At 39.1% G+C, this 144179-nt stretch overlaps 3 protein-coding genes across 9 annotated transcripts in view; 2 read left to right on the top strand and 1 right to left on the bottom strand.

Annotated features, from left to right (window-relative positions):
- The window catches only part of MTO1 (mitochondrial tRNA translation optimization 1), a 20596-nt gene extending 19790 nt beyond the window's left edge, over positions 1–806 (bottom strand). The window contains exon 1 of one of the 2 annotated variants that reach the window (XR_006263923.1): positions 441–806. Coding sequence is in view for 1 of the 2 variants with exons in the window: in XM_043439104.1 (XP_043295039.1) it covers positions 441–657 (217 nt within the window). In the remaining variant the exon portion in view is untranslated. The remainder of the gene's footprint in view (positions 1–440) is intronic. The other variant, XM_043439104.1, reaches the window with a different exon arrangement.
- An 8478-nt stretch (positions 807–9284) lies between these two features.
- Positions 9285–32814, top strand: CGAS (cyclic GMP-AMP synthase). Its single transcript, XM_043439105.1, has 5 exons — positions 9285–9962; positions 14812–15031; positions 20252–20491; positions 27944–28046; positions 31133–32814. Exons 1-5 carry the CDS (start codon positions 9285–9287, stop codon positions 31482–31484), a joined length of 1593 nt encoding a protein of 530 aa, XP_043295040.1. The 3' UTR covers positions 31485–32814.
- A 34025-nt stretch (positions 32815–66839) lies between these two features.
- On the top strand, positions 66840–141947 carry FAM135A (family with sequence similarity 135 member A). 6 transcript variants are annotated; one of them, XM_043439209.1, is made up of 18 exons: positions 66840–66999; positions 67112–67182; positions 68729–68902; positions 71922–72048; positions 72730–72883; positions 76567–76644; positions 80623–80672; positions 89659–89814; positions 110380–110453; positions 111757–111911; positions 112716–114486; positions 117360–117526; positions 119747–119838; positions 120330–120427; positions 122446–122597; positions 124420–124530; positions 134671–134784; positions 141257–141947. In XM_043439209.1, exons 1-18 carry the CDS (start codon positions 66862–66864, stop codon positions 141460–141462), a joined length of 3888 nt encoding a protein of 1295 aa, XP_043295144.1. In that variant the 5' UTR covers positions 66840–66861; the 3' UTR covers positions 141463–141947. The 6 variants fall into 6 exon arrangements, with proteins under 6 accessions (XP_043295144.1, XP_043295140.1, XP_043295145.1 ...); XM_043439205.1 differs by having other exon boundaries at positions 112128–114486; XM_043439210.1 differs by lacking the exon at positions 76567–76644.
- The last annotated feature ends 2232 nt before the right edge of the window (positions 141948–144179 follow it).

Below are 144179 nucleotides of genomic sequence, written 5' to 3'. Positions count from 1 at the left end.
AATAAACATTCAGTATGAATATAAAATACAATAGCCTCGTTCTTCAAAAGGGGTTCACAAAATCTTCAGAAAAACACAATGGGTGTTTAATAAACGAGTACTAATAACGTTGATTCAATTTTTAACCGAGGCATCAAGACGGTAAAGACCAAATGGCAACATTGAAATAAAGTATCAGCAGTATTCTTAAGAGTTTGCTCTTTTCTCAAGGCATCTCTCCCCCATCCCTCCTCCAACTAATTACTTCTGTCAACAGCAGCACAATTCGTGGTCCACAGAATAGCCAAGTCCAGAGTTCTGGCCCGGTACCGCCACACACATCAGGCTAAAACAACGTTCCGCAGGATTCTCACCAGACTTACGGAGGAAAAGGCACTGGGAGGGGGAGAAGGACCCTGGCGGCGTGGGTCTCTCGGCAAGCCTCACACCGCGCCACTCACCGATGGTGTCCACTCGGTGCGTCAGCAGCAGAGTCCGGGAGCCGCACCGAGCTGCTGCGGCGGCGGCTTCGGTCCCTGCGTGTCCTCCGCCGATGACCACCACGTCGAAGTGCGGGGTCCAGGGCGCCGCACTGTCACCGCCGAACCGGACCGGCGCAAGGTGCTGTTTGGTGAGGGAAGCCGCGACCCGGCGGCCACAGCCTCGGATACAGAACATTGCTGGAGAAAGGCAGCGTCTGTAACTCGGATCCTGACACTAGCGAGGGGAAAACACTTAGGAGAGAAAGCCTTCAAGGAGCAGCCATCTTGTTATGATGTCACAGCGTCACGTTTACGTCCAGCGTCGCCGCTGATTGGCAGTTTGGCGCGACTTTCCTGGCGAAGCGTGTTGGAGTGTGTGCATGTGGATTGGTGCGTGTGTACCTCGTTTCTTGCCTGGCGGGGGCTGTTGGATTACCTATGGTTGGAGAAGGGGACGACAGAGGATGAGATGGCTGGATGGCATCTCCGACTCAATGGACATGGGTTTGGGTGGACTCCGGGTGTTGGTGATGGACAGGGAGGCCTGGCGTGCTGCGGTTTTGGGGTCGCAGAGTCGGACACGACTGAGCGACTGAACTGAACTGAATCTCGTTTCTTGCCTGGCGGAGGCTGTTGGATTACCTTTGGTTCTGGATTTGGGGCGGGGACTTCTACTCAGTCATCTTTTGTCCTTTTCAGCAAATTGCTGCCCTAATCACCAGGTGACTGCCTATAAACAATAATTTAGGTCCCTTTGCTTTATATGAGTCTGAGATTTCTAATGCAGCCATCACCTTGCCTTCTGTTTATGAAGATTAGAGTCTGAATAGGGATAGATTCCAGAGACATTCAAATGTATTTGTAGATGAAATGTTCATGATGGCTAGTTAGAAGAACTGAAGAGTTGAAGGTTAAATGTCCAGCCTTTTGGAACTGATACTTTTAAAACCTCTATGTGGTCAGGTACATCCCCTGCTCATGCCCTAGTCAGCCAGTGTCTACCTCACCTACACCCTACTCACATGACTGACCTTCCTACATACTGTTGCCCCGGGCTCTAGCTTGTGACCGCTGAACAAAGGGCTGCTGAGGGGGTCATGTCCCAGTTACTTCACCATGTAACTGCTAACCTCCCCCTTCCACTGGGAGGGAATTTTGCGGCTGTGGTCTGGCCTCCTTCCAAGGTCCGCAGTGGGGTGTTGCTCTAGGACCTTGCTGCAGACAAGTAAGCATTCCTTGTCCCTTAAACCATTGATGTCTCTGTGCTGACTCCAGGCTGTTTCTTCAGTTTTGAAGCTGTGCAAACACACCCTGGTGGTGGTGGGGAAGGGTAGTGTGCAACCCAACACTTTCCTTAGGAAACTTTTCACTGGTTGGATTGTAAAATAATCCATGTGGCCGTTTTATTATTCTGATTATTAATATCTATCGAATATGTAATTTCTGTTATTACATTATTAGTATTTTTTATACTCAGTTTAAAGCTTACAGAAATACAAAACTTTGAGAGTTAAGGAACTTGTAACTTCCATTGGGCCTTCCGACTTTCATCTCTGTAATAATTGTCAGCATTTTGTTGCTAATGCCTCCTAATTTTTATTTATTAATTTGACTGCACCAGGTCTTATTTGTGGCATGCGAACATAGCTGTAGCATGTGGAATCTAGTTCCTCTGACAGGGATCGAACCCAGGCCCCCTGCATTGGGAGTGTGGAGTTTTAGCCACTGGACCACCAGGGAAGCCTCAGTGTCTCATTTTTTATAGTTATACTAATGCTACTATTATTTTGCACATGTAATATATTACATGTGATTACATTGTTTTTTAGTTTGCTACTTTTTCAAACAATGTATTTTTTTCCCTATCTATGCCAATATATATGAATCTATCTCACTTTTTAGTGATATAGTCAGTTGTTTGTATGAACCATAGTTTATTTTTGAGCGGATGGCTACGGCAGTTGGCTGCTAGATGGTGGGCATTCCTGGTTTCCATCCTGTGTTCTCTCAGGGCTCACCATCCAGACATGTGGTGGCTTGATGGCTCCAACATCTTTTGTTTACTGATGTGGCAGGCAGCACTCTTGGTACACGTTTCTAATTTTTTGATACTATGGTCATCTTTGTACATGTATCTTTTAAAAGTTCTGGGACTCTTGGGCTTCTTTGGTGGCTCTGTGGTAAAGAACCCACCTGCCAACGCAGGGGACATGAGTTGGATCCCTGCCTGATCCGGGAGGATCCCACCTGCTGCAGAGCGACTAAGCCACAACTCCTAGAAGCCCGTGCACTGCAACTTGAGAGTAGTCCCCGCTTGCCGCAACTAGAGAAAAAGCCCTCACAGCAATGAAAACTCAGCAGGGCCAAAAATAACTAAATACAAACGAATAAATAAAAATCCTTTTTAAAAAAAGTTACGGGACTCATCATAAGTGAAAATTCTGGGTAAAAGGACTCCTCAATGTTTAAATTTTTCATCACTACTAAATTAACTTTCTAAAATCTTTGTGTCAGGTTGCACGGACAGTGTAAGATTATTTCATCTCATGGTAGCCAGCACTGGATTTTAGTTAAGTTTTAATTATAAATGTATTTTCATTATCTTTTAATGAAAATGTGGTCCTACTGTGATCTGTGTATGGTGTTTTGTAACCTACTTTGGACATTTTTCTATGCCAGGGAATACAGGTTTATGTCATTTTCAAGGCTACACAATGTACTGTTTTATTAATAAGAATTTTTAAATTAGTAGCTTGAGACTTTGATTAGAGAATCTCAGGCCTACATTTTCAATTTGACTATTCCCTTCACATGGTGTATATTTATTTTTAACAATTGATTTATCTATTGGCTGTGCTGGTCTTATGCTGCTGCTTGGGCCTTCCTCTCATTGTGGCCAGCAGGGGCTGCTCTCTAGTTGCTCTGCACAGGCTTCTCATTGTGGTGACTTAGCTTGTTGCAGAGCACAAGCTCTAGGGCGCGCAGGCTTCAGTATTTGCACTCCTGAATCAAGGCAAAGTGAGCTGCAATTACAGAGGGCATATCCTGCCCATGGCAGATGATAGGAAATGCTTGCTTCTTAAAAGAATTGATTTATGAAATGGACTTGAAGTCAGTCATCCTAAAAGGAAAGCACAGTGGTTGGATTCTTTATTATCTGGCCTCCAGATACCTTCCTTAGTCTTTTTTTCTTTTGCATTTGCTGTTCCTTCAGCCTGGAACACATTTTTCCTTTTACTCTTGCCTTGCACCCACGTCTCCCCACAAACGTTATGGTATTTCATGCTTAGAAAAAGAGGAGCATTCATCACACAAGGAAGTTAATTGTGGGCAAGAAGGTGGACATTTTATATGTTAATACTTTTTCCCTTCACAGCTGTTTCTTTCTTGTTTTTGTAACACTGAATTATGACATTATGTGTTTCCCCTGTACCATATTATGGGCTTGCCAGTTGGCACTAGTGATCGAGAATCTGCTTACCAATGCAGGAGACACAAGAGACCCAGGTTCGGTGTGTGGGTTGGACCCCTGGAGAAGGAAATGGCAACTCACTACAGTATTCTTGCCTGGAGAATTCCATGGACAGAGAAACCTCACAGGCTACAATCCATGGGGCTGCAGAGTCGGACATAACTGAGGAACTGAGCACGTGTACCACACTATTTCTTCTCTGTATGCGCTACACAAGGGTACTCACCACCAAAAATTTCATTTCCATCAATCACCGTACAGTTGACCCCTTTTACCCATTCACCCTCCCTCCACTCCCTTTTCCCTCTGGTAACCAATGCTCTGCTCTGTATATCTATGTGTTTGTTTTCATTTGGTTTGGTTAGTTCACTTTTTTTTTTTTAAATTCCACCTATTTGTAAAATCACATGCTATTAGTCTTTCTCCATTTGACTTATCTCACTTAGCATAATAGCCTCAATATTGTTTCAAATGGAAAGATTCCATCTTTTAATGGCTGAGTAGTATTCCATTGTACATATAGACCCATCTTCTTTATTCATTCATCTGTCAATGGACACTTAGGATGTTTCCATATCTTGCCTATTGTTAATTTTAATAATACTGTGGTGAACATAGCGCTACATATCTTTTCAAATTAGTGTTTTCTTATTCGTCAGATAAGTACCCAGAAGTGGAGTAACGGAATCATATGGTACTTCTTTGGGCTTCCCTTGTGGCTCAGCTGGTAAAGAATACACCTGCAATGTGGGAGACCAGGGTTTGATCCCTGGGCTGGAAAAGGGAAAGGCTACCCACTCCAGTATTCTGGGCCAGAGAATTCTAGGCCAGAAGAGTCAGACAAGACTGAGCAACTTTCACTAAGATAGTGAGAGAATGACATTTGAGCAAAATTTAAAGGAAGGGATACCCAGGGGAAGAGTGTGGGTTATCCCCTGATTGCCTCTCAGCTTCAAACATGCCCTTCAATAAAAGCCTACTGATAAACAGAATTCCTTTAAGCATTTCCCTTTATTTATTTTAAATTAATTATATATTTAAGAAAAATTTTGCCTTTGCTGGGCCTTTGTTGCTGCGTGTACTTTTTCTCTAGCTGTGGCAAGCCATGGCTACTCTCCGGTTGCAATGCTCAAGCTTCTAGTTGCTGTGGCTTCTCTTGTTGCAGAGCATGGACTCTAGGCAAGCGGATTCTTTACCAATTGAGCTATCAGGAAAACAGTAGAATGGGAAGGACTAGAGATCTCTTCAAGAAAATTAGAGATACCAAGGGAACAGTTCATGCAAAGATAGGCACAATAAAGGATAGAAATGGGATAGACCTAATAGAAGCAGAAGATATTAAGAAGAGGTGGCAAGAATACAAGCAAGAACTATACAAAAGAGATCTTAATGATCCAGATAATCACGATGGTGTGATCACATATAGAGCTGGACATCCTGGAGTCTGAAGTCAGGTGGGCCTTAGGAAGCATCAAACATAGCTAGTGGAGGTGATGGAATTCCAGTTGAGCTATTTCAAGGCCTAAAAGATGATGCTGTTAAAGTGCTGCACTCAATATGCTAGCAAATTTGGAAAACTCAGCAGTGGCCACAGGACTGGAAAAGTCAGTTTTCATTCCAATCCCAAAGAAAGGCAATGCCAAAGAATGTTCAAACTACAGCACAATTTCACTCATCTCACATGCTAGTAAAGTAATGCTCAAAATTCTCCAAGCCAAGCTTCAACAGTATGTGAACTGAGAACTTCCAGATGTTCAATCTGGATTTAGAAAAGGCAGAGGAACCAGAGATCAAATTTCCAACATCCGTTGGATCATAGGAAAAGCAAGAGAGTTCCAGAAAAACACCTACTTCTGCTTTATTGACTACGCCAAAGCCTTTGACTATGCGAATCACAACAAACGGACTGGTTCCAAATTGGGAAAGGAGTATGTCAAGGCTGTATACGGTCACCCTGCTTATTTAACTTATATGCAGAGTACATCTCGTGAAATGCCAGGCTGGGTGAAGCACAAGCTGGAATCAAGATTGCCGGGAGAAATATCAATAACCTCAGACAAGCAGATGACACCACCCTTATGGCAGAAAGTGAAGAGAAACTGAAGAGCCTTTTGATGAAAGTGAAAGAGTAGAGTGAAAAAGCTGGCTTAAAACTCAACATTCAGAAAACTAAGATCATGGCATCTGGTCCCATCACTTCATGGCAAATAGATGGGGAAACAGTGGAAACAGTGACAGACTTTTCTTGGGCTCCAAAATCACTGCATATGGTGACTGCAGCCATGAAATTAAAAGATGCTTGCTTCTTGGAAGAAAAGCTATGACAAACCTAGACAGCATATTAAAAAGCAGAGACATTACTTTGCCAACAGAGGTCCGTCTATTCAAAGCTATGGTTTTCCCAGTAGTCGTGTATGGATGTGAGAGTTGGACCATAAAGAAAGCTGAGCACTGAAGAATTGATGCCTTTGAACTGTGGTGCTGGAGAAGACTCTTGAAAGTCCCTTGGACAGCAAGGAGATCCAACCAGTCCATCCTAAAGGAAAGAGTCACTGGAAGGACTGATGCTAAAACTGAAGCTCCTATACTTTGGCCACCTGATGGGAAGAGCTGACTCACTGGAAAAGACCCTGATGCTGGGAAAGATTGAAGGCAGAGGAGAAGGGGACACCAGAGGATAAGATGGTTGGACATGAGTCTGAGCAAGCTCCAGGAGTTGGTGATGGACAGGGAGGCCCGGCATGCTGCAGTCCATGGGGTTGCAAAGAGTCGGACATGAGTGAGCGACTGAACTGAACACTATTTTAGTATTGTACGATTCCTCATTCCTGATTTTTCTTGCATTATTTTTTCTTCCTGCACTATTTTCCCCAGTAGCTCAGACAGTAAAGAATCTGCCTGCAAGGTGGGATCCCTGGGACAGGAAGATCCCTTGGAGAAGGGAATGGCTACCCACTCCAGTATCCTTGGACAGAGGAGCCTGGCAGACTATAGTTCATGGGGTCGAAAAGAGTCAGACATGACTGAGTGACTAACACTTCACTTCAACCCTAAATGGTCCCAGGTTCCATATGTTATTTGGGCTTCCTTGGTGGCTCAGATGGTAAAGAATCTGCCTGCAGTGCAAGAGACCGTGTTTGATCCCTGGGTCAGAAAGATCCCCTGCAGAAAGGAATGGCAACCCACTAGTATTCTTGCCTAGAGAATTCCATGGACAGAGGAGCCTGGTGGGCTACAGTCCATGGGATCCCAAAGAGTTGGACATGACTGAGAGACTTTCACTTCTTTTAATACAGCTTGTCATTTTCTATGATACGGGGTAATTTATGTATGTATTATTTTATTGTGTGTTTCTCCCTGCCAGAGTGCAAGCTCTAGGAGGGCAAGATTTTTGTTTATCAGTATATCCTGAATGCCTAGGGTTGAGCTTGGCACATAGTATTTGTGGCAAATATTTGTTGAATAAGTGAATTACTGAGACAAATATGGGACATAAAAGAAAAGATACAAAATCATCTAGGTAAAATATATACCCACAAGCAAATCTCTTGTTTTTTCCTACCTGATAAAGTCCAAACTCCATATAGTCATTCCTTCTGTGATTTGGACACTGATTGCTGCTGCAAGATTGAGCAAGGAATAAGTTTTCCTCTTTTGACAGGTCAGCAGAAGAGGTATTTGTGGTCTGTTGGCCTGTTGCTTGTACGCTTTTGGTTAAGCTAACACTAGCGCACTTTGGAAACAGCTAGAAGATAGCATTAAGCCAGCTGCCTTGGCATTTACAGGATTTCAGGACAGGCATGGAGCCCTTGGAGGACAAAAACAGAACCACAGAGCAGAGGTCTTCAATGTGGAAGAGGCAAACTCCTGCACATCCTGGAAGACAGTCCAAGGGACCTGCAGTTTTAAGGAAATGGCCTCCATCTTTCAACTTCGGTTTTACTCTTGCCTGAAATTGGTCTGCTTGAGAAGAAGTCTGACTACACACTAGTCCTCCTTCCATTTTACAAAAAAAAAAAAACATCTCTTACAATTCAAAGAGAAGGATATGTCAACATACTAGTTTCAAAGAAAGCTTTTAGAAAATTAATCAAGCCATTTTGTCCCTTGACAGATGAATGGAAAACAATGTGTGGTACATACATGTCATCAGTTCAGTCACTCAGGCTCAGTTGTGTCCGACTGTTTGTGACCCCATGGACTGCACCACACCAGGCCTCCCTGTCTGTCACCCACTCTGGAGTTTACTCAAACTCATGTCCATGGAGCCCGTGATGTCATCCAACCCTCTCATCCTCTGTCGTCCACTTCTCTGCAGACGTAAAATACAATGAAATTATTCAGCCTTAAAAAGGAAGGCTGAGGTGTGCTACAACATAGAGAAACCTTGAGGACTTTATTATTGAATAAGTTCATCATGAAAGGAAAAATACTGTATGATTACACTTACATAAGGAACCTAGATGGTCAGATTCAGAGACAGAAAGTAGAAGTGTGCTTTCCAGAAGTCAGAGCAAGCAGGAGGGAATGGGGTGTTTAATGGGTAGAGTTTCAGTTTTTCAAGATGAAGAGTTCTGAGACTGATGGTGGTGATGGTTTCACACTGAACTGTACACTTAAAATGGTTAGGATGGTTAAAAAAAAGTACCAAGGTATGCCAAACCTAGGACTTTCTATCAAACATGTATTTCTGTAAAGGACTTGGCTTTAGAAATCGATACTTGAAAGCTTGTATTGAGATACTCTGGCATCACAACGACCGAAGCAATATTAAATATTTAAAATAGAAGTGCCGTTTTCTGATGGGCTTTTGAGAACCAGTGGATAAAACTCACCAATAAGAACTACTTTACACTTTTAAGATTGTGCGTGCTTTTAAAACGATGTTTTTTTTTAAAAAAAGGTTAATATTACATATTCAATCCACATTATTCAATCCAATTATTATTCAATATTCAATCCATATTATTCCACTTGGTTAAAAAATCCTTTGCTATTTACTATTAATAAGAAAATCCTTTATTTAAACTTGCATTTAGAAAGTTGCTCCGTTAAGTTCAATGCGTGAGATAGTTTTTCCCAAATGTTCTTAGGCGATACGCCATTAAACGCCTCTCGCTTTCAAAGCTCGGGAAGCTCTTCTGCGCTTTCTTGGGTTCGGTTCTGCCAGGTTCCCAAGCCACGAGGCAGAGCTGGATGCAGGGAAATCCAGCGGACAGCCTAGCGCGCGTGCGCGCGCGTCCTGCGGGGGCGGGGACGTGCCTCCGCGTGACCGCCCAGCCCGGGCTGGCTTGCCCGGCTGGCGTTCGCTCAGTTCCCGCCACATTTTTAAGTTTCATTTCCCACCGCGAATGCCGGCTCCTCCTCCCGCGCGGCCTGTTCCCGGAGCCGGTCTCCCTCAGGGGAACAAGAGAACGCCAGCCATGGCCCCACGGCGGGGAAAGGCGACGCGGAGAGCTTCGGAAACCGCCTCCGGGGTTTCGGCGCCGGGAGTGAAGGGCGGCGCGTCTGCGGAGCCCAGCGAGCCCGCGGCTGTCCCAGGGGCTGCCCGGCCTGGCGCGCGCAGGTGCGGTCCCGCTGGGGCGTCGGGGTCCGGGAGGAAGAAACCGCAGGTGCGCGCGCGGACTGCACGCGCCGAGGACCAGGTGGAGGGGCCGGCGGCTCCGACCGCAGACGCAGAGCCTCCCGCGGCCCCCGGGCACCCCCAGCCCAGGGCTACCGCTCGCAGCCGGGCGACCACGCGCTCCGTTCGGGCGGGGAGACCCCAGTCCGGGGCCCCGGAAGGCCTCGGCCCCGGCCCCGGCCCGCGGGCCCCCGCCCCGCATCTCGGGCGAAGGGAGGAGGCGCCCGGCGCCTGGAAGCCCCGGGCCGTGCTGGAGAAGTTGAGGCTGAAACGTCAGGAGATCTCCGAGGCGGCGGAGGTGGTGAACAGGCTGGTGGACCACCTGCTGCGGCGGCTGAACAGCCGCGAGTCGGAGTTCCAAGGCGTCGACCTGCTCCGCTCCGGGAGCTACTACGAGCGCGTGAAGGTGAGCCGCCGGGCGCCGCGACCGCAGTTCCCGGGCGAACACCCACCTCTTCCGCTCCCCTCAGTTTTCGGAAGTAATGCTTGAGTGGCCTGTGACACTGATTTGATTTAGCTTTCCATGTAGATTGTAAGCTGCACCGTCAGAGAATGTTTTACACATTTTGAACCCTGTATGGCTGCTCATTTTATTGGTGTGGACTCAGTGCTATTTGAAGTTCAGTGTTGAAGCTGAAACTCCAATACTTTGGCCACCTGATGCGAAGAGCTTACTCATTTGAAAAGACCCTGATGCTGGGAAAGATTGAAGGCGGGAGGAGAAGGGGAAGACAGAGGATGAGATGGTTGGATGGCATCACCGATTCAATGGGCATGGGTTTGAGTAAACTCCGGGAGTTGGTGATGGACAGGGAGGCCTGGCATGCTGCAGTCCATGGGGTCGCAAAGAGTCGGACACGACTGAGTGACTGAACTGAATTGAACAGTGCTATTTGAGCTTCCGGGTTAGCACAGTGGTTAAGAATCCGTTTGCCAATGTGGGAGACCTGAGTTCGATCTCTGGATGATGAAGATCCCCTGGAGTAGTTGTTGTTCGGTCACTAAGTCGTGCTTGTCTGACTCTTTGCCACACCATAGACTGCAGCACGCCAGGCTTCCCTGTCCTTCACCATCTCTGGGAGTTTATTCAAACTCCTGTCCATTGATTGTGTGATGCCATGGAACCATCTCATCCTCTGTCTCTCCCTTCTCCCCCTGCCCTCAATCTTTCCCATCATCAGAGTCTTTTCTAATGAGTCAGCTCTTCCAGGTGGCCAAAGTGTTGGAGCTTCAGCTTTAGCATCAGTCCTTCTAATGAATATTCAGGGTTGATTTACTTTAGGATTGACTGGTTTGATTTCTCTGCTGTCCAAAGGACTCTCAAGAGTTCTCCAGCACCACAGTTTGAGAGCATCAGTTCTTCATACTCAGCCTTCTTGAAGGTCCAACTCTCACATCCATACATGACTACTGGAAAAAGCATAGCTTTGACTAGATGGATGTTTTTTGGCAAAGTGATGGTTCTGCTTTTTAATACACTGTCTAGGTTGGTCATAGCTTTTCTTCTAAGGAGCAAGTGTCTTTTAATTTCATGGCTGCAGTCACTGTCCACACTGATTTTGGAGCCAGGAAAATAAAATCTGTCACTGTTTCTATATTTTCCCCTTCTATTTGCCATGAAATGATGGGACTGGATGACATCATCTTAGTTTTCTTAATGGTTTGAGTTTTAAGCCAGCTTTTCACTCTTCGCTTTCAGCTTCATGAAGAGGTTCTTTAGTTCCTCTTCATTTTCTGCCATTAGGTGGTATTATCTGTACATCTGAGCTTATTGATATTTCTCCCTGCAGTCTTGATTCCAGCTTGAGTTTCATCCAGCCTGTCATTATTTGCACTTTTCTGATGTACTCTTCATAGAAGTTCATTAAGCAGAGTGACAATATACAGCCTTGACATACCGGCTTCCCAATTTGGAACCAGTCTGTTGTTCCATGTTTGGTTCTAACTGTTGCTTCTTGACCTGCATACAGATTTCTCAGGAGGCAGGTAAGGTGGTCTGGTATTCCCATCTCTAAGAATTTTCCACAATTTGTTGTGATCCACACAGTCAAAAGTTTTAGCATAATCAGTGAAGCAGAAGTAGATGTTTTTCTGGAATTCTCTTGCTTTATCTGTGATCCAGCAGAAGTTGGCAATTTGATCTCTGGTTCCTCTGCTTTTTCTAAATCCAGCTTGTACATCTGGAAGTTCTTGGTTCACTTACTGTTGAAGCCTAGCTTGAAGGATCTTGAGCATTATTTTGCTAGCATGTGAAATGGGTGCAGTTGTGTGGTAGTTTGAACATTCTTTGGCATTGCCCTTCTTTGGAATTGAAATGAAAACTGACCTTTTCCAGTCCTGTGTCCACTGCTGAGTTTTCCAAATTTGCTGCCAGTTTGAGTGCAACACTTATAACAGCATCATCTTGAAGGATTTTAAATAGCTCAGCTGGAATTCCATCATCTCCACTAGCTTTGTAGTAATGCCTCCTAAGGCCCACTTGACTTCAGTCTCCAAGATGTCTGGCTCTAGGTTAGTGACCACACCATCGTGGTTATCCGAGTCATTAATTTTTTTTTTTTTGGTACAGTTCTTCTGGAGTAGGAAATGGCAACCCACTCCAGTATTCTTGCCTGGAAAATTCCAGGGACTGAGGAGCCTGGCAGGCTACAGACCATGGGGTCCCAAAGTGTTGGACAGGACTGAGCAGACACTCATGCAGTGATATTTATCATAGGAAGATGTAGTGTATGTACCTGATTTTGGATCTTAAATGCTTTTAGCACTGAAGACCACTCATAATTTCATTTAAAGCTACTTGAAAGCCAAGTGAGCAAAACTTACATCAGACTGTCTTGAGCATGATTCTTATTACATAAATATCAAACTGTTTCAGTTCTATGGATGGTTCAAAGGAAAAGAGAAAGTTATTAGTTAGAACTCAAGGACAATTAAGACATTTAGAGAGCAGTGTCCAATCAGAATCACTCTTTTTATTTTTTTAAAAACTTTATTTTATATCGGAGTATAGTTGATTAACAGTGTTGTGATAGTTTAAAGAGTACAGCAAAGTGATTCATTTATACACGTATATCTATTCTTTTTCAAATTCTTTTCCCATTTAGTTTGAGTAGAGTTCCTTGTTATCCATTTACAAGTCTCCTTTTTAAAATCAAGCTGATGAAAAGAAATCCAGTGAAATTTGTTTAATCTAAAACATGTATTGATTTTTAAAAATTGATTATAAAAGGTCTTCATGTTCATTTTAGAGTTGACCCACTGCCTGCCCTCCAGTAGACCATGGCACAGCAGTACTACCCCTCTGTACCTCTGTCCCCAGCCTCTCCTGTATTTGCTGCTGTTCTGTGTTGATGTCCCTGGAAAATTCAGAAAATTCAGAAAAGCACATAAAAGAACAGTGATATGGATGAATCTCACAAACAATGATGAATGAAAGTAGTAAAGAGTTCCTACTATATGATTTAGTTTATGTGATGTTCCCAAACAGGCAAACCTAACATTTGCTGTTAGAAGTCAGGGTCGTGGCTACTCTTGGTGGAGGTTTCTGATCAGAAGTGGGAATGCTGCTGGGCATGGCAGTAGAATGTAGAATTTAGAATGTCCACAAGGCTCACTGTCCTTACTGAGATTCAGCCGTTTTTCTTGAATAAATTCTCCTTGGATTGTTGCAGGTCATTTGGTTAATTTACAGAGATCTGAAAAAGCTGAATCTGACCGTTTCTGGAGGAGTGGATTTTCAGAGGCTTGTACTTCATGCCCACGGATGGCACTTCAGGTGTTTGTTTTACCCTTTTAGTATGTCCCAGTCAGCTTGGGTTGCCATAACAAAACGCCATAGACTGAGAGGCTTAGACAACAGACATTTATTTTCGCACAGTTCTGGAGGCTGGAAGTCCCTGATCGGGGGGCCAGAAGGGCTAGGTTCTGGTGAGGGCTTTCATCCGCTTTGCAGACCTTGTCCCCGTGTCCTCACCGTGTTCCTCAGCACGTGTACAGAGCGCCACGGCTCATCTCACTTCTAAATCCATGAGTCCTGTCAACTGAGACCCTACCCTTAAGATCTCATTTAACCTTCATTAATTCCTAAAAGCCCTGTCTCCCAAGTACAGTCACATTGAGGGTTAGGGCTTCAGTATATGAATTTGGAGAGGATATAGTTCACATACCTCCTGGTACATCTCATTGAGGACTAGCAACATTGACGTGGGGGGGGGGGGTGGGCAAAAGACATAGGGCCACCAGATAATTGTGTTCAATAAGACAGTCCAGTAGCTGTATTTGAAGCTCACTGCTAACGAGTGAAAGACTTGTGCATTTATAAAATTATTTTTTATTTATTTTGGCTCCGCGGGGGTCTCTGTTGCAGCACGTGGGATCTTCTGCAGCGGCCGTGGGCCACTCTCGAGTGTGGCGCACAGACTAGCGTGCACAGGCTCAGTAGGTGCAGGTGGTCGGCCCAGCTGCCCCACGGCGTGTGCAGTCTTAATTCCCTGGCAAGGATTGAACCCATGTGCCCGGCATTGCAAGGCAGAGTCTTAACCACTGGGGAAGTCCCTGCATTTTTAATATGATAAAGTAATCATTTATTATAATTGCTATCATTATTTTTGTGGTGATGAAGAAGATTCTTTGATGCTCTTTATATATATGATATTATTTTTTAGCCATGCTGTGCAGCTTTCAAAATTTTGATTCCCCCATCAGGGACTGAACATGTGCCCTTGGCAGCAAATGCTTGGAGTCCTAACCACAGGATTTCCATGAATACCGTGAAGCTTTTTAAATGCTGTGGTTCAAAGACACTAATTAGTTAGTGTGTGACTTGGAGCTAATACTCATTTGGATTATAGTTAGCTATGAGATGGTCCTTGCTCAACTAGCCAGGAAGTAACTACACACACATTTTTGAGACCAGTGACTGGAGGGTGGCTCAGTGTGTAGCTTGTGATATAAAATGTAGCATCTTAAAGGTCTTTAATTTTATCAAGCTTTAAACTCAGGGGAAAAACTGGTACAGATTTTTAAACCTTGAATTTTATTTTAAATTGTTTTTAAAAATGAGTATAAATGAGTATAGAACCTTCAAACTAAAACCAATAGTATTCTCCCAGCTCTACTAGTCTCAGTGGGTATAAATATTAGGAATCTTGCTTTTCACAGTATGATTTTAAGTGGAAATTTCAAGAAAAAACTTGTAGTTGGTTGGAAAATATTTAGAAGCAAACACAATCAGTGCTGTTTTTCCTGTTTCTTAGATTTCTGCTCCTAATGAATTTGATGTTATGTTCAAACTGGAGGTTCCCCGAATTCAGCTGGAAGAATATTGCAACAGTAGTGCTCATTGCTTTGTGAAATTCAAAAGAAATCCCAAAGGAAGTCCTCTGGATCAGTTCTTAGAAGGGGGAATCTTATCGGCTTCTAAGATGCTGTCCAGGTTTAGGAAAATCATTAATGAAGAAATTAAAAATATTGAAGGTAAGATATTTGACTTTTGATTCTTTAAGGTCTAATCATACCTATTAATCCTCTCCTGATCTTTTTTGATTTCCCTGCAGCAGACTGTTGACTGCATGCATACCAAGTCATTTCAGTCGTGTCTGACTCTTTGAGACCCTACGGAAACTGTAGCCCACCAGGCTCCTCTGTCCATGGGATTCTTCAGGCAAGAATACTGGAGTAGGTTGCCATGACCTCCTCCAGGGGATCTTCCTGACCCAGGGATTGACCCTGTGTCTCTTATGTCTCCTGCATTGGCAGGCAGGTTCTTTACCACTAGCACCACCTGGGAAGCCAAGACTACCTTCTAGAAACAAGCCTTTGCTCTTAATTTTAGTCTACTACATTTTCTTGGTATTCATACTAAATGTTGATTGACTCTATTTTGTTTTTGTTTTTTTCAGCCGCACCATGTGGCCCTGTAGGATCTTAGTTCCCTGATCAGGGATTGAACCTGGGCTCCTGGTGGTGAAAGCACAGAGTCCTAGCCACTGAACCACCAGAGACTTTCCAGTTGGCTCTATTTTGATCTTCACTGAATATTTGCTGAGGTGCTGCCTGTACCCTTGGGTGTAGGTGGTTGAATAAAATCAATGGGACTCCCCTCCTGAATTTGTAAAAACAAATACAGTGTGTGCTTTGAAGGGAATGAACTGGGAGATGTGGTAGCAGCTGGGATAGAGTGGGTGGTGCAGTAAAGCCCTGTGGCAGAAAAGAGCTTGATAAGCTCAAGGAACAAAAAGAGGGCCATGTGGACAAGGGAAAGAGTAACAGGAAGTAAAAGTGGCTAGGGGCCAGATTCTAGGAGGAAAGGAGTTCAGATTTCATGCCATGTTCTATTGAGAATCCAGGTCTTAATTAGAGGGTAATGATTGATTCCCTTGTGGCTCAGCTGGTAAAGAATCTGCCTGCAATGTGGGAGACCTGGGTTGGGAAGATCCCCTGGAGAAGGGAAACGCTACCCACTTCAGTATTCTGGCCTAGAGAATTCCATGGACTGCATAGTACATGGGGTCACAAAGAGTCGGACACGACTGAGCGACTTTCATTCATTAATGATTGATTGACTTCATACTTTAAAAAATTTGCTCTGACTTCTGCGGAGAAGATAGTTTAAGAAGGCAGTTGAGAGTTTGGCTTTGGATGTAAGTTAGAGAATCCTATGGTGAAAAAGTATAGTAAAGTGAGAGGGTTCAGGAATGCTGGGGGATGGCCTGGGGGGAAATTGCAGTATTAAGCAGAGTGGTAAGAAGAGGATCTCATTAGGGGCTGGAGAGAAGAGAGGGAGCAAGAGGAGACTCTGAGTGTTCTGCAGGAGTGGTTGGTGTTTACAGCGCACTAACATCCAGATCACGTTTGGACTTGGTCTTCGGTTTGTTTTGTGGGGGTTGTTGGTAAGTTTGACTCAGAAGTTTCAGTGGAGTCTTCAGCACATGAGAGAGAAGGGCCGGGATGCTGTAGAGACAGCATTATGGTAAATCTTTAGAAAGTGTTGGCTGCAAAGAAGTAGATAGATGGGTAAGTGGGGAGGCAGCATAGATGCAGGGTCAACGGAGAGTGTCCTTTAGGATGAGAGACACTGGATCCCTTTGTGTGAAGACAGGAATGATCGGGTAGGAAGGGAGGCCACCGATGCAGGAGAGGGAGCTATGGAAGGAATGAGGTAAGAAGGAAGGGATCCAGAGATCATGTGCGGGGGGGCCTCTGAAAGATGGATGGATGCTCCTAGGTGGTAATAGGACTAAAGGAGAAGTAATGGGTAAGAAGGGGGTGGGTTTCTGGATTTAGTGACAAAGAAAATGAGGGTATGCTCTGGGATTTACTCCTTGGAGATGTGTCCTCTCTCCCATTGTGGTCCTTTCCGAAAGTCTTATCTGGGAGAGGTCTTTCACTACTGCTTGTACACCCCGCCCCCAAAGCCAGCATCTCTCCTCTAGAAGCCTTTCCCAAATTTCTGGCCAGTGGCCATCTCCAGTTGCGTGTCCCACATGCACCTAGAACTCCGTGTAGATGAAATGAAGTTTATCTCAGTCCGGTCTGTCTTCCTTCTGCCAACCCTGTGTTGAACAGTAGACTCAGCATCAACCATTTCCCAGGCCAGGGTCATAGGATGGCCTCCCCGACTCTGCCTTCTCCCTTACCTCACAGATTCAGTCTTATCTACCAGTTCTACTAATTTAAACCTCTTTCATTGCTTTCACTTCCGCTACTTGGGTCTTTTTTTAAAAATAAAAATTGTCCATAATCGAGGTGTACAGCATGATGTTTTGATACACATAGTGAACTGGTTAGCAGTCAAGCTAATTAGCATCTTCTCACAGAGTTGCCTTTTTTGTGTGTGAAGTGAGAGTATCTGAAATCTACTCTCTTGGCACATTGCCCGTAACAGTCCAGTTGTATTAATAGTCATCATGCTGTATGTTAGATCTCTAGACTTACTCGCCCTACGTAACTACAACTCTGTACTCTTTGATGAACATCTTCCCATTTCCCCCACCTGCCCACCACCGGGAACCACTGTTCCACAGTCTGCTGCTGTGTATTTGACGTCCTTAGATTCCTTGTATAAATGAGGTCATGCATTTTGCTTAGCACAGTGACTCCCGTTGCTGACGGGACCTCCGCAGGAGGGACTCAGACACAGCTTTGCCTCAGTCTCGGGGGGCCTCTGGGTCCTGGCGCGCACAAGGTTGGTTTGAGCCCTCTGACTCTCTGGCAGGCATGGGGTTTCATTCTAAATGTGATTTTGTCCCTCCTGCTGTCTTGCTGGGGCTTCTCCCCTGTCCTCGGACACGGGGTATCTCCTCAAAGACACTCCAGCGCCACTCAGCCACCGCGTTGGGAGCAAGGCATCTTAGCCACTGGACCTCCAGGGCTGTCCCCGAGGGCCTTCTGAGTGGCACACGTGTTCCCCGAGATGGAGGGGTCATGCCCAAACCTGGATACAGACAGGGCTGAGTGGCAGCTGAGTTACCTGCTCCCACAAGCAGGGTTCTGACGCAGGCATGCCACACACTGACACATGAGAAGTGCTCAGATGGCCTGCCCAGGATGCTGAGACTGGATAGGAAGGGGGGTTCCTGTCTCTCGCCCCGCTCTGCCCCTTCCTTGGGAGGGGACCACAGCAAGGCTGGTGGAGCTCTGTCCCTGGACTCTAGCTCCCTCTCCCTCTGTGTCACTGGCTGGGCAAGGGTCCATCTTCCCCAAAGGTCTCCTTGCATCTGGTTTACTTTGCTCCCTCTTCCTTTCTTTCCTTTCACACTTTCTTCATCTTAATCCTTTTAAGCCCCTGAGGCCTCAAGCCTAGACCTTCTCAGCCTCTCTTAAATGTTCAGGATGGATTTAGTAAAGGCAGAGGAACCAGAGATCAAATTGCCAACATCTGCTGGATCATCGAAAAAGCAAGAGTTCCAGAAAAACATCTGCTTTATTGACTATGCCAAAGCCTTTGACTGTGTGGATCACAACAAACTGTGGAGAATTCTTCAAGAGATGGGAATACCAAACCACCTGACCTGCTTCCTGAGAAATCTGTATGCAGGTCAAGAAGCAACAGTTAGAACTCGACATAGAACAACAGACTGGTTCCGAATCGGGAAATGAGTAAGTCAAGGCTGTATGTTGTCACCCCCTTATTTAACTTATATGCAGAGTACATCATGAGAAACGCTGGACTGGATAAAGCACAAGCTGGAATGAAGATTGCTGGGAGAATTATCAATAACCTCAGATATGCAGATAACACCACACTTATGGCAGAAAGTGAAGAAGAACTAAAGAGCCTCTTGATGAAAGTGAAAGAAGAGAGTGAAAAAGTTGGCTTAAAACTCAACATTCAGACAACTTAAGATCATGGCATCTGGTCCCATCACTTCATGGCAAATAGATGGGAAAACAGTGGAAACAGTGACAGACTTTATTTTGGGGGTCTCCAAAATCACTGCAGATGGTGACTGCAGCCATGAAATTAAAAGACGCTTGCTCCTTGGAAGAAAAGCTATGACAAACCTAGACAGCATATTAAAAAGCAGAGACATTACTTTGCCAATAATGGTTCATCTAGTCAAAGCTATGGTTTTTCCAGTAGTCATGTATGGATGTGAGAGTTGGACTATAAAGAAAGCAGAGCATCAAGGAATTGATGCTTTTGAACCGTGGTGTTGGAGAAGACTTTTGAGAGCCCCTTGGACAGCAAGGAGATCCAACCAGTCCATCCTAAAGGAAATCAGTCTTGACTGGAAGGACTGATACTGAAGCTGAAACTCTAATACTTTGGCCACCTAATGCAAAGAACTGAGTCATTTGACAAGACCCTGATGCTGGTAAAGATTGAAGGTGGGAGAAGGGGACGACAGAGGATGAGATGGTTGGATGGCATCATCGACTCCATGGACATGAGTTTGAGTAAGCTCCAGGAATTGGTGATGGACAGGGAGGCTTGGCGTGCTGCAGTCCATGAGGTCACAAAGAGTTGGACAAGACTGAGCAACTGAACTGAATTGAATGACTTCCACATTCATCCACATTGTTACAAATGGCAGGATTTTCTTCCTTGTTAAGGCTGAATAATATTCCCTTGTCTGTATATGCCACAGTCTCTTTACTTATTCATCTGTCAGTGGATTGTCTCCATATCTTGCCTGTTGTGAAGAACGCTACAGTGAATGACAGTTGCTCCCTGTGTCTTAATGCTCACTGCCTCTCTGTACGACAGGCATCTGCCCTCTGAGTTGGTTTGCTGCTGTGGTCTTTTTTTTTTTTTTAATTTGGCTGCACTACATGGCTTGTAGGATCTTAGTTCCCAGACCAAGGTTTGAGCTCCCAACCTTGGCAGCAGTAGTTCGGAGTCCTAACCACTGGACTGCTAGGGACTTCCTGCTGAGGTCTTCTTAATCACGTCTCTTCTCCGTGCTGCTCATCCGGCCTCATATGCAGGCCTCCCTCCAACTGCCAAACACAAATTGAAATGAAAATTTAATCACAGCACTCCCAGATCCCACATACCCCCACCGCATGAGGGGTACCAATAAATACTGGTTAAACGAGTAAAACACTGCCTTGTGGGGTCATTTTCTTCTTTAGAACTAATTTTTGTCTTACAGTTAGTATTTACAGATCTCCAATTATAGTTATTTTTCCTGTGTTGTCAGAGAAAAATGGATTGATAAGCCCTGTCTTCCTTATTATATCTTTAAACAGATGATGTCATTATGCAGAGGAAGAAAAGAGGGAGCCCTGCAGTAACACTCCTGATTAGAGAACCTAGAGAAATATCTGTGGATTTAATCCTGGCTTTGGAGTCAAGAAGCAGCTGGCCCGCCAGCACCCAGAAAGGCCTGCCCATCAATAACTGGCTTGGAGGAAAAGTTAAGAACGATCTAAAACGCCAGCCCTTTTACCTGGTACCCAAGCTTGCAAAGGAAGGAAGTCGTTTCCAAGGTATCTTGATTAAGAAGCTTTATGTAAAGACATCCATAGATAAGAGAGTCATTGACGTTACATTCTAGGGCAGTGAAAGATCGACCGGTGCTGTTGGCATTTCAAGAACCATTGGGCTAAGACGGGAGTTTGGTGAGAGATGGAATTACAAAGGGCATAATATTAATAGTAATATCGAACACTCAGCTTTAGAATGTTTACTAGCCCGCATTTGAATGTTGTTTTTGTTTGTTTCGTGCTAGTAAAGAAAAGCAGTACTGGCCCTGCAATCCGACTGTCTTAGATTTGAATCCTGAGGCTTCTTCCCTCATTAGGTGTGTATCTGGAGCTAGTTATCAAGCCCCTCTAAACCTGTTTTAGTCATCTGCATATGTGGGGTAATCAAAACGACCTGAAAGATTCTGGGAAGATGAAAATGATGCAGTGCTACTTGCAGAATCCCGAGTTGAGTTAATGGCAGCTGTGTGTTACTGACGTCACCCGAGCCTCGGCTGTCACTCCGGCCTTGTTTCTGTCTTTCCTCACCTCCTTCCACTGCGCCCCGTGCCGCTGGCAGAACTTTCTTGCAGCCTCAGCTGCTGTTTTGCCCACTGATTGGGTCTCCTCACGCGTGTACCCTGGCCTCCTGGGTCAGGACAGGTTTTCAGGTGTTGCTCTTGGGTAACATTCAAATTATGAAGACTGGGCTGAGATAGTCTACGGGTGGAACTGAATAATGGTGATATCTTCTGAGGTAGAAAAAAAATTCACCTATTATTTTCTTTTTCTCTCATAAATTATATAAGGACTTTTGGCACCTACTACTGCTGGACTCCAAGGAAATTGGAGGAGATCAGATAACAAATGAACCCCAGTTATAAATGAGTATTGTCGAACATATCCGAGAAATCGTCCATCATGCTTAGTTTGATGGCTTGTTTTGTGGACACACATCCTAACTTTATATTGCATATATATAGGAGTCATTTTCTGTAAGAAAAGTTGTTTATAAGAAGGATTTATATGCATCATTATGATTTTGTAAAAGGAATATAACTTTCTGGAGAAGGGTGTACAGTTTGTAGAAGGGCTGTCCCAAGAAACCCTCATTGCATGTGATACAGAAATCTCATCAGGACCCATACTGCTCTCTTTGTGGCCCTTGGCCAACTACCTTGGGGATGACTGGGAGAACCATCAGCCTAGAGATGAGGAAGCATCCTTCAGTGGCCATGGGGCTATACAAAGGCCAGTGTGGTTGGATAGTTCCTCATATCCATGCCTAAGATAAAAGTGGAGGCTGTCAGGCACTCAGCTGACCTCTGCTCTGGTACCCTTGGCTGGTCTCCATCTCTCCTCATTTCAGATTATTCATATTTAGGCAAAACCCTTTGGCTATGTCTGTGTGTATGTGTATATCTGAGTAGCTAAGAGGGGCAATGAAAATGACTTGTATTATCAATAGATAGGCATGTATTACACCTATTTTAGCTTTTTTCTTTTCAAATGTCTTATTAAAAATTTCCTGGTCACAAGGTATATTTTAAAAAATATACTTTGTTTGATTTTTGATCAAAAATTTCAGTGTTTTTTGAATCAAAAATATGATTTTGATATTATCAAAAAATGAAAAAAAATTTGATGTTATCAAAACAATAATACAGGTGTTGTTTCCAAGAGTATAATTATTTTTTAAAAGTATAAACTTTATTTGCAGTTCTTTTTGTTCTTAAGATAAAAAGACAGTCAAAATATTAAGTTTTTTTTTGGCCTTAAGACTTGAAACATACAGTTTTTATTATACTAAAATGTACAAACATTAAAATACAAATTCCTTCAAACTGGTAATCATCCGTAGTTGACTTTATCTAACAAAAGAGATTGAATGTCAACTAAGTACAAGTATTGTTACGTATAAAATAAAACTAGAAGATATTTCTTTGCATTAAAGACCATTTTCAGAATGATACTTAGTAAGCAGGGCAAGGACTATACATTCCATCACATGTATCAATACCTCATGTCAAGGCATGCATGCGATGAATGCTAAAATAGAAAAAAATCATTAAAACTGCAGTGTTCTCAAATATCTAAATTGTCTGCCCTGCAAAAATTTATTCATCAATTTCAGTTTTGATGTTCCAATCAGTGAACATGAAAAGCTTTATTTAAAAAGAATAATCCATATACTGTTGATAGAAGTGTTAAATGGTGTAATCACTTTGAGAAACAGTCTGGCAGTTTCTTATAAAGTAAAACATATGTCTTCCCTAATCCAACATGAAGTCTATAACACATTTATACAAGAACATACGTAATAGCCAAAATCTGCAAGTAGCCCAGAAGTCCATCAAAAGATAATAGATTATACAAACTGTGGTATATTTATAAACTAGAATACTACTCAGCAACAAAAATCAATGAACTACTGATAAAAGAGGATCTTAAAAACATTAAGACAGGTGAAAGAAAACAGAAACAAAGGGTCCATACTGTATAATCTCAAGTTATAGTAAGTTTAAGAACAGGCGAAATTTATCTACGGTTTTTAATTAGAAGGTTGGTTGCCTGAGGTGACTGAGGATTGATTAGGCAGGGGCACAAGAGAACTTTCTGGAGTGATGATAACTTTTTAACTCCAGATACAGCTTAAATTATGCAGGTGTAGTCATTTGTCAAAACTCATCAAGTGCAACATTTAAGATTTGTGTGTTTCACTGTTTGCAAATCTTACCTTAAGTATCAAACACACACAAATAAATACTGAACTCTGTAATACTCAGGCTGAAATGTTTATGGGTAAAGTATTCTAACTAATTCCACAACTTGTTTTGAAACAACATTTTTCTCAGGCGTCCCTGGTAGTGCAGTGGCTAAGAATCCACCTGCCTGTGCAGGGGTCATGGGTTTGATCCCTGGTCCGGGAAGATCCCACATGCTGCAGGGCCGCTAAGCCCGGGCACCACAACTCCTGAGTCTAAGCTCTAAGACCCGGAGCAGCAACTACTGAGCTCATATTCTGCAGCCACGTTTTTCTATTTTTACTTAATAAGGTATCTTGGCTATCACTCCATAGCTCTATATAGAGATAGCACTCATTCCTTCTTTTGTTTTTTTAAATACTTCCGTGTATTTATTTTCTTTTGGCTGTGCTGGGTCTTCATTGCTCCTTGGCCTTTTCTCTAGCTGTGATGCGCAGACTTCTCTTTGCGGCAGCTTCTCTTGTGGGGCATGGGCTTCCGTGGTCGCGGCCACAGTTGTGGCTCCCAGGCTCTAGGGCACAGGCTGTATAGCTATGGTGCACAGGCTTAGTTTCTCCATGGCCTGTGAGATCTTCCCAGATCAGGGACCGAACCTGTGTCTCCTGCCGATCCTCCGTTGCCAGGCGGATTCTTTATCACTGAGCCCCCCGGGAAGCCCAGCACGCATTCCTTTTTTTAACAAAAATTTTAACAACATTTTTATACTCTCTTATACTCTTTTTTTAACAAAAATTTTAACAACATTTTTATACTCTTAACAAAAATTTTAACAACATTTTTATACTCTTTTAAATGTTTATATTTAGAATTACTACAAAATATTATCTATATATTTCGTCTGTTGTATGATGATACATCCTTGTAGTCTTATCTTATGCCCAGGAGTTCGTCCCTCCCACTTCCCCACCCCTGTAGTGTCCCCTTCACTGGTAACCACTCGTTTGTTCTCTTATGTCTGTGAATCTCTTTATTCTTCACTAGTTTATTTTTTTAGATTCCATGTATAAATCATGTCGTATAGTGTTTTTGTCTTTCTCTGTCTTATTTCATTTAGCATGATGCCCTTCAAGTCTATCCATGTTGCTGCAGATGGCAAAATTTCATTCTTGTTCTTAATGACTGAGTAGTATTCCACTGTATATATACCACAGCTGCTTTATCCATTTATCTGTTGATGGACACTTGGGTTACTTTCATATCTTGGCAATTGTGAATGATGTGGCTGTGAACATTGAGGTGTGTGTACCTTTTCAAATTAGTGGGGTTTTTTTGAGCACCCATTCCTTTTTACAGTCTATTTTTGCAGTTTGTCAAGGAATAGTAAATCCAGATCTAATTTTGCTAGTATTGCCAAAGTCACCTCTATACAGAATTTCCCAATTTGCATTCCCAACAGCTGTGTGTATGAGAGTGCCCATATCACCCTCAGCTTCATCAACAGAACTCATTAAATTTTGGAATGTTTGCCAATAACTCAAAAAGGGAGAAATGATACCTCAATGTAGTTATTTAAAATAAACTTTTAATTTTAGAATAGTTTAAGATTTGCCAAAACAAGTACAAAGATAGTATAGAGAGTTCCTATATACCACGTAACCAATTTTCCATTTTAGCATCTTACATTAATATGACGCATCTGTCACAGTTAGTGAACCAGTATGAATGTGGTCCAGTTACTCAGATTTCCTTAGTTTTTGCCTGACGTCCTCCTCCTGTTCCAGAAGCCCATGTGGGACGCTACGTTCCACGCAGTCGTCACGTCTCCTCACTCCCCTCTCGACTGTGACCGCTCCTCAGTCCTTCCTTGTTCTTGGTGGCCCTCACGGTTTTGAAGAGTACCAGTCAGATGCTTTGTGGGACTGCCCTCATTTGGCGTGGGGCTCATGTTTTTCTTGTGATGAGGTTGCAGTTCTGGGTTTGGGGGAGGAGGACTGCAGAAATGAAGTGCCCTTCTCACAGCATCGCGTCAGCGGTTCATCGTGGGCCTGACTTCGCTCTGCTGGTGTGGACCTTAGTCTCCTGGCTCAGGGAATGTTTGCCAGGTTTCCTCCCTGTTACGGTCTTCTCTTTCCCCCTTTCGTACTGTGCGTTTTGGTGACACATAGGAAGTCATGTGCACAGCTCACACTTAAGCTCACCTCTTAAGAGCAGGGTATTTACACAAATTATTTGGAATTCTGCATGGGAGGTTTATCTCTTCTCTCTAGTCTATTAAATCATATCGGTATGGACTCACGGATATTTGTCTCGTATTTTGGGCTATAATTCAATACTGCTTTCATTTTGTTGCCTAATTGTTCTAGCTTTGGTCTTCAGGAGCTCTTGCAGTTGGCTCCTGTATCCTTTTGACATAAGTCCCGTAATTGTGGTTTTTTTTTATTTTCAGCACTAACTCACTTTCTGGCACTACAGGATGCTCCAGGCTCATCTTGTATAGTTCCTGTTTCAGTCCTAGGATCAGCCATTTCTCCAAGGAACTCTCTTGATCCTTTTATTGGAGAGTGTGTCCTAGGACCATGATCTGTTTGCTGTGTGTGTTCTGCTGCTAGGGTATCATCCCTTTCAGCTGGAGGAGCAAGGAAATATGTGTATGTACACCGTCCCCAGGATATGCACAGCGCACCACCTGTATCTGTATCAGGTGGTGCATGAGTTCATACTGACGTCTCTAACTGTAATCCACTGCCACACGGATCATCCTACCTTCGCTCCTTGCTATCTGTAACCTTTCATTCCAACAGTGAGAAGCTTGGCTCCCGCCATCTGCCATCCGCCTGGTCCATCGTTCCTTGCTCAGTTCTAGCCCACACATATGGACGCTTCAGAATTGCAAACCCACTCCCCTGCGTGCACAGTGCACATGTACAGTTCCTTTAGCTTTCAGTCTTACAGACCCCGTTTCCAGAGTAACTCTGGTCAGCACCTTTTGCCCCCACCCCCTTCAGGGAGGTTGTGTCATATGTTTGTGATACAGTTAGAGCCCCTTTTCACAGTCTGCAATCCTTCCTGAGATCCCTTGACCATCTAAATGACTTTTTAACAGTTTGTGTACGTTAAGGTTCCCTCTTCATGCCATGAAGTCCTATTGGTTTTGACAAATGCATTGCATCGTTATCTGTAATTAAATAATAGTTTCACTTCCCTAAAAAGTCCCTCTACTTACTCAACCTTCCCCATCCCAAATCTCTTGAGCCACTGACCTATTTACCATCTCTGCAGAGTTTGCCTTTTCCAGAATGGCATGAATGGATTGTTGTAAATGGATTTATATAGCAGCAGTGAGCACAACTCTCTCTGTGCCACCTTTTCCATATATTTATTATCTGTGTATTGTGTACCTATTATATGCTTTATTCTGTCCCCCCAAAATCTCTGTCTGTCCATGGGCTATATACATTATGTCATACATAATGTCACTTTATAAGTCTCGATATTTGCTTTCCCACTCTGTCCTTCTTCAAGAGTGTTTTAGATATTCTTGACCCTTTGTTATTTTTATAAAGATGTTGGTATTGTCAAGTTCCACAAACACTTCTTTTTGGAGTTTTGACTGTGAGAACATTAAATCTGCAGATGAATGTGGGGAGATGTGACCTGTTGATGATAGTGCGTCTTTAATTCATGTGCAGGCGCATATCTCTATCTGGATTGCCTCTAATACTTTTCAGTGAAGTTTTAGAATTTTCTCCACAGAAATTTTGTGTATCTTTTATCAGATTTACTCATATGCAGTTGTAACATTATGAAAAACTAAAACAACAGAAAGGTAGTCTGAAGAATATATGGAACTCACGCATACCTGTCATTCTGTTTCTTTTGTATTTTCTATATACATGATTATACCACCTATCACTAATGATGGCTTTGTTTTTCTCTTTCCAGTGCTATCACCCTATCTTGCTTCTCTTACTGTGCTTGCTACGATAGCCACTGCATGTCAAACAATGAGGATAGCAGCCTGCCTTCCTGTTTTCAAAGAAAAAACTTCAACTTTTTAATGTTAGATTATCATATTGCTATCATCAGATCAAGGTTCCATCTGCATTTAAATTACTGAAAGGTGTTTTCTTTTAACGATGAATGAATGTTAAATTTTATTGACTGCATTTTCTGCTTCTGTTGAGTTGGTCATGTGTTTCTCCCCTGTTCTGTTAATGCGACAGGTTGTGTTGATTGATTTTTAAAATGAAAAACCAATTCCTGGTATTAAAACTCAACAGTGATAGGATGGGTCAGAGCTATCCATGGTAAAACTTGGGGAGATGGGGGAAAATCATTCTATTCTTACATAAACTTCCAAAAACAGAAAAAAAGGGAATGTTCCCTGATTAATTTTGCATAAATACTAAAACTTTGCAAGGATAGTATAAAAGAATAAACAAAAAATTTCAATCAATGCAAATTATTATAGAGACAAAACATCAGCAAACAGAATTTAGCAACACATAAAAAGCAATAGGTCTTATAGCTCACTATATTAAGCTCTGACTTCTTCCTCTAATTGTTCTCTATCTTGGCCCATTGTTTGCTTGGTCAAGTCACTTGTTTTAATATGTAATCACATTATTTATCCGTTCACTTCTTTTGGTCTATCTCCCCCTAGAAAATTTTCCAGAATTATATTTTAATGAAGAAAATCACTTAAATATTTGTTGTTTGTAAATGGATGTTTTTGGTAAAGTGCTTTTCTGTTTTTCTTTTGGATATTAAGAAGAAACATGGCGGCTGTCCTTCTCTCACATTGAAAAGGCCATTTTGAAAAATCACGGACAATCTAAAACATGCTGTGAAATTGATGGAGCAAAATGTTGCAGGTAACCTCCTTATTTTGTAAATGACAGACATACCAATAGAATGCTTAGTTCTTTGCTGACTCCACAGTTGAAACCTGTGAAGTTTTCATTCATTGCTGGGTTACCATTGCTGGGTTGAGTTCTGGGGGCAGTGCATGGCTGGATTGACCAGGGGTATTGGAGTGTAAGCATGAAACCAAGGATGCCAGGTCCAAGGGACTAAGGAAAGAGTGTTGTTAGAAGGCAATGCTGGGACCTCCCTGGTGGTCCAGTGGGTAAGGCTTCAGCTTCCAATGCTGAGGGTGTGGGTTCGATCCCTGGTCAGGAAGCTAAGATCCCACGTGCCTTGAGGCACAAAAACTAAAACATAAAACAGAAGCAGCATTGTAACAAATTCAATAAAGACTTTTAAAATGGTCCACATTAACCTAATGAAACTTAAAAGCTTTTGCACAACAAAGGAAACTGTAAGTAAGGTGAAAAGACAGCCCTCAGATTGGGAGAAAATAATAGCAAATGAAGCAACAGACAAAGGATTAATCTCAAAAATATACAAGCAACTCCTGCAGCTCAATTCCAGAAAAATAAATGACCCAATCAAAAAATGGGCCAAAGAACTAAACAGACATTTCTCCAAAGAAGACATACAGATGGCTAACAAACACATGAAAAGATGCTCAACATCACTCATTATCAGAGAAATGCAAATCAAAACCACAATGAGGTACCTTTACACGCCAGTCAGGATGGCTGCTATCCAAAAGTCTACAAGCAATAAATGCTGGAGAGGCTGTGGAGAAAAGGGAACCCTCTTACACTGCTGGTGGGAATGCAAACTAGTACAGCCACTATGGAGAACAGTGTGGAGATTTCTTAAAAACTGGAAATAGAACTGCCATATGACCCAGCAATCCCACTTCTGGGCATACACACTGAGGAAACCAGATCTGAAAGAGACACGTGCACCCCAATGTTCATCGCAGCACTGTTTATAATAGCCAGGACATGGAAGCAACCTAGATGCCCATCAGCAGATGAATGGATAGGGAAGCTGTGGTACATATACACCATGGAATATTACTCAGCTTAAAAAGAATTCATTTGAATCAGTTCTAATGAATGGATGAAACTGGAGCCCATTATACAGAGTGAAGTAAGCCAGAAAGATAACATTACAGTGTACTAACACATTATAATGGAATTTAGAAAGATGGTAATGATAACCCTATATGCAAAAACAGAAAAAGAGACACAGATGTATACAGAACAGACTTTTGGACTCTGTGGGAGAAGGCGAGGGTGGGTGTTTTAAGAACAGCATCAAAACATGTATAATTATCTATGGTGAAAACAGATCACCAGCCCCGGTTGGATGCATGACAAGTGCTCGGGCCTGGTGCACTGGGAAGACCCAGAGGAATCGGGTGGAGAGGGAGGTGGGAGGGGGGATCGGGATGGGGAATACATGTAAATCCATGGCTGATTCATGTCAATGTATGACAAAAACCACTACAATATTGTAAAGTAATTAGCTTCCAACTAATAAAAATAAATGGAAAAAAAATAAAATTGTCCACATTAAAAAAAATTAAAAAAAAAAAAAAAAAGGGACTGCTGGGGAGCATGGACCTGAGCCTGGATGCTGTGGACGTCTGAGAGGAGGAAAGAGTGGAGGGTGTGAATACTAGTCATGACTAGCCATGACAGTTGGGTTTGCCTTAGTGTTCTGGTTGGTTCAAGGCAATGAATAACAATGTTGCATTATGGGAAGAGACCAAAGGACCACTCTTATTGGATGCTGGTGCTTGCTTTGAGATGGTTTAGCTATGAGGAAGGCCAGGGAATGACAAACCAAGTTTGAAACAACACTAAGATGTGGGTAGTATTTTTCTTGATTAGCATACATACCATAAAGAACTGAGTTTTGAAAAGAATCATTCAGTTTCTAAAGTTGGGCTTTCCTTATAGCTCAATTGGTAAAGAATCTGCTTGCAATGCAGGAGACCCCAGTTTGATTCCTGGGTTGGGAAGATCCGCTGGAGAAGGGACAGGCTACCCACTCTGGTATTCTTGGGCTTCCCTTGTGGCTCATCTGGTAAAGAATCCGCATGCAATGCAGGAGACCTGGGTTCGATCCCTGGGTTGGGAAGATCAGCCAGGGCAGGGAAAGGCTACCCACTCCAGTATTCTAGCCTAGAGAATTCCATGGACTGAATATAGTCCATGGAGTTGCAAAGAGTTGGACACGACTGAGTGACTCTCATTTTCACTTTCAAAGCTGAATAGAATAAGGATCACAAGAGTTAAAAGGTTAAAGCAAGGATGCCCAAAGTGTGAGCACAGGGGCTTCTTTAAGGCTTCACATGCAGGCTTTGAAGCAACCATTAAGAAAAGTATATTGTTGATAAGGCTTAATAATTTTATAAACATTAAATTTTGTCAGCTACCAAAATAACTGAATGATTAATGTAAATCAAAATAAGACAATGATTTTATAAAAATTGAAACAAGATTTTTCTAAATACTAAACTGAATGAATAATGTAAATATCTGCTAGTTTTCATGTAGTTGAATTAATCCTGATAGAATAAAATACTTAAGCTAGGAATGGGGAAGAGGGAAGGAGAAAATATGTTTTTGAAACTTTTAAAGTATGTATTTGAAAAAATAATTAGGTTTTAGAATGACTCTAATTATATTAATTATACGTATCTTTGGACATATCTTTGGACTTCCCTAGTAGCTCAGCAGTAAAGAATCCACTTGCAATGCAGGAGATGTGGGTTCAATCCCTGGGTTGGGAAGATCCCCTGGAGGAGGGCATGGCAACCCACTCCAGTATTCTTGCCTGGAGAATCCCATGGACAGAGGAGCCTGGTGGGGTACAGTAAATAGGGTCAGAAAGAGTCGTACAGGACTGAAGTGACTGCTCATGCACACACACATACACACCTTTATTGTTTTTTGTGTCTTTATAAAAAAATGTATTCTATATCTATGTTGTTTATTACATCTTTGTATGTTTTTCCTGTAAGATGCCTAAAGTTCTTTGTGGAATGAAAAAGGTAAAGAAATAAAAATAAATGCTTCTCTTTTCTATTCAACAGGAAAGAGTGTTTAAAGCTGATGAAATACCTTTTAGAACAACTGAAAAAAAAGTTTGCAGACCGAAGGGGCCTGGATAAGTTCTGTTCTTACCACGTGAAGACTGCCTTCTTTCACGTCTGCTCCCGGAACCCACACGACAGTCAGTGGCGCTACGCGGACCTGGAGCTCTGCTTTGACAACTGCGTGACGTACTTTCTCCAGTGCCTCAAGACAGAGCGCCTTGAGAATTACTTCATTCCTGACGTCAATCTCTTCTCTCGAGACGAAATTGACAAGCTAAGTAAAGAATTTCTCTCAAAGCAAATTGAATATCAGCAAAACAATGGATTTCCAGTTTTTGATGAATTTTGAAATTTTATTTTTAGAAAGAATCCAAGAGTTAGAGTGACTTTATAATAATTGCAATGTATCACAACAGTGATTGACTAAAATGAATATAATTATTCAGCCATCAGTTTGTCTTCATAAAGTCTAATCAATATAAAAGGATGGATTATTCTAGAAAAGAGATTATTTAATGGAAGCAAAGGAGTATTTAAGGGTTTCCCTGGTGGTCCAATGGTTAAGAATCCACCTGCCAATGCAGAGGACACAAGTTTGATCTTCGCTCTGAGAAAATCCCACATGCCCCGGGGCAACTCACGTGTCACAACTACTGAGCCTGAGCTCTGGAGCCTGCAGGTCGCAACTGCTGAGCCCATGTGCCACAGTACCGCCGAGAGCCGGTGCTCCGTAACAAGAGAAGTCACTACAGTGAAAAGTCCTCCAACTACTCGAGAATAGCTCCCCTCTCTGCAACTAGAGAAAGCCCTCGTGCAGCAATGAAGATCCAGCCATAAATAAATAAGTAAATCTTTTAAAAACAAAGAAGTATTTAAAATATAAAAGCTTTCTCAGAGTGGGGTGAAAAGATGGACGAAATACAGATCACCTCAATTAAATTCATCAAGCACTTACTGAACAGCACTCCTCACCTAGCACAAATGTGTGGAAGGTGGCAAGAGACAATGTTAGAAATGACCATTACTTCCATGAACGGGTAGATTTTGTTGAACATACGAATATATTTGGAAGCAGTGTCCTGTCCTATGCGTTAGGATAGGTTAAGAAGGAAATGAAAAAATCGGTTCTGCATGTCTTGGGAAATTGATGATCTTTTATAGAAAAATATAGGATACTTTACTACATGGCTAAATATAAAACATAACTTGTTTTCTTTTACTTTCAGTAATACTTTTATATGTATTTCTGAAAAAGCAATAACATACATATGGTACAAAACAAGAGTATGAAAATGTTACCCTCTCTCCTCTGTGCTCAGGAAGCGTTCAACTGGAGGGAGCTGCTGCTGGTTAACTTTTTTCTATTCATGAATTTTGCACATTTTCTTATTGGCTGTTTTATTGTTTTCTCATTGTCATTTTATTTTGTTGTTATTCTCATGTAACGAATAACTTCTGTGTGGATTGTCGATATCATTTTTGTGTCTTTTAGTGAGTGAGGTTTTAAAATTTACTTCTTGAACTTATCAGTCTTTATGCTTATGTGCAATTTTATGTATCTTGTTTAGTATGTTCAAACACATTAGGTTGTTAATCACTGGACATTTGGAGAAGAGTTTCAGTGATAAATAAATAGAAAATAGTATGATAAATAAATAGAAAATTGGGCAAACAAAAAATCCAAACTTCTTTTCACTCCAGGAAAAATTGTGTGCAAGAAAAGAAAATTAATCATAGTCTAGTTTGAGAATATTTCTCAACTGTATTTATGAAGTCAAAGTAATATTATAACTATTGGGTATTAATTTTATCAGAATTATGATTAGTTATATAGAGAAGATAGGATAACAGTCTGAGTGCTTATGTGTAACAATGATGGTAGAGAGAGTTGGGCTATATTAGTTTTCTACTGCTGCATTAAACTTACCATAAAATTAGTGGCTTAAACTATACACATTTATTATCTCACCGTTTCTCTGGGATAGGATTCTGGGATAGTTCTGCACAATATCTCACAACACTTCAATCAAGGTGTAAGTTGGGGTTGCAGTCTTATCTGAGGCTTGACCGGAGAATTCAGTTTCTTACGGTTGTAAGACTGAAGACTTCAGTTTCTTGCTGACTGCTGGCCAGAGATTGTCCTCAGCTGCTAGAAACTGCCTTCAGTTGCCTGCCATATGAACGGCCAGCATTGGCAGCCCTCCACATGTCAGCAGTTCACTGCTAGCAAGGGAGGGAAAAACTCCAGCAAGAGCATACAACAGTCTTATTTCACCTAACAGCGAACACATAATCATATGTATCTCATGCCCTTTACCACATAATTGGTTGGAAGCAAGTCACTATTTCCACCCATATTCAAGGGGAGGGGAATCACTGAAGAGTGTTATGTCAGTTTAAACAACCGTATAGTTAGGGGGAAGACAGTCCCCCTGAGACCACTCACTTCTGACACCAATTGCAGCTTGAGGAGGTTCTCCAAATCATTCTTAGGTTTGATAAGTCACTGGGAAGATAGAACTCAACTGAAACCAGTATATTCATGGTTACAGTTTATTACAGGGTAAAGATACAGGTTTAAATTAATCAAGGGAAAATGTCCAGGAGGGTACCAAACACTGAGGTTCTGTTCTTTTTTCCCTGGGAAGTCATGGGTATGTTTTATCTCTTGTCATTAGTGAATAACAATAAACACAAATACTGCCAATCAGGGAAGCTTACCTGAGTTGAGAGTTTTTATTGGACCTCAGTGATTGGCTTGATTTAATGCTATGTTTTCAGTCTTGTTATCAGTTATCCTAGCTTTTGGGCTTCCCAGGTGGCTCAGTTGTAAAGAATCGACCTGCCAATGAAGGAGACACAGGTTCAATTCCTGGGCTGGGAAGATCCCCTGGAGGAGGAAATGGCAACCCTCTTCAGTATTGCCTGAAAAATCCCATGGGTAGAGGAGCTTGGTGGGCTCTAGCCTGTGGGGTCTCAGAGAGTTGGACACAGCTGAGTAACACTTTCACATATGTATATGCATATGCCGGACACGACTGAGCGACTTTCACTTTCACATACATGTATAATTGTACTTATATGTACATACATTATGTGTTGCCAAAATATTTCAGAGTAATTTACACATATCACTATACTTCATCCCTAAGTAGATCAACACCCTTCTCCCAAAACCAGTAATTCCCTACCTTGTACTATTCTCATACTAACAATAATTATCTAACATTACCTGATACTCATTTCTCCAACTCTCAAGATCTGAGAACTTAAAGGCAGAAGTCCTATCCATAAGTGATACAGAAGATATTTCCTTAAAGTTTAATAAATGTAATTGATAAATTATGGTTGAAAATAGTTGGATATAATGAAAAATGTTCCTGTCTGTCACAGCACAGCACAGCACATCCTAGCTTTACATGAGCTGAAGAGTTTTCATCTTTTATTTCTGGTATGTCAGATTTACCCTCTTGAAAGCCCTTGATTACTTTTCCTGTTTCTTCTGTTTTATCTATTCAACTTAACTACCAGCTTAAATTTGCTCATTTAGGAAGATATAGTCACACTTGTGAATTCATATTTGACATACAGTATTCCAGTGGTTAGGAGTTCGCCTTGCAATACAGGGCACATGGGTTAGACCCCTGAATTGGGAAGATTCCACATGCTTGGGGGCGACTAAGCCCCTGCTCCACAGCCACCGAGAGCGCAGGCCACGCCTACTGAAGCCCGCGCAGCCTGGAGTCCGTCTCTGCAACGAGAGAAGCCACTACACTAAGTCCGCCCGCCGCAACTAGAGAAAACAGGTATACCAAGGAAGACTCTGTGCACACAGAAATAAAAGGAGGCCGTGTTTTCTAATTTGTTAATTTCTACTTTTACCTTTCCTTTTCTCTCCAATCTGTCAATCAGTAATACCGGGAAACTTACTGCATAAATAAATAATGCAAGATTAGGTAATGAGGGCCTAACTAATTATACACAAATATAAATACTAAATGTTAATATTAGTAATTATCATACAGGGAATAGAAAACTACACAAAACTATAGGGGAAAGTAAGGGAACATGATCAGTCATATGTTTTCATGGAAATGAATTTATCCAGGGTTTATTCTAGCTAGTCTAGATAGACTAGACTAGCATGGGGTGCTAGTCTAAAATGTAAGAAATAGCTGTTGCATATTTTGGTCCCATGAAATCCTTTCACTGTTTCATCTCAAAGTAGGTTAAGTATTAAAGTACTAAATACTATTTGGTAAATATAAAAGGCTATTGAGAAAGATCAGCTTGTTTCTTTTGTAAAAAAATTTATTGTGTTAACAGCTTTTTCACTGCTTTGACAACACTGAAACAGATCACCAGCCCAGGTGGGATGCATGAGACAAGTGCTTGGGCCTGGTGCACTGGGAAGACCCAGAGGAATTGGGTGGAGAGGGAGGTGGGAGGGGGGATCGGGATGGGGAATGTGTGTAACTCTATGGCTGATTCATATCAATGTATGACAAAACCCACTGAAATGTGAAGTAATTAGCCTCCAACTAATTAAAAAAAAAAAAAAGCTTTTAACTCTTTAAAGACTGCTATTGAGAAGCTTGTTTCTTTTATCATAGAAAAAAAATTTATCGTGTTAGCTTCTTTTTCACTGCTTTGACAACATTGAAGAAGCTTTAAACTCTTTAAAGATTGACCTTAACATAGCAATATTATAGGAGATAAAATTTACTTTTCTTTAAATATAGTAAAACCCTATGTAAAAAATGTATATACTCCTTAAGTAAAAAATGCTATAGTCCTTAAGATCCACACAGGAAATTTCAACTCAAATTTAAGTACCTGGGGTTTTATAAAAACATAAAATACTGAATTCTACATTTTTAAACACTGTTGTTTTAAGAATCAGTCAAGTCTCTTCATACTGCCATCATGAATCCAGTACTTCCATATATTATTTAAATTTCTCCAAGAAAATTTGAGAAATGTAAAAAAAACCAACTCATAAATTGATGTTCCCAAGTCCTTTAAAAAAATTAAATTGTGATAACAAAGTTTACCATTCTAACCATTTCAAAGTATATAGTCCAGTAGTGTGAAGTAGCAGCTATCCTAACTGAGGCGTGGTGATCTTTAATTTGCATTTCCCTAGTGATAAGTGAACATCTTTTCACTTGTTAAGCCATGTGTATGTCTTCAGGAAATGTTATTCAAGTCCTTTGCAAGTTTATTATTTTTTATTGTTTTAATTGAAGTTTAGTTGATTTACTATGCTGTGCCAACCTCTGCTGTACAGTATCTGCACATTTTAAAATCAGGTTGTTTTTGTTCAGTTTTAGTTCTCCATGTTGTTGGTATTAATCCCTTGTGCTATATGATTTGCAAAAGTATTTTCCCCACAGTTTGTTCATATGGCCCCCTACTGGGCATTTATGTTATAGTCTTCCTGCTGCAAATACTGCTGTAATGTGTAAATCTCTACTTGCATATGCAGAGATATTTATAGATTACATTCCTAGAAAGGGAATTGCTGGATCAAAAGGTGTGTGCACTTAAAATTGCTGCATTACCACCTAATTGCTCAGAGGAGTTTCTACCAAATTATACCTCCACCAGCTCCATTATGCTCTAAGTGATCTTTCTGTACAACTTAACGTTTTTTCCTCACCTCTCAATTGATACTTCTAAGATATATTAACTAGAATTTAGGTAACAGATAAAGAATAACATCTGTTAGTGACTCTTAGAGATAATGCTGACTGCAATAAACACACCTAACAAAGCCTAGTTAAGGAAAATAGGTATTTGAAGATCCATGTGTTATTCAAATTTTACCTCTTTTAAGTAGGCTGGTACCACTTTTCAACAGACAATAAAACTTGTGGGGTTTTAGACCTTGAGGTCTTCCTAATTTGTTTTCCATTTCTTTTTTTAGTTTATTTGCTTTTATCTCTCACATAAGAGCCTCTGAAGCCATTAAATATATTATTAGGATTGAGATGATTCTTTCAATGTAGCAGCTTTTCTACAATATGCTGAAATGCCTCCAGATCTTGAGAGAATCTCCACAGAGATTACAGGACATCTTCCAAGCAAAGTGAAACATGTCCCTCTGCGCACGAAGCACTGAATCCTCAAGCTCTAAAATCCAGATTGGTCTTACAAAACACCCATCAGTCAGTGCACTGCTCTCTTGCTCACATGGCCCATCAGCTGCTTCCCAGTGCCCCTACCTGGGGCCACTGTCTGCCTTCTAGGCCTGAGAATGGCCCCTGCTTCCTCTAGAAAATTAATTCACTGGCGATCTTCTAATTATTCCTAGTGAAAAGGGTAATAGATACCCTCGTACTCTTTCAAAGGGGAAAATAACTTCGATGTAATTTGATTTACACTCATTATGGTTCAGCTAGCAAAATAGAATAAAAACAGCAGCAGCAAAACCTTAACTCTGCCATTCAAACAGCAATTTGGAATCTAAATGATCTGCAGTTATTTAACAGCATGTTTCAGGGGTTTTATGATAGCACTCACAGGGAAAAGAAGGTGCTCTTACACACGCCAACTTTGACACTGGGTATAGCTAAGTTGAGGCACTACAGAAATAAAGCCAAGACTGGAATTGGAAACAGCTACATGCCGCTAATCACAGAGGGGTCTGATGGTTCTGGAACAGGCCAAAAAGACAGGGATAACATAGTAAAGCAGGTTCTGGGTCAGCTAGAGAGTTGGCTTTACTGCTGAACAGTAAAGAATCCGCCTGCAATGAAGGAGATGCGGAGGCACGAGTGATCCCTGGGCCAGGAAGACCCCCTGGAGGAGGAAATGGCAACCCACACCAGTATTCTTGCCTGGGAAATCCCATGGACAGAGGAGCCTGGCAGGCTACGGTCCATAGGTTTGCAAAGCGTTGGACACCACTGAACAACTTAAAAATGAAAAAAACAAGAATATTCAGGAAAATGAAGAGCCAGGGTTAGCTTTTTTTGTGGGTAGACTATGCTTACTTAACCTGCTCTTCCATTATGCCCTATTCTCTGCACATATTCATCGATGTTGCACAGAAAATCGTAGTTATATATGTGTGACATCATGGATATCGAGACCACGAGATGCTAAATCTGTAGCAATCAGTATTTGCATTTTACCCAAAGAGTAAAGCCAAAAATATGTAGACACATTCTGGTAGAAACCAACCCAAGACATACCTGTTGGTTAATATCTAATCTGGTGAACTACTACTAATATTAAAACACTTAATGAAAATGGGAAGTGATGGTTATAGTCTTCAATATTGTGCTGGCAAATTACAACACAATAGATACTGCATTCAAATGGTCCTGGATCATATGAACCATTCAAAGATATATGCCTTTCAGGTACATAAGGAGAATGTCTCCCACTGCAAACTATTACCTTAATATTCAAGGTTAAACATTAGCCTGAGATATTTCTCAGAATCTGATTAATATTCAGAACTCTAACAATTACGATTCTTGGATCTGCAAATGAGGGCAGATCTCAAAAATGGATTCTATAAAAAGGTGCTATCACTCAGACAAGTCCAGGCACTGTACACTTTTTAACTGCAATATTGTATAAATGTAACTGGTACAAAATTTTTAAATGCTGTCGATCATTCTGTCCTCTGTTACCATGCAGAAACAACTGATAGACATGGATACCCAGGTTGCTTGATAAATGATCAGCCCTGAAGCAAAAGATAAAGTCAGGGATCTGAGTGTTTCTTCTTTTTTTTTTTTAATAAATATATTTATTTATTTATTTTTGGCTGCACTGGGTCTTTGTCGCTGCGCATGGGCTTTCTCTAGAGGCGAGTGGGGGCTACTTTTCGTTGTGGTGTGCAGGCTTCTCATTGTGGTGGCTTCTTGTGTTAAACAGCACGGGCTCTAGGTGCATGGGCTTCAATAGTTGAAGCAAGTGAGCTCCGTGGCTGTGGCTTGGGGGCTTAGTGGGCTGGCGGTATGTGGTCTCTTCCCGGACCAGGGTTGGAACCCGTGTTCCCTGCATTGGCAGGTGGATTCTTAATCACTGGACCACGAGGGAAGCCCCTAAGTGCTTATTCTAATACCACCATCAATTCATTAGTTTTACTTTCACTAGCAGGAGTCTCAAGTAACATATATTGGGATATGAATTGAGAGTTTGGTTTTAGATACGTTAACTTAGAGATTCCTATGATACCTCAAAATGAATGTCAAGAAGGGAGTTGGATATGGGTTTGGAGATCAGAGGACCCGTTTGGGCTGCATGTAAATATAAATGGCATTGATGATGGATGAGACCATCTGGGTAGACAGTGTAGATTCATTTCTCATTAATCAGTGGTCATTAATCATCTGATGTGCTAAGTGCTCTAGGTGTTTGCAATCTACTCTGCACCTTATAATCATGTGGGACAGACATATGCTGTTAATAACAAATGGAAAACAATTAACTTGTAAAGCAGAAAGCAGCAAGTCCTATGGTGAAACATGAGAGTTCAGGCATGCTGTTTGTATAAAATTCTCTGGGAACTGAGTTCCAGAGAAGATTCCAAGGAAGCAATGGCTATCTGAAGCAGAGGAATACTGCTGGGAGGTCTTGGAGCTTGTCAGGGAGTGGATCAAACTGTGCCTCTCTCTCATTTATCAATTGCTCTCAAAATATAAAGAAATAAGGAAGAACATTAAGTCCATGACCCTTTTACTCAATTATATTTTATGCACTAGAAAGTAAGCAGCACTCATTCCAGCTGTAAAACATGTGAAGACAAAATAATAGTAACAGATTTGAAATATGATACATCTTGAATATCCAAAAAATTTATTAGAATACAATCTGTGTTTCTTAAATAAGCAAACCCAAGAATTTTTAATTTAGCCTTTTTCAGAACCTCAAGTGATATACGCTGTTTTCAGATTTTGGCACAAACTTTTTCTTGAAAAACTGCAAAACTCTTTTCTTTCTAAGTTAAAGTTAGCTGCTGTAACAAGTGCACATGAACATATTAGTCGTTTGAACTTTTTATAAACTTCTATTTACTTCACACGACACACCGCAACAGAGGCTCTCAAATAACAAATGACTCTGCTTGTTGATTTCATTCAGGCACCCAGCGACCTTCAATGTGTGGATGTGCCATAATCAACATGTGACTTCAACTCTTGTTGCATTGGTTGGGTTTATTCCACCTAGTCCTAAGGGGGAAATGAGCCTGTACATGGGTAAATGTCACTTCCACCTCCACTGCCTCACTGAGAACTACTTACATGTGTAATTATCTTTGCCATCTGGAATCCAGAGGATGTGGGGTACTTACAGGCTGCATGGGGGAGCACTGCAAAGAGTTCACCTCCTGAGCAGAACAGATCCCTTAGTCCAGGGTGCATGTTTGTGCAAGGAGGTGGGTTTCAGATTCACTCGCTGTGCTGGGGCCCACCTGTGGCCACTTGTTTCAGCTGGGACCTCAACAGAGGTCCCAGAGGACCTCAGAGCCCTGGCCACTCCTGCTACAGATCCACCTGCATCCGCTCACATTAGGAGGCCTGTGCCTCCTGAGCCCACACACACCAGCAACCCATCCAGTGTTGATGGAGCCTGAGAATATGCCCACCCATGCACGTGCTTATGCAATTCTGGGTCCAAACACTCCATGTGTAATTGGGAAACTGAGACCCCAAAGAGGTAGACACTGGTTTAGAGCTCAGTATGTGGGCAGAAGAGGCTTCCCAGCTGGCTCAGTGATAAAGAATTCGCCTGCCAGTGCAGGAGAAGCAGGAGATGTGGGTTCAGTCCTTGAGTTGGGAAGATTCCCCCAGAGGAGGAAATGGCAACCTATGCCAGTCTTCTTGCCTGGAGAATCCCGTGGACAGAAGATGCTGGTGGGCTGCAGTCCAGGAGTCGCAAAGAGCTGGACACGACTGAGCAACTGAGTATGCACGCGCGTGTGTGGGCAGAATCCAGAAGAAAAGTGATTCCTGTTTCCTCGGCCACCACTCAATCCCTCCATCATATTTAGTTTGGAAATGAAAGCCCTTAAGATCTTGGTGAACACGAGCCATCCCCTTACAACTCAGGCCATTTATCTCTCTGCATTTCCATAACCACAGAGGTGTGCACAAACAGACTCCGAAGCTGGGGACTGTGGGAGGGTGGTTAAGGAAGAACAGACACAACAGAAGTGACAAGTGAGAGAGGAGAGGGAAGTTGGAGACAGCTCTGCCGTGGATCAGGCACACCTACTGCCCTGGCGATCGTCTGGAGGGCCACAGAATGACGGGGATTAGTCCTGCCTGCGCTTGGGCCATTTCCATAGTGTCCCCAGGGGACATGGCCTGGGGCCTTACAACCCACCACTCTCAAATCCGAGAGACCGAACACACACCCTATCTCCTAGGATAGACAGAAGCTACACGCAAGAGGGATTGTTTCTTTCCTTGGATGCTTATGTTGGTTGACCCCAAGGGTTCTGTGTGCTTGAAAATGTCTGTTAACTTCAGTTCTCCAAGCACGACCCACTGTGCTGTGTGAGCTTGGGAAAAATGCTTTCGCTCACGGAGGTCCCTCAGAGGAGAGAGCGCTTGGGGCCTGGGGAACCAAGAGGGTGGAAAAGCAGAATGGAAGGCACACAGGTGGCGTGGTGGGATGGAGGGGGTCACCTGCCTCGTCAGCCAGGTCAACTTTGGTGATCACTAGGGAGACAGGTGTGCCAGTCAGCTGGCCCTCACATCCGGAGGTAAGACTTTGAATTCATGGATATTATTGATAGTAAAGGTTAGAAAGTGCTCCCTGGGGGTCATAGTAAGAGTCACATCGGGCAGAACATAAATCTACATTAAAGATAATTTAAAGGCCCAAGGGCAACAGTGGAGTTTAATAATATGGAAGGAGACATACCTGGCTTTCTCTCCAAGCTAAAGGTACTGTTCACGACATTTTATGTGTAAGAGAAATTCACTTAAAGAATTCATATTAGGGTTATACACATCTGGTTTCTAGATTCTACAAGGCTATGTCTTAATAATTTTAAAACAACTTTTTAATCAAGTGGGCACTTGACTATATGCCCACTGAATCTCAGAAGCACAAACTTTTGGAAAATATTTAGCATCCCTATCCACCTCCATTTTACAGATAATTAGAGCGGTCACCACTTCAACAATTACACAAAGTTTCCTGACACCTGGATTATGTTCCTCGATCACTGAGGAAGGAAAAATGAAGAACTTTCCTTTTTCAAAGTTTAACGGACATATCCTTAGTTATGGGTCTTATTTAAAAAAGAGTGACAGTCAATATTTGAAAGATACAAACATATTGTCTTAAAGAATAGTTAAGATTTGTGGGTTTTTTTTCCCCCAAACACAAAAACGCAACACAATTTTATTCTTCCCATTAGCATTGAAACCAAATGGGTTATTTGAGAGGTGGGAACTCTCACTAAATGTTGACATTTTCAGTTCAGCCCTCAATAGGTGTTTTTATTTATTTTATAACTTTCTAGTATTCTTTTGGTGTTTTTATTTATTTTATAACTTTCTAATATTCTATTAAGCTTTTTTTTAACCTTAAACCCCTATTTTGTATTGAAGTATACAGCCAGTTAACAATGTTGTGGTAGTTTCAGGTGAGCAGAGAAGGGACTCAGCCATATAGGCACATGTATCCAGTCTCCTCCAAACACCCCTCCCCTCCAGGCTTGCACACAACATTGAGCAGAACACCACATGCTATACAATAGGTCTTTGCTGATTATCCATTTTAAACACAGCAGTGTGTACATGACCTTCCCAAAGTCCCTAACTATCCCTTCTCCCCGACAACCATAAGTTCATTTTCTAAGTCTGTGAGTCTCTTTAATAGGTGTTTTTAAATGTCCTCAATTTCAACCCCGGTGCCCTTTGTGTGAATCAAGGTCATCATAATTGGATTATGGGGCACTTCCCTGGCGGTCCAGTGGTTAAGACTCCATGCTTCCACTGCAGGGGGTGTTGGTTCCATCGCTGGTCAGGGAACTAATATCCTGTATGCCATACAGCCAAAACAAACAAGAAAATAACTGGGTTGTAACAGTTTTTCCTTCAACACGAGTCACCTTACTACTACAGGTGTACTCCTGATGCCACCTGTAAGTCTCTTCTCAGCTTCCCATGGCACGGGGCACAATCAGTGGTGGGAGGATGGTTTTACCTTCAGTGACATCCATCAGTTCTTTCACCTACAGGCTGACGGGGGTCAGTGTCCACATCGCATTCATAGAGGAGAAATGGCACGGCACTGCAGCTCACCTTTATGTGCGAGTTCATCTCTCCCACGTACAAACTAGAGGAAATCAGTGAAAAAGGACAGGGGCTGATGAGCCTGTGTCTCAGGTTCTCACCTGAATCCAGCTTTGTTGTTGTTTAGTCAGTCAGTCGTGCCCGACTCTTTGCGACCCCATGGACTGCAGCATGCCAGGCTTCCTGTCCATCACCATCTCCCACAGGTTGCTCAAACTCAGGTCCGTTGAATCAGTGATGCCATCGAACTATCTGATCTTCTGTTGTCCCCTTCTCCTTCTGCCTTCAGTATTTCCCAGCATCAGGATCTTTTCCAATCAGTCAGTTCTTCACATCAGGTGGCCAAAGTATTGGAGCTTCAGCATCAGTCCTTCTAATGAATATTCAAGATTGATTTCCTTTAGGATTGACTGGTTGGATCTCCTCGCAGCCCAAGGGACTCTCAGGAGTCTTCTCCAACACCACAGCTCAAAAGCATCAATTCTTCGGCATTCAGCCTTCTTTATGGTCCAACTCTCACAAGCATACATGACTACTGGAAAAACCATAGCTTTGATTAGATGGACCTTTGTTGGCAAAGTAATGTCTCTGCTTTTTAATATACTGTCTAGGTTCATCATAGCTTTTCTTTCAAGGAGCAAGCATTTTTTAGTTTCATGGCTGCAGTCACCATCTGCAGTGATTTTGGAACTTAAGAAAATAAAGTCTCTGTTTCCATTGTCTCACCATCTATTTGTCATGAAGTAATGGGACCGGATGCCATGATCTTGGTTTTTTGAATGTTGCGTTTTAAGCCAACTTTTTCACTCTCCTCAGCATGTGAATAACATACAGTTCATCCTTTGGGCTTAAACTGGGTCTCTTCCAGTCATTCTAAACTCTTTTAAAATTGACTCCATACACTGGATACGTCACACTGAGGAGGATTATGAGTTCTTGGATTTAGGAGTCACCCCACACTCTCGTTATTACCCTACAGTTACGGGATAAGCCCCTTCTCATGGGATTAAGAAACTCTCTGCATCAGTGCAATCAGTGAAATGAGTGGCTAGCTTTGAAGATGAGCTGACTTGGGGACAATTCCAGCGTGTCTCTCTCAGCTGCCATCATTATGCAGAGAGTATACACACTGGGGAAGCTACCGTTCCCCGCGCACACTTGCACTTGCCCACCAAGCGTGGTCCTCTAACCACGCAGTCACACGTCACGGCCCCACCCCTCATGCCACTGGCTCTACAGGCTGCTCTCCTACTGCACCAACCAAACTTTTTTTTTTTAATCTCTGGAAATGAAGTTCAATAGTAATCATTTTTAGCAACTTGACGAAGTAGGCTTTAGTAATGATTTAATGGGTAGGACACCATAGACACAGGCCATAAATTTTTTTAAGTTCACACACTGGGCTTCATAAATATTAAAAATTTTTGTGTCTCAAAGACATTATCAACCAAGTGAAAACACAGCCGACAGAATGAGAGATCATACTTACAAGTCATAAATCTGATAAGGGCTTAATATCTGGAACAGAGAACTTTTCAGCTTAACTGAAAAAAGCAAACAATGTGAAAAGACATTTTCTTAAAGAAGATATATGCAGGGTTAATAAGCATATGAGATGTTCAACAGGACTTCTCTGGCGGTCTAGTGGTTACGACTCTGTGATTCCACTGCAGGGGATATGGGTTTGATCGCTGGTCAGGCAACTAAGATCCAACATGTCATACGATGTGGCCAAAAAGAAAGAGGGAGAGAGAAAGAAGTTTTGACAAAGGTGCGGAGAGACTGGAGCCCTTGTGCATGGTGGTGGAAACATAAAATGGTACAGTTTTATGGAGATGAGTATGGACGTTTCTGAAAAGAAATTTTAAAAATTGCCATATGATCCAGCAATTCCATTTACGGACAGTGTAGTGTTAGTCACTCAGTCGTGTCCAACTCTTTGCCACCATAGGAACTGTAGCCCACCAGGCTTCTCTGTCCATGGGATTTCCCAGGCAAGAATACTGGAGTGGGTTGCCATTTCCTTCTCCAGAGGATTTTCCTGACCCAGGGATTGAACCCTGATTTCCCACATAGGAGGCAGGTTCTTTACCATCTGAGCCACCAGGGAAGCCTCAAACCTCACGTACAGATATACACCCCAAATAAGAGAAAACATGGTCTTGAAGACACAGCTGAACACCCATGTTCATAGCATCACTATTCATAACAGTGAAAACATGGAAGCAACCCAAGGATAAAACATGGAAGCAATCATCCAGGGATGAATGGATAAGTAAAATATGGTATATACACACAAATAATGAAACATTATTCATCTTTACAAAGGAAGGAAATATTGACATATGCCACAACATGGATGAACCTTTAGGTTGTTATGCTAAGTGTGATGACAGTCACAAAACACAAACGTGTGAGATTCCAATCGTAGGAGGAACCTAGACAGTCAAATTCGCAGAGTCAGAAAGTAGAATGGTGTTTGCCAGGGGGCTGGGAGGAGGGGGTAATGGAAAGTTGTTGACTAAGCGGTACACAGTTTTCATTTTGCAAGATGAGAGTTTGGAGATCAATAGTGGGGACAGCTGCACAGCAATATTAATGTATTTAATAATTCTGGAGAAGACTCTTGAGAGTCCCCTGGACAGCGAGGAGATCAAGCCAGTCAATGCTAAAGGAAATCAAGCCTGAATATTCTTTGGAAGGACTGATGCTGAAGCTGAAGCTCCAGTACTTTGGGCACCTGATGTGAAGAGACAACTCATTGGAAAAGACCCTGATGCTGGGAAAGATTGAGGACAGGAGGAGAAGGGGACTACAGAGCATACGATGGTTGGATGGCATCACTGACTCAATGGACATGAGTACGAGCAAACTCTGGGAGTTGGTGATGGACAGGGAAGCCTGGCATGTTGCTGTCAATGGGGTTGCAAAAAGTTGGACACAACTTAGCAACTGAAAAACAACAATATACTTAAAATGTACTTAATGACTTATACACATAAAATAAGATGATAAATTGTACATTATGTGTATTTTACATCAATAAAAATATTATTTTAAAAGTAAAAATACAGAGAAATGAGGCTTGGAAAATTTAGTCTTGCCATTTTCATTCTTCTGTTTTGACCCTGCTGTTTTGCCTGAGCTCTTTTACTTGAGACAACTTTGATCAAACAAAGTACTCCAATTCTGTACCTACTAAAATCTTAGAATCAGAATTACATAAAGGAGTAAAATATTTGTTGAAAGTTTATTTTTCAGAGGTAACAATAAAACATTTTAATTCATGGATCAATTTTTTCCTAGCTAACATATGCTATTTATGTCTTATACAGAATAAAACATACACTTAAGGAAATTGGTTTAGGTATTCATTAATATGTTCAATATACATTTCACACGCTATCAAAGTAATGCTCAAAATTATTCAAGCAAGGCTTTAACAGTATGTGAACTGAGCACTTCCAGATGTTCAAGCTGTATTTAGGAAAGGCAGACGAAACAGAGATCAAGTTGCCAACATCTGTCGGATCATAGAAAGAGCAAGAGTTACAGAAAAACATCTACTTCTGCTTTGTTGACTACGCGAAAGCCTTTGGCTGTGTGGATCACAACAAACTGGAAAATTCTTCAAGAGATGGGAATACCAGACCACCTGACCTGCCTCCTGAGAAATCTGTTCACAGGTCAAGAAGAAGCAACAGTTAGAAGTAGACATGGAACAATGGACTGGTTCCAAATTGGGAAATGAGTATGTCAAGGCTGTATACTGTCACCCTGCTTATTTAACTTATATGCAGAGTACATCTTGCGAAATGCTGGACTGGATGAAGCACAAGCTGGAATCAAGATTGCAGGGAGAAATATCAATAACCTCAGATATGCAGATGATACCACCCTATGACAGAAAGTGAAGAGGAACTAAAGAGCCTCTTGATGAAAGTGAAAGAGGAGAATGAAAAAGCTGGCTTAAAACAACTCAACACTCAAAAAAAACAAGATCATGGCACCCGGTCCCATTACTTCATGGCAAATGGGAAAACAATGGAAACAATGACAGACTTTATTTTCTTGGGCTCTAAAATTGCTGCAGATAGCGACTGTAGCCATGAAATTAAAAGACACTTGCTCCTTGGAAGAAAAGCTATGACCAACCTAGACAGCATATTAAAAAGCAGAGACATTACTTTGCCAACAAAGGTCCATCTAGTCAAAGGTATGGTTTTTCCAGTGGTCATGTATGGATGTGAGTGTTGGACTATAAAGAACGCTGAGCACCAAAGAATTATGGTTTTGAACTGAGTTGAAGAAGACTCTTGAGAGTCCCCTGGACTGCAAGGAGATCCAACCAGTCAATCATAAAGGAAATCAGTCTTAAATATTCATTGGAAGGGCTGATGCTGAAGCTGAAGCTCCAATATTTTGGCCACCTGATGCAAAGAGCTGACTCACTGGAAAAGACCCTAATGTTGGGAAAGATTGAAGGTGGGAGAAGGGGATGACAGAGGATGAGATAGTTGGATGGCATCACTGACTCAATGGACATGAGTGTGAACAAGCTCTGGGAGTTGGTGATGGACAGGGAAGTCTGTTGTGCTGCAGTCCATGGGGTCTCAAAGAGTCGGACATGACTGAGTGACAGAACTGAACTGATACCAAAATGTTAATATTAATAATAGATTATTCATTCTGAATTTGATATGATTTGTCCTCATTATTAAAATGTATAATTCTGACCAAAGTGGTTAGTTGATACTTGAGCACATAATATATTGCAGCAAATTCTGGATTAATAAGATAGCATCTTTTTTGTATTACCTTTCAAATATGTTGAATAAATCTTTCCCTTACTATTTTTTGGTTTGGGGCATTTTGATTAACCATATTGTAATGCTTGATTTATTATTAGCTTAAACTTTTCTAAAAAAAATTCTGTTGAAAGATGTAAATTCTGTTAAACTAAATACAAATTTTACTAAGAGAGCATTAGAGAGGATACCCCGGGGGTTCAGTGGTTAGGACTCGAGACTTTCACTGCTGGGACTCTGGTTCGATTTCTGGTCTGGGAACTAAGATCCCTTAAGCCACACGCAGAGACTTTTTTTAAAAAGGCATTAGAAATTTATACAGCAGTCCATAAATTTTGACTACAGGCTTGCTTTTACAGTCAAATGTCTGTAAAAATGTTTTCCTCTTTTAATGGAAAGCTATGGTTCAAATATATCAAGTCATTTTCAATTACAGACAATGATATAATATGCATTTCAATTTTGCATGGTTAGTGTACTATTTCTGAAAAAGTTTTTGTAGCTTATGACCGTATCTAAAATAAAAAATAATCTAGGAATCTTTGTAATAACTGATTGTTTATTCATTTTGTTGTCTTAGAACAGATCTTAATAAGGTCAGTTTTCCTAGAAATAGACCATCTCATAAACTGTTTGAAATAATGGTGAAATGAGCAGGAGAATCAGATGATGTTCCTTTTGTTATATCTATTCTTTCCTTTGTCTTTTTTTTTTTGAAAGTGTATAATATAGTTGATTTACAATACTGTGTTAGTTTCAAGTGTACCAAGAGTGACTCAGTTATATATATTTTAGATTATTTTTCACTATTTGTTATTATAAGATATTGAATATAGTTCCTTGAACTATAAAGTAATGCCTTGTTGCTTATTTATTTTATATATGGTAGCTTGTGTCTATTTACCCCATACTCCCAATTTATCCTTCCTCATAAGTTTGTTTTCTATGTTGGCCAATCTGTTTCTGTATATAGATTCATTTGCATTATTTCTTTAGATTTCACATATAAATTATATATATAATTTGCCTTTCTCTGCGTGACTTATTTCATTTAGTATAATAACCTCTAGGTCCATTTGTATTGATGAAAATAGCAATATTTCATTTTTTTATTGTGTGCATGTAAAGTCACTTCAGCCATGTCTGGCTCTTTGCTACCCTATGGACTGCAGCCCTTCAGGCTCCTCCGTCCATGGGATTCTTCAGGCAAGAATACTGGAGTGGGTTGCCATTTCCTTCTCCAAGGAATCTTCCCAAGCCAGGGATCCAACCTGAGTCTCTTATATTCTTTTTATGCTGAGTAATATTCTGTGTATGTGCATATATGCATGTATATATATGTATGTGGGTGTGTGTGTGTATATATACACATTTCACACCTTCTTCAACCAATCATCTATTGATGAGCACTTGGGTTGTTTCCGTATCTTGGCTATGGTAACTAATGCTGCTATGAACATGAAGGTGCAACTATGTCTTCTCCATGGTAATTTTCATTTTCTTTGGATACAATACCCAGAGGTGGAATTGTGAGATTATATAGTAGTTATGAGAAGAGTGGAGAAATAATTCAAGAAACAATGAAGAGATGGAGCCAAAGCGAAAACAATGCCCAGTTGTGGATGTGACTGGTGATGGAAGTAAAGTCTGATGCTATAAAGAGCATTATTGCATAGGAACCTGGAATGTTAGGTTCATGAATCAAGGCAAATTGGAAGTGGTCAAACAGGAGATGGCAAGAGTGAATGTCGACATTCTAGGAATTGACAAACTAAAATGGACTGGAATGGATGAATTTAGCTCAGATGACCATTATATCTATTACTGTGGGCAAGAATCCCTTAGAAGAAATGGAGTAGCCCTCATAGTCAACAAAAGAGTCTGAAATGCAGTACCTGGGTGCAATCTCAAAAATGACAGAATGATCTCTGTTCGTTTCCAAGGCAAACCATTCATTATGACAGTAATCCAAGTCCATGCCCCAACCAGTAATGCTGAAGAAGCTGAAGTTGAACAGTTCTATGAGGCCCTACAAGACCTTCTAGAATTAATACCAAAAAAAGATGACCTTTTCATCATAGGAGACTGGAAAACGTAGGAAGTCAAGAGATATCTGTAGTAACAGGCAAGTTTGGCCTTGGAGTACAGAATGAAGCAGGGCAAAAGCTGACAAGAGAACGCACTGGTCATAGCAAACACTCTCTTCCAACAACACAAGAGACGACTCTACACATGGACATCACCAGATGGTCAATACTGAAATCAGATTGATGATATTCTTTGCAGCCAAAGATGGAGAAGCTCTATACAGTCAGCAAAAACAAGACCAGGAGCTGACTGTGGCTCAGATAATGAATCCCTTATTGCCAAATTCAGACTTCAATTGAAGAAAGTGGGGAAAACCACTACACCATTCAGGTATGACCTAAATCAAATTCCTTATGATTATACAGTGGAAGTGAGAAATAGATTCAAGGGATTAGATCTGATAGACAGAGTACCTGAAGCACTATGGATGGTTTGTGACATTGTACAGGAAGCAGTGATCAAGACCATCTCCAAGAAAAAGAAATGCAAAAAGACCAAACTGTTGTCTGAGGAGGCCTTACAAATAGCTGAGTAAAGAAGAGAAGCTAAAGGCAAAGGAGAAAATGAAAGATATACCCATCTGAATGCAGAGTTCCAAAGAATAGCAAGGAGAGATGAGAAAGCCTTCCTCAGTGATCAATGCAAAGAAACAGAGGAAACCAATAGAATGGGAAAGACTAGAGATCTCTTCAAGAATATTCAGTTCAGTTCAGTTCAGTCGCTCAGTTGTGTCTGACTCTTTGCGACCCCATGAACCTCAGTACGCCAGGCCTCCCTGTCCATCACCAACTCCCAGAGTTTACCCAAACCCATGTCCATTGTGTCGGTGATGCCGTCCAGCCATCTCATCCTCTGTTGTCCCCTTCTCCTCCTGCCCTCAATCTTTCCCAGCATCAGGGTCTTTTCAAATGAGTCAGCTCTCCGAATCAGGTGACCAAAGTATTGGAGCTTCAGCTTCAATATCAGTCCTCCCAATGAACACCCAGGACTGACCTCCTTTAGGATGGACTAGAAATACCAAAGGAATATTTCATGCAAAGATGGGCACAATAAAGGACAGAATCTGTATGGACCTAACAGAAGCAGAAGATATTAAGAAGAGGTGGCAAGAATATACTGAAGAACTATACAAAAAAGATCTTCATGACCCAGATAATCACGATGGTGTGATCACTCACCTAGAGCCAGACATCCTGAAATGTGAAGTCAAGTGGGCCTTAGGAAGCATCACTATGAACAAAGCTAGTGGAGGTGATGAAATTCCAGTTGAGCTATTTTAGATCCTAAAAGATGATGCTGTGAAAGTGCTGCAGTCAATATGCCAGCAAATTTGGAAAACTCAGCAGTGGCCACAGGACCAGAAAAGGTCAGTTTTCATTCCAATCCCAAAGAAAGGCAATGCCAAAGAATGCTCAAACTACCATATAATTGCACTCATCTCACATGCTAGCAAAGTAATGCTCAAAATTCTCCAAGCCAGGCTTCACTAGTATGTGAACTGTGAAGTTCCAGATGTTCAAACTGGATTCAGAAAAGGCAGAGGAACCAGAGATCAAATTGCCAACATCCACTGAATTATTGAAAAAGCAAGAGAGTTCCAGAAAAACATCTACCTCTGCTTTACTGACTATGCCAAAACCTTTGACTGTATGAATCACAACAATCTGTGGAAAAAGAGAGATGGAAATACCAGACTACCTGACCTGCCTCCTGAGAAATCTGTATGCAGTTCAAGAAGCAACACTGAGAACTGGACATGGCACAACAGACAGTTCCAAATTGGGAAAGGAGTGCGTCAAGGCTGTATATTGTCACCCTGCTTATTTAACTTCTCTGCAGAGTAAGTGTAAGTAAGTAAGTGTTAGTCGTTCAGTCGTGCCCGAGTCTTTGCGACCCCATGGACTGCAGCTCACCAGGCAGGCTCCTCCGTCCATGAGATTTTTCCAGGCAAGGATACTGGAGTGGGTTGCCATTCCTTCTCCATATATGCGGAGTACATCATGCAAAATGCCAGGCTGGATGACGCACAAGCTGGAATCAAGACTGCAGGGAGAAATATCAATAACCTCACATCTGCAGATGATACCACCCTACGATAGAAAGTGAAGAGGAACTAAAGAGCCTCTTGATGAAAGTGGAAGAGGAGAATGAAAAAGCTGGCTTAAAACAACTCAACATTCAGAAAACTAAGATCATGGCATCCGGTCCCATCACTTCATGGCAAACAGATGGGGGAACAATGGAAACAATGACAGACTTTATTTTCTTGGGCTCCAAAATCACTGCAAATAGTGACTGCAGCCATGGAATTAAAAGATGCTTGCTCCTTGGAAGAAAAGCTATGACCAACCTAGACAGCATATTAAAAAGCAGAGACATTACTTTGCCAATAAAGGTCCATCTTGTCAAAGCTGTGGTTTTTCTAGTAGTCATGTATGGATGTGAGAGTTGGGACTATAAAGAAAGCTGAGTGCTGAAGAATTGATGCTTTTGAATGTGGTGTAGGAGAGACTCTTGAGAGTCCCTTGGACTGCAAGGAGATCAAACCAGTCAATTGTAAAGGAAGTCAGTCCTGAATATTCACTGGAAGGACTGATGCTGAAGCTGAAGTTCCAATATTTTGGTCATCTGATGCGAAGAACTGACTCACTGGAAAAGTCCTTGATGCTGGGAAAGATCAAAGGTGGGAGGAGAAGGGGATGACAGAGGATGAGATGTTAAACTTACATTAAAATTAATTTGATGTTTTCCTGTGATTTTTATATTTTCCATTATGCAGTATAGCATATCTCATGTTAATAAGTAAATCTAATTTTAAAAAATCAATTAACCATTTCTTGGATAAGAAGTATGAACCAGAATGACCAGTCAGGAAGGGAAAAACTCAAGGAAGGAAGAGACCTCAGAAAAGACCCTAGACTCTGTGACTTACAAAGGAAATCTGGGTCCTTGGGCTTCCATTTCTATTCATATAAAACCAGCTTAATGTGCAGAGAGTATTTGAATTTAGACGTAACTAGTTTCAAGTCTTACTCTGCCATTTACTAGCTGTAGAGTTTTAAGCAGATTATTCAGTTTCTCTGAGCCTTTCCTAATTAGTGAAATGGAAATAATCCCTGTCTTACAGTTTGTTTTTGAAAGTTAAATGAGAAAATTCAGTAGAGAGGCCCAGTGTGGTGCTCTGTGAATATTGGGTGCCTTTGTCGTGCTTCTTTTTCTATTTTAACTGCCCTAGATGTTAAAAAACTGAAAGAGGTAAACTCTAGGATCTCAGCACCTGTTGATGTTGGGAGAGACAGTCCCTGAATGAAGAGGAAGCTGACTGGGGCCATTTTCCTGCCTTTCCCTGTGCCGTGTGTAAGGGCCAGCCTTGCTTGTGCACCGTGGAGCTGATTGACATGGTTTTGCCCTCTTTAGAACCATCTTTGGGTCTTTCCTTCCTCAGTGAGACCCCTTTTCCCTGCTAGCATGGGTGTTCTGTGGTAAGCATAAGAGTTAACTGCACATATGTGTTTGAACTAGTTTTTCAGTGCGTCATAGAGACCACGCATAGCCTGTGGAGCAAACAGCAGTGACGTTTACTTCCTGGACAAATTATTTATGTTATCAGAGCCTTGCTATCTATAACATGGAAATTAATCCCTGCCCTGTAAGATTGCCTGAAGGATTAACAATAATATATGTAAAACACAGTGCCTGGCACATAGTAAGTGCTAGTATATAGATGTAGTACATAGATGGTAGCTAGTAGCTATAGTGAGAAGTAATAAAAAATAAGAAGTAATTAAAAGTAAGTTATTTTTCTTTTTATTGAATAAATTTAACATTTTTATTGAATAAATATAACATGAAGTTTAACATTGTGTACAAGTTACTTTGATACATTTATATATTGTATTGTGATTGCCATTGTAATAACATCTATCACGTTACATAATTATAATACAGTATTGTCTTTATTCATTACATTGTGTAGTAGATCTGTATGGCTTATTTACTACTCATTTTTACCCTCAACTTATTTCACTTAGCATAATGGGCTCAAGGTCCATCCATGTTGTTGCAAATGACAGGATATCCTCCTTTCTTGTGGCTTAATAACATTGCATTGTGTATATGTCCACCATGTACGTCTTCTTTATCCTTTCATCTGTTAATGGGCACTGTGGGTTTGATTTGCATTTCCCTGATCATTAACCATGTTGAGCATCTTTTTACATGACTGTTGGCCATTTTGGCATTCTTTTTGGGAAAAAATCAATTTAGTTCTTCTGTATGACTGCTATTTTTGAGGAGGAAGAAAGGGAAATTGTACAAAATCCAAACAGTAACGTGCAGGGAGTCTTATTGCCAAAAAAGAATATTCTCCAATTTGATAGCAGCTTTACAACTAGATAAACATTTGAACTAATAAGAAATCAATCTGGCTTAACAAAAGGAAATTTTCAGCTATTTGTATTTGACCAATGTTTTTCTAAGGTCATCTCTTCTGGATAAGATTCTTTGTGTGTATATATATTGCATTCTTCTTCCTACCTACTACCACCCAGTGTTTTTATAGTGGTTAAAAAAATTAATGTCAAGAAAAAAAAAGAAGTCTGGAAGTGAGGGCTAGTTATCAAAGTAAGGAAGGGTTGGCCCAGTGCTTTGCCTTAGGGGCTTGTAATAAAGCATCAGCATTTTGGAATGCTGCTACAAGAACCATCTCTGTCTCCCCTGTTAGTTGTCTCCTTAAGCTCTACCTACGCACCAACCTTTCAGAGCCTTCCTTTGAGAGTCACTGAAATGTTGTGACAGTTTTGCTGAATTGTGAAGGTTGTCATGACTTGACCCCATCCTACGTGTCTGACTTTTGTTTCCCGCCATTGTCCCTGTAGATTCTCCGGAACAAATTTGCTGGGTTTTACCTCCCTTGTATTCTGTGCACCTTCCTCCTCCTCTTCGTCTCCTTTGTTAGCCTGTAAATGACTCCCACAAGCAGTGACACTAGGCCCTGTTGTCATAGCACTTTCTACAGATCTCTTTCAGCTCTTAGCATCTTATAAATTTTTCCAGTTTGTAAATGGAATTCTAATACAAACAAACAGAATCATTCGATAAAAATGCTTTTTAAAATGAGGGAAGTTTAAAGAAATATACAGCTGGAGGCAACTCATATTATGTCATTAATCCATTACTGTTACCAGTAATCAAATAATTGTGAAAAGAAACAACTGTGAAAGGAAAACACCATGAAGTTAAAGCTTGCAATAGACTCTGCATAGATTGTGAAACTTGAGTCCATTTGGCAGACAAGCTTCCACATTCTTTCCTTGGATTCAGCAGCTTCCTTTGTCACTGCCATTTGCTATCTTTTTACCTGGTTGAAGAGACAGTGATAATTACAGCACCATTTGCTTTGGTCTCCGGAAAGAGGGAGTCAGGAGATTATCACATTGTACTACAATTATTTGCTTGAATGTTTCTATCCAAATTAGATTGGGAACTCTGAAAACAAGAGCAGTATTCTTATTTATGTTCATATCTCTTAGTTCCTGATGTTTTAGAGGCAAATTATGGTTGAATGAATGCTTGCTTGTTCACAGAATAAATAAGGGATACAAATGCTCACTGTTTAAACAAAGGAAATGAAAATGCACAAAGATGGTGATAAGAAGAAAATCTGAATTGTCATGATTTAATGGAAATAAAGTCTTTCAAAGTGTAGGATTGATGTTTGGGGTTAGACGACTGATAGGCAAAGTGAAAATAGAATCATTTCAACAAGGAGATAGAGCACTAAATTAAGATGTTTAATGAAAGTTCATTTATTCAGTAAATACTTGCCGAGTACCTATTAGGTGTAAGACATGGTTCTCACTCACAAATTAGAGCAATGAAAAATGTTTATGTGGTTCCTAATCTCATGGAGAGAGGTTATTATCAAATAAGTATTGAAAAGTAGGGAAAGTTTCTGATTCAAGACAATGAACTTGAGTACAGTGTATATCTGGGTCTTTTTGTTTCCAAGACTCCTTGGTAATAGCAATAGAGAAGTACGAGAAGGAATAAGAAAAATATTGAAGTGAGTTTTGAAGGACAGGAAGTAGAGTGGGAGCTGAATGACCTTTTCAGGACACTTTCTCCCCCAAGAGTGCAGACAGGAATAGCAGACTAAGGAAATTGAGGTGGGGGCCTGAAAACAGGGGTAAATTAAAGGTCTGTAATCGGGTCAGCCAGGCACCCCAGGCCCAGGGTACAATGTCAGGAAATTAATGTTAACCTTGGGGAGCCTGACAGGCTACAGTCTGTGGGGTCGCAAAGAGTTGGACATGACTGAATGACTAACATTTTACGTTAGGACAAAATCGCGAAGGTTTTGTCTAAATAAATTGCCGTAGATTACTTTATTTTCTTGGACTCCAAAATTACTGCAGATGGTGACTACAGCCATGAAATTAAAAATGCTTGCTCCTTGGAAGAAAAGCCATGACAAACCTAGACAGCATATTTAAAAGCAGAGGCATTACTTTGCCAACAAAGGTCCGTCTAGTCAAAGCTATGGTTTTTCCAGTAGTCATGTATGGATGTGAGAGTTGGACTATAAAGAAGGTTGAGTGCTGAAAAACTGATACTTTTGAACTGTGGTGTTTGAAAAGACTCTTGAAAGTCCCTTGGACTTCATGGAAGTCAAACCAGTCAATCCTAAAGGAAATCAGTCCTTAATATTCATTGGAAGGAATGAATTGGAAGCTGAAACTCCAATACTTCTGCTACCTGATGTGAAGAGCCTACTCATTAGAAAATGCCCTGATGCTGGGAAAGATTGAAGGCAGGGGGAGAAGGGGATGACAGAGATGAGATGGTTGTATGGCATCACCAACTCAGTGGACACGAGTTTGAGTAAGTTCTGGGAGATGGTGATGGACAGGAAGGCCTAGTGTGCTGCAGTCATGGGGTCGCAAAGAGGGGGACACGACTGAGTGACTGAACAACAATGTAGGTTACTAATACTCCAGAGTAAATCACACTTTTTTTTTTAAGTGCATAACATGAAATCTCTTCTAGTAACAAACTTTTCAGTGTTCAGTAAGTGTTTCTAATTGCATGCACATTGTTGCTTGACTGAAACTGTTAAGTTGAGCATGGTGAAACATAAACTCCTCATCTCCCCCAACTTCCAGCCCCTTTCAACCACTCTGCTTTCTGCTTCCATGAGTGACTATTTGAGAGCCTTGTGTAAGTAGAATCATGGCAGTATTTGTCTGACCTGTCACATGCACTTAGCATAAGTCCTCATCGTTCATCCGTGTGGCAGCATATGACAGGATTTCCTTTTTTTCTTTTAAAGCTGAAAATATTCCGTCTTATATCTCACTTTCTTTATCCATTCATCTGTTGATGGTCATTTTGGTTGTTTCCACCTCTTGAGTACTGTGAACAATGCTTCAGTGAACATAAGAGTGCAGATATTTATGTCTTCTATTCTTTTGTATAAATACCCAGAAGTAGACCATATGCTGGTTCTATTTTTAATTTTTTGAGGAACCTCCATACTGCTTCCACAATAGCTATAGCCGTTTTACATTCCCACCAACAGTACACACAAGTTCTCATTTCTCCACAAATGCTGACTGTCGACCTTGCCTTCATGAAATTTCTGCTCCTTCCTCTTGAAATTTTCTTCTTTTCCATCTTAATTTGACAAACTTTTTAATGATATTTTAACTCAAATGCTATATTGCCACCAAAGCCTTTCCTGACTCCACTGACCAAGTTCATCATCATCATATAAGATGTCATGGCTCTCTCCTTCTCTGTAAAACTTAGTGGAAATGCATTTACAGAATTAGATAAGAGTGAAGAGAGTGGTTTTTTGGTTTGATCTACTTAGCTTAGAACAATGCATGACATAGAGTACCTTTACAATAAGCATTTAAAATTTTATTGTGAAATGTTCAGATATTTTTGAAGCTAATATAAAACATTATTTTATTAAGTGATAAAAATACACCCAGGTACCTAACCCTTCACTTAAGAAATGGAATATTACTAGTACCATAAAGGCATCCTGAACACTTCTCCTGACTTTTGTGTTAATCATTCTTTTGTTTACACTTTCATGACCTACAAGTGTCTGCCATGGACTGGCCTGGTTGAGTTTGGAGAAACTAAGTAATCTGGTGTAAGGGATGCTTCAGTCACACTGCGCTTTGCAAGAAGCATCCATGAGAAAGCCAAGTCATCCCTGGCTGTGGTGCGCTTCTGCGTGCTGAGGGGCCTGAGGATACCTCTAGGGGAGTTAGTAGGCAAGGCCAGGACTGCGTTGTATGAAACACAGAGCCACACATCTAGGGCTCCCGCCAAGGCGGTGGTTTGATGGAGTACTGGGTGTACAATGCATGAAATGGGCTGCTGTGTGTCTGCACGCTCAGCTTTCCTTCCTGCAACTCTTAGGGGGAAGGCCAAGCGGAAAGCCTCTGTGAGGTGCAGAGGCTGCCCTTGTGTGATCTAGGCTCTCATAGGGCAGAAATATCCTGAGTATATCCTCAAACACAGCTAGTGCTGAGAGGAATCTGGCCAAGCTTTTAATTTGTCCTTAGGTTAAAAAAAAAAAAAAAGGCACCATGGCAGCAAAAGTCTTTAAGAAGGTAGACCTCAACATAGCTGTCTGTTCTGAGCACACTGATCCAATCTTGGTGCATCACCTCTGTCGAAGACAGAGGGCCTCTTTGGAAGCATCCTCACCCTCTTCCTGCCACTCCCTAGGCCTCCCTTGTGCGTTGGTCTTCTTCCCTCCACCTGTTTTTTCTCTTGGTTTTCTGTCTCATTTTGGTGAAGCCTGTTCTCCAACATCTTGTTGGGAAATGTGGCATACTTTTCTTTCAGACATAAAGACTGAAACACTTAATCTCTAAAATGTCTTTATTCTACCCTTACATATGTTTAGCCGAGCATAGAATTCTAGGTTGGAAAGGAATTCTCTTTCCTTCAGAATTTTGGGAATGTTGGTCCCTTGTCTTTTGGGGTTGCAGCTTGGCTGTTGAGAGCCCCAAAGCTCTAGGTCAAGGGATGTGATCTTTTCCCCTGTCAAGAATCCTGTGGACTCCTCTCTCTCTTTCTGCAGCCCTAGCGCACATGATGATGCCCCTGTGATCTCTGAGGCTCACTGGGCCTTTTCCTCCCAGAAGCACATGGACTTCAGTTCGGAGAAATGTTCTGTTTGTTATTTTCTCCCACCTGTTTTCTGTGTTCTTTCTTTATGGAACTTCTATCATATAGATGGTTGATCACCTTCACTGGTTCTTACAGTTTTTAGTATTTTTCCTCTCACTTTTTTTCCATTTCTGTCTTTTTGTTGTATTTAACAGGTTTTTTTAATTCAACTTTAACCACCTTTTTGAGCTTTTTTGCTTTTCTCTTTCTCCCTTTCTCTATTTCCCATCTCACTTTCCTGTTTTTCCTTGCTCCCCCTCACCCCATTTTTTTCTTTTAAAACTCAAATGCTCTTTTGTTCTGTGACTGTTCCTTTGTTGTAGCAACATTTTTCTTATTAAAAATTTATTGTATTGAAATATAGTTGATTTCAATGTTGTGTTAGTTTTTACTGTACAGCAAGCTGATACATATACACACGTACATATATATGTATTTATATGCATTCTTTCTCATATCCTTTTCCATTATGGTTTATCACAGGATAGTGGATATAGTTCTCTGTGCTATACAGTAGGACCTGGTTGTTTATGCATCCTATATACAGTAGTTTGCATCTGCTAACCCCAGCCTCCCAATCCATCCCTCTCTCGCCACCAGTTATAGTAGTAGTTTCTTATTTCATGAATGCAATGTCTTTTCTCTAAGAACAACACTGATAGTTTTTTTAAATTTCTCTCTACAACTTGCTTTTCTCTCTGCTTTGGTTTCTAACTTGCATGTTAGAAGCATTCTTCAGATGTCTGATTGTCCTCAGGTGTCTGCAGGAGGAGACAAGGAAGCTGATTGGACATTTGGAAAAGCATACCTGGGACTTGTGTCTTTGAGCTTCATAGTGGGGTGATGTTGGTGAGCTGATTGCTAAGGAATCTGTTAAGTCAGCATCTATAGATCGTATCTAATAAAATAAATTTACATAATACATCTATTATAGATAAACCGACTTGTCAGATTCCCCATGTCAAGAGTTGTGGAAAATCAGATTTTACCTTGTAAGTTGTTGAAAGTAATCCATGGTTTCCCAGTTTCTGTACATCTTGTGAGCAGAGACACTGAAAGGCTTTTTGCTCCAAATCATCTTTTTAAAGATGTTGCTGTAGTAAAGAGCTTTGGGAGGTGTAGACAGTGGCTCAGATGGTAAAGAATTTGCCTGCAATGCAGGAGACCCCTGCAATGCAGGGGTTTGATCTCTGGGTCAGGATGATCCCCTGGAGAAGGGAATGGCTACCCACTCCAGTATTCTGGCCTGGCATGAACAGGGGAGGCCAGCAGGCAACAGTCCATAGAGTCACAAAGAGTCAGACATGACTGAGCAGCTGACAGACACACACACTGAGAGATAAGGTCTAGCTCCAGTTCAAAGTTTACATGGGTTTTTCTTATAGCCCCTTAAAAAAGATTGAGGTTTCCTAAGCTTAGAGTTCCTCAACTGTGACCAGAACCTCACTGCATGAATAGTATTGACCTGTGTCACCCCTGTGTTCCCATGGGGGGTGAGAACAAGGGGAATGGAGGTGAACTTGAAACTTAGGCTGTTGCTGTGTATCTCTGGCCCAGGAATCCCATGTCTCCTGCCAGCACCATGCCACTGTGGCCAGCTAGCTTATTGGTTTGCAAGTAGGGTTAGATCTTAGACTCATCACAGTTCCTCAGATGCCAGAGAAGGCTAGCCTGTTTCCTTCCTAGAGAGGAAGAATCTAACTGCCAGCCTTCTGGGAACCCAAGGAGGAAGAGCTCTGCTAACTTCTGCATCCAGGGTCAGGATCCCTCTGCTCATACCTTGGTGCTCTCTGCTTTGCCAGGTGATCGCCCATTCAGAGGGCTCTGTTTCACCCTCTCCAGGGAACAAGCTTCCATACTTCTCAGGTGAAGGGGGCCCATGGCGGGGAGAGGATGTGGGAGTGTGTTCTGTTCCTTGCTGAGAGGTCAGCTTCTCCATTAAGTGTTGCCTGGCTTCTCTGTTTAAAACCGCTGCCTTTCTCACCGGCCTTCAAACACACTGTGTCATTTTTCTTATTTACTATTTTATTCTCTGTCTCCCTTCCCATTAGGATGTGAGCTCCAAAAGGTCAGAGGTTCTTATCTCTTTAATTTTACTGTTTATCTCTAACACCTAGAAAGTATTATGTGATGACTAGTGGATTATAATAATAGCTGTTGTAATAGGTATTCAGTAAATACTTGTTGACTGGATGAATGAATAAATGAATGGGATTATGCTGCCTTTTGCCCTTGGCTCCTGATTTGAGAATAAAATTTTAAAAGTTTATTATGTAAATCATTGGTACATCTTATTGAAAGCTTTAAATGTTGATGTTCATTGAGGACAGAGGTGACCCTACAGAAGGTTAATTACTGTCACTCCAAAGCAGTTTAGGATAATTTATTCTGTGTACAATTTCTTACCCTGTACTTTAGAATCCCACTCAGGGCACTCCTGACAGTGGGGTTGTTTCAGTTCAAACTGTCACTCTCACTCAGTAGTGCTGGATGTGCGTAGTTTGTTGGCAGAGCTAGTGGGATTTACTGAAGATCGGATGTAGGCGTAAAAGATTAGTAACGATCGAATTAGGGCTAATAAGTGGCAGAGCCTGAATTTCAACCACGGTCTGTCCTTATACATGAGGCTATGCTTCTTGGATAAGAAAACAACAGCAAAAAAAAAAAAAGAGTAAAAGGGCATGGCCGATGAGGTGGGAGCAAAACCAGGAAAGGGGGGCAGCCAGGACGCCTTCAGGAAGGAGAGAGTGTCACTGATCAGAGGCCGCTTGTAAGCCAGCCGAGATGAGCTCTACGAACCCAGCATTCCTTTCAGCAAAGTGGAGGTCATTCTTTGGTCTTGATGAGAGCAGTTACTTGGCCAAAGTCTAGTTAAGTGTGGATTAATTATCGTTGTATAAGAATTTACCCCCAAACTTAGTTTGAAACAACAAACGTTATCTCACAGTTTCTTTGGATCTGGAATCCGGAAGTTGCTTAGCAGCTTACTTCTGGCTCATGGTCTCAAGAGGTTGCAGTCTGTTACCTCTGCTGTGTCACAAAGATCTCCCCAGGACTTTGTGGGAGGCGGACATGAGGATGTGAAAGCCACGCGGTGAGAGTCAGGGTGGGGGCATCCTGAAGACCAGCTGTCATGAAATGGGCTAAAGAGAGAAAGGAGGGAGGTGAAGCAGGGACATTAAATGCAGAGAATCGTTTGAGGTGTTTGCCAGAAAGGGGGTCAGAGAAATGGGGAACTTGTCCAGGGGGTGTCCGTGGGTAGATGCCTTAGTGGAGCTTATATCTTCTTATGAAAGAAGAACCAAACTTCTTGGTTGAGACTGAGGGAGAGGAGGAAATATATGAAATAGTCATCTGGGAAGGTGGAGAGAGAATGAATTCTGAAAATGTAGCGTGACTGCTTGGAGAAGGCAATGGCACCCCACTCCAGAACTCTTGCCTGGAAAATCCCATGGACAGAGGAGCCTGGTGGGCTGCAGTCCATCGGGTCTGCTACCAGTCGGACATGACTGAGCAACTTCACTTTCACTTTTCACTTTCACACATTGGAGAAGGAAATGGCAACCCACTCCAGTGTTCTTGCCTGGAGAATCCCAGGGACAGGGGAGCCTGGTGGGCTGCCGTCTGTGGGGTCGCACAGGGTCGGACACGACTGAAGTGACTTAGCAGCAGTGCTGAAGTACTTAGCAGCAGCAGTGTGACTGCTCGGCAGCTCTAAGGAAGGGGTACCGATGACACTGGACCATGGAGTTTAAGTAAAAGTTGGGGAGGGAAGTGAGGACTTGAGAGGAAGCAGAGGGCTGAGAAGAGTAGGATTCGGGGACTCTCCTCCTTAGAGAGGGGTGACAAAGGATTGCTGAAGTGCTGGTCTTAGAATGAACTGGAAAGCAAGGCTGGGGCATGAGAGAGGGTGTTGATTGAAATGTAAGTTACCAAAGGATTGCAGTAATTGGTCATGTAAAGCTTTAGGGGACCAGTCTAAGTGGTAGCTAGGAGGGCTGCAAGGCAAGAATCCTGAGGGAGGGGAGGGAATGAATTGGGGCGATTTATCACCCACAGTGATGCCTGGAGTTGTTTGAGACGAAGTAATGGCAACTCAGTCCAGCATTCTTGCCTGAAAAGACCCGTGGACAGAGGAGCTGGAGGACTACAGTCCATGGGGTTGCGAGAGTCAGACACGACTGAGTGACTAAGCACGCACGCGCACACAACCTTGACTTGAGTGCTAGAGCCTTCAAGCATGAGGGCTTCCAGGAGTCTGCAGGTGGTGCATGGTGCTGCCTGACTCCTTGCCATTCGGAGGTGGTGGAGGTGGCCATAGGAGGCACGGAGCCTGTCTGCAAGCACCCATGGGCGCACAGGAGCTGCGGGCGTGGGAGGGCATCATGGAGGAGGAAGAAGCCCCGCCCGCTCTGGAGCTGCAGCCGTTCTGGAGCTTTCTGAGGTGGCAGATTCTACCTCTGCGTTATCTGAGTGCTTTAAAGTTTTTCTTTCCATTGAGGAAACTTTCTTCCTCTTTTCACCTCTACCCCTATATAGAAGTTGAGTTTGTGATCTACTCGATTTCCTTTATATATGTGTGAAGGGAAAAGTTGTAAGTACGATACAAAGCACTTCTTTCCTGAACTGTGCTCCACCATCCCCAAGTACTTCCTGTAGAACCCAATGAAAGCATCTGATTATAAAACTGACATTGATACCTCCCTGCCACTGTATCCTCAGACCCATTGAAGTTTGTGACCTCTCCCCATACAGGCCTTTGCAGCAAATGATCCAGTGCAGAATCGTGCCCTGTAACAGGTGCTGTGGCTCGTGGGTCACCTTCATTCTGGACAGTTGCTCGGTCTGTCCTTGACTTTCAGGACCTTAATGCTCTTGAGTACTGTAACCCCGATAGTTTGTAGAATGTCCTTCAGTGTTCACTGCTCTGATTCCCTCGCGCTCCGTGATAGGACTGACTCAGGAGTGGTGCTGTGCTCGTCTCATGGTGTCTTACTAGGTGGCAGTGCCCTCAGTGCGTCCCTTTCACGTGACGTCAACTTGGATCATTTGATCCTCTGTCACTTCTCCACTATAAAGTCACTCTTTTTCCCTTCAGCCTTCTAGGCTTTTATTTGTTTATATCTGTGGGTTTGTGAATTTCTCTCTTATCCAGTGCATGTTAATCCATTTCTCTCATAATTTATTTTGATGTTCAGTTGATCCCAGATCTGACTGGGGTAGCCACTTCAACCTGGCTTCCTGTTCTTTTGATATGTCCCCTCATTTTTCTAGCAGTTACTTTCTGGTGTGAAATGTTGGGCCAGGCTTGTCTTGTCCTGTGTGTGCCCAGCTCTGGAGTCAGCCATTTCTTCAAAGCCCTGGTTCCTCTTAATGAGAACAGTGTTAGGAGCCAGTACTGGGGTTGTGTTCTCAGCCCCTTTGAGTGGATAGAGCTGGTGAGGATCTCTACATACAAACATGTATTTATACATACATGGACATGTTTACACCTGTTTTTCTTTATCTAGGCATATAGAAAAGCCTTGAATTCGCATCAGTGTTTCTGATTCTCATCTAGTGCTGCAGGACTCACTCTGTAGCTGGGTCTCCTTTCCGTTTGTGTCCCTCCTTTGCCCGGAGGTTTCAGTGAGGAAGCTGGCTGACACTGTCCTTGAGGCCCTTGGTTACCTGTCAGTCCATTCCATGAGCAGGCTGCTGCGCCGCGCCTGCTCCCTCGTGGACGCGTCCGCGCGCCTCTGGGGCTTCAGCCCCTCACGCAGCTGCCGTCCCCGGGACCCTCCTCACTCCACCTGAGCCTCTCCTTCCTGCAGGGAGTCTCCCCTCCTCTCGCCAGCCCTGTTGGAGTGCATCAGGCTGCCGCTGCCCACACCCACCTTCACACTCAGGTGGGAGTTCCACCCTTTTGTGGTGCCCCTCTGCCAGGACCCCTCCTCTGCAAGCCGTAGGTGTCCTCTTGTACAGTTGCCCCTCACCTCACATGAGTGCCCAGCGCCCTGCTCTGCCTGGACCGGCGTCCCCTCCTTCAGAGGCGCTGACATCACCCACGGGGACACCCTCCTTGCTCCAGGTGGACTCGGCTGTCAACTCTGAGCTCTGCCCGCAAGAGGTGCCCACTGACCAGCTCTAGCTTCTGTGACTGCTTTTTCTGTCATGTTACTTCTGGAAGATATTTCCCTGGAGAAGGAAATGGCAAGCCACTCCAGTGTTCTTGCCTGGAGAATCCCGTGAACAGAGGGGCCTGGCAGGCTACAGTCCATGGGATCGCAAGAGTCAGGCACGACTCAGTGAGTAAACCACCACCACCACCATTTCTGGAGGATAGAGTAATAAGACAGCAAGTAGGCTGTTGGGATGAGCTGACATCCACAGCCTGGAGGCAGACCACCCTTTCCAGCGTGCGGTTTTCTGTAAGATGCTCTCATCTCAGACGCCAGCTATGACTGGGGGATCCACAGGCTACCCTCACTTCTGATCATGTGGCTGCAAGTTGGGAGTCCTGCGAGTTGGGATCTCCCCTCAGGTTCAGTGATTCACTAGTAACTCACACAGCTCTACTTGTTATTAAAGTTGTGTTACAGCAAAGAGGTGCAAAGCAGAGCCATCCAGGAGAACAGACGCACTCAGCCAGGTCTGGAGGGCCCCAGAGCTGTGAAGCTCCCGTTGCTCTCTCCCCAGGGAGTCGGGAGTGGGAAGCCTGTGTGGTAACACAGTGAGGAGGGGCCACGGCGCAGTGCCTCACGTTGTTTGGCGTTGCCTTGCATGGGCGTGACTGGCTGGCTCAGCAGCCACATGCCTCTGTCTCCAGCCCCCTTTCCTCCTGGACGCTGGGCGTACAGCACGCGGCTGAAAACCCCGACTTTCCGGTCACAGTCGTCGTACGGGTGTGGCCAGTTCCCGTCCTGAGTCCTCCTCATCGTATACTATCTGTGCTACTGTGAATAACAGACACGTCTGTCACTGAGAAATTCTGGACTTAGAGGCTAGCTCTCAGGAATTAGGGAGAAAAGCCAACCAAATTTTTTATTCCCAGGGCTTAGAAGTTACTTCCTAGCAACCAGGACAAAAGCCGACCAGATTCCTCTGCTGTATGGATGAATTGTTCACTCTAAAAATCCACCTTGAGGTTTCTCATTTACCTTCCCAGATTAAAATTAGTTGTACAAGAGTTCTGTAATGGTTGTAATGTTCTTATCTATTCATTTTTATCATAGTAATTAGTAAACTTTCAGAAATGTTCCAGTACTGCTATATAAAATAATAGTGTTGGAGTTGTATAATCAAACATATAGTATTTTAAAGTAAGCACAAGTTTTATATTTTGCCTTTTACCTGTCAATTGCATATCTTATCTATTTTAGGTATGACTTTAGCCTTTCCAGCTTCAGTTCATGATTCTCTGATTTGCAGTAAAACATTTCAAATTCTATATAAAAATGAGGAGGTTGTTTTAAATGATGTCATGATCTTCAAAGTTAAAATGTTGTTGGATGAAAAAAAGGTAAACATTTCTTCATATATATTTAGATCAATTTTTTTGTAAAGCCTCAAGGCATATTTCTAACTTTCTATAAAATATTCAAAAGGCATCTCATAGTCTGATTTCTCTTCAGATTGAAGAAACCCTTGAGGAAATGAATTTTCTGTTATCCTTGGATCTACACTTCACAGATGGAGATTATTCGTGAGTAGGCTAATCAAACAGTTAAAATCTGTAGTCATGTGTGACTGTTATCTGTCCCTGTTAAAGTCCCCGTTTTCTTCTTGGAACCCAGTCTACCCTCTTCTTATTTATTTTGAACTTCTCCCCCCTGGGAGAGTCTCATGGGAATGGTTAGTCCTGCTTTTTTGTGCTCATGCTGATTCCACGAGCTGTAGGTAGCAAAGCCAGATGAGTTGAGAAACATGAAACAGCCTCTGAGACTCTTGGAAATTGCGCTGTCGATACAGCACCACTCACTGCCTTGCGGCATTTAAACCTGCCTAACTCCTTTCCACTGTGTCATGGGCTGCTCTTGGTGGTGTGAGTGATGCCAGCTTAGGCGGACCTTTCTTGATTTCAGAGAGTTACTGAGACCCGTGGCTCTTAGATCTGACAGTTGTTTCCAGAGTCCACGAGGAAGGTTTAGGACTGGCTACCCTGGTTCAGGAAGATCCCCTGAGAGGGAAACGGCAGCCCATTTCAGTATTCTTGCCTGGGCAATCCCATGGACAGAAGAGCCTTGCGGGCTACAGTCCATGGGGTCACAAGAGTCACACACGACTTAGTGACTAAAACAACCCTAAACTTGTCCACACATCTGGACAAGTAGTCACACATTTTAGGGACAAGCTGTGCTTGTGTCCATTTAAAACAAGAAACAGAGATCCATTTTACTATTCTACTTTTGTAGAAATGCTTCTTGAAAATTGTATATGAATTCAGACTGCTTATGGCATAAATATCTAGACAGCCACAGTACTGAGAGGTCTGATGTGAGATGCCCTCTTTACCACTGCAGAGAAATAAGAGTCTTTACATGGTAGCTGCTGCTCCTCTGGAATACTTGTTTATTGCAGAGAAGTCCTTGAGGGAATTCTTTCTTAAACCAAGTCAGAATTCTATTAGTAGGGTAAGCTGAAATGAATACATAGTTCATAGCTGTAGGTATGTATTGGTTAAAAATATGTATATATTTGGAAGTAATTTTTGTGACATTGTTTCAGTTTTTGTATGTGTAAATCTAATGACTAAATATTGATGACAAAATATATACTAATTACTTGCTTATTTTTGAGCAACATTTAATAACAAAATTTTTTACCATAAAAAGTTTATCATAATAGGATTTGACCTACATGATACTGCAGCTTTACTATAAACAGTATTCCCTACTGGAGTAAAATTTTAGGATGAGAGTATTTCCTAAAGTATCAAAAAAAGACTCATTTTGTAGGCACAGTAGTGAAAAACAGTCCATTAACATGGAAACTGTAAGTACAGATAGAAAACTGTAAGTAAGATCTGGTTATTTCTTTATTGTTAGATTTCTTATTGCTGTCTAATGCAAATGCAATTGCTAGATTTCATATTGCTGTCTAATGCAAATGTGATCCTTTAAAAAGTGTTCTCATTTTGTTTTTAAAAAGTAGTTAAGTAATTAAATATGTTGAAAGTTTAAATTACTCAACAAAACGTTGACCTTCGCTAAATTTCCGTACTAACACACAAACGGGTTGCTTTTTCACAGGGCAGATGATCTGAACGCCTTGCAGCTAATAAGCAGCCGCACGCTGAAGCTGCACTTCAGCCTCCAGAGAGGCCTCCATCACCACGTTAATGTCATGTTTGATTACTTCCACCTTTCTGTCGTGTCTGTTACAGTACATGCGTCACTGGTTGCACTACACCAGCCACTGATAAGGTAAATGTAACCAGCTCCCTGATCCTTATTAATATAGTGTCTTTTATTTTTATAATGAAAGCATATGCTTTGGTGAAGATAACTGAAATAGGAATTTCTAAAGTCACACTTATTTAATACTTTCATTTTTATACTAAAGTGTTAGTAAAATTTAAGAGCATAGGAATATTAAATTGATGACTTTTTTATTGCAAAAGTATGGAACAATCTTTGTCACACTGACCAGGAGAAATAATACAGTCTGGAAACAACCATATAGCATTGTTTAGTGTAGCGTTTATGTAGCTGCACTATAATTATTCATTCTCTGGGGAGTACACTCATCTTTTCATAGCTTTTTTGTCTTTTCTCTGAATGGACTTAGTTGTATCTTCTTAAATCTATACCATACAATAGTCCTTGTTTTCTAAGTTATTAACCAATTTTATGGATCTTTACTAAATAAATCTTTTTAAACTATATCATATTAGCCTAAAGGTATATAATATTCTGGATCATAATGAATGCATGGGGATAATTGTTTTTTCTGCTCACTTCTATGGGGAGATGAATTTTCATTCATTACTGTGAGAATAAAATAACATCATGCTTATGGCAGGGGCAACAGAAATGACTGTTTTAATCAGTAACTTATGTGAAAAGATTCCAAATTGACTTGATTTCTGAACTTCTTTATAATTTCTGGCATAAATCTTATTCTAGCAACTGATGTTAGGGATGATGCTCGAGGGTTATGATGTTAAACTGACTTAGCAGAAAACTAGGTGATTTTTGGAATTACCCTGAGAATTTATAGAAAACTAAGACACTTTAGCAAATTTTCTCCCTAGTAACACCCTGTTGCATATCTTTAAGTTGCTGTAAAAATCGTGAGCATGTCTTCCCCTGTGTTGTCCTGTGATGTCTTTAGAATATGGGGCCAGGAAGAGTCTGTTTCTCCTGATGACCTACTTTTGCCTTCCTTATTCTGTAGTAAGATCTGTAACTAATTATTGTGTGAGTTTTGTCTTTCCTGTTAGACCTTTGAGAGCTTGTTCTCAGTTGCTGTAACTTTTTAAACAGGAAAGTGTTCCTATTATTATACATAATTTTATTATAAACATCTTCAAAACAATTTTAGATGTCAATTAAATAAATTAATATTTAATAACATGATAACTCAATGAAACTTCTTTGATAGGAAAGTGTATTTTTTGAAATATAGCTTTTGAATAAGTAGTATATTTAATATGAATTACATGTTAGGTTTTGAAATTAAAAGTTTTTATCTGTTTATAAAATACATTCCTGTAGTCTTCTGAATTTCTTATTTTGTAATTTCAGTAAGAATCCTGAACTATACTATTCCAACCATTCCTTTTTCTTTATAACAAAGAAATACATTTATGGCTTAGTTTCTTTTCTGAAAAAGTGTAGGAACAGTTCGTTAAGGTTCACTCAGGTGAAAAGTGCTGCTTTTTTAGTCCCTGATTACATAGAACTCATCCTGGTAACATCAATGTGTGCTTCCTCTTGCAACGCAGCTGTTTTTGCCACAAGCTAGTAGGGGAAAGAGGCAGCTCGCATCCTAGAGACCTTGTGCTGGAAGGAGAAGACACTTTTGGCTCAGAATCAGAAGCCAAGAGGATTAGCTGTTGGCTCTGGTTAGTGATGGGAGAGGAGACTGGGACGCCTCTGACAGCTGAGGTTGCTCCCCTTTCCGTTGTTGCCTGGGCTCTGAAGTCCCCTCTCTTGCTGCTGGAGCTGTGCCCTAGAGGGAGCAGTGGCTTTCCTGCACTTCTTGGCCTGTAAACTAGATGGCTGGGTAGGGAAGGAAAGCAAGGAAAGAAGAAGGCTCTCTGCTGGTGGCATGCAGTAGAGGGTCCTGTTAACGGTAACATTCCTCACTGTGTTTCTGTGAAGACAAGTTTTTCCCTGAAGTTTTGTTATGGCTGGACTTTTTTAATCCTCTAAAATAAAAGAAAAAAATTAATTTAGAATATTACCTTTTTAAACATTATTTTTACATAAAACACTTTATATGATCAACCCAACTATGGATATAAATCAGTTACTTTAACTGGGATTCGGATTTCTTTCTTTACTTGTTTTTTGCATAACTTTTTTCTTATACTTGATTTTTTTTAAGTACAGCTTCTTTGACTCAATCCTGGGAAACTCAGTTCTGTCATAGCAGGTGGAATTTACCATTGCCTTGCTATACCCTCTTGCCTAGGATCTAGACATTTCATTGTTGCAAACCAAATTGATTTTGCACATGAAGGCTGCCCTCTGCTTTTGGTACATTTGATTCACTTTCCTGTCTTACCCCTTTTGCCAAACTGCCAGACAGTCAAATGCTTTGGCCTTCTTATAATTAGCTAGTACTTAATCTCAGAAAAAAGTTGTCTGTGATTTTTAAACATTCGAGCAGAACATGGTTCTTATTCTGTAGAATTTGTGATATATTAAATGTAATGTTAGTAATAGCAGTGGTTCATACCCTGTGTGATTGAGGTAGTGCCTTGAAGCACTTACTAAGAGTATCTTAGTAGAATTTACAGACTTTTAGTGAAGAGAAAGGAAATACCTTGTTTTCGAAGAATAGAGAGAAAAAGTAGACTCATGGTTTTCCTTTTTCTGCCCTTAAGTGGGACCTCTATTTCTGTAAGAATCTCCTATATTTGACTGTTAACTTTGTGAATTTGGTCACCAGTTCTGACAGGTCAGTATTTCCAAATTAAAGCTGGACCCTCATTTGTCACTGAGCTACTCTTGATTCCACCCTGTTCTCTCTCTCCTGAAAGCCCAGTAATACAGAAGTAATCTCAAGCATCTAATCTTAGTTTTTTTTAATAATAATATTTCAAATTTTAAATGAAATATTGTAAAAGTACTTTAAGAATACTTTAGAAATCATAATCTTGCAAAGTCCTTGCTTTTTGTTCTATTCCTTGAAGACTTTCTTTTGTAAACATTTAACTTCACACTCTATAAATAGACTGTTACAACAACAATAATGTGATGCTTGTTCCTCCAGTTTTCCTCGTCCTGTGAAGACGACTTGGTTAAACAGAAATGCACCAGCACAAAACAAAGATTCTGTGATTCCTACTCTTGAAAGCGTGGTCTTTGGTATTAACTACACAAAGCAGTTATCACCAGACGTAAGAACTGATGTGTTTATAAAGCCTCTTTTCTCTTTTGTTTTGAATGAAATGTGTTTTAACTGTTATATATCTGTGGACCTGATAGTTCTTTTATGAATTATTTGAGCTCAACGACTTATAGATCTAATTAGACATGATCTTCACAAGTTGATTGGTTCCAGTTTTTTGAGAAAATGAACCTGGAGCTTCAAGATTTTACAAAATTTAATGAATAGAGTTCTTTGACAGGCAGTGCCTTTTTTAACTTGTTACTTTCACCTGTTGCTCTCATAACGGAGCTGGTAGGATCATTCCAGAGAAGTCTGTGAAGAGCCACTGCCAGAGTTGAGACCTAACTTGCAGCAGTATAAATATAGCTGTTACTCCCTTAAAAGAAGAGAAGGTTCATACTATAAAAACAGTGTCCCGCAGCTGAAATACAATCTGAATCTCAGATTTTCAAAAATCATCATTTGATCTGCTTGTTTTTAAAGTCCAATGAAACTAAGATTTCTCGAGTCACATTTCCTGCATTTAGATTACCTGTATGAATGAGAACAACTTCCTAAGATGCTGCTAGACTTCCTACATGTTTTAGAATAACTGTGATTAGTAAATCCTTTGTTTTTCTAAGTTTCCGGTGTGCTATTCTTAGACTCTGGTTACTAACATTGTATCCCAAATCGCCCCTTTCTTCAGGGCTGCAGCTTCGTCATCGCAGACTCCTTCCTGCGTCACGCCTACCGTTTCCACTACACCCTCTGCGCCGCCCTGCTGCTGGCCTTCAAGGGGCTGCACAGCTACTTCATTACGGTAACAGAAGAGCTTCCCTCTTGTCAGAAACTAGAACTGGGTATGTTGAAAGGAGCCAGGCCCTCTTCATTCTCATCCTGCTGTTATCAGCGTGGCCATAGTTTCTGCACTAAACTAGCTTCATGTGCTTCACCTTTACTGCTCTCTCAACTCCATCTTTTTCAGTCTTTGATAATTACTGAAATTTTAAAAAGTTTTATGATAGTGAGAAATAATTTCTTGGTGCTAAGTTTGAAATGAGTCTTTTGATAGATTTTTTAACAGTATGTCAGTATACTTCTCTTAGAATATAACCAGAAAGTGTACTGGAAAGCAAATGTTTAATAGAATTATTGGATAGGAAGATAAATTAGGGAAAATAAATTCAACAGATTAGGTAACGTAAATTAAATCCATACTTCCAAATAGTTAACAGTCTAAGCAGATTATAGGTACTTGGAACCTTTTGTAAAATATATTGATTTTAGGTGATTTCAGATCCTCTTTCTTCTGTTTCACTTCAGAAAATAATAACATTACTCAGTTTTAACATTTTGAAAATCATTTAAATAATTTCTAAAAATCAGTCTTCAGCTTTAGTCCATTAATATATATATACCTGTATGTTGTAACACATAATAAAAAATCGTTTGCCTTGATTTTGTATACCACTTGTAGTTTGCCAAATACATATATCATTTCACACAAGATTATTGATTTATGAAAATGTTTTTATTCAGACATTTTATGAAAGTTTTATAAGCTTTTATTTTCAAATATCAGCTAATAGCTCAAAAGCACATTTTAATAATTTTTTTGGAATAAATTATTTTCATCATACTTACTTGAATGAATGAGAAATTGCTTTTTGAATTTTACTGAAGTTGATCACTGTTCTTATTTCTTTGTTTCTCAAGGATCTTAGTCTTTTAACAGTATTGATGCACTATCAAAATACTGACTGTTACTGAAAATAATTCTTGGCTTTGAGACTAATTAGCCCACTTTTATAGTTGCCTACCTTGGGCTACAAAAGAATTGTAAGAAAGTGAAATGATCTGTACCTCACTTAAATTCAGCCAGCTGTGAGAACAGACTGGCTGTTGTACCCCTACCTATCAGCAGCGGCTCCAGTGGGTTTGATAATTCCATTATTCAAATATTCCATTAAACAGGTATTACTCAGTTGACTATTTAGAGTGCTTAATTCAAGGATCTCAGTGTAGCTCCTTTACAAACAGTAAGAAAGTTTGTTCTTTTTTGCTCATGTGTTCTTCCTCAAGACAAAAACAGTAGCACAGAAACATTTTGGTTACTTTTCTCTGAAATATTCTTTTTCCTTACTGTTTTACATACTTAGCATCCATCTGTTTCCCTTAGGAAAGTTCTTTAAGAAACTACTGCCTCAAATGTGAACTTTTAAAAATGTTGTTTTTTGAAAATGAAAGAATTGTTTATGGAATAGAACTAATTTAGGCTATTACTTATTCTCAATTAATGGGTAAATTATACTCCATTTATTTTTAAATTTTGTCCTTTGGAACTCAAACACATTTTCTTAGGAGAATTATGTGATGAATTTTGGTTAATTTAGGTTTAACGGTCAGACCACAAAACTGTCAAACCATAATATTAATAAAGGACAATACCGTGTTCCTGAAAAGTAGTGGTTAACACAGAAGCCGTGTGTAATGGCATTTCTGAGGGGAATCTGTTAACAGGTTAGGTGTTGACTGTTGCAGAATTCACAGAGGCATCATCATGTAGTACTTAGGCCTGCCTGCTTGCACCACCGTTGTCCCTTAACTACTTGTAAGTAACTGGGACCATGTATGCAGACTGACTCCTGCTCTAAGGGCAGGAAGGTTGATGGGATCCAGATGTGCAGAGTGTGTCGGGAAGGAAAGATGAGGGCATGCAGAAAGCAGAGGGTGTTAATGGAGGAATTCCCTCGGGCTGAGCAAGGTGCTGAGGAAAGGGCATGTCTCTGTCTCTGGAGAGCTTTGACCTCCCCGTTCCCTTAATGAGGAATCAGTCCAGCATTGAGAGAGGCCAGAGAAACACCCCCAACCAGGGAGCATTCCTTGTGGTTTTAGTACAGAGCACCCTAAGTGAGGTGGGCCTGTCCATGCCTGTGTAATTTTCAAATCGTTTTAACGTGTAATATTTTCAAATGAAAAACACTTAAACCACATTTTAACTTAGAAAAAAATAATTTTCTCCAAAAGAAAATAATGTTTAAACAGGCATCTCTTGTCAAAGGCAAAGATTTCTTTCAAAGCATAGACAGTATTACCACTTTATTACCACTAACTTAGCTAACCTCAGTTTGATAATTCATTTATTTATATGCTTTTTAACTTTCTCTCAGATAAAGATGGCTTGTATGACACACATATATTATTTTGAACTTATGAATATAATATAGAAAATACCATAATTTTTTAAAGCCCTTATATTTAATTTCAGAAGTCAGTTACTAAATAAATAAATATCAATTTTATTCCAAATTATTTGCTTAAAATATTTCACCAGAAAATAAAATTCTAAAGCAAACCCGGACTTAAGTTTTAGATAAGTAGATAATAGTGGTAGAATAAAATTATTAGTACCTTACACATAGTATTTACTCAAAATATATTTGGTGAGTAGGTGAGTGAATGAAATAGCACAATGACGGTTTTGTTGACAATTGAAGTACATAGGCATCAGCACATACTTTACAGTAGTTTCCTAGGGATTTTTAAAGATCAGTCATCTTCAGTGAATATTTATTAGTAATACTTCGGGTTATCCTTAAACTTTTCATCATTATTTATATTTTGTTTTCTCTTTGTTGCGAATTTTAGTTTATTCTTGAGGGCGTCTTCTAGGAAAAAATCTAAAATTTTTGTTAACTATTCAGAATAAAACTATTGCACTTTCTAAACTGTTAACATTGTTTATTTTTATCCTAGCAAAACTAAATTTGTAGGTACCAGATACTTCTGTAAAACACTGTTCACTAAATATTATTATATCCACCAGTTTTAATAAGTTTATAAAAAGTAATTCTTGGTTAGAGGGTGTATTCTAGTTCCTTCTACTATTTAGCACTTTTCTTGAGCTTTCAAATAAGTCTATATTTTAAGTAAGTCTATATTTCAAATAAGTTTAATAAAGTCTTCAAATTCTGCCATGCCATGAAGAGTTTATCTAAACTCCATTCCCTTTTTAAAAATAATGCCTTGAATTCCATTTGCTTGTGTCTTTTTCTTTTCTCGTAGATGAATGATGTACATTTTTTTTTAATGGCAATCAGTTAAAATACTGGTTTGGTAAAGAGTTGTTTTTGAAAATGAGCATCATGAATTCTGAAATCTAGGCTTTAGCAAGTCATGAAACCTTTTTGGCCCCAGTCTCTACACTTGTAAAAGCAGAGGATTGATGTTGCTGATCTCTGACACCTCTGCCAACTCTAAAATTCTGAGTTTAAGATATTAAAACATAAAAATAGTATTGGATTATGAAATGTTGAGTGGCACATGCACTTAGAAAAAAGAACAAAGTAACGTAAACATGAATGTACATCATTTGTAATTCTAATAATCTAATTAACTAACTGAAAGATTCTGCTTTGGTGTTCTAATCTAATTGCACTAGCGGATCAATACTAAATCTATTAATAACAGAGTGGAAAATTCTAGTAAATTTTGTTGTAAAAGGAGTATAGTAACTAGTGCTGTGTGCAATCCTTATAACTAGCCAAAGCCAACATGCAGGTCCTTTATGAGCGCCTTCTCAGAAGAAAACAGCCACCAACCCAGAAAGACACCTGTCTAGGTACGTTCACAAATAGGTTAAGTAAATAATCCCTTTTAATCAGTATGAAACTTTGCTTTAATTTAGTATCAAATTTCATAAATATGTGTTTTTAATACTGTATACTCTCGCCACCCTTACTTAAGAACTTACTTTAAGAATCAACTTGATTTGTAGATGAGCTTTGGTTAATTCTTAGTTTTTAATGTTCAGGTTTTTGGAACATTTAAAATTGGAAATGTTAAATGCAAAGATTTCTTTGATTTTTTTCCATATTTATTTTAGAGTTCCTGGAAAGAGCACTTTTTAGAAACCATGTTCATTGCCAGAATTTGTTAGTTTAATGGTAATGGCTTAAATTTGTTCAATTTGTCTTTGGGTAGGGCTAAAGATAATAAAATCTGGTTTGAAAACTGAAGCTAATTTCATGCATTACAGAAATAGAGAAACATCTTTAATATCTGGTTTTGTTTTTTGAGTCAGTTTGCATTTATTTTTTTCTAAATTTAAAAAGCAAAATACAGGAATATCAAATCACTGCTACCCAGATATATTACATATTTGAAAAGAGATATTCTGATTTCATTTTTTCATTGATATATTTCTCTATATGTTTTAGACTTTTTTTCTTCAATAGCAATAGTACTTAATTTATTATCTTTCCCTAAGTATATTGAAAATTTTTACTTTGAATAGACCATCACAATTAACATTTTTTAAAAGTTATGAAAAGTTATAGAAATAAAAAATGAAATCACAGCATTTGTCTCTCAGTTTTCAGAAGTATGCCCAAAAGGAAATTAAGGAGCCAAAATCTTTCTCCACATTTCTCAGATGAAAATTAGCTCAGAAATATTTACACTGAGTCAGTTTTCACTAAAATTGTTAAGCGAGAAACTTAGCAAGAAGGAAAAAAGAATAGTTGAAGATTTATTTATGGTCATTATTTTGGAACATAATTTTATCCTCTCATTAAGTATAAAGTTAAAGAATTCATAGTGTGAAAATATGGTCATTTATGACATATTTTAGTATTCTTTTTAGCAAAAAATTGTGCTTCTCATTTCCTGTTGTATTGCCAGCCTATCAGTTTACATGTGAGCTTGCTAAATGATTTTTTAAAATGCTGCTCATTTAATAAGGTCTGTATAAAGAAGGGCCCAGTTTTTGGTTGGATGGGGAAAGACGTGATTCAAAACCAAAACATAATGAACTTAATTAAATAATACTTCTAAAAATATATATTTATCTTTTATCCTTCATTCCTGGAATTGTATTAGCATTATCCAAACTGTACTGTAAATATCTGTTGAATGAATGAATAGATGAGTGGGTAAATAGATTTAGAAAATAAATTTAAGATACATTTACCCTTTGACCTAGCAGTTACATTTTTGTTCATAGGAAGGAGTACTAGTGTTTTGTAGCATAGAAAGGAGTACTACTTTGTAATGGTATTTGTACACGCATGTTCATCACAGTATTCTTAGTGACAGAACACTGAAAACACAGATAAATGTCCATCATTCAGCAAAGAATAGAGTATGAAGAAAATTACGAGGTCCCTACACTAAGGAATATTATATAGCCATTTTTTAAAAAGTGCTTTAGAGCTGCATATCAGATTTGCATGAAATATTACTGAGCGATTTCAGGCAGAAAGTTTGCAAAATACAGCCCATTTTTATAAAACACTAACTCCAGATCAAATATATGTGTATATTTGAAAATATGGAAGGATGTGTTCTGGATTGCCACCTTGGATTAGCAAGAGGAGCCAAGTTAAAAAAAGTTTGTAGGGAGTTCCCTGGTGGCCTGCTGGCTAGGATTCTGGGCTTTCACTGTCATGGCCTGAGTTCAAAACCTGGTTGAGAAACTGAGATCCCACAAGCTACATGACATGGCAAAAAAAAAAGTAAGAAAATAATAACCTTTGTTATTCTAGAAATTTTATGTAAATCTCTAGAAAATTGTATAAATAGATATATAGGCATTTTAAAAAGAAATTTATTTTGAAGTCATTTCAATCCAAAGATTTTGAAGTTAAGTTTTACATTTAAGCATCCCTTAAGGTGTTTGCATTGAAGTAGCTCTCAAGAATTATAATGCAAATAGACCAGTTTCTGCATTTAAGCTCTGGTATGTAAAGGTGACAAAAGTGTATCAAAACTCTACAAAGTTTATGCTCATTTTTAAAAAATTAATAGGATATGTAACCTACTGAGATCAATTTTGCTGATTTTCTTCTGTCTCAGGAAAACATCATGAGTGATACGAAAATAGATGTTGGTATATGAAAGTTACGATTTTAACACAGGGTCTGCCGAAGATTTTTTTTTTTTAACATAAACATTGGAAACTACTGATTTATCTGATAGTGAAGTGATTTGTGAAATCAAAGCAAATTTCTTTAGTTATCAGTGGTTACTTATATATATATTTTGTGAATTGCAAAACATTTGTGTGTCCTACTGGTTTTAGTTATCAGTTGAGTATTTGTTGTTCAGATCATAGCTTGGTTTGTTCTCCACAGCAGTGTAACTGCTTATTTTATCAAATTGAAATGTTTACCATTCTTTTATCAAGAAGTAAATATTTACTATACCTTATGAGATAGTGAGTTGAGGAATGAATTCAAAGATACCACAAAAATGTTTTCTTGTCTTTGTGTGAGAATGATCAATTAAAGTCACTCCAGCAGCAAGATTACGGAATTTTGTGTCTTGATAACTGTGCTGTTAAAGTTGTCCTAGGAAAACTCATTTTAGTTTGCTTTCAGATAAACTTAAGTGTATCTAAACGTGATATTTTAAGACATTAGCAAAATCTTTTCCCTGCAAAAAATAACTGATCTTTCTATTCTGTTGGTTTCTGTATTCCTTTGTAAATATTACCATTTTAATTGTAAGTTAATCAGCATTCCCCCTGTGTAAATGGTTATAGCATACATTAAATATAAGTCAAGATTACATAGAAAAAAATGGCCTTGGTTTTAGACTGCCTTATAGGAAACTAAATTTATTGAACTAAGATATAAACTTACATTTTTGTTGAAAAGAATTTTGTCATTCATTTTCATTAAATAACTTATATTCCAGGTATGTTTTTATTATTTTGACTTGAACTTTTTAGAAATAGCTATTGTAAAAAGTAAAGTATGTGTATATGTAATACAAAATACTAAGATTACTAGAATTTTTAATATGTGAAATACAATAAAACTTTAGTTATATGTTTTAACTTTTCCATGATACAGTTGTGCAAGTTACTTGAGGCATATAGTCAGTACTTCTTGACAGTGTTAGACTCTTAATTGAATACAGGCATACTTCACTTTACTGCGCTTCAGGATACTGTGTTTTCGCAAACTGAAGGTTTATGGCAGCCCTGTACCAAGCAGGTCTGTTGGCACCGTTTTGTGTTTCTGTGTCACATTTTGGTAGTTCTCCCAATATTTCAAGCTTTTTCATTATTATTCTTATATTATGGTGATCTATGACCAGTGATTTTTTTTTTTATGTAACTATTACAAAAAAAATTAGAACTCCTTGAAGGCTCAGATGATGGTTGGCATTTTTTTTATCAATGCAGTATTTTTTAATGAAGGTATGTACATTGTTTTTTTACACATAATGCTATCGTATACTTAATATACTACAGTATAGTGTAAACATAACTTACATGCGCTGGGAAACCAAAACAATTCATGTTGCTGGCTTTATTGCAGTATTTTTCCAATTGTAGTGTTTCAGACCTGAACCACAGTATTTTTGAGGTATGCCTGTAATCAGAACATATAATTTAATAATCATCACATTACCTGCTTAATTTAATGTATTTATGGAAGTATATTACATTGAAATTTAATTCATTTAATATAGTCCAGATATTTTGCAACCTCCTAGGTTTTTAAAAGTAATTTACTTATAAAATTTCAAAACTAATTTTCAGATATATAACATTGAAATACTTACTTTAATTACTGTTTACTCCTTTCAGAGGAAATGGATGTAGAAGCTCGACTTACTGAATTATGTGAAGAAGTTAAGGTATTTGGATTTTTAAAATTCACATTACCAAATTATTTGAATGGATTCTGTTTCCTTTTTAAATACTTTATTGAAAATAAATTATTATTTTTCCTTTCTCAAATGCAAAGATAAAATTGTTGATTCTAGGTAGAAACACAACTTAGTTGACCATTTGACTTGAGTATGAAGTTAAATTATCTTTTGTTCTAATCATTATTGATTAGAATCTTTTTTTTAGATTTTATTTTATTTTTAATTGGAGGATAATTACTTTGCAGTATTGTGATGGTTTCTGCCACATGAGCATGAATCAGCCACAGGTATACATGTGTCCCCTCCTCTTGCACCTGCCTCCCGCCTTCCTCTCCATCCCACCTGTCTCATCGTCACAGAGTGCTGGCTTTGGTTTTCCACGTCATACAGCAAATCCCACTGACTGTCTATTTAACATGTGGCTGAGTGATATTCCATTGTGTGTGTGTACCACAGCTTCTTTATCCATTCATCTGTCAGGGGACAGCCAGGTGGCATCCATGTCCTAGCTATTGTAAGTAGTGCTGCAGTGAACACTGGGGTACATGTGTCTTTTTCACTTATGGTTTCCTCAGGTGTATGTCCAGTAGTAGGATTACTGGGTCATATGGTAGTTGTAGTCCTAGTTTTTTAAGGAATTTCCATACTGTTCTCCATAGTGGCTGTATCAATTTGCATTCCCACCAACAGTGTAAGAGGGTTCCCTTTTCTCCACACCCTCTCCAGCATGTGTTGTCTGTAGACTTTTTTTGATGATGGTCATTCTGACTGGTGTGAGGTGATACTTCATTGTAGATTTGATTTGCATTTCTCTAATAATGTGTGATGTTGAGCATCTTATCATATGTTTATTACCCATATGTATGTCTTTAGAGAAATGTCTGGTTAGGTCTTCCGCTCACTTTTTGATTGGGTATTTTTTGTGTGGGTGTGGTATTGAGCCACTTGAGCTGCTTATGTATTTTGGAGATTAATCCTTTGTCATTTGTTTCATTTGCTATTATTTTCTGCCATTCTGAGGGTTGTCTTTTTCACCTTGCTTATAGTTTCCTTAATTGTGCAAAAGCTAGGTCCCATTTGTATACTTTTGTTTTTATTTCCATTACTCTAGGAGGTGGGTCTTAGAGGATCCTGCTGTGATTTATGTCAAAGAGACGTGTCTGCCTATGTTTTCCTCAAAGACGTTAATAGTTTTTGGTCTTACATTTAGGTTTTTAATCTATTTTGAGTTTATTTTTGTGTATGGTGTTGAGACGAGTTCTAATTTCATTCTTTTCCACGTAGCTGACCAGTTTTCCCAGCACCACTTATTGAAGAGACTCTCTTTTCTCCTTTGTATATTTTTACCTTCTTTGTCAAAGATAAGTTGCCCATAGATATGTGGATATTCTGGATATTCTGCATATAAATGAAATAGCAGAGACAATTTACTGATCAGAAGTGTGCTTTTTCCTCCTGTTAGTTAACTCAGAGACTTTCTGGACAAATTTTTTTAAGCATTACTTGAATTTACATACTTTTATAAAATGATATTGTTTAGAAATGGAAATTTATTTTATTTCAAGAAATGAGTTTCTCTTGGGTTATTTTTCTACCAGTTCGTTCTTGCAATTAAATTGAATAGATTTTTGTTTTTCCTTTTCTTCTCCATGGAACTAAATGTTTTGACTATTTTAGGATCCCTGTGTATTTCACTGTTGTTTGGCTATGTTAATGGAAGACATCAGAAACATGAATCAAACAAAAATATATATTTGACTTTGGGATATATTTCTGTATGTAAATATAAATGAGAACCTGATCCCTTTGAAAAAGATATTTACCTTCTTGTAAAATTATACATAGAAGAGACAATTTCATATCCCATTCTAGCAGCTTCCCCCACAGTTCAAGTAAGTTAAATGTCTTCTTTTAAAAAAAGAAAATCACTTATATCGTTATAATAGTTGTCCCAAAGGATTTTAGAAATAATAAGATGTTTGTGATAAATGTAGAAAAAATATACTGACTTATTCACTGACATTAAAGGAAATTTGAGTGAATAAACATATGATACTCCCTGATGAATAGGTAAATGATCACTGAAAGCTACCCAGTTTTTCACAAGTTAATAATATTAATGCATCTATATCAAAATCCTGTTGGAAACTTTAAAATTAAACTTATTCTAAAGGTCACTTGAAGCAAGGTAAGAATGACTAAGAAAAACTTTTGAAAAAAATAGTAATATAGAGGGACTTGCCCAAGTGGATGCTGAAATATATATAAAAACTACAGTAAAGGAAATAGAGTAGGATTTATCTAAAAGAACAGAAAGACAAATCAATGGAACTAAATAGCACTGGAACAGTCATTAAATATGTGTAAGAATTGAGTATATGATAAAATTTCACAAACATTCAGTTACATAGTAGCATGGCAAAATAACATGTTATAGAAGCAAATTCTAAATGGACTTGAAGAGTTAAATGTCAAAAAAACCTGTAAGACAAATATATGTATACTTGTATATATAAGCAATCTATCCTTGGAATATGAAATAACTTCTTCAGAGTAACAGTAAACAATACGATATTAATGATTTAAAACTTCTTTAAAACAAAATAAAACATAAAGTTGAACAGAAGCAATAGACTGGAAGAAAATATTTACAATACCTGAAAGTGGCAAATGATACTGAAAATATATAAAGAACTCCTATGTATCAGTTTCAAAACACCCCTGGGAGAAGTGGGTACACATAGAGGCAATGTACAGAACACAGTTCTTAGAGCAAGTTAGCTGTTTAAGTGACACTCATTCTTACTGAAGACCAAGGAGATGCAGATTTAAGCAATAAAGTGGTTTTTTTTACCATGAAATTTGGAGAAATGAAAGTGATTGCTAATCTCCATCATTGGTAAGGTGGTAAAGAAACTAGTGTCTGCATAGGCTGTTGGTAAGGGTAGAAATGGTACATTTTTTTGGTCAGTTCATCATCTGTTCCAAAAACACCCACATGCTCTGCTACAAAATAGTTTTTATTTAGAAATGTATTCCACAAAAAGTACTAATTCATTTCAATAAATGTAAAACATTATCAACTACCATGTAGCCATTTAAAAGAATTAGGTGAATCTCTGTGGAGAAGGCAATGGCAGCCCACTCCAGTACTCTTGCCTGGAAAATCCCATGGACGGAGGAGCCTGGTAGGCTGCAGTCCATGGGGTTGTGAAGAGTTGGACACGACTGAGCGACTTCACTTTCACTTTTCACTTTCATGCATTGGAGAAGGAAATGGCAACCCACTCCAGTGTTCGTGCCTGGAGAATCCCAGGGACGGGGGAGCCTGGTGGGCTGCCGTCTATGGGGTCGCACAGAGTCGGACACGACTGAAGTGACTTAGCAGCAGTAGCAGTAGCAGCTGTGCATTGACGTGGATTTTTTAACTCAAGAAATACATATTCCTCTATGATGTAGGGTACTGTTTTCATGCTGAAAAACTCTTTAGGATATATTAATAGTAAAAATAAATTGGAGAAAAATATGAATATGATTTTTATATGTTAGAAAAGCTATGTAAATATTTGATCATTTTTATGTGATTAGATTGCATATAAAATATTTATTGTAAAGTAATTAGCCTCCAACTAATTAAAATAAATGGGAAAAAAATATTTGAAAGGATACATACACACACACACATACACATTTCAACTATAAATAATAATATAGAAAAGAATACCACAAAGAATGAGGCTATAAAGGAAAACATTTGTTCTTTACTCTATTTCCATCTATATTAAGTTTTAAGAAACACATATGTACTCAGATATTACTAATGAATTTTACATGCTCATACTTAATTTCAGTATTTAAGTGGACATCATAAAATTGAATATAAACTAGGGTAGATAGACTAGACAGAAGATGGAATAATATTTAAACAGGTCTTATAAATCAGTAAGAAATCCTGTAATATCCCATTTTTAATATTAATATAGCTTAGACACCCAGTTATCCAGTTATAAAATGCTAATACGTATGTGAAAAAAAATTTAATTATAAAAGAAGCAAAAATTTAAATATTCTGACATGATTTTTAACCTGTCAGATTAGCTGTGATTTTTTTATTTATTTATTTTTAATTGAAGGATAATTGTTTTACAGAATTTTGTTGTTTTCTGTCAAACCTCAACAGGAATTAGCCATAGGTATACATATATCCTCTTTCTTTTGAACCTCCCCCGCATCTCCCACCCCATCCCACCCGGCTAGGTTGATATAGAGCCCCTGTTTGAGTTTCCTGAGTCATTTGGCAAATTCCCGTTGGCTATCTATTTTACATATGGTAGTGTAAGTTTCCGTGTTACTCTTCCCATACTTCTCACCCTCTCCTCCCCTCTCCTGATGTCCATAAGTCTATTCTATATGTTTGTTTCTCCACTGGTACCCTGTAAATGAATCATTCAGCACCATTTTTCTAGATTTTGTATATATACGTTAGAATACGATATTTATCTTTCTCTTTCTGACTTACTTCACTCTGTATAATAAGTTCTAGGTTCATCCACCTCATTAGAACTGACTCAAATGTGTTCCTTTTTATGACTGAGTAATATTCCATTGTGTCTTTATCCATTCATCTGTCTAGGGACATCTAGGCTGCTTCCATGTTCTAGCGCTTCAATGAACCATGGGATACATGTGTCTCTTTCAGTTTTGGTTCCCTCAGGGTATATGCCTAGGAGTGGGATTGCTGTGTCATATGGTGATTTTATTCCTAGTTTTTTAAGGGATCTCCATACCGTCTCCCATAGTAGCTGTATCAGTTTACATCCCCACCAGCAATGCAAGAGCGTTCCCTTTTCTCCATACCCTCTCCAGCATCTATTGTTTGTAGATTTGTTGTTGATGGCCACTGGGTAGTCCACTGGGGTTTGCTCCTGAGGCTGCCCTGGAGGACTTGGGTCTGCCCCAGTGAGGGCCAGGTGCAGAAGTCGTGCAGCTGCTTGGGTCACAGGGGCCCTGGCAGCACCAGGTACTCAGGGGAGTTGGCAGCTAGGACAGCAGGAAACACAGTGCTCTAGAAGGGTATGGCTCGAAGAGTCGGACACGACTGAGCGACTTCACTTTCACTTTTCACTTTCATGCATTGGAGAAGGAAATGGCAACCCACTCCAGTATTCTTGCCTGGAGAGTCCCAGGGACAGAGGAGCCTGGTGGGCTGCCGTCTATGGGGTCGCACAGGGTCGGATATGATTGAAGTGACTTAGCAGCAGCAGCAGAAGGGTATGGCAACCTGTATTGATCGATACGCTCCAGTATTCATGCCTGGAGAACCCCCTGAGAGAGAAGCCTGGCAGACTACAGTCCACAGGGTCACAAATAGTTGGACACGACCAAAGCGACCCTGTGTGTGTAGACACAAGACTTTTTTTGATCTGTGGCAGCTCTGCCCCAATGAGAGTTGAGTGTGAAGGTGGCGCAGCTGCTTGGTTTGCAGGGACATGGACTGCCTCCACCACAGGAGTTAGGGCCCTCTCAGAGTCTTTTATCGAGCCTCCTGTCGCTGGCAATCAGAGGGGCTCTGTGGCCAGTCTTTCTCCGCAGCTCTGCCCGTTCAGGCACATAGAGGGCCCCCCGGCTGCAGTCCTGCTCTGTAGATGGGCGCGTCAGGCACTTAAAGGTGCTCCCTGGGTGGGGTCCTACTGTGTAGTTCAGTGCATCAGTGGCTTGATGGGCCAGCCTCTCTATTGTTGAGCTCTCGTTGCTGGCAGGTGGGGAGAGCAAGGCTATGGTGATGACTCAACCCCCTACGCATGACTCAGCAGTGTCTCCTTGCTTCCATGGCTGCCTGGCTTTCCTCCACAGGCATTTCCCACCACAATATCCTCCCTCACATCCCCTCGGTCTGTCCCTCCGCAGTCAACAGGCAACCCTCTCCCTGGGATTGATTGCTCCACAATCCCTAAACTCCAGCTCCCAGCTGCTGCACTTCCTAGGGGACCTGTATCCCTGTCCGGGGTATGTATGGCTTCAGCAAGGACTGTCTGATTCTCATTCCATTTAGGCTGCCACAGATCAGCTGTTTCACTCTCAGCCTTAAATGTTTCTCCTGTGACTCAGACAATTGCTCCAATGTAGGGATCGGACCCCTGCTTCAGTTCCTCCAGCCACTGAGTGCAGGTCTGGTCCTACTAGCACTCCTGTTTTTCCTCGTAGTCGCTTTGTCCTACCAAGTTTTGCGTGGTTCTATATATTCTTTTCCACTGGTCAGGTACTCCTGTCGTCTGTCAGCTGGTGTTCTGCATGACTATGATTTTTTTTAAATAACAGTATAATCTTTGTTGAGTTATGGTGAGATACAGATTCCCATACCTTGTAGATCTTTTTCACAGATGAATTTGGCAGTATGTATCCAACACCATAAAAAATATTCCTTCTCAATTCGTACCAAATAAACAATCAGAAATTCATGTATAATGTAATTTGTGATATTGTAAAACATTAACCTAAATAAATACCCAACGATAAGACAATGGTGAAACAAATCATGGGATACTCATAATGTAAAAACATTGTGCAACGTTAAAGGTGATGCTTTCAACAAATATTTGATGATACAGGAAAATGCCCACACTGTGTTATTCAGTGAAAGTGGCATAAAAATATGGTTCTGGTTTTTTCCTTTCTGTAACTGAAAATAATTGAAGACTGTATACTAAAATGAACTTTATTTTTTTCAGTCAAAAAATGTTAATGAATGCTATGAAAAGGTATACATCTATATAAAACAAAATAATGAATTTATTTTTAAAAATATTATACAAGTATAAATGTCTTATTATTCCTACATTTATATATATAAAAAATCTTGTCAAACTTAATTCCAATTTTCTTTTTAATATAAAAAAGAATTATTATTTCTATTTTGACACTTATCATAAAGAGTTATATAAACCAAAGGGTAATTTGTTTATAGGATGCTTTTCCCAATAATGAAAATACCAAAAGTCCTTTCTCAGAAACTTGATGCCGTGCTGCCTGAGAAATACAGTTAATAAATACAAGGTATCTAGACAGCCTTGCTCTCTGGGGGGAATTATTTTTACTTGTGTGTAGATTATACAGGCGTAGAATTGCTTGCCTTACACAGTACTCTTTAATTACTGTAAAATACTTAATTCTAGTCTTCTTTTGCTAACTTCATTAAACTCATTCTTGAAACCATACTACAGGTTTCAGCTTATTTATACTCCATTTTAATCTTCTGTGTGTTAAGAGACATAAAAAACTTGGTAGCTTTATCTCTAATAATATTTATGCATCATCCCTGAGGCAAAACCCTTCTGTAGAATTTCTGTGTGTGTTGAGCTGGTGTTTATCATCTGTTGACTCGTTAGCTTCCATTCTAGAATTTTGGAATTTGTCAGTATTTTCTGTATTTCTCCTTGTATTCTGGGAACTTTTTCCTTATCTTTAGCCTATAATTCCTTATTCATTCATTCATTCATTCATTTATTTGTTTGGTACATATCTATTGAGTGACTACTGTGTACTGGTTACCAGTCACAAGTGAATAAGACATGATCCCTCCCCTTCTTACTTATTTTGCTGAGTTTTTGTTTTATGTGTCCTCTGAGTTAAGAAGATAAGTGGAAGCTTGGTTCAGGTCAGGGAAGAAAAGCCTGCTGAATTTCAGACTTTAAAAAGGGGTCTGTATAAACAAAGAGAGTATCATATATGATGAGCAGCATTTAGGGGTTTCATTTGTTTTTTAGAAGGGGACTGGTGCAGATATAATGAGTATAAATGGGGACATGGTGAATTGTCCAAGCATAGTTGTCCAGTTGTTGTTGGGTCTAGACATCAGGGATACTTGATCCAGAGAGATAGATGTAGTGGTGGTTGGTGTGCAGGTGGAGATGAGCTGTGGGAGTGGCTGTTAACTTGAGTCTGAATACACAACCTCCCCCATCTTTATGGTAGGAAAGTGAAATCAGCACCTGTGTGTATATTTAAAGTAGATTTCCTAGTGTTACTAATAATTAAAGACAAATTTTTCCATCAAGATACTATTTGCATAGAAGCTGACTGCTGCCTTAGTGGATAAAACGTCCTTCTGAGAAATATCATTCTGCTTTATAGTCTTTGTTATTCTTTGTTTAGAAGTTCTTACTTTATCAATTCAAGAAAACTAAAAGCCTTCAAGAAAATCTACCTCTCATTCAGTACTCTTAATTTCTGTCATCAATTAAGATGAATATTTAAATAAACAGGACAGCTTAAATATCACTATTAGAACATTCATAATATATATACATATAATAAATATATATTTGTTTACCCACTTTTCTCTCCTCATTGGACTGTGAGCTTTTCATGTTAATCTTGGTGTCTGTAGAATGTAGCCCCCTAGCCTGTAAAATGTGCTTAATAAATATTAGATGCATGAATTGTTAGAAAAGAAGAAGAAAGAAGTGTTTGACAACTCTGGGAAAGGGTTTCTGTGAGCAAAATAAAATCTAGGAGCAGAGATGTGAAGGAAGAGCAGCTTTAGAGAGAATCTCAATCCTTTCCGAGGAGCACATGACCTTTAAATTACTTAACTGATTGAAAATAAATCATATTTAAAGATTTCACAATTTTTCAAAAATTTTATAACTTTGATCATGATTTGTTGTGCTTAAAATTCCTAGTTTTAGTGTTTGGATTTGATCATGTTCTATAGAATCCTGATTTGTAACTTTAGACTATATCTGATATTCTTTCAGATATTGAAATATTAGTTAAATTGTCAAAAATGCTAGAGTAACTACCAAGATAGGAAAAAAGCCATTGGTCAGTTGGTCTCTCTCTACACACACATGCAAGCATGCACAAATGCACATATTTTAAAACTAAAAAATCTGCCTTTGTATTAATATACAATATACGTGTTATGGTAATTCTCAGAGAGTAGTTAAGTTTTTTTTTCTTGTCATTTCAGAAAATAGAAAATCCTGATGAACTGGCAGAACTTATAAATATGAATCTTGCACAACTTTGCTCACTTTTAATGGCTTTATGGGGACAATTTCTGGAAGTTATAACACTACATGAGGAACTAAGACTATTACTAGCACAAGAGCACCATACTCTGAGGGTAAGTTATAAAAAAAATAAGAGCATTTTAACGAGTACTGTCATTTATCTTTAGAAATTTCTTATGAATAAAAATTCTGATTTTTATCTAATATGTTCATAAATGAGAAAAAAGACATCTATCATTGTGGTATTGTTTGATTGTTATCAAAGTTAATAATAGAACAATACACTTGAGTATATGACCTATCTCAGTTATAACCCTTGCTACTAAGAGACACCACCTATATGAAATAAAATATACAATACAGAATAGCTCTTGGAATCCAGGAACAGGAATTATCACTAGATCTCTGAAGAAAAAGAAACCAGAACTAAAAAGCCATCTCAGAATAGACAGAATGTGTCTCTCCAAACCTCGTACTCCCTCCTTTCCTCTCTTCTTCCTTCACCTCATTTAGAGATATACATTATGAACTTTGCAGGATTGGGGGAGTAATCTAGACATGCAGGTTGTTATAGGTCTGATATGGACACTATGCAGAAAATTTTGTACAATTTTACTGTGTCAAGAAGCTTCAAGATGTTAAATCTCTGTCTTTTCAGCCTTATCTCCTTATGTACTCTGTATGCACATTAATTTTCCTGAATTAGTGCCACAAAACATCATGTGTATTTTCTTTTCTTTTTTGGTTTTTCTTTTCTTAATTATAAAGCACAAGTGAAAGTGTTAGTTGCTTAGTCATGTCCAACTCTTTGTGACCCCATGGTCCCTCCATGGAATTCCCTAGGCAGGAACACTGGAGTGGGTTGCCATTCCTTGCTCCAAGGGATCTTCCCAACCCAGGGATCAAACCAGGGTCTCCTGCATTGGCAGGTGGGTTCTTTACCATCTGAGCTACCACACAAAGCACAATATATAATCAAAATCAGAAAAGTTCATAAAACATGCACATTTTAACAAGTGGTTAAAAGCACATACCCTTTTAACGATCACCCAGATCAAGACATAGAGTATTGTCCATACCACAGACATGTTCTGTGTATTTGTTCCAATTTCTACCCCTTTATGACATTTACAAGGAAGCACCATCCTTCTCAGTAAGTTCCTCCTTTCTCTTTTCGTTATTCAGCCTATATTACTGAATTCTGCATAAATGGATTCATACAGTGTGTATTCTTTTGTATAGTGCTTCTTTCAGTCAAGATTTTGTTTTGGAGATTAATCTATTTTGTTGTTGTTGTTAGTAACTGTAGCTTGCTCATTTTCATTGCTATACTGTATTTCCATTTGAATATACCTACAATTTGTCCATTTTACTGTTGATAAGTGTTTGGATTATTTCAGATTTATAGCTACTGTAAACCAAGCTGCTGTGAATATTCTTACACATATTTCCTGTCATAACAGTTTCTGTGATGTATTTACCTATGAAAGCGATTGCTGTGTCATAGGGTACAAATAATGTCAATTCTGTTATGTAATGCTACCCTGGTTTCCAAAGTGGTGCTGATTTTCACTCCCACAAGCACCATATGAAAGTTCTTACTCCACCTCCTCCCCAATTCTTAATATTGGCAGACTTTTAAACTTTTTCAAGATGGATATAAAATGGTGTATCATTTTGGTTTTATTTGTATTTTTTGATGACTTGGTAATAGTTGAGCACCATTTTGTATGACTGTTAGCTGTGTAGATTTCCTGTTTGTGAAGTACCTGTCCAAACTGGCTGCCCATTTTTCTATTGGATTAGTTTTCTTTTTCTTCTTGATTTATAATAGTTTTCTGTGTATTCTAAGTACTGATCTTTGTTAAATGTTTTATAAGTCTTTTCTGATTTCATGGTTTTTTCCACTATCTTCATGCTGTCTTTTGATGAAGTAGAGGTCTTAATTTGTCGTTGGAACTCAAGAGGAAAGCCAGACAGAGACACACCTGTATTTGGACATAATATGTACAGATCAGCAAGGAAGATGTGACATTTTCAATAAACGATATTGGGACAATTGGCTATTATATAACTGAATTATATAAAATTCAGTTCCAGATGGACTAAAAACAGACATGAAAGGCAAAATCATAAAGTTTCTAAAATAGGGAACTATCAGAAATATTACAGAAGTAGTAAAACTTACTCCCATATATTCTTTGTCAGAATCACAGGTTACCATTTTGGCACATTTGCTTCATCATTCCTTCTTTTTGTCAGTAGATATACATTCCCAGTCACTCAACTGGTAAAGAATCCTCCCACAATTCTGGAGACCCCAGTTCGATTCCTGGATCAGGAAATTCTCCTGGAGAAGGGATAGGCTACCCGCTCCAGTATTCTTGAGCTTCCTTGGTGGCCCAGGTGGTAAAGAATCCACTTGCAATGCAGAAGATCTGGGTTCAATCCCTGGGCTGGGAAGAGCCCCCTGGAGGAGGGCATGGCAACGTACTCCAGTGTTCTTGCCTAGAGAATCCCCATGGACAAAGGAGCTAGTGGGGTTCAGTCCATGGGGTCCAAAAGAGTCAGACACAACTGAGTGACTAAGCACAGCACAGCACACATGTAAATAGACACACACATATATTTTTTTTCTGGGCCTTTTGATAGTTACAGACATTATGCTCAGTTTTTCCTTAAATATTTCAGGACATATTGACTAAGAACAAAGATATCCTCTTACTTAACCACAGTACAGTGATCAACTTTAAGTCATTTAATACTGAAGCTAAAGGCAAAGGAGAAAAGGAAAGATAAACACATTGGAATGCAGAGTTTCAAATAATAGCAAGGAGAGATAAGAAAGCCTTCCTCAGTGATCAGTGCAAAGAAATAGAGGAAAACCACAGAAAGGGAAGGACTAGAGATCTCCTCAAGAAAATTAGAGATACCAAGGGAAAATTTCATGCAAAGATGGGCACAATAAAGGGCAGAAACCTAAAGGCAGGGACCTAACAAAAGCAGAAGAGATTAAGAGGTGGTGGCAAGAATACACAGAAGAACTATACAAAAAAGGTCTTAAATGACACAAATAACCATAATGGCATGATCACTCATCTAGAGCCAGACATCCTTGTACGCAAAGTCAAGTGGGCCTTAGGAAGCATCACTATGAACAAAGCTAGTGGAGATAATGGAATTCCAGTTGAGCTATTTCTAATCCTAAAAGATAATGCTGTGAAAGTGCTACACTCAGTATGCCAGCAAATTTGGAAAACTCAGCAGTGACCACAGGACTGGAAAAGGTCAGTTTTCATTCCAGTCCCAAAGAAAGGCAACGCCAAAGAATGTGCAAACTACCGCACAATTGCACGCATCTCACACCCTAGCAAAGTAATGCTCAAAATTCTCCAAGCCAGACTTCAACAGTAAGTGAACTGTGAACTTCCAGATGTTCAAGCTAGATTTAGAAAAGGCAGAGAAACCACAGATCAAATTGCCAACATCTGCTAGATCATTGAAAAAGCAAGAGAATACCAGAAAAACATCTACTTCTGCTTTATTGATTACACCGAAGCCTTTGACTGTGTGAATCACAACAAACTGTGGAAAATTCTTAGAGAGATGGGAATACCAGACCACCTGACCTGCCTCATAAGATACCCATATGCAGGTCAAGAAGCAACAGTTAGAACCTACATGGAACAACAGACTGGTTCCAAATTGGGAAAGGAGTACATCAAGGTTGAATATTGTTACCCTGCTTATTTAACTTATATGAAGAATACATCATGCAAAATGCTGGGCTGGATGAAGCACAAGCTGGCCTAAAGACTGCCGAGAGAAATATCAATAATCTCAGATACGCAGATGACACCACCCTTATGGCAGAAACCAAAGAAGAACTAAAGAGCCTCTTGATGAAAGTGAAAGAGGAGAGTGAAAAAGCTGGCTTAAAACTCAACATTCAAAAAGCTAAGATCATGTTATCCAGTCCCATCACTTCATGACAAATGGATGGGGAAACAATGGAAACAGTGAGAGACTTTATTTTGGGGGGCTCCAAAGTCACTGCATATGGTGACTGCAGCCATGAAATTAAAAGATGCTTGCTCCTTAGAAGAAAAGCTAGACCAACCTGTTAAAGACAGCATATTAAAAAGCAGAGACATTACTCTGCCAACAAAGGTCCATCTAGTCAAAGCTATGGTTTTTCCAGTAGTCATGTATGGATGTGAGAGTTGGACTATAAAGAAAGCTGAGCATTGAAAAATTGATGCTTTTGAACTGTGTTGTTGGAGAAGACTCTCGAGAGTCCCTTGGACTGCAAGGAGATCCAACCAGTCAATCCTAAAGGAAATCAGTCCTGAATATCCATTGGAAGGACTGATGCTGAAGCTGAAACTCCAATACTTTGACCACCTGATGTGAAGAACTGACGCACTGGTAAAGACCCTGATACTGGGAAAGATTGAAGATAGGAAGAGAAGGGGACAACAGAAGATAAGATGAGATGGTTGGATGGCATCACCAGTTCGATAGACATGATTTTGAGCAATCTCTGGGAGTTGGTGATGGACAGGGAGGCCTGGCGTGCTACAGTCCATGGGGTTGCAAAGAGTCAGACATGACTGTGAGTAACTGAACTGTACTGAAATACTGATACCTACTCCATGATTCATTTTTAAATCTGGTCAGTTGTCTTAATAACACCCCGTGTGACAACCTTTTCCAAGATCAATCTCAGGGTCACACATTGCAGTAAGTTATCACATCCCTTTAAACTCTTCAAACTCATTTAATCTTGATTCTTCCTTTTCTTTTCTTTGTCTTTCACAACTTTAGCCAGTAATTTTTAGACCAGTGTTCAATCTGGTCTTCAATTTCATTATGATTAGATTTAGATGTTATAGTATTATTCCTACATTTTATTTCTTTTTCAATCAATTTTGGTAAATTATATTTCTCAAGGAGGTTTTTTTTTTTGTCTCAATATATTGATTTATTGGTCTTAAATGAATTCAGAATAATTCTGAAAATTCTTGAAAAGAATTCAGAATAATGATAGTGAAGATGATCCAGGATCTCGAAAAGCCTGGAAAAACTAAAGAACAAACAAACAGAGGTGAACAATACTTTAGAAGGAATTAATAGCAGAATAACTGAGGCAAAAGAACAGATTAGTGACCTGGAAGATAGAATGGTGGAAATCACTGACACAAAAGAGAATGTAGAAAAAAGAATGAAAAGAAATGAGGACAGCCTAAGAGACCTCTGGGATCATACATATTGCCTTAATAATTGCCTTAAATGTAAATGGATTAAAGACCCCAACCAAAAGACAAGACTGGCTGGGTAGATACAGAAACAAGACCCATAGATATGTTGTCTACAAGAGACCCACCTCAGACTTACAGACTGAATGTAAGGGGATGGGAGAAGGTGTTCCACATATAGTGAATTTATAAGAAAGCTGGAGTAACAATACTCCCATCAGACAAAATAGACTTTAAAGAAATCCATGGCTGATTCATGTCAATGTATGGCAAAAACCACTACAATATCATAAAGTAATTAGCCTCCAACTAATAAAAATAAATGGAAAAAAAAAGACTGTTATAAGAGACAAATAAGGACACTTGATAATGATCAAGTGTTCAATCTGAGAAGAAGATATAACAATTATATATGCACCTAACATAGGAGCACCTCAATATGTAAGGCAAATACTAACAAATATAAACAGAGAAATCGACAGTAACAGAATAATAGTGGGGGACTTTAATACCCCACTTTCATCAGTGGGCAGATCATCTAGACAGAAAATTAAAAAGGAGCACAGACCTTAACTGACAATTTAGATCAGTTGGATTTAATTGATATTTATAGAGTATTTCACCCAGAAGTGGCGACTTTACATTCTTCTCAAATGCACATGGAACACTCTCCAGGATTGACCACATGCTGGGCCACAAGGCAAGTCTTGGTAAATTTAAGAAAATCAAAATTATATCATTTTTTCTGTCACAAAGCTCTGCGATTAGAAATAACCCACAAAAAAATACTCTAAAAAACATAAATACGTGGCAGCTAAACAATATGCTACTCAGAAACCATTGAATCACTGAAAAACTCAGGAAATTAAAAAAAAAAACTTAGAGCCAAATGAAAATGAAAGCACAATGTCAAAAATTTATGGGATGCAGCAAAAATAGTTATAAGTGGAAAGTTTATGGCAATACACAATTACCTCAAGAAACAAGAAAAATCTCAAGCAACCTAACCTTACACCTAAAACAATTAGAGAAAGAAGAAAAAGCAAACCTACAGTTAACAGAAGGAAGGAAATCATAAAAATCAGAGCAGAAATGAATGAAATAGAGACAAAGAAAAAAATCTCAAAGATCAATGAAACTAAAAGCTGGTTCTTTGAAAAGATAAGCAAAATTGATAATCCTTTAGCCAGAAACCAAGGGAAAAAAGGGGAGGATTCAAATCAATTAAATTAGAAATGAAAAAGGAGAAGTTACAACTGACTCCATAGAAATACCAAGGATCATGAGAGACTACTATGAACAATTGTATGCCAATGAAATGGACAACTTAGAAGAAATGCACAAGTTCTTGGAAAGGTACAGTCTCCTTAGACTGAACTGAGATGAAATAGAAAACATGAACAGACCAGTCACAAGCCCTGAAATTGAAACTGTTATTAAAAACCTCCCAACAAACAAAAAGTCCAGGTCCTGACTTCACAGGCAAATTTTATCAAATGTTTAGAGAAGAGTTAGCACCTCTCCTTCTGAAACCGTTCCAAAATAATTGCAGAAGGAAAACTCCCCAGTTCATTTTATGAGGCCACCATCACTCTGATACCAAAACCAGACAAAGATACCCCCCCACACACAGAAATTATAATCCAGTATCACTGATGAACATAGTTGCAAAAATCCTCAACAAAATACTAGCAATCTGTATCCCACAATACATTGAAAAGATCTTGCACTATGATCAAGTGGGATTCATCCCAGGGATGGAAGCATTTTTCATCATCCACAAATCAATCAAGGTAATACACCACATCAACAAATTGAATAATAAAAACTATATGATCATCTCAATAGATGCTGAAAAAGCTTTTGATGAAATTTAGCACCCATTTATGATTAAAAACTCCAGAAAGTGGACATAGAGGGTACATAAATCAACATAATAAAGACCATATTTGACAAACCTACAGCTAGCATCATACTCAATAGTGAAAAGCTGACATTCCCTCTAAGATCAGGAATAAGACCAGGATGTCCACTCTTGCCTCTTTTATTCAACATAGTTTTGGAAGTCCTAGCTATAGCAATCAGAGAAGAAAAAGTAAGGGGAATCTAAATTGGAAAAGAAGTTAAACTATCACTGTTTGCAGATGACATGATACTATACATAGATCCTAAAGATGCTACCAGAAAATTACTAAAACTCACCAATGAATTTGGTAAATTTGCAGGTTACAAAATTAATACACAGATCTGTTGCATTTCTCTACACTAACAATGAAAGATCAGAAAGAGAAATTCAGAAAGCAATTCCATTTACCATTGCATCAAAAAGAATAAAATACCAGGGGATAAATCTACCTAAGGGTACAAAAACCCTGTACTCTGAAAACTGTAAGATACTGATGGAAGAAATCAAAGAAGACATAAACAGATGGGAAGATACACCATATTTTTGGACTGCAAGAATCAATATTGTCGAAATGACTGTAGTACCCAAGGCAATCTACAGATTCAGCAGAATCCCTATCAAATTACCAATAACATTTTTCACAGAACTAGACCAAAAAAAATCTCAAAATTTGTATGGAGACACAAAAGATCCCAAATAGCCAAAGCAAGCTTAAAAAACGGAGCTGGAGAAATCAGGCTCCCTGACTATACTACAAAGCTACAGTCATCAAAACAGTATGGTACTGGCACAAAACTAGAAATATAGATCAATGGAACAGGATAGAAAATGCAGAAATAATCCCATTCACCTATGGCCAATTAATTGATGACAAAGGAGGCATGTTGGAAAGACAGTCTCTTCAACAAATGGTGCTGGGAGAATTGGACAACTACATATTAAAAAAAAATGGAATTTAGATCATTTTGTATGTGTATAGACCATATACAAAAATAATCTCAAAATGGATTAAAGACCTAAATGTGAGATCAGACACTGTAAAACTCCTAGAGGAAAGCATAGACAGAACACTCTCTGGTATAAATCACAGCAATGTCTTTTTCAATCCATTTCCCTGAATAATGGAAATAAAAACAAAACAAATGGGACCTACTTAAACTCAAAAGCTTTTGCACAGCAAAGGAAACAATAAACAAAATGAAAAGACAACCCACAGATTGGGAGAAAATATTTGCAAATGATGTGACTGATAAGGGGTTAATCTCCAGAATTTACAAACAGTTTGTGATGCTTAACAGCATCGAAACCAACAGAGCACTCAAAAAATGGACAGAAGACCTGAATAGATATTTCTCCAAAAAGGACATATAGATGGCCAGCAGACACACGAGAAGATGTTCAACGTTACTAGTTATTAAGGAAATGCAAATCAAAGCTGCAGTGAGATACCACCTCACACTGGTCAGGATGGCGATCATCAAAAAACCGACAAAAAATAAATGCTGGGGAGGGCATGGAGAGTAGGCAACCCTCTTATACTGTTGGTGGGAATGTAAATTGGTATAGCCACTATGGAGAACAGTATCAAGTTTCCTTAAAAAACTAAATATAGAGCTACCGTATGACCCTGCAATCCCACTCCTCAGCATGTATCAGGAGGAAGACATGATCTGAAAGGATACATGCACCCCAGTGTTCATTGCAGCACTGTTTACAATAGCCAAGACATGGAAGAAGCCTAAATGTCCATTGACAGAGGAATGGATAAAGAAGATGTGGTATTGCTGGGCACACACACTGAGGAAACCAGAATTGAAAGAGACACGTGTACCCGTGTTCATTGCAGCACTGTTCACAATAGCCAGGACATGGAAGCAACCTAGATGTCCATCGGCAGGTGAATGGATAAGAAAGCTGTGGTACGTCTACACAATACACAATACACAATAAGAAAGCTGTGGTACGTCTACAATACTCAGCTATTAAAAAGAATGCATTTGAATCAGTTCTAATGAGGTGGATGAAACTGAAGCCTATTATACAGAGTGAAGTAAGTCAGAAAGAAAGACACCAATATAGTATATTAATGCATATATATGGAATTTAGAAAGATGGTAATGATGACCCTATATGTGAGACAGCAAAAGAGACACAGATACAAAGAACAGACTTTTGGACTCTGTGGGAGAATGCGAGGGTGGGTTGATTTGAGAGAATAGCTTTGGAACATGTATATTACCATATGTGAAACAGATCATCAGTCCAGATTGGATGCATGAGACAAGTGCTCAGGGCCGGTGCACTGGGACGACCCAGAGGGATGGGATGGGTAGGGAGGTGGGAGGGGGGTTCAGGATGGGGGACACATGTGCACCCATGGCAGATTCATGTCAATGTATGGCAAAAAGCACCACAATATTGTAAAGTAATTAGTCTCCAATTAAAATAAATTAATTTTTTAAAAAAAGATGTGGTATGTGTATACAATGGAATATTCCTCCATTAAAAAGAATGAAATAATGCCATTTGCAGCAACATGGGTGGACCTAGACCATGTCATACTGAGTGAAGTAAGTCAGACAGAGAAGGATAAATATCATATGACATCCCTTACATGTGGAATCTAAAAATAAATGATACAAATGAACTTACTTACAAAACAGAAAGAGACTCACAGATTTAGAAAACGAATTTATGGTTGCCTGGGGGAAGGGATAGTTAGGGAGTTTGGAAGATCATGAACACACTGCCGTATTTAAAATGAATAACCAACAAGGACCTATTGTATAGCACATGGAACTCTACTCAGCATTACATGCCAGTCTGGTTGGGAGAGGGATTTGGAGAGAATGGATACATGTGTATAAATGGCTGATTCCCTTCTCTGTTCACCTGAAACTGCTACACCATTGTTAATTGGCTATACTATACCCAATACAAAACAAAAGTTTAAAGTCTGAAAAAAAATAATGCTGGAATTTTAGTTTAAATAAAATCTATAAATCAATTTAGACAGAATTTTCCCCTTAATTATATTGAGCCAATCTGTGAACATGGCCTGGCTCCCCATTTACTTAGGTCTTCTTTAATTTCTGTCAGAAGTGTTTTGTAGTTTTCAGTCTCTTAAATTTATTTATAAGCTTTTTATGTGATTATATTATATGATGTTATAAATGGTCTTTTAATTTCATTTTTTTAAAGGCTGTTACTAGAGTATAAAAGTACAATTGATTTTTGTGTATTGACTTTATATCCTATGACTCTGCTAAACTTATAGGTATAGTATATTATAAATCTAAATTGGGTCATGTTGATTCATAGGGATGTTTAATCAATATTCTAGATTGCCATTTTTTCCCTCTCTGCTTTGCTGTTTTAAAGACATCCCGTTGTCGTCTGTCCTCCATACTCTGTGATATTAAATCAGTCACTGGTATCAGGGTTCCCAGCCCCTGGGCCGCGGACGGGCCTACAGAGCAGCAGGTGAGGGGCAAGCAGTGCGCAGAGCTGCTGCTGCGTTTACAGCTCCCGCCACTCACGGTACCTCTTGGGCTCCGGCTCCCGTCAGGCCAGCAGTGGCGTGAGGTTCTCATAGGCGCATGAACCCTACTGTGAAACTGTGCCTGCAAGGGCTCTAGGGTGTGCTCCCCATACGAGAGTCACCTGAAAACCACCACCACCACCCCCTTCCATGGAAAATTGTCTTCCACTAAACGTGTCCCTCCCTGCTGCCCAAAAAGTCGGGGACACTGATTTATACTGCTGCTCTCCTCCAGCTACTGTTAGGGTCTTCTCTTTATCTTTGTTTTTTAGCAATTTAATTCTGATCTGTCTTTTCTTTTCTTAGTTTATCTTCCTTATGATTTGCTTTAATTCTCAGGTCCACAGTGTGATATTTTTATCAAAATTTTAGCCATAACTATACATTTTTTTATGCCCTAGTATTTCTCTCCACTCTCTCTCTGGCACTCTCATATCACTTATGTTACACTTTTGATATTTTGAGGTCTTTAGTTCTTTTTCTCCATGTTGTTTGGAGTGAATAATTTTTGTTATTCTATCTCTGAATTCACTAACTCATTTCTGTAGTGTCTGATCTGGTCTAAATCTTACTTAGTAAAATTTTCATTTCTGATATTATACTTCTTACTTTCAAAATTTCCCCTTGGTATTTTTTTTTAATGGTTTCATTTTTCTGCTGAGGTTCCTCATCTCTTCCTTCATTATGATCAGCTACTCTCAGTCATTTGGTAGTGTATAATTATTGCCTAGAAGTACTTGCATGGACTTCTGGTTTCTGATCTGGTTTGTAAGAGACCTAGACTTCATCACTTCCTTTCTACCAACAAGAAAAGAGCTGAAGAAACCAAATGTCAACACATCTTTTTATATTCATTTGAGAATTGAGGCCACATGATAAACTTCTGCCCACCTCCCCCCAACTGGAAAGAGAGAGAGCCAGTTACAGAGAATCACATCTTGCTAAAGCAGAAACATATCCATGAACAGAACAGTACCAGGGGAGCAAAACTTACACTGGAATTGACAAATTTCTGGAGACTCGGTGTGGACAAGTTTGAGAGAGCAACTCCAGAGGGCCCAGTCTTAGGGGATACCCACACTTCTATGAGTTTTAGCTCGAGGAACCCTACCAGATTTGCATAATGATGATCAAAGAAATCCCCTCTTGCAGGGAGAGGTGGAAATAGTCACTTGTAGATACATTCAGAACATTCTGTCCTTCTTAACAAGACCTTCCTCCTCAGAAGCTGTCTTTCTGGAGCCCAGCTGACCTGGAGGACCCAATTCCAACCCTCTCTAGCCATTCACTTGGGGAAGGAAAATTCCCAACTTACATTATTAGAGGATTGCAAATTAAAACAATGAGATGCCATACATACCTGTAAGAATGACTAAAATCAAAAACACTGACAACACCAAATACTGATAAGGATGGGGACCCAACAGGAATTCTCATTCATTGCTGTTGGGAATGCAAAATGGTGCAGCCAGTTTGGAAGATGGTTTGGCAATTTCATACAAATCCAAACATACTCTTACATTACAATCCAGCTATCATGCTTTTTCATTTTTTCCCCAAATTAATTGAAACTTAGGTCTACACAAAAACCTGCACATATGTTATAGCAGCTTTTTTCACAATTGCCAAAACCTGAACCAAACTGTCCTTCATCAGGTGAGTAAATAAACCTTTGTTTATCCATATAAGGGAATTTTTTTTCAGAAATAGAAGAAATGAGCTATCAAACCATTAAAAGACATAGAAAAACCTTAAAAATATATTTTTGCTAAATGAAGCCAATCTGAAGAGAGTTACTTACTATATGATTCCAACTGTATGACTTTCTGGAAAGCGAAAATCTAAAGATATGATCAGTAGTTGCCCGGGGCTCAGGGGAATTGGGAGAGAGTCAAGTGGGTGGAGCACGGGAGATCTTTAGGAAAGTGGAACTGTTCTCTATGATATTGTAATGGTAGATATTTGTCTTTAATACATTTGTCAAAGCCCATGCCATGCACAATACCAAGGGTGAACCTTAATGAAATAATGAATTTTAGTTAATGATGTGTCAACATTGGTTCATCAGTTATAACAAATGCATCAAATTATTGGAGAAGGAAATGGCAGCCCACACCAGTATTCTTGCCTTGAAGACACCATGAACCAAGGAGCCTGGCAGGCTACAATCAATGGAGTGGCAGAAGAGTGGGACACAACTTAGCAACTGAACATCATCAAATTATAACAAATACAAGACACAAATAATAGGAAAAACTTGGGGGGTTGGTGTATACTTGGAACTTTTTATACTTTCTGACCAGTTTTTCTCTAAAACTGCTCTTTAAAAAAAAAAAACTTTAGTTTTAAGTTTTTTTTTTTTTTAATTCTTGCTTGCTAATTCTAGCATCTGGGTTATTGTGGAATCTACTTCAACAAACTGCTTTTATCTCTTGATTATAAGGTACATTTTCCCACTTCTTTGCATGTCCAGTGGGTGTTTTTCAGGGCTTGAAGCAGTTGCTCCATGTATTTTGTCCAGTTTTGTAAGTTGTTTTCAGTAGGGTCAATCGAATACCAGTTTCTCTGTTCTGGTCTCAGTGAAGTTAAGTAGTGCTTTTCAACTTTGGCTGTGTATTAGAGTCATCTTGGGAACTTTAAAAATTACCAGTGCTAAATGGGGCCCAGACATGGATAGATTTTTTAAAGTTCTCCAATTGATTAACAGGGTTGGGTGGTAGTAGTGGTTTAGTCACCAAGTCACGTCTGACTCTTTGCTACCCCATGGACTGTAGCCTGCCATACTCCTCTTTCATGAGATTTCCCAGGCAAGAATACTAGAATAGGTTGCCATTACCTTCTCCAGGGGATCTTCCTAACTCAGGGATCAAACGTGTGTCTCCTGCTTGGCGGGCAGATTCTTTACCCCTGTGTCACCTGAGAACACTTAGGCCTTTCCCTAAATAAGAAGATTCTGCTAGGGGGAGTGGGAGCTGAAATCTAGCCTGTCTTCCCTCGAGGCAGGTTCAACCTGCCTCTGGCTATGGAAAGAATACCTTTTTGTTTTAGTTCCTGTTTTTTTTGTTTTCCTTTTTCCATTATGGTTTATCACAGAATATTGAATATTGTTCCCTGTGCTATACATTAGGGCCTTGTTTATTTGGTCTGTATATAATAGTTTGCATCTATGAATCCCAGACTCCCAGTTCTTCCCTCCTCCTGTCCTCCTCCTCCTTGACAACCACAGGTCTGTTCTCTGTGAGTCTGTTTCATAGATAAGTTCATTTGTGTCATATTTTAGATTCCACATATAAGTGATATCATTGGGTATTTGTCTTTCTCTGTGACTTACTTGACTTAGTATGATAATCTCTAGGTGCATCCGTGTTGCTGCAAGTGGCATTATTTCATTCTTTTCTATGGCTGAGTAATATTCCATTGTCAGTACACACACATACACATACGTACATGTTCAGTCACTCAGTCATGTTTGACTCTTTGTGACCCCATGGACTGCAGCACGCCAGGCTTACCTGTCCTTCACCATCTCCCAGAGCTTGCTCAAACTCATGTTCATTTGAGTCAGTGATGCCATCCAACCATCCCATTCTCTGTCACTCTCTTCTGCCTTCAATCTTTCCCAGCATCAGGGTCTTTTTCAGTAAGTCGGCTGTTCTAATCAGGTGGTGAAAGTAATGGAGCTTCGTCTCCAGAAGCATCAGTCCTTCCAGTGAAATTCAGGTTTGATTTCCTTTAGGACTGACTGGTTTTATCTCCTTGCTGTCCAAGGGACTCTCAAAAGTCTTCTCCAGCACTACAGTTTGAAAACATCAATTCTTCAGTGCTTAGCCATTTTTATGGTCCAACTCTCACAGCTATATGACTGCTGTAAAGACCATAGCCTTGACTATACAGACTCTCGGCAAAGTGATGTCTTTGCTTTTTAACACACTGTCTAGGTTCATCATAGCTTTCCTGCCAAGGAGCAGGCGTCTTCTGATTTCATGGCTGCAGTCACCATCCACGGTGATTTTAGAGCCCAAGAAGAGGAAATCTGTCACTGCTTCCACCTTTCCCCTTCTAATTTGCCGTGAAGTGATGGGACCAGTTGCCATAGTCTTAGTTTTTTTAATGTTTAGTTTTAAGCTGCCTTTTTCCCCCTCCTCCTTCAACCTCATCAAGAGTTTCTTTAGTTCCTCTTCTCTTTCTGCCATTAGAGTGGTATCATCCACATATCTGAGGTTGTTGGTATTTCTCCTGGCAATCTTGATTCCAGCTTGTAACTCATCCAGCCCAGCATGTCTCATGATGCACTCTATGTGTAAGCTGAATAAACAGGGTGACAGTAAACAGCCTTGTCATACTCTTTCGCAATCCTGAAGCAGTTGGTCATTCCATACAAAGTTCTCACTGTTGCTTCTTGACCCGCATACAGGTTTTTCAGGAGACAGGTAGAAGGTGGTCTGGTATTTCCATCTCTTTAACACAGTCTGTTATGATCCACACAGTCAGAGACTTTAGTCAATGAAACAGAAGTAGATTTTTTTTATGGAATTCCCTTGCTTTCTCTGTGATCCAGCAAATGTTGACAATTTGATCTCTGGTTCCCCTGCTTTTTCTAAACCCAGTTTGGACATCTGGAAGTTCTTGGTTCACATAATGCTTGAGCATAACCTTACTAGCATGGGAGATGAGTGCAATTGTCTGGTGGTTTGAACATTCTTTAGTACTGCCCTTCTTGCTATTTGGGATGAGGATTGACCTTTTCCAGTTTTGCGACCACTGCTAGGTTTTCCAAATTTGCTGACATATTGAGTGCAACACTCTGATAGCCATCATCTTTTAGTATTTTAAATAGCTCTGCTGGAATTCCATCATCTCCACTAACTCTATTGACATTTAGTGCTTCCTAAGCAGTGCTTCCTAAGGTCCACTTGACTTCACACTCCAGAATGTCTAGCTCTAGGTGAATGACCACACCATTGTGGTTATCAAGGTCATTGAGAAATTTTTTGTACAGTTCTTCTGGGTATTCTTTCCATCTCTTCTTGGTCTCTTTGCTTCTATTAGGTCTTTACTATTTCTGTCCTTTATTGTACCCATCTTTGGATGAAATGTTCCTTTGACATTTCCAATTTTCTTAAAGAGATCTCTAGTCTTTCCCCTTCTGGTGTTTTCCTCCATTTGTTTGCATTGTCCATAGAAGGCCTTCTTGTCTCTCCTTGCTATTCTCTGGAACTCTGTTTTCTGGTTGGGTGTGCATTTTCTTTTCTCCCTTGCTTTTCACTTATCTTCAGCTATTTGTAAAGCCTCCTCAGACAATCACTTGGCCTTCTTGCTTTTCTTTTTCTTTGGGGTGGTTTTGTTCACTGCCTCCTGTAGAATATTAGGGAACTCTGTCCGTAGTTCTTCAGGTACCCTCTTTACTAGATATAGTCCCTTGAATCTATTCGTCACCTCCACTGTATATTCATAGGTGGTTTGATTTTAGTTGTTCCTGGCTGGCCTAGCAGTTTTCCCTGCTTGTTTTAGTTTAAGCCTGAATTTTGCTATGAGAAGCTTATGATCTGAGCTATAGTCAGCTCCAGGTCTTGTTTTTGCTAACTGTATAGAGCTTCTCCATCTTCCGCTACAAAGAATGTAATCAATCTGATTTTCCTATTGACTATTTGGTGATTTCCATGTATAAATCATCTCTTGTGTTGTTGAAAAAGGGTATTTGCTATGACCAGTGCATTCTCTTGGCAAAACTCTGTTAGCCTTTGCCCTGCTTCATTTTGTACTCCAAGGCCAAACTTGCCTATTATTCCAGGTATCTCTTAACTTCCTGCTTTTGCATTCCAATCCCCTCTGATGAATGCTGTGCTGTGCTTAGCCACTCAGTTGTGTCCAACTCTTTGCGACCCCTGTGATGAATAGGACATCTTTTTTTGACGTTAGTTCTAGGAGGTCTTCTAGGTCTTCATAGAACTGATCAACCTTCAGTTTCTTCAGCAGCGGTGGTTGGGGCGGAGATTTGAATTACTGTGATGTTGAATGATTTGCCTTGGAAACGAACAGACATCATTCTGTCATTTTTGAGATTGCACCCAAGTGCTGCATTTCAAACTCTTTTGTTGATTGTGAGGGCTACTCCATTACTTCTATGGGATTCTTGCCCACAGTAGTAGATATGATGGTCATCTGAGTTAAAGTCACCCATTGCTGTCCATTTAGTTCAGCGATTCCTAAGATGTCAGTGTTTATTTACTCTTGCCATCTCTTGCTTGACCACATCCAATCTACCTTGATTGTTGGACCTAACTTTCCAGGTTCCTATACAGTACTGTTCTTTACAGCATCAGATTCTACTTTCATCACCAGGCACATTCACAGCTGAATGTTGTTCCCACTTTGGCCCTGCCCCTTCCTTCTTTCTGGAGCTATTAGTAGTTGTCCTCTGCTCTTTGCCAGTAGCATATTGGACAGCTTCCGAACTAGGGGACTCATCTTTCGGTGTCATATCTTTTTGCCTTTTTGTACAGTTCATGGGGTTTTCATGGCAGGTGTACTGGAGTGGTTTACCATTTCCTCCTCCAGTGTATCACATTTTGTCAGAACCCTCCACTGTGACCTCTCTGTCTTGGGTGGCCCTGCTTGGCATGGCTCATATCTTCATTGAGTTACGTAAGTCTCTTCACCATGACAAGGCAGTGATCCATGAAGGGGTTTTCAGGAAATAAGTCTAACAAAAAGGCAGCTTTGTTTTTATCCAATATGTGCTTTTTAAAGGGCTGATTTTCTCTTAAATTATTTCTGATCATTTTACATGGATACTTTGTAATGTTCCTCATGGTTCCCTACCTTCTGAAGTAGAGTGTACAGAACCTAAGTTAGCCTTTTGAAAATGAGTTAGTTACCATTATGCACCTTGTGTAGGGAGGCATTTTTGTTTCAGCATCAAGTTGTTTCTTTGGCCTCATATACTTAACATACACTTAATGCCTCTGTACACAATCTATATTCAGTAACTCTCCTTTTCCCTTGGTTCATTTGCTCTTTTAATGTACTGTGGAGTGGGAAACCAAATAACTTAAATCACTTAAAATTTTATCTAATAATAAGTATAAATCAGTTTTGTATAAAAAGTGGACTCTAAAGTATCCTACTGTGAGCGTAATACAAGAATGTAAAGAATATTTGTTCAGTAAACATTTGTGAGATGTGTTCTTTCTTCAAGGCAACATAAATAATACATCACATATTTAGACTCTACACTAATGATTAGACTTTAACTTGGATGTGGATATATAAAATTATTTAGTAAATATTAATAAAATATTATGTTTTAATAACATATTAAAACACATTTTGATATAAAAGTATTTCATAAATATTATATTTAACACAATAATATTGTATTTATGATAATAAAATATATTCTAATACATATTTAATAAATAAATATTTTAATACTTTAAAATTATTTAGTAAAATATTATATTTAATATATTTAATAAAATATAAGTATTGCATTTAATAATTTTAACATATTTAATAATAAAATATATTTTAATTATTTGCTAAATAATTATTAAATAATTATTGTATTTAATAATATATTTAATAATGAATACTATTTAATTATTTATTGAATAATATTTAATAAAATAATTTTCCTTTATAATTAATTTTAATAACTATAATAAGCATAGTTACACTGATAACAAATAACTACTTAAAATTATCATAATAAACCTTATTTAGCACTTTAAGCAACATATTAGGATGAACACAGATAAAAGAAATATTTAATTCTGTAAAGCACTGTAAACACCCATTTTGAACCCTTGAAGGCTATTTTTTTTTTTAACTTCCTGGTTAAATTTTGAATAGTTGATGTTGCCAAATGAGTGGATTCTTTAAAATTAGGGTACATATTCAAAGCTTGTTTTACAATTATGTTTGCATGCTAAGTCACTTTAGTCGTGTCCGATTCTCTGTGACCCCATGGACTGTAGCCCACCACGCTCCTCTGCCCATGGGGTTCTCCAGGCAAGAATAACTGCAGTGGGTTGCCATGCCCTCCTCCAGGGATCTTCCCGACCCAGGGGTCAAACCTGTGTCTCTAATGTCTCCCACACTGGCAGGTGGGTTCTTTACCACTAGGGCCACTGGAAAGCCCACAACTATGTATGCCAAAGTATTAATATCTGTTACTCATATCCTGAGTTTGAATTTGTAAATTTAACATTTTTTCTATGAATGCCTTTTGCCCAGAATTAAGCTTTGCTGCCATCAGGTGGCAGTGATGCTTAGTCATGGTCTCAGCATGGTCACCAGTCTTATTCATCACATGTTGCCACTGCATGAAAATCAGGGCAGGAGAAAGTTTAGGCGAGAACTTCCATCTGGGCTCAGAGAGGAAAGGAAAGAAAGACTTTCTGGTAATAGGGAGTCTTAAAGCAGAAGGGAAGAGCTCAGTGGTTGGAGCACAAGACGACACTTTTTCTCGAGTCTTTATTTGAATCCCATGTGTATCACAGGCCAGCTCTGTTGTCTTGGCCAAGTATTTAACTTCTTTCTGCCTGTTTTCTCACTTGCTCAATGAAAATATATTCACTTCATAGGGTTTTCATATGGTTTAAATTAAAGAATAAAAAAGTAAAGTGCTTAGCATGGAGCTTAGGAGGGAGGCTGCTTTCCAGAAATGATGGCTCTTATCGTAGGAATCTGAGAAGGCAGGCCCAGCTGCAGTCGCAGATCACTTCAGGCTGGATTTCTTCACACTTTAGAGCCCTCAGAAAACCTCTCTGACAGACAGGCAGTTTTCCCCGTCTCTCCGCTAGTGTTGGAGAGCAAGTAGAGGCAGTTGCAGCATTTGAAGGTGAAGACACAGTTGCATCCTTCCCTCACAGATGCCTCATGCCTCCCCTTGTCCCTTTGAAGGTCCTGTCTCACCAACTCAGGGAGACAGGCTTAGGAAATCAGAAACTCAGTTGGCTGTATCTTGATGACGAATAAAACATTTCTCCACTTAAATTGTGTATTTAAAACCAAAGAACCTCAAGTCTTCTTTCCCTTTAGGAAAAAGTTTCAATGTAATGTAATTCCTAGCTATAATCTGATTTATCTCTCCATGTACCCTTCAAACAAAATATATTTTCCATGCCCTTACTGGTGCTTCAATTGCTGTCCGTAGCTGACAAAGCCTTTGAATAATTAGAAATGGAAAGGTCAAAATACGAATATGATGGAAGAAATATTCAACTAGACTTGACCAGTATTTACAAAGCACTTGCTTTTAGAACATACCAAGATATATTTTAGGGAAATAGCAAAGATCATCCCAAACATAGCTCCTGCTCTAAAGAACATTACACATTAGGAAGGGAGACAATTCACATAAACAGTTATTTTAAGGAAAAATGTGGTGAATGCTACAATGGTAATTGTCATAGCTTATATTTACATATACCTTCCAGATTAAAAAAGAAGTATCAAACACATTATTATGCTTACTCTTAATAATAAGCCCATGTGTAGACTAAGTATTAAGTGTAATTAAAAGCGAGTCATCGAGGCTTCCAAGATGGAGAAATGCCTGAGGTCACAGTGTCAGTGAGTCTGCCCATCAGCTCACCTGACATGTCCTGGGCTGCCTAGCACACAGCATGGAGCAGGAGCTAGGTGGTCCTACCATTTTTTCGTGTGCTGGGCACTCTTCTTGGTGTGGGGGATGTAGCGGTATGTAAAATGGACAGAATCCCCGTTTTCAAGGAGGATGAATGGTGAATCCATAATGTAAGCCGAAATTTCTTACTTTGCATTCTATTCTTTCTTTTAACTCATGCAGTAAGTACCAACATACAGAGGTTTGGCAACAGAGGAGGTTAATCTTCATGCGGGTGGTTATGGGGGCCCTTGCGGAGGGTGTTTTTCTTCCTACCACCCAAAACCTGATTGACTTTTTAGATGCGCCATGTTATTCATACTCCCTTTTGGAATTTTTCAGGTGCGCAGGTTTTCTGAGGCATTCTTTTGTTTTGAACATCCAAGAGAAGCTGCCATTGCATACCAGGAACTTCAGTGAGTAGCACAAATCCAGTTTAAATGATTTTGTTTCCTTTAATATAAGATATCATCTCAGAATTTATCATGGCAGAATATACAATATTTACAGCAAAAGAAATGAGAATTTGAAGTTCAGAAATCTGTTTAATCAAATGTGTTTAATCTTGTGAACTGCTTCATGGAAGACCCCTGCTTTCCGTAAAGGAGCACACTGTTAACCCCATCCCACACATGAGATCTACCCACCCCTGGGAGTCCCACTGGCCCTGGTGCCAGCCTTCCATCTGTTCATCTTGTATCTTTATTTTCACAGGTCAGAGTCTCTTACCTTTACAAGTATGCATTGCAGGTTCTCATAAGTAGTCTGACTGGCACTTCTTGCCGTTATATAAAAGATCTGTAATTCAAATATCCAGAGTAGATGCCTTCCTTTTTCCCTACTGAGTATTTTTAGATCTGGTTTTCTTTGGCTTTAAAGAATATTTTGAGGACATTATGCTGAGTGAAAAGAAGTGAGACATAAAAGAATAAATTATATATGATTCTGTTCATATGAAGCTCTGGAACACATAAAACTAAGGTGAAGTTAAAGTCAGGACAGTGGTTGTCTTGGTGTTGACTTGGGCTGAGAGTTTGCCTGGGATGACATTAGAATGCTCTCTAGACAGGTGGAAATGTTCTGACTGTGTGTCCACTTGTCAGAACCATACAGCTAAGGTATATTTGTTTCAGTGCCTGTGAACTGTGGCTCAAAAGAGAACTGTGAATAATCATAGGGTGTGTGAGTGGAGGTCCAGACAAAGCAAGAGGGAAAATGCTCATTGTTGACGTTGATGGGATTATTGTGCTTTTCGGTGTACTTTGATTTGTTTAGGAAATTTTTCATAAGAAAAAGTTTTTTTTAACTTTTATATTAGAAAATTATATACCTTTTTTAAAATAGCTGTTGTGTTTGTCAGTATGTGTTAAGTAAGCAGTAGGAACGGAACACTTTTTTTCAACATTATCATCAAATCATTAGTAGGCATTTGAGCTTTTGGTCTTTCTCTTCTATGCTATTCTCAGCTAATTAGGAAGTTCATATATTAAGTACAGATAAATCACTTTGAAGTAACATTTGTCAATAAACCATAATTTTGTAAGTCAATAATTTTCATTGTAGCAGGTTTTCTCTCTGAGCCAGGAGCTCCTTTGTCAGGAGCTTGTGCCTTGAGTGGTGGGGAGCCCATGACTGATGAGGGGCCAGTGCCTGGGGGACTATGTGGTGGAATTGGTGTGATTATCTCGGTTGCAGTCTGATGTGAGACATGTTTTTCAGTGCGCAGAGTCATCTCCAGATGTGCACCGCTATCAAAAACACTTCCTTCTGCAGCTCTCTCCCACCCCTGCCTATCGAATGTAGTGAATTAGATGGAGATCTCAATTCATTACCTATTATCTTTGAAGATAGGTATTTAGATTCAGTTACTGAAGGTAAGTGTAATCTAACTAAAATATGTAAGCTATGTATCATTGGCAGTATATTCTACCTACTATACATAAAGCCATTCCTTAATGTGGGACTGTTTTCCCCCTCTAGTTTTATTTATTTTTGAGGATATTAGAAAGTTATAGTCAGGAAAAGTAGTTTTAATCATATGAGTCTTACACCTTGTCTTAAATCTGAATTTCTTTTTCTTTGGATAAAAGACTTAGATGCACCCTGGATGGGAATTCAGAGTCTTCAGAGATCAGAGTCCAGTAGAATGGATAAATGTGAGACTGAAGAAAGTGCTCTAGCTGGACTTTCCAGCCCAGAGTTGAAAGTCAGACCTGCTGGGACCTCCAGTTTTTGGTCTACAGAAGGTGAAAAGCAGCTAACAAAATCTCTAAAAGGAAAGAATGAAGAATCAAATAAATCCAAGGTTAAGGTTACTAAGCTCATGAAAACAATGAAACCTGAAAACACAAAAAAATTAATAAAACAGAACTCTAAGGATTTGGTGGTTTTGGTAGGCTACAAATGCTTGAAAAGTACAGCATCAAATGATCTCTTTAAAAGCTTTGAAGGCAACCCTTCACATAGTCAGAAGGAAGGTCTGGACCCCACAATATATGGATATAATTTTGATCCAAAGACCTACATCAGACAGACAAGTCAAAAGGAAGCTAGCTATTTGCCAGCTAATACAGAGAGAACTGAACAAAAGTCTCCAGATATTGAAAGTATGCAACCAGACCTGTTTGATCCTTTGAACTCTGGCAGCCTAAATCTTTGTGCAAATTTGTCCATTTCAGGTAAACTTGGTATCTCCCAGGATGATAGTGAAATTGCACAAGTGGAACACAGTGTGGCATCCAGAAGCTCATCAGACGATTGTCATGATCATCAGTCTGCCCCCACTTCAGGAGTTAGGACAATTGAAGTTAAGCCCTGTAATAAAGACTGTTTCAGTGGAGAGAAAGTAACTGTTAAAATAGGACCTTGGACAGAGCTTCAACAAGATGAAATATTTGTGGATAATTTACAACTGCCCAACTTTGAGTCCTTAGATTCTAACGGTAAATCTAAACCTACGGAAATAACACTTGAAAAGGAAGCTTTGCAGGAAGCAAAGTGTCATTCTGTCGGAGAATCGTTAGCTAAGTTAAGAAATAATCAACCTGCTTCTACAAGAGAATACCACCTTGTAGTGAGTGGAGACTCCATTAAGTTACCAGACATTAGTGCCACGTGTGCCTCATCTCGGTTCTCAGACTCAGGTGTGGAAAGTGAACCAAGCTCTGTTGCAGCGCATCCAAACCCTGACATAGTCTTTGAAACTGTACAAGGGCAAGGTCTTTACATCAATGAAAGGTTATTTCCTCAGCTTTTGATGAAGCCTGACTGTAATGTAAAGTTTTCACTAGGCAGTCACTGTACTGAGAGTACAAGTGCTTTCAGTGAGATCCAGTCGTCCTTAACATCCATAAATTCTCTGCCTTCTGATGATGAGCTGTCACCTGATGAAAATCCTAAGAAATCTGCTGTATCTGAATGCCACCTAAGTGATAGCAAAACTGTGTTAAATCTAGGAACAACTGATGTGCCAAAATGTGATGATAGGAAAAAGTCAAGTATTATTCTGCAGCAGCAGAGTGTCGTATTTTCAGGGCATTCGGACAACGAAACTATAGAAATACATTCCTTAAATTCAAGCACTAAAGACCCTTTACAATTTGTTTTTTCAGATGAAGATACTTCCAGTGATGTGAAAAGTAGTTGCAGCTCCAAACCTAACTTGGACACTGTGTATAAAGACTCCCAGAGTCCTGATAAATCCAGTGACTCTGTAGGAACCACAGTTCCATTAAGTTCAGAACTGGCTTGTCCAGGCACCCCTTGTGTCATTTCAGGTTCCGTTTCCACCAGGGCAGATAGCAGTGAAGATAGAACTGTGAAAAGAAAATATAGCAATGCATTAAATCCCAAACAAATGTGTTCAGAAGCCCCTGCAGTTAAAGATGAAACTTACCTGGATACAGGTGACGCTTTTTCAGCCAGTCCTGATATGGTAAAGCAAGGGCTTGTGGAAAATTATTTTGGCTGTCAAAGCAGTACGGATGTTTCCGACACATGCGCTATTAGCTACAGCCATTCAGTTAGCCCTCAGAAAGAAACTTCTGGAAAAGAAATGAGTAGTCCTCAGCAGGAGCAGGGTAAAGATGAGGAAGAGGAAGAGCAGGATCAACAAATGGTTCAAAATGGGTATTATGAGGAGGCAGATTACTCCGCTCTGGAGGCTGCAGGAGATGCTCACTGTGCAGACAGAGCTGACCTAGGAGAAGAAAGACTTGCCAAGTCTGGAAGACTGGCCAGCGACTATCTGAGGGATGGTATAACCGTGCCTACTGTCTGTACTTCTGGCTGTCTGTCCTTCCCGTCTGCACCACGAGAGTCCCCTTGTGGCGTTAAGTACTCTTCCAAGAGTAAGTGTGATGCTATTACCAAGCAGCCAAGCAGCGCCTCCCACAGCTGCACCTCATCGCTGTCCTGGTACGAAAACTCGCCAAAGCCTCAGATACAAGCGTAAGTAGTGGAGTGTGACGGCAAGTGCTGCCAGAGAGAGAACATGTATATATCTTTCTCTGGAAACATGCATATTTCACGTTCTCTGACTTCTGTAATACAGAAAGTATTTCTTTGATTAGCTGTCCAAAATGGAGAAGTGAACTCAGTATGCTCCTTGAGACAGAGCTGTAGATTCCTGTATGATTGTCCTGTTCTATAGGTTGTACATCCCTGATACTACTTTTTCATTGGTAGTTGTGTGGTAAAAGTGTGAAATAGTTGAGCTTAAAACCCTTTTTAACCATCAATACCTCATTTCTCCCCCATTTACTCCCAGACAGAAGTTAGGTTTTATAAGGACATCTAGCAATTAAGGACAATATTAGATAATTACTAGAAACTTCCTCAGCCTACCAGACTCAGATTGCCTCAGCTAAGTCAGTGGTTCCAGAATTGAGATACAATGGTCCAGTTAAAAAAAAAAAAAAATCCAGAAAAATTTGAAGATGACATAGATTTACTACTATGGCACTGTTTTCTACTACCTTACTCCAGATAGAATTATAATCCCTAGTGTAAATGTCTAGGTTTGGCTACTGTAGGTTTTTAAGTTCCCATATTATTCTGATGTGTGCACATAAGTGAGATCCATGGTGCCTACAGCTAGTGAACCCACTGAGATGAGAATTTATTGTTATTCAGTCACTCGGCCGTGTCCAACTCTTTGTGACCCCACAAACTACACCACACCAGGTTTCCCTGTCCTTCGTGATCTTCCAGAGTTTGCTCAAACTCATGTCCATTGAGTTGGTGATGCCATCCAACCATCTCATCCTCTGTCATCCCCTTCTCTTGCCTTCAATCTTTCCCAGCTTCAGGTTATTTTCCAGTGAGTTGGCTCTTTGCATCAGGTGGCCTCAGTATTGGAGCTTCAGCTTCAGCATTAGTCCTCCAAGGAATATTCAGGGTTGATGTCCTTTAGGATTGATTGATTCGACCTCTTGCAAGGGACTCTCAAGAATCTTCTCCAACACTGCAGTTGGAAAGCATCAATTCTTCAGTGCTCAGCCTTCTTTATGGTCCAGTTCTCACAGCCACATATGACTTTACAGACCTTTGTCAGCAAAGTGATATCTTTCCTTCTTAATATTGCTGTCTAGATTTGTCATAGTTTTTCTTCCAAAGAGCAAGCATCTTTTAATTTCATGGCTGCAGTCACCATCTGCAGTGATTTTGGAGCCCAATAAAATAAAGTCTTGTCACTGTTTTCATTGTTTCCCCATCTGTTTGCCTTGAAGTGATGGGACTGGATGCCATGATCTTAGTTTTTTTAATGTTGAGTTTTAAGCCAGCTTTCTCACTCTCTTCTTTCATGTTCATCAAGAGGCTTTTTAGTTCCTCTTCACTTTCTGCCATAAGGGTGATGTCATCTGCATATCTGAGGATATTGATATTTCTCCCAGCAATCTTGATTCCAGCTTGTGCTTCATCCAGCCCAAGCTTTCACATGTTATATTCTGCATAGAAGTTAAATAAGCAGGGTGACAATATATAGCCTTGACATACTCCATTCCCAATTTTGAACCAGGTGAGAAGAATTATAATGTGCTAGGAGGGGGCTTCCCTGGTAGCTCAGCGGTGAAGAATCCACCTACCAATGCAGGAGACACAGGTTCAATCCTTGGGTCTGGAATATCCCCTGGAGAAGGAAATGGCAAACCACTCCAGTATTCTTCCCTGAGAAATGGTCATGGACAGAGGAACCTGGCAGGCTATAGTCCATGGGGTTGCAAAGAGTTGGACACAGAGTGACTAAACAGTGACAGATGTGCTAAGAAGTTGGAGGTTGTTTCACCTCCTGGCACCTCAGTCTCTTCCTGAGTCAAACATGAAAGCAGTATTCACCCAGTATGTCCCCCTCAGTTTAGTGTTCAGCAGCTTCTTTGAGTTTTACTTTCATCAGCCCAAATGATATAATATTAAAATAGTTCATAATTTTTCATGTTCTAAATCCCCAAGTTGAATAGATATGTCTATGCCAATTTTATTTAATCACATCCCCCCTTAGTTCTATTCCTTCTTACTGATATTTTTAGAGAAAAATACAATTAACTTAATCTACTAAATATGATACCTGCCGTTCTCACCAGTACACTGTGTAGAATAGTGCCTTCTTTTCCATTTATGCAAGATTAAAAAGGAGCAAGGGACTTCCCAAGTAGCTCAGCTGATAAAGAATCTGCCTGCAATGCAGGAGACCCTGGTCAAAACCTGGGTTGGGAAGTTCCCCTGGAGGAGAGCATGGCAACCCACTCCAGTGTTCTTGCCTGGAGAGTCCCCATGGACAGAGGAGTCTGGCAGGCTACAGTCCATGGGGTTGCAAAGAGTCGGACACGACTGAGTGACTAAGCACATACAGCACAAAAAGGAGCGAGGAGGGTAAGATTTGGTCACAGGATCAGCATCAGACTGTTACTCTTTGTGGTACTTCTCCCAGCTTTTCTGTGCATACAATATAAAGTTCTGTAAAAAGCATAACTGCATTCCTAATACTTTCTAGTGGATTTCAAGTTTAAAAGAGTAAGTGATGTTAGGGTGTAATTACTCACTGTATTTGATCAGAGCATGTACTAAAAAACAGGGACTGAACCCAGGTCTCCTGCGCTGCAGGCAGAGTCCTTACCAGCTGAGCCACCAGGGGAGCCCTAGTAAAGAAAATCACTGTCTAACTTCTGAATCATTTAGGTGATCCCACATATTCAGTATTTTATGATCAAATATTTCTGGGCTTCCTTTTCTGTAGTTCTCTAAATTCAGCAGATTATCTTTTTGGTTTTAAAAACTGAATGTAATACTTAGTAAAGAATATCTTTTATAACATTTTGCTTTAGCTTCCTTCAGGCAAAAGATGAATTGAAGCAACTTAAACTCCCCGGGTTCATGTACAGCGATGTTCCTCTGCTGGCATCCTCAGTCCCTTATTTTTGCGTGGAGGAGGAGGAGGAGGACCATTGTGAAGATGGAGTCCATCTCATTGTCTGTGTGCATGGCCTAGACGGTGTGTAACATCTGTGGATATAACCTGTACCAACTCAATATTTTCTTTTCCTAGTAGATCTCGTTTAGTTTTATTTAATCCTTGACCTGAAAAAAGAGTTCTAAATTGCTGATATTAATTATCTTAAATTATGTCTTATTTTGATGAGTATAATATTAGATTTTTTTTAAAGCAGATTTTCCATGAAATTGATATCCACATGCCGACATTTTGCTTATATTAACTTGGGGTTTTTCTGTCTGCTCTCTTATTGTTATTTTCATCAACTGTCAGTCATAGCAATTGTTTTGTCTCCCTTTGGTTGTCTTTCTGCTCCTGTCTAGCTTGGTGCTTTAAATTTTATGGATAAGAAAAATCAATACCTAAGAATAAAAGATTGACTGATTAATTAGGGTATAATTTAAATTCTTAATACCTGGTTTTACTTGCTCTAATTTTATGACAGCTATTTTGGTTACTCAGCAGCCTATTTTTCTTGGTTAGGAACTGCGTTAGAAGATACCAGATATCTCTAGGCTAGCAGAGTATTACTGTGTTATAATATGATTCTGTAATAACAAGTAACAAAAGATTTTATGGATTATAAAAATGCTAAAGTGAAGTCTCCCAGTCGTGTCTGATTCTTTGCGACTCCACAGACTCCTGTCAGGCTCCTCTGTCCATGGGATTCTCCAGGCAAGAATACTGGAGTGTGTTGCCATTTCCTTCTCCAGAGGATCTTCCCAACATAGGGATCCAACTCCGGTCTCCCGTACTGCAGGCAGACTCTTTACCATCTGAGCCACCACAGGTCTAAACTAGTAAATTCTCATTAAATTGGAGATTTTTAATTTAAAACAAAACTGCAACTCAAGAAATAAAATACCTCAAATACTAACCTCTTTCCTTTACCTAATAAAATATTCAAAGAATTATCCTCCAAGAAAAGTTTCTTGGCTTAATAGAATCTCTGATAAAGTCCTCTTTGAAATTTCCAAGAAATTTCCAAGAAACACTATCCCATGTTAAAGCAATTGGTCCAGAATAATAGGAAAAAAAGATGGAATGGAGCCTATTTTATTCCTTGAAGTTAACCTAACCTTGTTATTAAATCTGAAAAAGATGTAACACCCACACTCCAAAAAAAGAGTGGAGCAATCTTATAAATATACTTAATAAGACTCTAGTAACATTGTAGAAAAATGAATTAGTTAATTGATTAAATGTCTCCCAAAACCCTCCAGCAAATGAATCAATATATTAAAGTAGCTACAGTAAATAGAATTTAATTCCCAGAATGCAAAGATAGGTAAATATAAAGAAATTTATTAATAAAATATATTAGTAAATCAAGTAATGTAAAATTCAGTATTCATTTCCAGTTATGACAAGTAAGCATCAAACTTTCAGCCTTAAATAGCACTAGTCTAATTCATTAATGTAATTAAGCATATATACTTACAGCTCATGGAAAACCCATACCTAGTAGTGAGATGCTAGAGGCATTTCTTTTAAAAATCAGGAATAAAACAGTTAATTCTGTCTGTTCATGACATAGCTAAAAGAAGGGATAAAGTAAAAATGCAGCAATTGATAATGATATGTATATATTCCTAAGTAAGCCAAAAGAACTAACTGAAAAGCCACTAGACTAATTTTAAAGGTACTAATTATTTATGTTTATGTATTATATATGTATATACTAATTATATTTATGTATGATAGCTGTTATAAATATATTTATATATACATCTTTTAAGTTAGTAATTAAACTACTTTAGATTATTTACATAGATTTTTATTTCTATTTGTCTGACCTAGTACTGCCAAAGAAAAACTCAATAGACTAAATCGAAAATGCACTCGTTTGGTTAAATGCTCATGCGAGAGTGATGGTGACGAGTTGGTCAGTTGGTCGCTCACAGCCGCCATTGCCAGTGGTCAGCAGAGCATGTGCTGACCATGAGACAGACACAGGGGGAGCCGGGTTGGGCGTGGGGGGTTGAAAGCATCGTGCAGCCAGACCTCTGGAGACACAGGCTGTTGGCGGACATTGTCTGCTGATGGCGATCAACTGTGACATGAACACTGTGGGTTCTGGTACACAGGGTCTTGTCTCTTCACAGCTGACTTAGGCCCTCCACTTATCCTCAAGACGGTTAACAACTTGTGAGGATGCGTGCTGCATCTTTTGCTTTATCTTGTCCTTTAGACAGAATTTTCATTTTCTTCATTTTCTAGGTAACAGTGCAGATCTCCGATTAGTAAAAACTTACATTGAACTTGGGCTGCCTGGGGAAAGAATTGATTTTCTTATGTCTGAAAGAAATCAGGTACAGTATATCTGTGTTTTCAGTGAAAGCACACATGCTTCTACCAGTTTCTACCTAAATAGTGCTTACTACAAAATGTCTGTAGTAGTAGAAATAATTTTTCTGATTTCTGTGAAATTTAACATTCATGCCTATCCTAAGGAATTTGAAATGATTTATAACTCAATTTATGAACTCTTTACATGTGCAAAATTTCTAATATTTCACATTTCTGTGCAAATATTTCATTAAAAATTAAACAATTTTAAATAACCTTATGTTCAGTTCTGGTAGTGGGCTAAACAGTTAATCTAAACAAAGTATTAATGAGAACACTGAGCCTTTTTTTCTGGAAATTCACTGCTTGTTCATTTTAGTGTAATGAATATTACAATCACTAACTTCTCTAAAAAAAACTGGTCTTTAACCATATTTTCAGTACCCAAATTAAAGGTAATATTTATATTCAGTTTTTCTTGTGTATATCATGTGTGTGTTTTGCTTTTGTTTAGAATGATACTTTTGCTGATTTTGATAGCATGACTGATCGCCTTCTGGATGAGATAATACAATATATTCAGATATATAGTCTAACAGTCTCAAAGATAAGGTAACTTTTCTAATTTATGTAATTATTTTTATGTCTCTATGAATTATAGAAAAATTACACAGAATGTCTGGAAATTTTTTGTCCTGTTCTAAAATATAGTAGACAGCGATTCAAATTAATATAGAGAGAAAAAATTAAAAGATTTTAGAGAAATACTACATATTGTATAATTCTGTTTATGTGAATTGTCGAGAATTGGCAAAATTATATAGAGAGAAGTAGATCAATGATTACTTAGGACTGAGGGAGGAGGAGATGGAGGCTGATGTTAAGTAAAGAATGTAGGATTTCTTTTAAAGGTGGTGGAATGTTCTAAAATTTTTTATAGTGATGCTGCACAACTCTGTAAATACAATCAAAACCATTGAATTATACACTTTTAGTGGGTGAATTATATGGTATATGAATTATATCTCAATAAAACTGTTCCCAAAAAGAAAAGTTGTAGGGAGATATATGTAAGGAAATGAAACTGTAAGAATATTTTCAGTGTCATGACTATATTTAGAGAGTGTACTCATGGGTATAGTATAGTATACTGTGTAGTATACTGTAGTATAGTATACCCAAGCAGGAGACGATGATGAACCCAATATGTCTCATTCTTTAATCACATGTTGTGAGTAGACATGGGAGAGAGAAAAGTAATTGTTTCTTCTAGTCCAGTAAGATATAAAGAAAAAATTAAAAATAATCTTCTTGCCTCAAAAAAAGAGTAGAATAAGCTGATAGTTGTTATATCCCAGGTAGGTCAGAGGAGGAGGCTAGCTCTTTATACTATAGGCCTTTGTAAAGTCCATTTCCAGTTAGTATAGAATAGGGACGAAGAGCAGAGAGAAGCAGGTTTTTATCTGAAGTCATTTTTTAAAAACAAATTTCTGTTAGAATACGGTGAGAGATGTGAGTATGTTGTCGGGGGGGAGAAGAGATTGTTTTCTAATTATTTTTGTCATTTATGAATTTTCATTTGTTTGCTAAATTTTCTGTAGTCATCTTGTATTCCTTTTATTAATTTGTTATTTTATGATGAGAAAGTAAGTCTATTGTTTTCGTTTTTTCATTCATCTACAAGAGTATGGCTCTTTTAGATTAGATTGTCAATTGTAGTGAGCCATAAAATCCAGAGGCTTGATCTAGCTCATTGAGAACTGTTTGATATCAGACTTGCCTTCCCAGCTTCAGGAAATTTGTCAGCTCCTCCCTGGTCGTTGTCTGTAAGCCGTTGCTGAGACAGCTCTCAGGCTCTCTTCTTTCTCTGTTCATTGTCCCCAGGGATGCATGTACTGTCTATTCTAAAATAATGGGAAGCAGAAAAGGCTCTGTTTTGTTTTTTTTGTTTTTTTTAGGCTCTTTAGATTTAAACTATTCCTTCGTAAAGATGAAATCCTCTGTATTAGTTATTATTTTGGTATAATCTTACACTTCAAGTACGAAAATGCATGTATATTTCATGTGTGTTGAAATGTGTTCAGTCAAAGAGCTCCCCCACTGTGGAGTGTGGACCAAAAATAAGAGAAATGGGGATGTAATGTCTCCTAAATCATCCTCACTGATACAATTTCATTATTTTGTTTTAAATCATGACTTAACAAGTAAATAATTGCTGTGTGTACCTAAAAAGGAAAATTTATCATGTAGTCAGTGTGTTATTACTTTTTAAATGTATTTCTAAGCAGTTACAAACTAGGAGCAAAAATTTTCTGGTAAGTGATATCTTTTTTCTGTAGATTAAATATATAAATTATATAATCATAGGAATTTTTTGCTATTTTCTCACATTTCCTTCAAAATGTAAGTTACATCATTTCAGAGTATCAAATCATATAAACATATAAATGTATAAAATAAAATATATAAAAAACATATAGAATAAAATCATATAAACATATAAACAGTTTTAAAACATATTAGAAAATTTTATATTCTTAGTATTTCAAATCTCTGTATAGTGATAGCAGCTTTGACTTTTGTTTTGAAACTAATGCTATGGGAGAAATGTCATTTTTTTTCTCTTATAGCTTTATTGGACATTCGTTGGGCAATTTAATAATCCGTTCAGTGCTTACAAGACCACGGTTTAAATATTACCTCAACAGGCTTCATACCTTTCTTTCACTTTCTGGACCTCACCTTGGTACACTCTACAATAGCAGCGCTCTTGTTAATACAGGTAAGATATGAAGTATAAAAAATATGGCCTGGGGAGATTTAAATCCAAATTTAATATTTTCCAATGTTTATCTTAGAGCCAGTTTGTCACATACTTGGAATTTCATGAAACAAAAGATGTAGCTATTTTTCTGTTTTGTCATGCATAAGAAATAAGCTGATAAACTCATTTCAGAAAATGATATTCTGTTGAGTTATTTGTCAAGCCACAAGAGCATTTTTTTCTCTTTTTTTCATTAAGTGTGTCTTTCAGTAAATATTAGTGTTATAAACATGCTATTCTGTTATTCTATTAGTTGAGCAGATAACAAATAAATGGCTATAATTAACATATTATAAAGTTCCAAAATATTTTATATAGAATGTTAACTCTGATTTTGATTTGATAACAATAAAAGGATATTAGAGAAAATAAATTGTAAACTTTTCAAAGAAATTAAAATTAAGACCTCAATTTTTATTAGAATAAATATTCTCACTAAGAAAGATCTTATACTTTATTTGCCCTTATTTGGCTTTTTTCTTCCCCTTAGAATTTTAAAATGGCTTTTCTAGTATAGTCAATTGATTTTCATTGAAAGAATAAACTAGGTTTCAACCTAACTTTTTTCATCAAGCCTTGAGACTCTTACTTCCATTTTCTCCTCTACTTCTTTCATTGACAAATAAACCACAACATTTTCATTTGAATCTCATTTTGAAGGGTGGTTTTCAAAATCTGGCTTGTTCTAGATTTTTACAGTTTCAAGAAGAGGGCAAAAGAAAGTTGAAATGTATAAATAATACAAAATAGAACCCAGTATGAATAGGACGCAGTACCTTGAATTGGTTTCTTTTCAATTTCTTCCTTTACTAAACTTTTCCCCAGATAGGATTGCAGTTAGCAGCTTTAATCAATTAAAAGTTTTTTTCGTCTTTTCCTCATTCACCTCAGTAATGTTAGAATCAACAAAAGTAGAAATGACTTTATGACTGTAAATCTACAGTCTTGAAAACCAGCTCCAGAGTGATTGAGGTTTCAGTTAAGCGGAAGGTGCACTTAAATACAGAAAACTGGACTTCCATGGTGGTCTGATGGTTAAGAATCTGCCTGCCAATGCAGGGCACACCAGTTTGATCCCTGGTCCAGGAAGCTGCCACATGCCACAGAGCGGCTAAACCCATCTGCCACAGCTACTGAGCCCATGCTGTAGCGCCTGCATGCCTCAACGAAAAGTACCCCCCCACTAGCCACGAGAGAGCCCCAGGCACAGCAGCAAAGACCCGGCACAGCCAAAAATAAATAAATAGATAAGTATCTTAAAATAAATGCAGGTAACTGATAATATAAAGACATACGATTAAATATGAAATTTTAATTATATTCAGTGTTACTAGAAAACATCAACTAATGGCTCATCCCGGAAGTGAGCTTTGATTGCTCTAAAGCCTCGATGCTCAGGCATGTGGAGCTACTACTGTGTTTGAAGTTATATCCCCCTTCACTTCATCTTAAAATGAAGAAGTATATCTAAAGGTGTAATATCGCCAAATTTGTTCTTGATAGACCATTACCTGTTTAATTACAGAATCAGATAGAAATAGGAAGCCTTCTGTCAACCATCTGTTAATCCATCGTTAACCCCAGTGTGTGTGTGTTTATATTTATTATCAGAAAATGGAAATATTTTGCAAATGCATTTTTTATTAACCAACAAAATGCTAATTCAAGCCGTATCATTTTAAAGTAAAATATGTATATTAAAATTAATAACCTTGTCATATGGTACTGTATTTTCCAGTTTATAACTCTCACATGTCTCATACCATTAATAATTTTCTAGGTCTGTGGTTTATGCAGAAATGGAAAAAATCAGGTTCTCTTTTACAATTGACGTGTCGTGATCATTCAGACCCTCGCCAAACTTTCTTATACAAGCTTAGTAATAAAGCAGGTAAGTATATAGTAACAGTTTTAAAAACATGCACTTGAAAACCTCTTTTAAAATAAACCTTTAGCAAATAAATTAACATGTCTTTCTGATGATTAAAAAACTATCAACTGGTTGTAATTTCTTAATGAAATCGACTCATAATTAAAACTAAACAATTGATAGCATAATTTAATTTTTTATATGGTTGTATTTATTTTTTGTGAGTTGCGCAGCTATTTTGAGATTATCCTGAAAATTTTAACATTTATAGTTCATACCATGAGTTAGTTTTTGAACCAGGCCTCTGTATGTCCTAGTTTTCATGTCCTTCTAGCTGCCCCCAACCCCAATCTTCAGCCCTTGTTTTAAACTGCCATGTACTTTTTTACTTTATTATTATAAATATTTCTGGAAAATGTGAGAAACTAATGGCTACCCACTCCAGTATTCTCGGGGCTTTCCCAGTGGCTCGAATAGTAAAGAATCTGCCTGCAATGCATGAGACCTGGCTTTGATCCCTGAGTCAGGTAGATCCCCTGGAGAAGGGAATGTCAACCCACTCCAGTATTCTTGCCTGGAGAGTTCCATGGTTAGGGGCTGTAGTCTATGGGGTCACAAAGAGTCAGACATGAGGGAGCAACTAACACTTTCACTTTCAAACTATTAGTAGTTATTCCTTCTACAAATTCTGGCCACTGGATGAATCTGGTTAGACATCTCATTAAGTGGAAGAAAGTGAAAGTGAAAGTCACTCAGCTGTATCAGACTCTTTGTGATCCCATGGACTATACAGTCCATGGAATTCTCCAGGCCAGAATACTGGAGCAGATAGCCTGTCCCTTCTCCAGGGGATCTTCCCAGCCCAGGAATCAAACCGAGGTCTCCTGCATTGCAGGCAGATTCTTTACCAACTGAGCTACCAGGGGGCGTTAACCAGTTATGAGATGTATTCCCTATCTTGCATGAATATTCTGAACTTTTACTCCCAGAAGCCCCCAACTGGTCTTTCCCCATCCAGTCTCACTCTCTAAGTGACCTCACCTCTGACCTTTCGTCTCTCCCTGACTTACTCTCTCCTCATGCTCACATCTTCCCGGCACGCTCTTTCCACTGTGTCCTTTGAAATCTCCCCTTGTGGAGAGCAGAGTCCCCCAGCCCGCAGTCCCCAGCTCCCTGCTCCCCCTGGCGACAGAGCAGAGGAGTAGCACACTTTTTTGCTGAAGGGCTGGATAGTACACATTTTGACTTGTGGTCCATGGGGTCTCAGTTGTAACGACCTAACATACCATTGGAGCACAAAAACAGCTGTAGCCAACACATGAGCTGATGAGTGTGGCTGTGTTTCAAAGAAACTTTATTTATGAAAGAAGTAAAAAGGCAACAGTCCAGATCACACAGGCCACACTGTACCACCTTTGCTGTAGAAGCAGCTGGACTTCTGATTTCTTGTTACCAAGGCCCACCTAGAGGGGGAGCATGTCCTCTTGCTCTCCATCCCAGCACAGCAGTTATTCCTCCACCGTCTCATGAAACTGCTTCCTGTGAGGCTTATCCCACCCAGGCTCCACTGCCTTCTTAAGTATGATGACCTCCTGCCTGGTCCCTCCTTGCATGGTCAGTGAGAACTTTGATAGGAGTTCATTGACAAATATTTACTGCACAGTTATGCTTTAGGAAAAGATGTTTTCTTGAATCTTAATATGCTTAATCCTGGCATCATTTTTGGTAATACCACAAGCAGCTCTTTAAATGGTTCATCAAGCATTAAAGAGCCTTTCTCAACCCTGGTAACGTTCCATTCCACCCCGCTGTGAAACCACACATGGCTACACGCTACCCTGAAATTTCAACCAGTTTTTCATTCTGTCACTAATATCCTGTCATCTTTGAACACACGCATCCTTTGCTGTAGTCACGTCATACATGTTTGTGCTTCCCGCGTTCACTGCTTTTTCTACCACCATTCCTCCCTGTGACTGCACATCTTTGCAGAACTAATCTTCATTCCTGAAATTACACTCCACACCGTCATCTATCCAGAGCTTTCCCTGATGCCCTGTCTGATTTAATGTTCCTTCCCTGCTGGCTCAGATGGTAAAGAATCAGTCGGCAATGCAGGAAACCTGGGTTCAATCCCTGGGTTAGGACAATCCCCTGGAGAAGGGAATGGCAACCCACTCCAGTATTCTTGCCTAGAGAATTCCATGGACTGAGGAGCCGGGTGGGCTAAAGACTATGGAGTTGCAGAGAGTAGGGCATGACTGAGTGACTTTCACTTTTCACTTCTGTCAGAGTACCCAGTATATACCTTCATATCCTGAGTCTTCTGTCTCCAGACAGACCTCATTCCCGTCCTCATTTACCTGCTCGATACCTATGCTTACATTTCAAACTAAGTGTGTCTGAAATTGAACATTTTCTTCTGCTGCTTCCTCTTCTTTCAACCTTTTCTAAATGGTGCTTGTCCTCTGGATGACTTGGTGTGAAACATCTCAGTCACATCTGTGGTGGATCCTGCTTCATTGTGTATACCACATTCTGAATTGTGAGTGTCATCTCTGAGCTGCTCTAACATTACATATGGACATCTTTTATCATACTCATTACAGCTTATCTCATGTCAGTCATTTTTATGTCTCTTGGCCTTTTTTCCCTGAGTAGGGTCTGTCATGACAACCCTTTCCCACCCCACTCCAACATGTACCCTCCCTCAATACTACTTACAATACCCTCAAGAACCACTTAGCATAATTCTTCCCAGTAGGTGTTCGCTACAAAGCCATTAAATCAATGAATGATCTTTTCAATGTTATGTTCAGTACCCAAAAGCAGGTCAAATGTTGTATGGTAAGCTGAAAATCAAACCCATGTTTCTTGAGTAACTTAAACTAGTAAGCTTAAGCCCTAGCCTTTTAAATTTATTTTTCATCTTCATCTCTATCACCATGTCCTCCTCCTGCTCTTGAAACATTTGATATGAACACCAGGCAGATTTAGTCATTGAATACAGCCCACTTCATTTGAGTCTTGCTTTATCCTTTTCAGGATTCTGCCTTAAATACTGTTATGAATGTGAGGAAGATAATTGGAAATGGTTATCTCATGTGTTATCTGTTATTAGAATCCAGGAAACAAAGGTTCTTTTTTAGGTGAAGTTTTATGATTTTGTTTCTAAGGGTACAAGTAATGAGTTATTCACAGTATACAGAAGTATATGCTTCAGTCACAAAATCACAAGATATTCCTACAACATCACATGGTTCTCATGCGAGAAAAACTTAGACTGACTAGAAACATTGTGTGTAGCTATGGAGTTTGTACCACTGCTGCTGACAGGATTTGTTGTTGTTATTCAGTCACTAAGCTGTGTCTGACTCTTTGTGACCCCATGGCCTGCAGCATGCCAGGCTCCTCTGTCTTCCACTATCTCCTGAGGAGTTTGCTCAAATTCATGTGCATTGAGACTGTTGTTTTCTCTGCCCATCTCATCCCCTCCTGCCCACTTCTCCTTTGACCTTCTCTCTTTCCTAGCATCAGAGTCTTTTCCAGTGAGTTGGCTTAGGTCACCAAAGTATTGGAGCTTTAGCTTCAGCATCAGTCCTTCCAATGAATATTCAGGGTTGATTTCCTTTAGGATGGACTGGTTTGATTTCCTTGCAGTCCAAGGGACTCTCAAGAGTTTTCTCCAGCACCACAGTTCGAAAGTATCAATTCTTTGGCACTCAGCCTTCTTTATGGTCCACTCTCACATCTGTACATGACTACTGGAAAAACCATAGCTTTAACTGTATGGACCTTTATTGGCAAAGGGATGTCTATGCTTTTTAATACACAGCCTAGGTTTGTCATTTCTTCCTTCTAAAGAGCAAGCGTCTTTTTTATTTCATGGCTGCAGTCACCATCTGCAGTGATTGTGGAGCCCGAGAAAATAAAGTCTGTCACTGTTTCCACTTTTTCCCCATCTATTTGTCATGAAGTGATGGGATAGGATAGGAAGTATACAAAAGGCAAAACTGAATGTAAATGTTCCCTGGGGTCTGTTTATCTATACTGCATTTTACAAAGTAACATTTAATTAGCAATAGTAATAATAGCAGGGCTTCCCCTGTGGCTCAGCAGTAAAGAATCTAGCTGCAGTGCAGGAGATGAGAGTTCGATCATGTTGGGAAGATCCCCCAGAGAAGGAAATGGCAACTCACTCTAGTATTTTTGCCTGAGAAATCCTATGGATAGAAGAGCCTGGCGGCCTCAGTCCATAGGGTCGCAAAAGAGTCAGACACAACTTAGCGACTAAACAATAACAACAAGAACAATAACAACAACATAAGAAAAACACGAGAGAAAGTATAACTGTAAAATTTTACTATAAACATTCTGTAATCCATGGCATTCTCCTCCCAACAGATATTTACGTTACTTTGTAAAATTATTTGTAGACCTGAATAGATCTTTTGTGCTTGAAGTCTTTTTTAAGAATTAGTTATAACTTTTGCTTACAAGTTACTGATTTATTATTTGCCTTATAATGTGTGGCAGGACTTTCATCTCACCTCTGGTTGTACCAGCACTGTTTGGGAGTCAAACTTTGAAAGCACATGTGGATACTAGTTTTAGCAGAAACACTGACAAGTTTACTTAATCTAAATAACACTCAGTTTTTCCAGTGGTACAATGGGTACAGTCTTTCTCACAAGACCATTAAAGGTTAAACAAGATAATTCATATAAAATGATCAGCATTCTGAATAATACAAAACTCAGTAAATATTAATTAGTAAAAACACCTCTAAATGAAGAGGAGCCTGAACTAAAATAATATTATGGATTTATAAATCTGTTTGGGGAGTGTTTTTTAGCTGAACTGTCAATATTGCTAGCTATAAAGTTATTCAGATGACTTATGAAAATGCTAGCCTGTCATACCTGTGAATGCATTTACCTCCGTGACGTGAGAGCCCGGTTGCCCCCTTTGCAGCTGAGACACAGACATGTGGAGCGGCCGAGCGCCCACTGCCGCCCACAAGCCTGTACCAGCCTGCACGGCCAGGCCACCCGTGCTGAGCAAGGACGTGTACTCGCAAGGGTTTGAGAAGGCTTTTCTAATTTTAGCTTTAAATATCAGCAAATATTCATTAATTGCTTTTAAATTATAATATTGTCATAGGAGTTGGAGCAAGTCTCTCCGAGCTATGTTTTTTCCGTTTTTTTTTTTTTTATCATCTCAATGAAATTTGAGTAGTCAATTCCTAGGAAACCTCTACACCTGTATATGTACATATAATTCTTTATTCACAAGATAGAAATAGATGGGTTCACATCAGAAACTTTAAGTAAATATTAATAAAACAGGAAAACATAGAGCAGCATTTACTTAATGGATTTACTTAGCCAGTATGCCATTCTCAGGTATTTTTAAACAGGAGCCCTGCTGATAACTGTTCTGTTATACTTTACTTTGCTAAAGCTAAATACAAAGTCTCGGATGCCTTGGTCCGATTATTGCTTCTGTTTCGTCTGAACGGCCAGTTTCCTTCTTTTGAGAAAGCCTAAAATCATCTGTCTAAAGCAAAGTCAGACTCCTACCCTCTTCCCTTTTTTATTTAAGCAAGGCCTCCCCCATGGGTCTTCATTTTGAAAGTCTTTTTTTATCTCTGCAACGTATCATTGGGTAATAACTTTGCTTAATCAAAAGCTAGAACTAGAGCAATATGGAAGGTAAACTGTATCTAGATTAGGTGACAGCAGTACTGAACGGTCAGGATCACAGAGAAAGAAGGGTCAGGGGTGCTCTCAGCATTCCATGATGAGGCCTCAAAAATAGCCAAAGTACAAACTATCCATTGTTAGAATTTCAAAAACCAAATATCTTTATTTTAAGATCTTCCTAAATACATCTGCTTAGACTCTCTTTACCAGCTGTTGAATTCTGACAAATAAAATATAACAATTAAAGAAGTCTCTTGCAGTACCACTTTGGCACAAAATAATTTTTTCTTACAGCAGATTAGAGAGATGTTTAATAATAGGTATGACTTGATTTGTAATTAACATTTGTGTTTTGTTCCTGAAAGTATAGGAAAGCATCAGCTCACATTATTTTAAGCGAACTCTTTCAAATGTGTTTAAATGAGTAAAAATAAGAACAATTTAATATTGTGTAGAATATGTCCCTTTAGAAAGCACAGGATTTCTCATCCTCTCAGCACTGGGTATTCTGGGCTGAATGTTCTTTGTTGTCAGGGTCTGTCCTGTGCATTGTAGGATGTTCAGCAGCATCCCTGGCCTCTGCCCAATAAATAGTACACGCACACCTTAGCCCCTCATGTCCTAGCCCCTGCTTGTGAGAAACAGCATTGTCTCTGGACACTGCTAAATGTTCCGTGAGGTGCAAAACCACCAGTTCAAAACTGCTATTTTTGTCAATTCCAGAAAATAAACAGAAATGAGTCAATATGAATTGCTTTGTGTGTGCATCCTAAGTCGCTTCAGTTGTGTCTGACTCTTTATGACCCTGTGGACTGTAGCCCACAAGGCTCCTCTATCCATGGGATTCTCCAGTGAATTGCTTTAAAGCTCATTAACTTTTTCATGAAAAACAAATGAGCAGTCAAAAGTATCAGGAAGACTAAAAAATGAAGATGAAATTTACTATTATAATGTTCATTCATACATAAGTCATGTAATTATACAGTCCAGAAAAATTTTGAATATTTCCTTTTTTATCTTTTTCTTGGCAATCCTGAAAAGCAGATAAAATATTTAGAAACTTTTCTAGTTAAACGGTCTCACTCTACAGATGGGAAAGAAGTATTACTTTACCAAGTTAGAGGTAACTTTTCAACCAAAAATTAGTCACCCTGGGCTGAGTGAACGTCAGTGGACAAGGCTGTCTTTGAGCAGGTAGTCAGTGCAGGTGCAGAGAGGATGAACCTACAGTACAAGGCTCCCCAAACACAGCCTTGAGATGTGTCCGTCAGCTGGGCTTTGCTCACATGAAGTGCTGCTGTGATTCCCACCAGCACTGCACCTCGGGGGTCACTGTACTTCCTCTTTGTGCTTCTGCCCTCTCTAGCCAACACTGCTACACAGGAGTGGAAACAAAGACTCAAAAGAGGGGCCAGAGTCTGTTTCACTTGGCTAATGCAAAAAGCAGGCCTTCCATACTGGATGCTCAGTATCAGTAATAAATACATTGTTGTTGAAAACATGTTATTAAAATAATTCAATTTAAAATGCATTTTTCAAGTACAGTGCCTTTTTAAAGTACAGTGTTATCTTGGAAATCACATTTTAAAATACAGCAGTATCGTGTACCTATATCAGTGTTGGTGTCTTTGATTGTATTTATCATCATGGAATCAGAGAGCCTAAGGGTTTCTTGGACACCCCCTCCTCGTTGTTTCTTGGTTTGCATACGTCCACTCCACCAAGCTGCCTGAACCTAGGAGACACCAACCCTCCTCAACGCACCAAGGATCTAAATCATCTAATGCAGTGATTCTGAGCCTGAATGCCATTATTTCTGTAGAAGCACAGCAGAATCTCTGCAAAGAGTGATTATTTGGGAAAATACATTTAAATTTTAATTTAATGACTATAATTTTTATAATATAAACTATAGAAATAGAGTGCCAATAAGTGGGGTGGTAATTGGAGGGGAGCATAAAGTCCAAGGACAGATTTGTTGAGTGAGTAACTTTTTTTTAACATGAGAGATATATAAGATTTTACATACTGGTAAAAATTTTAAATATGCCGCTGTTTTGAGAAAAAGTACAGAAATGACCATTACTGAGCAAGGCTGCCACGGGCTGTGCAGCATCATTGCTGTCAGCGTGATGGGAGTGATGCCCCCGGAGCTGTGCAGTGTGGTTGCCTTTACAGAGGACACACAGGCATACATGTTGCTGCTGCTAAGTCACTTCAGTCGCATCCGATTCTGTGCAACCCCATAGACGGCAGCCCACCAGCCTTCCCCGTTCCTGGGATTCTCCAGGCAAGAACACTGGAGTGGGTTGCCATTTCCTTCTCTAATTCATGAAAGTGAAAAGTGAAAGTGAAGTCATTCAGTCGTGTCCAACTCTTAGTGACCCCATGGACTGCAGCCTACCAGGCTCCTCCATCCATGGGATTTTCCAGGCAAGGGTACTGGAGTGGGGTGCCTTCTCCGGGCATACATGTTAGGTAATAGAAAAAGCCAACTCTGCTGTTACATAGCTGGTTTCATGCAGCTCAAGATAAAATTTCAGTTAACAGTGTCAGATTTAGGAAGCACAGCACCTAAGGTAACTGGGTTAGAAGTGAAAATGTGCCGCGGGATGGTGGCTTTCACATTTTTTGGCTTGTTGACCCCTTAAAAGAATTTTGAAACAGTTTGTATCCCCTTGTATAATTTTATAGTGATACCTACAACTATTTTCTATAATTTTAAATAGTTGCAAAGGATATATTTTCTGGCATGTGAGGTAGTATACATTTACTATAATTGTATTTTCATAAAAATGTAAAGACTTAACTTTGAGCTATAAATTTAGCTCATTTAATTTGTGGGAAATATGTGCCATAACATCTAATTGACACAGTCATTTCTCAACTGTCAAACAATCGATCAAATCAAACTTTTTGTAAGAGAAAGTAAGACTTCATTTTTGGCTTGATTCTCCCGGGGTATGTACCATAAGAAGATCTGAAATAAATTGGAGAAATATCTTTCTCTCATAAGGTAGGAGAAGGAAAAATCATTTTTAGAAAAGTGCTCATATGGAAGCTGGGATGTAGAAACCAGTTTTCTTAAAAGATGTAAATGCTCATCTGCCCCATGGAATCTTAAATTACCCCAAAAGATAAGTGTATGCCAGCTCGAAGACCTCTGCTTAGTTCACACAGATGATTCCCAGAGTCGCGCCAGTGAAGACACTGGTTTCAAATGCTGTCAGAGGGAAATGAATTTGTCTCATGAAATGTGAGAATGAAGGGGAAAAAATTTGCTTAATCTTTCTAAAATATAATTGTTAAAATGTTTATGCAACTGAGTTCATTCGTATTATAGCCATTCTGTTATTTCACTTCTATTCCTGTAATTTTATATATTCAAGTGGCCACAAAGTAGTATCTTCTCATTGACAAAAGAAGGGATGACCTTATATTTGGCACAGAAGGTATATACCATTTCACCTGGCTGTTTGTCAGTCTAAACCCTTCTTGTCATTAAGGTTCTTAAGTTCCAGGGAAGACAGGGAGCTTCGATGAAGGCTTTTTATATTCTGGATCCACAGTAGTCCCCACAATTGACTGTCCCTAAAAATCTGAGTTTTAGGGCACAAAAAGTGTCAAAATTTTATTCTGGAACATTCCAGAACAAAATTTTATGTACTAGATAACCAATTCTAATGTGTTACCAATGTCTATATGTACTTTATTTAATTAATCATATAAAATTTGATTTTGTATTTAGTGGTCGGAGCCAAAGAGTAAAATGAGAAGATCACTAGTACTAAAATGGTCAGGAATGTAGTTTCAGTAGTTAAATGAGTTATTTACCAAAGTATCCCAAGGACACAAACCCTAAATTCACCTAGTTTACTGAAAAATTAAAAAATTTAAATAGACCTAACAAAAAGTCTATTGAATGGATCATAAAACTTTTTATTAAAACTTCAAAGTATTTATCATTTTGACATCATGCTTAAATAAGGAGAAAATATAAGTAATATTAGACAAGGGTTAAATGCAAACTTAAAAAGGCAGCTTTAAATGATTTTATACAGAGTTTTTTTTTATGGAAGAGTGTACTTTTCTTACCTTGGGAAATAATTCTGAATATTGATGAATATCCTTTGGAAATAAGAACATTATGACATAACATTATGGTAAAATTTCAGTCCACCTATCCAGTTTCTCCCTTACCCGCATACCACAACCCTTGCCCTCTCTCAGTGCAGACACGCAGTTCTCATCTCAGCACGTAAACTACATACAATGAAACTGGCAGTTTTGGTAGAGAATACCTAGAAATTTGGAGAAGGAATTCATCAGGTACTTAAAAAGGCATAAACTTAATACTATTGAGGAAGTACATTTATGGTCACTTAATATGATACTAGTAAGTTATTTAAAATCTGGTTAATTGTTGCACTATAACTCAGTATTTTTTTCTTCACAGGGCTTCACTATTTCAGAAATGTTGTCCTAGTGGGATCTCTGCAAGATCGCTATGTTCCTTATCATTCTGCCCGCATTGAAATGTGCAAGACAGCTTTGAAGGACAAACAGTCAGGTAACAAAGTAAATTAGAAATATTTTAGAGAGTTCTGTCTACATATGAGTCTCTCCCAAATTTTTCTTGCATTCATGTTCTCTCTTCTTTCTCTTGTCCTTGCTTTCCTCTGACTTCCTTTTCCACCTGCTGATTGTAACAGCTATCCTTTCTCCATTTTTCTTCATTTGTTTTCTTCTGCCATGTAAGATGTTTTGGCCAGTGAAACAGTAGTTGTTCTTTTGAAATCTCTTTTTCATATAATTACAAATGTTTCTCCATTTTACTGCTTCAGAAGTAATTTGTGCTTCAGTTTCCTCTGGTTTCTTGGGATTGGTGGTTGTGGTAAAGGTCATGCTCCATGTTTGGCAAAGACAAAGAGTAAAGTAACTATACTTGTTGGCAGCAAGTAGAGTAGTCAAGAAAAAAGGAGTTATCTTCGACAAAGGAGGCAAGGATATACAATGGAAAAAAGACAACCTCTTTAACAAGTGGTGGTGGGAAAACTGGTCAACCACTTGTAAAAGAATGAAACTAGAACACTTTCTAACACCATACACAAAAATAAACTCAAAATGGATCAAAGATCTAAATGTAAGACCAGAAACTATAAAGCTCCTAGAGGAGAATATAGGCAAAACACTCTCCGACATAAATCACAGCAGGATCCTCTATGACCCACCTCCCAGAATATTGGAAGTAAAAGCAAAAATAAACAAATGGGACCTAATTAAACTTAAAAGCTCTTGCACAACAAAGGAAACTATAAGCAAGGTGAAAAGACAGCCCTCAGATTGGGAGAAAATAATAGCAAACGAAGCAACAGACAAAGGATTAATCTCAAAAATATACAAGCAACTCCTGAAGCTCAATTCCAGAAAAATAAATGACCCAATCAAAAAATGGGCCAAAGAACTAAACAGACATTTCTCCAAAGAAGACATACGGATGGCTAACAAACACATGAAAAGATGCTCAACATCACTCATTATCAGAGAAATGCAAATCAAAACCACAATGAGGTACCATTACATGCCAGTCAGGATGGCTGCTATCCAAAAGTCTACAAGCAATAAATGCTGGAGAGGGTGTGGAGAAAAGGGAACCCTCTTACACTGTTGGTGGGAATGCAAACTAGTACAGCCGCTATGGAGAACAGTGTGGAGATTCCTTAAAAAACTGGAAATAGAACTGCCATATGACCCTAGCAATCCCACTTCTGGGCATACACACCGAGGAAACCAGATCTGAAAGAGACACGTGTACCCCAATGTTCATCGCAGCACTGTTTATAATAGCCAGGACATGGAAGCAACCTAGATGCCCATCAGCAGATGAATGGATAAAGAAGCTGTGGTACATATACACATGGAATATTACTCAGCCATTAAAAAGAATTCATTTGAATCAGTTCTAATGAGATGGATGAAACTGGAGCCCATTATACAGAGTGAAGTAAGCCAGAAAGATAAAGACCAATACAGTATACTAACGCATATATATGGAATTTAGAAAGATGGTAACGATAACCCTATATGCAAAACAGAAAAAGTGACACAGATGTACAGAACAGACTTTTGGTCTCTGTGGGAGAAGGCAAGGGTGGGATGTTTCGAGAGAACAGCAGCGAAACATGTATATTATCTAGGGTGAAACAGATCACCAGACCAGGTTGGATGCATGAGACAAGTGCTCAGGCCTGGTGCACTGGGAAGACCCAGAGGAATTGAGTGGAGAGGGAGGTGGGAGGGGGGGATCGGGATGGGGAATACGTGTAACTCCATGGCTGATTCATGTCAGTGTATGACAAAAACCACTACAATATTGTAAAGTAATTAGCCTCCAACTAATAAAAATAAATGGAAAAAAGAAAAAAAGAGGAGACCAAAATAAAATTAGAAATGAAAGTGGAATAGTTGCATCTGACACCACAAAAATATAAAGATCCTAAGAGACTATGAATAATCATACACTGATAAAATGGACAACCTAGAAGAAATTAATACATTTCTAGAAATGTAAAATCTCCACAGACTGAAACAGGAAGAAATAGAAAATATGAACATAATTACCAACAGTGGAATTTACTCAGAGGGAAAAAAAAAAAAAACCCTTCCCAACAAATACAAGTACAGGACTACACAGATTCATTGGTGAATTCTACCAAAAGTTTCAATAGAGGTACTAGCTATCCTCAAAGTATTCTAAAAAATTGAATATGAAGAAAGATTCACATTATTCTACAAAGCCAGCATCACCCTGATACCAAAACTGGACAAAGGCACCACAAAAAAGGAAAATTACAAGCCAGTATCATTGATGAACATAGAAGCAAAAATCCTCAACAAAATATTAGCAAACCAAATTCAACAATGTATTAAAGGGGTCACACATCAAAAGTGGGACTTATCCTAGGGATGCAAGGATAATTCATTATCTGCAAATCAATTGATATGATTCATCACATTAACAAATGATAAAAAACACATCATTATCTCAATTGATGCTGAAAAAGTATTTGACAAAATTGACTGTCCATTCATGATGAAAACTCATCACAGTGAGTATAAAGAGAATATATCTCAACATAATGAAGGCCACTTATGAGAAACAAAACCCAAAGCTAACTTCATATTCAATGGTGAAAGCTAAAAGCATTTCCTCTAAGACCAGGAATAAATCCACTCTTGCCACTTTTATTGAAATAGTATTGAAAGTCCAGAAAACTAAGATCATAGCCGCTGGTCCCATCACTTCATGGCAAATAGGTGGGGAAACAGTGGAAACACTGACAGACTTTATTTTCTTGGGCTTCCATATCACTGCAGCCATGAAATTAAAAGATGCTTGCTCCTTGGAAGAAAAGCTATGACACACCTAGACAGCATATTTTAAAAGTAGAGATATTACTTTACTGACAAAGGCCCCTATAGTCAAAGCTATGGTTTTTCCAGTAGTCATGTATGGATGTGAGAGTTGGACCATAAAGAAGGCTGAGTGCTGAAGAATTGATGCTTTTGAACTGTGGTGTTGGAGAAGATTTCTTGAGAGTCCCTTGGACTGCAAGGAGATCAAACCAGTCAATCGTGAAGGACATCAATCCTGAATATTCGTTGTAGGGACTGATGTTGAGGCTGAAGCTCCAAGACTTTGGCCACCTGATGTGAAGAGCCAACTCACTGGAAAAGACCCTGATGCTGGGAAAGATTGAAGGCAGAGAATTGGATGACAGAGGACGAGATGGTTGGATGGCATTACCAACTCAATGAACATGAGTTTGAGAAAGCTCCAGGAGATGGTGAAGGGCAGGGAAGCCTGGCATGTTGCAGTGCATGGAGTCACAAAGAGTCGGACATGACTGAGCAACTGAAAAACAACAACTCATAGCAATCAGGCAGAAAAAGAAATAAAAGTCATCCAAACTAGAAGAGAAGAAGTAAAACTGTTACTGTTTGCAGATGTCATGATACTATTTGCTTTTCTATACACTGATAATGAACTATAAGAAAGAGAAAGCAAGAAAACAGTCCTGTTTGAAATTCCATCAAAAACAAAATCCCTAGGAATAAACAATGAGATGAAAGACCTACACTCTGAAAACTGTGAAACACTGATGAAGGAAATTGAAGATGATAGAAAGAAATGGAAAGATATCCATGGATTGGAATTAACACTGTTAAAATGTCTGTACTCCCCCAAGCAATTTACAGGTTCAAAACAATCCTCATCAACATACCAGTGGCATTTTTCACAGAACTAGAACAAATAATCCTAAAATTTATATGGAACCAAAAAAGATCCCAGATAACCAAAAGCAATCTTGAGGAAAAAAAGAACAAAGCTGGACAGTCACACTCCCTGACTTCAGACTATGCTATGAAACTACTGTAATCAAAACAACATGTTGCTGGCAAAAAAACAGCCACAGAGATCAACGGAACAGACTAGAGTCCCCAGACATAAATGCACACACCTATATGGTCAGTTAATCTGTGACAAAAGAGGCAAAAACATACAACGGGGAAAAAGATAGTCTCTTCGATAAGTGGTACTGGAAAAACTGGGCAGCTACATGTAAAAAGATGAAAATAGAACATTTTCTCACAACATATACAAAAATAAACTCAAAATGGATAAAAATATGAGTTTAGAAACCATAAAAGTCCTATAAGAAAACATAGGCCAAAAAAAAAAAAAAATAGAACACTCTTTGACACAAGTCATAGCAGTATTTGCATCTATCTCCTCTCAGTGGGCTTCCCAAGTGGCGTTAGTGGTAAAGAACCCACAAAAGCAAAAATAAACAAATGAGACCTAAATAAAACTTCCAGTGTTAACGCTTTTGCACAGCAAAGGAAACCATCAAGAAAAAACAAAAAGACCACCTGCTGAATGGGAGAAAATACTTGCAAATGATGTGACTAGTAAACCAAATTAAATACACAGCTCATACAACTCAACATCAAAAACAAAAACAAACAAACAAAAATAAACCAAATTATAAAATGGGCAGAACACCTGAACAGACATTTCTCCAAAGAAAACATACAGATGGCCAATAGGCACATGAAAAGCCGCTCAACTTTGCTAATTATCAGGGAAATGCAAATCAGAATCACAATAACAAATGTTGGTGAGAATGTGGAGAAAAGGGAATCCTTGTATATTTGTAGTGGGAATGTAAACTGGTTCAGCCATTGTGTCAAACAATATGGAGTTTCTTCAAAAAATTAAAAATAGAACTACCATATGATCCAGTAATTCCACTTCTGGGTATATTGCCAAAGAGAAAGAAAACACTAATTCCAAAAGATACATGCACCCCAATAGTCATAGTAGCATTGTTTAGAGTAGTCAAGATATGGAGGCAACCTGTGTCCATCAACAGATGAATGGATAAAGAAGATGTGGTACATATATACAGTGGAATATTACTCAGCCATTTGAAAGAATGGAATATTGCCCTTTGTAACAACATGGATGGACCTAGAGGTATTATGCTTAGTGAAATAAGTCAGAGAAAGATAAATACACAATGTGTTATCACATATATGTGGAATCTAAAAAGTAAAGCAGATGATTAAATATAACAAAGAAGAAACAAATTCACAGCTACAAAGAACAAACTAGTGATTACCACTGGGGAGAGGGGTGGGGGAAGGGCAAGATACAGGTAGATACAAACTACTATGTGTAAAACAAACTATAAGAATATACATGCATGCTAAGTCGCTTCGGTTGTGTCCAACTCTTTGCGACCCTATGGACTCTAGCCCACCAGGCTCCTCTGTCCATGGAATTCTCCAGGCAAGGATACTGGAGTGGGTTGCCATGCCCTCCTCCAGGGGATCTTCCCTACCCAGGGATCGAACCCATGTATCTTATGTCTCCTGCATTGGCAGGGGGCTTCTTGACCACTAACACTACCTGAGAAGACAGAAGAATATACAGTACAGGGAATGTAGCCAATATTTCATAGTAACTTTAAATGGAGTATAATCTATGAAAATATAGAATCAATGTATACCTGAAACTAATATAATACTAGAAATCAACTATACTTCAATTTAAAAAAAAATTTTTAAGCTTTTTTGTAAATCTGTATGATAGTAATCCCTCTTTTAGACACTTCTCACTCTTCTTTCTCTAATTATACTTCTGTATACTATTCCCTTCTCATCGTTCCTCCAGACTACATCCTTCCTCTTCTCTGAAATTTAGTACCTTCATCCCTAAAATTCATGTTTGATGGATATATGTTAGCACTCATCTGTTAATAATGAAGTAATGTATGAGCATTAAAAACTGTCTTGCCCCTTTTAAGGCAGTTTGTGCTTTTATGTGTATATATGTATGTAAAATTTATCATTTAAGCTTTGCATGCTCTCAATAAATCCATTATAAGAATTAACCAGAAAGAGAGAAAGGAGCACAATTTTGGAATTAAAAGTAAAACCAAGCATTAAATAAACCTGCAGGCCAAAAAATAGAAAGAATTCTATTTGATCTTTGAGCCAACTCACATTGTCCTTCTGATTATGGAAAGTTACTATTCTTTCTCAAAATAATTTAGAAATATGTGGAATAATGTTAACTGCCATGGAAACTTTTTTAAAGTGTTTGCTCTAGACTCAAGTTTTAAATTTAGCCTTGTCAGAATGTCTCATCATGGCTCCTCTACAGTTGTAAGAGACTTCCATGTTCAAGAAAACTATTTTCTCTATTATATTCATTATTTTTAATTAATACCAAGTTGACAAAAACAATGTATAATAAATTTGTTATTTTACTTAGCTACATAATGTGATCATTTATATTTTCTCTACAATAGTCTCAAAAATTATATTCAAGCAAAAAATTCTTTTAAAAGACATTTTTTTGCTTTAAATGGAAATAATGTAACTAAATTTTTTAAATTATATAAAAGTTGGAGAAGAATTTTTTTTCAGTTCTTTTTGTGAACTGACTTTCCTTTTTTATATTTGTCCCATAGGACAGATCTATTCAGAAATGATCCACAACTTACTTCGCCCGGTTCTGCAAAGCAAGGACTGTAACTTGGTTCGATATAATGTCATCAATGCATTGCCCAATACAGCTGATTCACTCATTGGCAGAGCTGCACATATAGCTGTTCTGGATTCAGAAATATTTTTAGAGAAATTCTTTCTGGTTGCTGCCCTCAAATATTTCCAATAGAATTAAAAACATTGGTAGAGACTTGACAATTACCTCATTCAGCAATGATTTAGATAATCTATTATAATAAACTATAGATGCTGATAAGTTCTAAGAAATATTTATACCTTTTTATATGGAAGATAATTTATATCATCCATGTTTAGAGCTTTTTAAACATCAACTTTACTTTCTAGGTAATGTGCCTGTGCAATATTTTTTAATTTCATCTTTTTACTTTTCTATTACTTTTTCATATATTTTGCTACATAAGTATTTCAGTGAAACTTTAAGCCCATATGTATGTGTGATTGTTTTATTATTGGCTTTCCACAATCCTTACATCAGACAGATCATATTAAAGGCCATTATTGCTAGAATCACTCCAAAATCACTGCAGATGGTGACTGCAGCCATGAAATTAAAAGACGCTTGCTCCTTGGAAGAAAAGCTATGACCAAGCTAGCAGCATATTAAAAAGCTGAGGCATTACTTTGCTGACAAAGGTCCATCTAGTCAAAGCTATGGTTTTTCCAGTGGTCATGTATGGATGTGAGTGTTGGACAATAAAGAAAGCTGAGCGCCAAAGAATTGACGCTTTTGAACTGTGGTGTTGGAGAAGACTCTTGGAGAGTCCCTGGGACTGCAAGGAGATCCAACCAATCCATCCTAAAGGAGATCAGTCCTGAGTGTTCATTGGAAGGACTGATGTTGAAGCTGAAACTCCAATACTTTGGCCACCTGATGCGAAGAGCTGACTCCTTGGAAAAGACCCTGATGCTATCAGAAATTGAAGGGAGAAGGAGAAGGAGACAACAGAGGATGAGATGGTTGGATGGCATCACTGACTCGATATGCTAGGCAGGGAAGCTCCAGGAGTTAGTGATAGACAGGGAAGACTGGTGTGCCATAGTGCATCAGGTCACAAAGAGTCACACAACTGAGTGACTGAACTGAATTGCTAGAATAGCATGAGATTTTAAATTTTCTAGTATTGGGTATTATTTAGTTAGTCATAAATTTTACTTTTAACATTTTACTATGTTTAACTGGAAATAAAATTATGGCTGCTAAAATATATTTTTTGAAATCAACTATTTTGCCCTCCCAAACCAGGTAGTTCATATATGACAATGTTATAAAAGTTTTCTATAAAAAGTTATTATTACTGTTGCTAGTAAACATCTGCCATGCCTATTAAAATATATTTTCTACAGGTGATTTCAACATTATTTCTCATATTGACTTTTATTACTGGAACTTTTCATGTTCATATTAGCAGCATCTAGAGATTTTTTGAATGTTTGAATGCCCTCTGCCTTGATTTGGTTGGAATTTTGCTAAATTTGGTAATGTTGCTTGAACTTTCTGACTACATTTCTTTAACTTTTTCATGGACTTCCTTGTATGTACATAATAATTAAATGTTGAAATTTATGAAATACTTTTATGAATTTAGATAATTTTTAAATATTGCTAAAATTTGTTGAACTAAAGAGTAATGTAAATAAAATAATTCATGGAACAAAATAATTAACTTTACATGTTTGGTGACACAGATGCAAATGTTTTGATATATGGAGATGTTAAGTCTCTTGACTTTACTCAAGGTGCTGAATAGCATTAAATTCACTATTTTCCTTTCCTGTTTTACTTGTGAAGATAATAATGCACTAAGGATAGATAGAAGGTCTATTTGCATTTACCAGTTGTGATAGAAGGCTTTTGTAAATATGTATTGTAAAATTGATGCATGTTTATTTTTAGCATTGTGTTATTGCCTCTGCTGCTAATAAATGAACAAATGACTATCTGGAGGAACAGCTAAAACACTCGCTTATTTTCAGAATACTAGAGGTATATTTTTATTTATAATTGGATAGACTATATTAATTAACTTTATAGGACAGTGTGATTGTGTAACTTATACCTTTGTATGAACTATTTTTATAATTTATATCATTTGCATATGTTAAAACATATTTCATTATGCTTCATAATTATTTACTTTTTAAAAAGCATATGAAAATTTTTGAATTGAGTAAGCAATAATATTCCAAGTGCATTATAACTGGAAAATGTAAATGCATTATTCACCCTGTATTTTTGCTACACACATTTTTTCATCTTCACATTCCTTGGTCCTGAGTTTAAAATACCATACTTTTTTCTTGTATTTCTTTTCATTTCTTATTTTAACTAAAAGAAGTTTCACATATGAGTTTGAATAATCTTCTGGGTTTATCAAAGTATTAATTCTTATTAATAATCATACTATTGTTTTTAAGGGAAAATTGCTCTTATGACCATGGTTGGTTGATTGGATGTTTGTTGTTTTAATACAGTTTTAAAAACATATCAGTGATCATGGTTTCCAGTCCAATAGATTTAATTTCTGATTTACCAGAGAAACTGTTATACACTATTCACCTTCAAATTCAGAGTGCAGGGGTCGGGCAACAATCATCTGATACAGTGTAGTTGACTCTTAGAGAATGAATGTCATTAAAGTTTACATCAGTTAGAATTTTGGGTTGTAAATAACAAAAACCATTGTGATTAACTCAAGCAGAAAAAGAATTTATTGAAAAATATATGTAGTTCACAAAATTGACGGAAAGACTAGAAAACTACTCTTAGAAAACAGGTAGAAACCAAGGAAGCTAGGTGACCAAAATTATAGCCAGGTTCCCACTCCAGAGGAGCTAGAGGTTTGTGTATGTTTCTGCTGGCAGGGA

Source organism: Cervus canadensis, chromosome 20 (assembly GCF_019320065.1).
Source record: "Cervus canadensis isolate Bull #8, Minnesota chromosome 20, ASM1932006v1, whole genome shotgun sequence".
NCBI lineage: Eukaryota > Metazoa > Chordata > Mammalia > Artiodactyla > Cervidae > Cervus > Cervus canadensis.
Note: the sequence above shows the minus strand (reverse complement) of the source record. Positions and strands in the feature narration are given on the sequence as shown.

Excerpts from the sequence above, each read along its gene's own strand:
- FAM135A (XM_043439205.1), top strand. The coding sequence starts at position 66,862 with ATGACTTTAGCCTTTCCAGCTTCAGTTCATGATTCTCTGATTTGCAGT. Across the intron at positions 89,815-110,379 it reads AAGAGCACCATACTCTGAGG|GTGCGCAGGTTTTCTGAGGC; the intron begins GTAAGTTATAAA and ends GGAATTTTTCAG. Across the intron at positions 110,454-111,756 it reads ATTGCATACCAGGAACTTCA|TGCGCAGAGTCATCTCCAGA; the intron begins GTGAGTAGCACA and ends CATGTTTTTCAG.
- CGAS (XM_043439105.1), top strand. The coding sequence starts at position 9,285 with ATGCCGGCTCCTCCTCCCGCGCGGCCTGTTCCCGGAGCCGGTCTCCCT. Across the intron at positions 20,492-27,943 it reads GGAAGGAAGTCGTTTCCAAG|AAGAAACATGGCGGCTGTCC; the intron begins GTATCTTGATTA and ends TTGGATATTAAG. Across the intron at positions 28,047-31,132 it reads GATGGAGCAAAATGTTGCAG|GAAAGAGTGTTTAAAGCTGA; the intron begins GTAACCTCCTTA and ends TCTATTCAACAG.